Source organism: Brachycentrus maculatus, unplaced genomic scaffold, assembly GCF_059751285.1.
Source record: "Brachycentrus maculatus isolate JH-2025_06_01 unplaced genomic scaffold, ASM5975128v1 h1tg000082l, whole genome shotgun sequence".
Classification (NCBI taxonomy): Eukaryota; Metazoa; Arthropoda; class Insecta; order Trichoptera; family Brachycentridae; genus Brachycentrus; species Brachycentrus maculatus.
Genome location: NW_028280836.1, coordinates 1 through 118,039, shown reverse-complemented (window position 1 = coordinate 118,039; position 118,039 = coordinate 1). Strand labels below are relative to the sequence as shown.

The window sequence follows — 118,039 nt, the reverse complement described above, 5'->3', positions numbered from 1 at the left end:
CAAATCATTTCAAAATACAAATTTGAAAATGTAGTGTTTTTACATTATTTTTTACTTCTCAACAAAGAAGAAAAAGGATATGGAAGTCTGTGTATTTTCGGGGCTTACAACCGTCATTGGCTGGTTTAAGTGACGATTACTTTACACACATGTAACACTCACCTATTCTATCTATGATTAACAACCACACTATTCAAATTCTTGGAACTTTTTTTTTTATATTTTAAATTCATTTGCATTTCAATACATAATATAAATACAAGTAGAATAAAAATGTTTATATAAATATAAAAAAAATATCTTGCAAAGGCATGGCTTATGTGTAGGTATACATTTTATTATGGATCATTAGTAAAGGGCACTGGCAAGAATACAATACATATAATAAGAAGTAAAATTAGATTTAAAAAACTTCTACAAAAATATTGTTCAATTCAAAACCTAGGGGTTGATTCACTAGAATTTCACTAGAGACTATCTATGGTGAGATGAAAGACGCTTTTCACTGAGCAGAAACTCATTTGTATGTGAGGTCCAAATGTTGGATTATAATCACATACATGAGACACGATAGAAATTATCCTCTTTTTTTTCATTTTAGCTTTATAATTTGACCAGTTATTTTTTTCACAACATTTTGAGTGTATCCAAATACTTGTCCACAAATCTGCTTATCTCCAAATATGAGTTTTTTTATTCATTATTGTTCTATGTTGAAATGTCAAAATAATAACTCCTAATTGGAGATAATCCAGATATGTGAACAAGTATTTGGCCACACTCAGAATATTGGTAGTGTATTTTATCAAGATACTGGTAAACCATATACTATTGTACTACGATGTATCAGAAACTGTAAAAGTTAAGTTTAATTTACTATAAGTTATGATAGGTTGGGTACGTTCATAATTCACATTTGAGCCACTAACTTTGAGGTTTTGCATTTTAATTGAAAACTTTATACATCAGTGGTTTATACGAAGTTCACAATACAAGTATATTTCTTGAATATTTATTTATATTTATATGTTTAAATTAGGGTTAAGGGATTTTTGTAAAATTAACAATTTTAAAAATATATATAGGTATATACAACGATTTTATATTTTTGTTTTTTTCTGTTTTTGAGCACTCATTTTCTGAAATCTGCGAGAATTTATTGTCATAGTATTATTTCTTTAACTAACGACCTCATAGATTTTTTATATCAATTTTAGTATCATTTTTTCTATTCTCTCACAAAAAGAAATGCAGAGAAGTTTAAATGCATACAGCGATCCAAGGAAAGATCATTGCTTGATATAAGCCTAAAAGATAAAATAAGAAATGAAGAAATTAGAAGCAGAACCAAAGTAGCGGATATCATGAATCGCAAAGCACGACTCTAGTCGCAATGGTCAATACATATTGCAAGATGAGTCTACAAGATAGACTCCTAAAATTTTAAGATGGAGATCTTGGGAGAATAAAAGAGGCGTTGTAAGACCTCGAAAAAGATGATCCGACGACATAGCTGCTGTGGGGAATAAAAAATGTCTGAAAGCCAAAACCGACCCAAGAATTAACAATAAATATGGGAGTCGAACACTGCAATATATCGTTCCGAACATTTTCAATTTGTTGCCAACGGATGTTAGAGGTCAAAATAAAATATGGAACAAAGGCAAATAAAGGAATGGGCAAATGATCAAGAGTAAATTTTATGAAAATTAATTCTTAATTTTTCTCTTTTTTTGTGTGTATATTAGGTTCAAATGGATAAAAACAAAAAAAATGTAAAAAAAAATACTTCACCGACAAGACACATAAGGTGGCTTGCTGGGTCTCTGCAAAATAATCTTTTGAAATATGTTAAAAATTATAATATTAAAAAAATAAAAAAATAAAATATAAATAAATATATATATATATATATATATATATATATATATATATATATATATATATATATATATATATATATGTGTGTGTATATATATATATATATATATATATATATATATATATATATATATATATATATATATATATATATATATATATATATATATATATATATATATATATATATATATATATATATATATATATATATATATATATATATATATGATTGAGTTCAACAAAAAGGAAAAATGGTTGATAGCTCTATTGCAAGCACATCCCTGCAATTTTCCAACAAAACATCACTTGCTTCCGTCATCGTGCACTTGAATAAACGCTGCGGTCCTAAGATATCGCCTATATTAGAATATGAATGCGCGAAGGCCTGTAACAATTCAGTAATTGGATTACTAATGAGAATGGCCACACATGTAGCGCCTCGCTGCCAATGTGCTGAACTTCTCATATCCTCAAGGTCTCCTTATATAATTAAACAATTTTTATAACCCCTTCAGCACCCTCCGACTGTTTTGAGACTATTGAATACTATTAAAAAGCATACTCAATTATTACTCACATAAAACGATGTGTGAATAATATGATACAAATGAAATCCAAATGTTAGGATAGTGTATTTTTCAATCATGGGCCTACTCACAGAATGTTATTTTTTATCGAGTTTTTTTTTAAATATTAAAGTAACCACAAAATTTGCGGTGATTTTGATGAACAAAGCTTATTTTATTCAGAAAAGTTATTTAAATTAAATAAAAAATGCATTAATGTATCTCGTAGTACGTAAAATAATTCGTGAAGAATCATAATCTCAGTGGAGCAAATTCATGATTTGTGAACGAAATCCTGACATAAATAACTCCAGAATTATTTGTATCAGGATTTTTTCATATAAAAATACTTTTATTTACTTTAATAAAATCCAGAATTTGTAAGAAAATTTTGATATAAATAACTCCAAGTAAACTTTAGACACACAAAATATTTGAACAAAATAAAAAGTCAAGAAAGTAATGAGGAAAGAAAGAAAAGGGAAAATGAATTTGAAATGAATGAGATGTAAAAATGCCAATCAAGATTGCATTATTAAATCACTCATATCATAACTTGATTGGCATATTAAAAACAATTTACAACATTTTGAGTGTGTCCAAATACTTGTTCACAAATGCCCAGACTTCCATTTTCTTCTATGTGGAGATAAAAAAATATAATAAAACATTTTGAATATTGAAAGCATTAACTTTGTGGATCATAGTAATATATTATTTTGAGAAATAAAAAGACTTTGTTTTTTGATCCACTCACATTTTTATTGAAAACCAACTAGTTTCGGCAACAACTTGTTGCCAGAGTTTAGAGTCATAAAATAAACCCTGAAGAGGGCAACAGGTTGTTTTCGAAACTAGTTGGTTTTTAATAAAAATATGAGTGGTTCAAAAAACAAAGTCTTTTTATTTCTCAAAATAAAATATAAAAACCATTTTTTTATGAAAAACATTCTTATGTGTAAATGGGTTTACGTAATATTTTCTATTCCACCAAATTGATTATTATTGACAAATTTTCCTAGATTTTAATGACTGAGAGAACCTTCCTACTGTTAAACACACATTCCACAGATTCATATGAATACATAATCGATTTGGATTCAATATGTAAGGCGAATGTACACATTTTCTCAATGCGATGTACGTACTCGTATAATGAAACATTTTTACTGATCAAACGATCAATTATGTAACCGAGTGAATTCATTACGTATTGATAAACAAAATATGTTACGTTTTTATTTTTATTTGCATCAAACGAAACGTTACGTTTCCGCCACGTTTATTTTATTGAGAAGACGATCACAGTCGTTTGGCATTTATATCGTCTGTATTGACAAAGATTTTTTTTAAACATCCATAAATAAAACAAACATAAATAATTAAAAAAATCTGGGCACGCTGGGAACATGAACTATGTTTATATTTTTTTTAAAACATATTACACACTTCTTTTTTTTCAAAACATATTATATTTATATTTAATACATTGTATTATATTTTTAAACTTTAAAAACGATCTCCTGAAATATCAAGTTTTTTTTATATATATGACGTTGTTGAAAGGAGTGAGCGATATATAATATTCCCGATGAGTTATTTCTATTTCTCAATTTAATTGAAGTAAGCATATAATTGGAAACAATTCGGATAGGGTAAAATATCAAGATATATATTATATTCGAGACATAAATTGAACAAATTTTGAAAATAACTTGCCAGGTGATATTTTTTTTTAAGGGTGAAAAGTCAAAATTACCTAAAGAATTATTTTAAAATCATTGATCGGGCATTAATATTTTTTTCTGCCAAGGCAAGCCAGTATTAGTAATATTTTGGACTGTGATCAACAGAATAGTTATTCAGTATTGTGAAACTTAAGTTCTTAAGAATCCTAAAATATTAAAAATTAAAAAAAATGGCTCTCAATAAACTGATCTAAGGCGTAGATGTCCGAGAAATTCATAAAAGTGGAAATATCTTGAAAATTTAAACACTTTTACTTTTTCATATTTAATTTTTTTGGTAAGTCATAAGCTGGCCTAATACCCCTTAAAAGAAATACGTTGGATTATGGGACACCCTATTTAATAAACGATCAAATTTACATCGTGTCAATTTGTTTCAGTACTCCATGCACTATTTCTTTTAAATGTTGCAAAGAGTCAGCAGTAGTAAAATGCGACAGAAATTTGAAACAAATTTGCATGTTATTACAATATAAAGTTGAAGGCAGGCATACGGTGTTTGAAAATGATACGGGATTCATCGAAACACGTGTCATAATAGATTTAAGGAATAGTATTTTTTTCAAATTTACTATGTAAAACTTTAATTAAAAATGGATAAATTTTACTTCAAAGCGACTGCCGAATCAAATAATGAAAAAAAGTATGAAGAATCCCATGTCTCAAAATAAGAAATGGAAACCGTCGGGACAATAACATTTATAATTTATGTATGTATATGTAATATGCTTTGAAATAAACGAAAATAATTTTTAAACAGTTAGAATATATTGACTATTGTGCAGGTCTCAAAAACTCGAAAGAGTGATTCCACTGTAGCACTTTGCCACTGTTTAGACTGAATCCAGACAAAGTAAAAATTACCCGATGATTCCCAACCCTTGTGAAGTGGCATAATAAGCAGAAAAGAGACCTGTCAATAACTAGGGGGGTGTCACCAATACACTGGTTCACTCTACCTACTGACCTACTTTTTCCGGAATAAAGCGTACTAAATTTCGAGGAGCGAATGTGGGTTGTAAAAAAACGGTGCTCGATTGAAAAACCCTTTGTCAAAACAAACCAATTTCAAGTACCTACCGCGGTGAATTAGAAGGTCGATATATTTTCGGAGACAGGTGCAACCAACCTCCGACCATAAAGTGATATGGATATTCCAGATCTTATTGGAGGAACGGAAGTCTTCCATTGGCCGGATGTATTAAAATCCGCAAGTAGCGGAGGCCGGAAGTGATTCGCAGAATGAATGCTTTGAGAAGGCGCTCAATTTTGATATATATTTCATTTTATACGATCTTCGGATTTCTGGTGCATTTTTCTGCTAGAAATTGAATGAACTCGTATAAACCTCGTGAAAGAGTTCGGAAAGATCTTAGATACATAAATAAAGGTTTAGTTGCACCTTAAACTGCAATTTGTGTATGCTCATGAAATATATATTCGTTTTATTTTTTTAAATTCATTAATTAATACGGAATATATGTACATTAGAGGGTTTGTTGGTAATAAAAACTAACTAACTATCACGCCATTTCAGCAAGGGTTGGTAGAGAGAAAAGAACCCCACATATATTATTTTTATTTTTTATTGTTACATTTTTTATTACAATTTATTTACATTTCTACTTAATACAATCTTATAATTTTAGTTGTGCTGAGCCTCTCCAAATAAAGGACTAAGCTCTTGTGCTTGGAGAGGGACTTTTTTTTTAGTGACATGTCATTTTTTTAAATATGTTACTGTGGAACGTATATTTTTATGCGGTACGAGAAAGTTATCTGTCTTTGCAAACAATCTTCGCCTCTTCCACATTCATGCATCTTCTCATATGTACCAGCCGATTATTCCGACTACTAATTTGACCACTTTCAATTATATAAAGTATTTGATCATGCCAAGTTTTCTTCGGTGTTCCTCTGATTTCATTTCTTATTAATTCGCCCTATAAATTTATTTTACTGTCCATTTGCACATATTCGATTCACATGCCCAAACTATCTCAAGTAATTTAGTTTCAAATATGCCCAATATCATGGATGGAATGTTGAATGTTCACAAGCATATAAAGTGATCACGTAAACCAGCTAACGATAGATATATGAATACCAAACTCAGTCTTTTAACCTGAGTCTTCTGCGGACAAAACTGCTTCTGGAGAGTGATTTTTTTTCTAATTTTATATCATAGTCGATTATATGTATTAATAACATATTTTCTTGAATAAAAAAATATTTACACCAGTAAACATGATTTGATTTGTGATTATATTGTTTAAATACAACCACAGATGGCAGTACAAGCAACATTTTAGATGTAAATGTCCGTCCATGTACGGGCATACTCCTTTGAGGAAAGTTAAGTATGGCCGAACATGTACGGCCATATTCCTGGATAGATTAAAACAAAAAAGATCAGTAGCTACTAAAATGAGGGACTCGTGTAGAAATCTGCGACATAAAATAAGGTCACAAAGTCACGTAATATAATTACTTTGGATAATTCTACGAGTAGCTCGGAACTGTTCCACACGTATGTATGTTATGCTGGGTGAACGTCTGCGTCAGAACTAACGTGACAGCCTTCAGCGCAGATGATAGATTATATGCGAAAATACAGCCAAAATATTATTACATTGTGCCTCGTGAAAAAAGCATCCCCTTTCGACAAGTACTATTGAAATTCTGACATCCGGTGACAAAGGGTTGTTTATCAAAACATAATAAATATGTAGAAAAATATTTACAGCAAAGCGTAAGCTAAAATAAATATATATTATTAGACATCTTCTTCTTTGTGAGTTACAATCTTTGTGGTGATGAGTTTGCTTCTTAATTAGGCATTTTTTTAGTATTTTTAGATTTGATGTTTAATTTGTAGAACTCCATTTTAATTTATATTTTAAATTAAAAAGGAATTATTAAAGAAAACACTTATTTTTTACCACGTTTCGGAAGCTAAGCTTCCATTTTTAGATCCAAATGCAAACTCAGTCGTCATAAAATGTACTCAAGTGGTAAAAAATGTGTTTTTTTTTTATTTCAAAATGTCTTACCACAAAGTAAATGCCGAAACAATAAATTAAATTAAAATAGAGTTAAATAAATAAACAATTGTCACAAATTTTATTTTTATGTGTTCTTAACACTTAAATACAATTTAGTAGACTCTAAAAATCAGTGTTTGATTCAACATTTAAAATATAAATTATTATGGTAATTTAAGTATAAAAATCCTTTTAGTTCATAACATTTTTATGCGATTTATTTTATACCGTCTCGCTTCCTACAATACTCTTAAATATTGTATTGTTTCGCGGAAGGCTGGAGTGTAATCATGTTTATTGGATGAAAGAATAAGTTCCTGTTTATCTAATAAAGCCTTAAATGTAATAATATCCTTAATTTGAAGCAGGTCTCACGGAATGAGATAGAGTATGTGCTAGTGGTAAAAATGCGACGCACATTGGGGTATTCTTCAAACGATTTGGTGAAACTTTTTTACTTTTTTTTACAAAAAAGTTGAATGAATTTTATTTGACCGGCTGGTCAAATAAAATCAATCTGGAAAACACTACAAAGTTATTTTATTCTATAAAATGCAATTCCACCAAAAAACGTAAGTAAAAAACTTAAATTTAACGATAATGCTTATCTCAACCTTGCATTATTTTTTCACCATTCGAACATCTTTTTTACTTCGATATGCCGCACATTCGAGTGATTACAACTGCATTCAGTCTACTTTTATACTTGAATAAGTTTTACTTGGAATATATAGAGTTTTAAATTGTTTTTTCGGGACAGTTTTAAAATGCCCCAGTGTGCGGCGCCTAGAGGGTAGGAGGCAGTACATTGTTAATAAGGTACGTTTCCGTAAGAGCAAAGTTTCATTCTCATTGCGACATCAAGTATTTGGTTATGGCGCCCTAAATCAACCTTTATATTCTGCAGTAACCCGCGGACGTGTCACTCTCCGCGACCGAAACAGGAAGGACATAAATCTTCCTGTCATTAGTCCTTCAGATCTACGTGATGTGTTACGTACATACATAGCTCTTTGACATGCAACACTGCGAATGTAACAAAAATGCGATCCGTTTTTCCTAAGTAATGTAGGATAGTATTATTTTTTGACATATTAACATAGATAAAGAAGAATACGGAAATCTGGGCATTTACGGGGCTTACGACCATCATAGGCTGGTATGGGTGAATAATTTACACACTTGTCACTACTTTTATACGGAGTTGAATGATGAACCCTTAATATCAGCACTATGAACCGATTAGAGTCATCCGAAATGTGGCTACATTGTAGAATGCTACGCATATCATGGACCTACATATATGGTCAGCAACGCAAATGTACTGCATAGAGCAAGAGCAGGGAGACAGTTGCTGATTGATATCAAGGTTTGGAAAGTGTCCTATCCTGGGGCATGTGCTGAGAGGAGAGAAGTACGTACAATCTATTGCACCTAATAATCGGTCGACGAGGTGTGGGCAGAAGGCAGATCTCCTGGCTGCGGAATATACAAGATTGGACGGGGATCGGGACCATCGAGGAGCTTTTTAGTGCTGCCCAAGACAAGGAAAATTACTCTCAAGTTAAAGTCGACTGCGAAACTGTCATCATGGGCTCGATTCCCGCCAATTGAAAAATAAATCCGAGAAAGATTTATTGTCAATTTGTCTGGGTATTTGTGATGTACTTTTCACATTTACCTTCCCTTTCCTTACTATATCACCTGCAAACAAGCCTCGCAAAAGAAGTTGAAGCTTTGCGGCTTAATCCTTTAAAAAATATATCGCTCACTCCTTTCAAGAACGTCATATATGAAAAATCGTCAATTTTGAGTTGTGCGTGTTTTTGGAATGCCTAGGAAATGTACTATATCCCATCAAAAGCGGCATATTTTTAACTTAAAATTTACCTGCTACAGGGTAGAAAGTTTTCTTTTTGCATTTTGAACAAAAGGTATTGTTTAATTATTCTTTTAAATAAACATAATACTTTTCAAATGGAGAAAAAACATTTAGGTTTTACCTAAAACAATCAATTGCACGGTGAAAAGTTCAAAAAGTGGCTTGATATTTATTTTTAATACATTGTATTATATTTTAAAACTTTAAAAACGATCTCATGAAAAATCAAGTTTTTTGATTTATGACATTCTTGAAAGGAGTGATCGAAATATGAGAATACATTTTTATCACGTTTTTTTTTTCACTCATTACAATATTTAAATAATAAAACACGTGCCAACGTTTTATTTGATTTGTGCGTGTGGTGCGTCAATTTCTTACGTCAAAAAGAATATATTTAAAATATGATATCAATAAATATAAATAATTCATGTTGTAAGATCATTTTCCTTTATTTCGTATCAATTATAACACATGCTGATGTTTATTTAAGTGTGTATATAACAATAAAAATATCACATCGTTAATTATAATTTTATTCCATTTTATGAACTCCTTTTAAACGCTTTGACAATCAATTCGTAAAATGTATTGTGTTAATAATATCATAGTGATTCATTGAAAAACTTATTGTTATGCAAATTACACATCGCCCGTGATAGAGTAATATCTCGTAAGCAACTAGACTTTTTAGAAATATTTTAAGACATTGATTATCAAATCACGACAGTTATCACTAAAACCAGCTTTTCACAGGTCGTAAGCCCTTCAAATACACAGGTTTCTATATTCTTCTTCATCTATGTTAATATATCAATAAAAATAAAATTTATATTTATCTAGTAATTACCCAAACTTGAGATATTAAAATGTAAAATAACTCCGTAATAATAATAAAAAACAACGAAAAAACCAAAAGAAACCCAGATTTGTGAACAAGAATTAGAACATTCGTAAAATGATGTGAATAAAATAACTGGTCAAATTATAAGCTGCATAAAAAAATTAAAATCATGTTTTCAGGCGTCTTGGGTATGTGAGGTAATTTGGTAAGGATTTTCAAAACATTGAAATAAAAAATAGTTTATCGACAAATGGATTTCAAGTATATGTCTAGTAAGACATTGATTGAATTTTTTCCTTGATTTTCATTCATGACACATCGCTCACTCCTTTCAATAACGTCAAATATCAAAAAACTATATTTTTCAGGAGATCGTTTTTAAAGTTTAAGAATATAATAAAAATAATAATAATTAAACCCTTATCCGCACCCCAATGGTGCATAGGGCACTGTTTCATATAAATGCAGTGTTATCTTGATCGTTTACACATGAAGGAAAGGTGATCAGTCGTCCGCTTCAGGTACCAGTCCAGGGTAATATTGAATAAATATTACTGTGAAAAAATCACTCATATTTACTTAACCCCCCCTGGGAGTCGAACCTGGGACCTCCACAACGGTAGCCGAGCGTGTTGACCATAACACTGCGAAAGCGGACTAAGAATATAATAAAATGTATTAAAAATAAATATCAAGCCACTTATTGAACTTTTTACTGTGCAACAGATCTTTTTAGGTAAAACCTGAAGGTTTTTTCTCCATTTGAAAAATATTTAGTATATTTAAAAAAATAATTCAACGATATCTTTCCTTCAAAATGCAAAAACAACACTTTCTGCCCTGTAGCGGGTAAATATTAAGTAAAAAATATGCCACTTTTGCTAGGATATAATACATTTCCTGGGCATTCCGAAAACATGCACAACTGAAAATTGACGATATTTAATAAATGACGTTGTTGAAAGGGGTGAGCGACATATCTAAATAATGGATATAATTAAAGACTATGTTTGACATTATGACACGTAGTTTATCATACAAACCATGAGATTTTCTTCTTACGTAAAATGGTTGGGATTTGGTGTACCATACGGCTGCACGTACGAAGTTATATAGTTTTCCAGGCGGCCGCTAGTTGGCGGTAGTGGTTCTAAATCATCTGTTTCCGGCTTCCACCGGAACTCGGGACCACTTCCGGCCCCCACAGACCTCACCTTACCTGAAATCTTGGTGAAAGAGCGCTCGCACACCAGTAACTATTTCGAACCTATTATTCGATCACGAAAAGAACACCTATTCCTAATTGGCAGTTTTCATTAGAGTAAAGAAAAGTTGCCAGTAAAAATAGAACACACATAGCACACTTCTTTCAACAACGTCAAATATTAAAAAACTTTTTAAAAAATTTCAGGAGATCGATTTCAAAGTTTGAACATATAATAAAATGTATTAAAAATAAATATCAAGCCACTTAATGAACTTTTTACTCTGCAACAGATCTTTTTACGCAAAACCTGAATATTTTTTCTCCATTTGAAAAATATTTACTATATTTAATAAAATAATTAATTTAATTTAATAATTTAATTTAATAAAATAGTTAATAAAAAATTATTTTTCAAATGGAGAACCATTTGAAAAATATTAACTATATTTTAAAAAATAATTAAACAAAACATTTTCTTCCAAATGCAAAAAACAACACTTTTTGCCCTGTAGCGAGTAAATATTAAATTAAAAATATGCCGCTTTTGCTGGGATATAGTACATTTTTTGGGCATTTCGAAAGCATACACAACTGAAAATTGTCAATTTTTGATATACGACGTTGTTGAAAGGAGTGAGCGAGATGTTCAGACTTGTTAGTGATCTCTTTGTTGTAAACCGTCTGCAAAACTACTGTTATTGTGTGGTTACTAAGGTAACCGGCAACTTTAATGTGACTCGAATATTTAATCGCTGAAAGTTGTAAGTGTGCGAATGGCCTAACTACGAGAAATATATTGTATGGAAATAATTGCTCCATTCTGATTTCAACAATGAATCACTTCTCTCTATCTCCAATGATGCATTGGCCACTGTATTTACATAGTAATGTCTTAATTATAAGGAACATAAGTGAAGTGAACCATGGAATTGGCAAAAGAAGGATGAGAATAAACTGAATGCAGTTTACGGCGTATTACTCTATCTGTGCAAGCTTTCATCGCCTCTTCCAAATTCATGCATCTCCTTATACATATCTGCCAATTATTTCGACACCTGACCCGACCGCTTTCATGATATACCTGATCGTGCCAAGTTTTTCTCGGTCTTCCTTAGCTCCTTTTCCAACTATATTCGCCTCATAAATTTTTTATACCGATCTTTTCTCACTCATTCGTTCTACATACCCATACCATCTCAAAATGCCTTTTTTAATTTTTTGGATGATGCTTATCTCAACCTTACATTATTTCTTATTTCACCATTGGAACATCTATCATACATCGTTTTGCCGCACATTCGTCTGAGAGAACGCATTTTGACTGCATTCACAGAATTTTCATCCTTCTTTTACTAAATCCATGCTTCAAGGATTTATTATTGTGTTTGATATTCAAAACAAGCGCGGTGTATCAATAAACAGAAGTGTTGGACATTTTCCGTCGTAAACCATACTTCTAGAAGTTTGCCTTATGTCGGAGTCACGTTTCCAGTAGCTTTATCAATCCGAGGGATGTATTTTCTTATTGAGATGCCGTAAGGCGGGGGATGTTGAGAATTTTGGATCTCGAATAGTTGAAGGGTCCACGGGAATAACAGTGAATGTCCGAAACATGCCAACCTTGGAAAATCCAAATTTATAGAAATTTACAACATTTGAGTGTGTCCAAATACTTATTCACAAATCTGGATTATCTCCAATTATAGAAGTCATTTTTCATATTATTTTTGAAATCTTAAGATAGATGAAGAAGAATATGGAAATCTGGGCATTTTTATGGATTCGGACCATACAAATAAAAGAGTTTCTGCTCAATAAAAAAGCTTCTTCATCTCACCAATAGATGTCTCTTGTGAAAATTCTAGTGATGACAAGGTTTTGTCGAAACCAGTTTGAGAAAAAATGTACCTATAAAAAGTGGTTAAAAACAAAGTTGTTTTATTTTATTTTACGAAGTTATATTTTCGTTTTTAGAGTTATATATATTATTTATCGATGATACACACCCTGAGCTACAAGATAGATCACTGTGATATCCTTACCCATATGTCGTGTTCAAACATAATTATAATACATTATTTTGGGACAGCACCTTCCGCAAGATACAAATTTAATCTTGTAAACCTATTTCACTAGTGTACGAGTATCATGAATGTTAACATTTTTTATTTATTATTTATTTTACGAAATTTGTGTGCATTATTTTGTAAACCACTTTTTGGAACATTTTCGTTGTGTCTGGTGTTATGTAACATTGTGTTTGGTTACTATAAATCTAAAATTACGATAATTTTTTTATCACAAATTTAGTGAATTCAAGCACTTTCTTTTGAATTTGAACAATATATATAGAAGTTCCAAGGATGTGAGCAGTGTGATTGTCAATCAGGAGTAGAATTGGTGAATGTTACCCGTGTGTAAAGTGATAACTTAAACCAGACTATGACGGTCGTAATCCTCGTAAATGCCCACACTTCTTGAATCTAATTCATATTTGTTGAGATGTTAAAAAATAATTTTACTGTACATTATTATGGATGTTACGGCATTTATATATTATTAACGAAATATTCGACAAGTATTCACAATGAAAATAATAAACAAATTACCAACCAAATCAAAAAATTCCTTATTTCAAGTTTTACTTGGTAAAAAGCATTATTTCTTTAAATAAGTTGCTTGAAAACGACGTGGAATGCGTCGAAATACGTGTCCAAATAGATTTTAACAATAAGTGATATTTACCAAGTGAAACTTACATTAAAAATGGAAAGATGTTACCACAAAGTGACTGCGGAATTAATCAATAAAACCATTATTTACGACTTATCCCAAAGACAAAAAACGAAATGCTAGAACAATCTATACATATATATATATATATATATATATATATATATATATATATATATATATATATATATATATATATATATATATATATATATATATATATATATATATATATATATATAAATATATATATATATATATTTATGAATTTGAGAATTACTCTCACATACTTCAAAAAAGCTCCTGCCCAGCAAAGATTGAAAATAACAAAAATGGAGAATTGTGAAAAAATTTCGTTTTATACGAGTAAAAACGATATAAAGGTTTTTTTTTCAATTTTAACCGGGTAATTCATTCGAAATTGTATGTCGTGCGTCGATTGCTTTCTGAGCGATATATGAAATGGATTCAGGCATAATAATAATTTTATATGACGCTGGAGCAATCATGCTTGGAATATTTGCTCACCGAATTATATTAGAAATCAACTATCTCACTTCTATTACCCTGGCAAGTGTGGAGGTAGACACCTTCAATTACTTTATATTTCTCCTCTTCTCCTCTTCTCTTCTCTACTTCTCTTTAATACAAGAAACCATTCCTTACCCCCATACTTTAACTTTAAATACTATATTATTTTTTTATAAATCCTCCTGAGGATAAAGGGTTTCATTGTTTTCACGTCGCATATAGTGCGAGTAGAAAAGGATTGTCCGCCTCCGTGGTGTGATGGTCAGCGTGTTTAGCTACCGTGCTGGAGGTCCCAAGTTCCATTCCCAAAGGGGGTGAAAATAAATATTAGTGATTTTACACTGTGATATTTATTTAATATTACCATGGACTGGTTCCTAAAGCGCAAGAGTGATCACCTTGCCTTCATGTAAGTTATGATCAAGGTAACACTGCGTCAATTCGATGCAGTGTCCTATTTACCATTGGGTGCGGATACAGGTTATAAGTATAAGTAAGAAAAGGATTGATACCTCACCCACACATTTAAGGGTACAATTGATATAAAAAATCTTAATAATATGAAAATAAAACTTAAAATATAACAAAAAATCTAAACATCGACATCTATCAACCAATTTGTTTAGAATACACAGCTTTTTTAGATACTGTGCAATATATTATATTCTAACCTTTATCCGCACTCAATGATGCATAGGAGTATAGAAGCAGTGTTACCTTGATTTTTGAATACACGAAAAAAGGTGATCAGCCTCCGTTTCAGGTACCAGCCCAGGTTCATATTAAATAAATATTAGACTGAAAAATCACTAATATTTAATTTAACCCTCTTGGGAAACGAACCCGGGATCTCCAGCATTGTAGCCTAGCGTGCTAACCACTATACTATGGAGGCAGCTAATCGCTATTCTGTGTAATGTATGTAGTATAATTTTTACATTTTAAAATGTACGCATGCAATGATTTAATTTTGAACCCCTCTCTCCACCATCTAGAGGGTGGGTAGTACTTGAATCGGGGGATAATTTTTGTGGGGGGAGGGGCGGCTAAAAGCCTTTTTACAATTTTTTCAATTTGTCTGGTTGGAAAATTCATTAATCCAATAATAAAACACCTCCAACTTTCTAAATTCCTACGGCGCAGGTTGCTCTAAGATTTTCTGAGCCTGAAACATTATTGATTGAGCTCTTTTTGCGTTATTATCTTTTGCGAGGGCCATTAAACTCAGCGTCCTATTAAAAGCTACATTAATTAAGCATTCTTTATTAACCAACTAACTAACCATCACGCCATTTCTCGCAGGAGTAGGCAGAGAGAATAGAACGCCACACCAATCTGTCTTTGCAATCAATCTTTACCTCTTCAACATTATTGCATCTCCTCATACATATATCCGCTCCAATTATTCCGACTCCTGACTCCTCAAGAACAAATAGAAATGCCTTGATCATGCCAAGTTTTCCTCGATCTTCCTCTGCTTGTATTTTCAAATACACTCGCCTAATAAATTTGTTTTACTCCTATTTCCTCACTCATTCGTTCCACATGCCCAAGCGATCAACCCACATTTATTAAGTCCATAGTCGCAAAAATAAAAATCAGTTAGCTTCCAGCAATGCATAGAGCTGAACGTCAGGTTACGCCCAATTCTTTTAAAATACATATTGGAGTTTTTTTAAATATTTATTAGAATTCAGAATTGAAACAGAAAACAACAAAAAGAATATTTGTGGTTTCGGCGCACCAGGGCGCCGCGGAGCACACTTTGGCAACCCCTGCTTTAGTTTATATTTAGACCCGAAGATGGAAGCATCTGTAACTTCCGAAAATAGTCGTTTAAATAAAATAAGAATAACTCAAGTGGTAAAAAACATGTGTTTACTTTTAAATTTCATCACATTTTTCTATACAAACTTTAGAAAATGATTTTGGAGATAGATTTATTGCAGAACTCAAAAAAATATTTGCCAAATGGTATTAAGGGAGCTCTAGCATCAGTTTATTTATTGGCTTGACCATGTACGACCCTCGGGTGACGTGTTCGAGTGGGGGTAAGGAGGCTGCGCCCAATCCGAGATATGGACCCAATATCTACGGAGATAAATTGTGACGCCACTTGAATCTACATTCTCAAGGCCCGCCATCTTGAAAGGCAGGGCATTAAGTCACAGGAAATAACGAATTTCTCGGACCTCAGAATATTCGAGATCATATCTCATTCTGTTAGATATTACGTTATTAACGTATAATTTAACAAAATGCTATTTATTATTAACAACATTTTTAGTGTGTCCAAATACTTGTTCACAAATCTGGATTACCTCCAATTACAGGACTTATCTTTTTTGACATCTTAACATAGACGAAGTAGAATTTGGAAGTCTGGGCATTTACGGAGCTTACGACCGTCGTATGCTGATTTAAGTGATTACTTTACACACTGTAACTTTCATTTAAATTTAGAGTTGGATCATATATACAGAACTTCCAAGAATTTGATTAGTGTGGGTGTTAATCATGGTTGAATAAAATATGTATTTTTAGTTTTTTTGAGTTTTAATTGGTAAATACCACTTTTCCTTAAAAATTATTGTGACACGTGTTTCGATGCCTTCCGCATCATTTTCAAACACCGTGTGTGAAGCTGAGTCTAAAATTTAGAGTTGTGTCCTTCGAACGTTGGTGGATGAAGAGGGGGGGGTAGGAGCTGTTTCTTATTTTTATTTATTTATTTATTTACTGATAAAGACAAAACGGGAAGGCTTTATTCATCATTGTCATATTGTTAAATATGAGTTTATTATTATTTGTATTATTATGAATCTATTTCTATTGTTTCAAATGTTGAAGTTTATGTTTTCGTTTAGGTAAATAATTTTTAGAATTTCTACGTTTTTGTTGGATAACTTATGATCGTTATCTAATAAATGGTTAGTGAATTCTGAAAGATTATCATTTCTTAAACATAATTCATGTTAACTTTGTATAAGTTATAAATGCTTTTAATATACAAAATATAATTCATGTTCCCTGAATCTTTTGAATTTTATGTCATACCAATGTATGTAACATATCGCTCACTCTTTTCAAGAACGTCCTAAATCAAAAATCGTCAATTTTCAGTTGTGTATGTTTTCGGAATGCCCAGAAAATGTACTATATCCCAGCAAAAGATGCATATTTTAACTTAATATTTACCCGCTACAGGGCAGAAAGTGTTGTTTTTGCATTTTGAAGAAAAGGTATTGTTTAAATATATTTTTTTTAATAAACTTAATATATTTCAAATGGAGAAAAACATTCAGGTTTTACCTAAAAAGAAGTGTTGCACTGTATTGCAATACATTGTATTATATTTTTAAACTTTAAAAACGATCTCCTGAAAAATCAAGTTTTTTGATTTATGACGTTCTTGAAAGGAGTGAGCGATATGAACTTCCACAATCGCAGTTAAATTTATATACGCTCTTGTTGTCTAATGTATAATATATGTACATGTTTCCATGATTATTTTGTGTTTAAAAATGTGTAAAATGATGTTTTTTTTTCGGTTATTTTACATGACGTTTTGTTTAAGATAATGATTATTCATCACATGGTTATTACATTTTCATTACACGTATCTGCTGAGTAGAGTAAATGTTATTTATGTAAAGAATAAATAATATTATATTCTTGACGTTAAATTCCGCGGCATCAGCACAAATTTTAGAAGAAAATAAATCATATGAGCATATAATAATAGTAGAGCAGATTAATTACAAAATTAATGAAATAATAAATAATATTATTAGATTTATATGAAATAAGACAGGTTAAGAGATTGAGAAAGGGGTGGGGGATGAAGGGAGTGTCAGGTATAAATCTTTAGGGGCAGGTCGCGACCACCGTAAATCAAAGTCTCTAGTTTTGTAACCTCCGACCCTTGGATGTGTTAATATTAATGTATTAGAAGCACTCCACCCAACGGTTTCTTACCTCTCTAAAATTTTAGTATCATCTACTTGATATCAATCCGAATGATGCGGTGATATCCCGGAGTATATTACATATAGGCGATGTTATTAGGAAAACATAAAAAACTCTATGTTATGTTTATAGGTATTTTTACGATTTTAATTTCATAGACGTCTCAGCTTCAATCAGTTATACATAAGTATGTAAGTTTAATATTATAACCACTAGTACTATTCACACATATTTACATAAAATGTTCATCACATGTATTTAATTTTAATATTTTTGTATGTGATAAGAACACAAATATTCGCCATGAAAAAAATGTTTATTTAGATTTTTTCTAACCCTTATCCGCACCCAATGGTGCATAGGGCACTGGATCAAATAAACGCAGTGTTATCTTGATCGTTAAGACATAAACGAAAGGTGATCAGCCCTCCACTTCAGGTACCAGCCCAGGGTAATATCGAATAAACATTAGAGTGAAAAAATCACTTATATTTTAATTTAACCCGCCCCTGAGAATCGAACCCGGGATCTAGAACGGTAGCGGAGCGTGCTTACCACTACACTACGGAGGAAGACAAAAAGTGATCATAGCTCTAATCTGCAAAATCGTACATTTTTGAGCGTCTTAGTTTTAAAATAGTTGTTTAATGACAAAATACTCAAACTTTTTGTTTTTTTTTAATTAAAGCTCCCTGAGGTAATATTCTACGACAATGGCTCTCCATAAATTTTCTTATTTTATTATAAAGCTTTGTCAAAGACTGATTTTAATTTGTTGATTAAGATGGCGTTTATTTCGTAGAACTACAATTTAAATTAGCAACTTAATTAAGTTACTCAAATCGAAGATGATTTTAATTTATTTACTACATAATCTGTTGATAAAGTATACAGGGATAATCGAAAAGGTAGGACAGTGTCGAAACTAGTTACAACTTAATTTAAAATTTGATTGATGAAATTAGAAGTTCTGATATAGGATTAGGACTGAAAATCCATTATATCGTAAAAAAAAAATATCATTTATTCATTCGTTCACTATATAGTATAAAATAATTTAGAAATAAAAATTCCAAATAATTTTTTCCGCTCCCGTGGTGTAATGGAAAGCGTGTTTAGCTACCGTGCTGGAGGTCCCGGGTTCGGTTCCCAGGAGGGGTAAAAATAAATATTGTTTAGAAGTTAGAAGAGTATTTTGTAGATATCATATCTTTTTTGAAAACTATGATGTTCAAAAATGTGGGGCATCGTGGACTGAAGCTATGATCACTTTCACAATGAATGTAATATTGCTAATACAATTTGAAAGTGGGGAAGATTTACAAACGAAGTTACAGTTACAAATTTAGTTAGGAAATTTAGTTTCAACCACAATTCCAACAAAGCAACTTTTACCATGTGACAAGAGAAATATTGTTGCGTGTAAAATATTAGTTTTGGCCTATCATTTACAATCTCAACTTTCAACTCCAAAAGCGAAGGGCTCTCCAATATATTCACGCTGTAGGGAAGCATCCTACCAACACACGCGGGTCGGTTGTAACTTGTAACAAACACCGTTTTACTTTACGAATTACAATCAACAAAACATCATATCAGTGTTCCAAGAATATCGTGTGACGTCAAAATGTGCCTTTAGGTTTTAAAAGTCTGAATTTATTTCACGAGCATTTCTTGTTTTGTTTTTACCTTTGTTATATTTTCTCATTTTTTATATTTTCTCATTTGTTTATTTTAAATATGCTTCTAACTTATTTTTTCTCATTTATTTCTTTTAAATATGCCTCTTGTGCCTATTTATTATACCTGTTTATTGTTTTTATATTTTGCCATGTATTAGTTTTAGTTTTGGGTATTTAAAAAAAAAACTTTTTTATAACTTTATTATTTGTGTTCCAGTCTTGTTCAATCACCTCAATCCCATGTCCCAAAATGAGAAATAGAAATTACTCATCGGGAATATTATATGTATATATGACTTATGTATGTAATATGTTTTGAAATAAATAAATAAAACTAAAAACAATATTGTTACATTCACCCTAGACTTACTCTATCCAAATACGAGCGAGTGCCATAATAACTTACAAGTTTTGGGGAAAAACAACAAAACTTTAATACACCATAGTCTTGAATTGTGTTGAGAGTTGAGACCTCCTCCTCGAATTATATTCTCCTGGTATCAAATATCGATCAGTCCAACCTTTGAGAAACAACGGAGACCTTCTATTTTTTTCTGACCCCTATCTACACCAAATGGTTCATAGGGCACCTCATAGTCAATCACACGAAGATAAAGTGATCATTCGTTTCTCAGTAGTAATAAATACAGAAATCCTGAAAGTTTTTTTGCATATTTCTTCGGTAAACGCTTAAAGGGGAAAACATCCTACAGGTGGTGAAAGTGGCACGTATTTAATTCTTTTTCTAACCCTTATCCGCACCCAATGGTGCATAGGGCACCGCAACATAACATAACATAATAACGCAGTGTTCTCTTGATCGTTAGATACAATTAGGCAATTTGATCACTCTTACTCTTCAGGCACGAGTCCAGGGTAATATTAAATAAATATTAGAGTGTAAAATCACTAATTTTTATTTTCACCACACCCTGGTCATCAAACCTGGAAACTCCTGCACGGTAGCTAAACACGCTAACCATCACACCATGGAGGCGAACAAAGAGATCATACTTAATCAGCCTATGACAGGTCATGAGCCCTGTAAATCATTACACGTCAATATTCATCTTCATCTAATTTGAGATGTCAAAGAAATACGCCTGTTTTCATCTCGCTCGAGTGGAAAGTAAAAATAAAATGAACAATTAAGTGAGTTATAAAAGTTTAAAATTGAAAATGTATGATTGAGTATCTGCTTTAGAATGTATAATTTGGTATTTCTCTCCAAACGCTTTACACTTATTATCTGCGTTAGCGTCTTCCGAAACACTTAAATGTCTTCTTATCGATTTTCTTTTATCTACAAAACTTCTTAACTTCGTTCCGCCTCGAGAGAATTTCAATAAAGGGAATAGTCAATTTAAAGGTTAGCCCGAAAATTCGGCCTTTATTTTGGAGTTCGTTAAATCGCGTTATAAATATTGTACGAAGATATAATCGAGAATAATATTTAATCAAGGGTTTATATCTCGTTACAGGTAGGATGATGAACACTTTATCTCGAATACGCATCCGTAATGTAGTGGTTAGCGCGTTTAGCTACCGTGTTGGAGGTCCTATGTTCGCTTCCCAAGAAGGATGTTTTTTATTATTTATATTTGTAGCATTAACTTTGTGATTTTCCATTTTATAAGTACAATGTAACTTTGTTTTAAAATCACTTTGAATATTTTTTTATTATTTAATTATAATGTCTACCGGTTAGTTTCGAAACATTTGAAGCACTAACTTTGTGATTTTCAATTTCATAATTAAAATGTAACATGGTTTTAAAATCACCATCAATATTTTATTATTAATAAGTTATAATAAAATATTTATAGTTATATTAAAACAAAGTTACATTTTAATTATAAGGTTGATTTTTTCTTCACTCTAATATTTATTTAATATTCCTCTGGGCCGATACCTGAAACGCGGGATTAATCACCTTGCCTTCATGTAACCATCATTATAACACTGCGTCTTAATATGTTGCACAGTAAAATGTTCAATTCTATTCCAATTCGCAAGATCTGTTGCGTAGTAAAAAGTTCAATAAGTGGCTTCATATTTATTTTTAATACATTGTATTAAGTTTTTAAACTCCAACGTTCTCCTGACAAATATTTTATTTTTATTTTTGACGTTCTTGAAAGGAGTGAGCGATGTCATTCCACAAAGTTAATGCCGAATCAATAAATAACAATTAAGTCAGTACAGCATCCCATGCACCATTGAAATTCACAGAGGAGAGATATTGAGTTATCTACGGTAGCCAGATTTCCATTAAGGGCAGACAATCAAGTCATCTAATTAGTAAAATAATTGATTGGATCTTCTTAAAATAAAATAAAAATCCAACCGATTGGCCCCGCGGAATGCAGAACGCGTCGTGACTAGCGTCGCAATTTCCAGAATCAATCTGATTCCATGGGACAAGCTAATCGGCACGTTGCGAGGGTTTATAATTTACATTTTTAAGCTGAAGTTCGAAAGAAATACACGTTTTATTTTAACTTTATTTTATCTAGATTAACTGCTTACAATAAGCTATGTTTATAAGATAGCTAATTGTAAGCATATTCATATTATTTCTTGAAGATGAAGAAGAATATGTAAGTCTGGGTATTTACAGGGCGGACGACTGTTATAGGCTGGTATAACTGATCACTTTACACACGTGTAACATTCACCAATTCTACCCATTGTTGACAACCACATTACTCAAATTCTTTAAAGTTCTATATATATGAACCAATTTTGAAACATTGTTCTTGAATCATTAGAACATCACTAGAGACATCTATTGGTGAGATGAAAAGAAGTCTTTTATTGAGCAGAAATTTTATTAGTATGTGAGGTCCGAATCCTGGATTATAATCACACACCCGAGAAACGCCATAAAACATCATTTTCATTTTTATTATTTAAGCTTTTAATTTGACCAGATAATTTAGTCACAATTTTACATTTTACATTCCTTTCTAATATCTTCGTTTTTAATTCTGTCTTAAAATGATTTTTCCACACATTTATCGGAAGAAACTCATTCCAATACCCTGTTTTCATCTTACAATGACCTATACTTGTAACATAGCTAATTATAAGCATATTAGGACAAGCTAATGGTCACGTATCATTGCATGGTTTTAACTAAAAAATTAGCATTATTTTATCCACAACATTTTGAGTGTGTCCAAATACTTGTTCACAAATCTGGATTAAAATTTATAATAATAATATATAATTGGAAAAAGTATTTGGACACACTCAAAATGTGTGTGATTTTAATCCAGGATTCGGATCTCGCATACTAAGAGTTTCTGCTTAGTAAAACAGCTTCTTTTCATCTCCCCAATAGATGTCTCTAGTGAAGTTCTAGTGATTCAAGAACAATGTTTCGAAATTGGTTCATGTATAGAACTTCCAAGAATTTGAGTAGTGTGGTTGTCAATAATGGTTAGAATTAATGAATGTTACACGTGTGTAAAGTGATTATTTAAACCAGCCTACGACAGTCGTCAGCCCCGTAAATGCCCAGACTTCCATGTTCTTCTTCATCTTTGATGAGATGTCAAAAATAATATTATTTTATCTAGATTGACTGTTCACAATTAGCCGAATGGGGGTCAATTGTCGGCGGGGTGGTGAATTCTCGCTGATTGGTGATTTTGTCAATCCGACTGCTCCGAGCAGAGTCTGATTCTGACAGAACTTTTAGCGCCTCTCGCCCCTGAATTTGCATTTTAATTGCATTCCGCTGCACTGCGTTCCTATTTACTCCAAAAAATGAAATATCGCCCATTTATAAACCTAACTGCGAATGTTTTAATTCTTTTTAATCTTTTTTTCCGCAATCGGCTAGTGCAAGAGTGGCCAACCCGCGGCCCGCGGAGCAAATTACACATTTTGTCCTTTGGTGTACACAAAACCACCAAAAGAACATTCCATCGTGCGTAGTTCGTATCATATCCCATATATGGGAATACTTCACTATCCTGATAATTTGAAGACAAGTAGTAAAGACGTTAGACTAAAAAAGAGAACAGTAACAGAAGAACTGAGAAGTTTTTAAGGCAAATGGACTGTAAACTATTTTTTCGTGGAATTTGAAACAAAGCCAACATGCCTGATATGCCTAGTAAAAATTTTTATAATATGTATACTCGTATATATATATATATATATATATATATATATATATATCTTCTTTGCTTTGAATAATAATAAAAAATGTTGTACGGCCCGGTAGATAGTCTCATTTCCAAAATCTGGCCCGGCTACTGAAAATGTTGGCCACCCATGGGCTAGTGCATTGGCGGGCTTATTGCTGACGAAGCAAGATATTCCAACCAACCAAAAATAAACTGCAGTACATTTATATTTTATCGAATTTTTAATATTTTTTTCCCATAATTGCAAAATACATATACGGTACCAATCATGAATTATACATTCATACACGGACAGACACTCACATGCATTCACGAGTATTAATGAAATTTTATAAAATAAAACAACTTTGTTTTGACCACTTTTTATTGGTACACTTTTTTCAACCAGTTTGGAAAAGAAACTTATCATCCTCAGGGTTTATGTACTAATTCTAATATGTTTTAGATTAATATGTTTATGTACTAATTCTAATATGTTTTAGAATTAGTACATAAACCCTGGTTCATGTCGAAACCGGTTGGAAAAAGTGTACCAAGGCTGTTTTATTTTATAAAGTTTATAAATGTGCCACAAAGTATCTGCGAAAAACATTGAAGAAATTTGTGAAATTAATTGTAAAATTTTAGAATCTAAAAATATATATTATGCTCAATTTTTCAAAATCTCCCAAAGGCAATAAGGTAGAGGTAAAAACATGCTTTTGCGAAAAATGTGAAATTATAAATTTTTGTTTGTTAAATATTTTAAAACATCGCAATGCCAGAGCCATCTATTTAACTTTAAAGGACTTTCGCAATGCAAAGTATTTTTAATGTTTACGTTTTCTCTGTTGTTTCATAGATTTAAAATGTTTTCATTACCTTCTTCGGAATGTTCGTTTTCTATTTTATTTATTTTTGCATTCAATCAGACTCAGCCATGGTGACTCGTGGCCGGTTACAGCTAGTTAAAAATAAATAAATACAGCTCTGATGATGTCTACTGAGGGTTATGCGATTAGTAAATCTACATAATATGGATGACGATGTATATAATTCCAGATTCCCAATGTAATGCTACGAATTCTGAACAGGAGCCATAGTTAGGTACCTACCTCCAATAATCTATATTCGATAGGCAATACACAGGGTGATTCAGATCTCTCTAACTAATTTATCGACGTGACCGGAAGCTGGAAAAATTTAGTGTGTTCAAATCTTTGTATTGTAGCAATACCGGATCAACCCTACAGAAGATAAAAGAAAGGAATGTAAGGCTGAACTAGGGATAATTGAAAAGATTAAAAAGTGTTTCTTTAAGGTGGTACGAATATGTGGAGCGAATGGATAACGAGATAATGACTAAGAAAATATATGTGACGAATGTCATGTCTTGAATGACTTGTCACGATCAGATCAATCAGAACCTAAAATCTGGTGGTGTCTGCGTAATCGGAGGGCATGTATGACTAGATGTATGGATGCGAAGGAAGCGAGGAGTGTATGTCAGGATAGAGTTTGGCGTTCCATCCTCTCTGCCTACCTCTGCATGAAAATGGCGTAATAGTAGTAGTAGTAGTCGGGTCTTGATAATTGCTTTTTACGGACGATCGCCCCTGACACGCATTAATCTCATTCAATTTTTAGAAACTTTAGAGCTTTCATTTTCTTTTTCGTGATAATTTTCAATTAGGATTCGGACCCCCCTCGAGAAGGGGGGATCCGAATCCAAAGAGCGTGGACTAATAAATAATTTCGTCACCGTTGACTCCCGAGATATCTCATTCCTTATATCTATTTATTCCTCCGTTGTTTCCCAATCTCATTAAAGTAGGATCCGTAAAGCTCGGTAAGGGTGTAACGAGACTAGGGTGGGGTAGGTGGGTTCTATGACCTGCCTAAACTTAGCCTATTAAAGTCACTAACGACCGAAATGATTTACGTCCCCTCCTAATGTAACTTCTACGTATTATTTCAAATTTCCATCTCATTTGAGGAGACAACATTTCCATTTAATTGCCTATGCAAACCGAAAAGCGCTATTTATTAATGTCCTTTGCAAATTTATATATCAAACGTTGTTTTATGCAAAAAAACGAAAAAAATACAAATACTTTTAAATATATTAGGTGTCTCAAGAGACAATGCATCTTTTTATACAGAGATAATATTTTCTTTTTTACATATTGTTATAATTTTTACATATTTTTCAATTACATGCATGTCGGCTCTTTAGGCATAGCTTGTGTAGAGCTGAAATACTTACATTTTAATACAATATGTATTTATTTTTTTACTACAAGATTCAATACATCACAAACAATAAATACAATGACAGTTAACAGTAGAAAGGTTTTACAATAAAATAATTACGCCTGGAATTTATTTAATTCTCTTTCCACCTTGTCCCTACCAATATGGATTATTTGTCATTCACATTATTGAATAACATGAAGATTTCAATATAAAACTTATAATACTTTATAAAATTAAACTCAAACATTATTTTAAACTACTTTCTTTTTTATTTATTGATTTGGCGTTTAATTTGTAGAGCTCCATAAATTATATTATGAATATTAAAATCAAACAAAGAATGTTAGGATCTACTGAGTTGTACGTTTTTTTTTATTTAAAAAAATCACGACAAATATTTCGCCTTGTTAGGGCATTGTCGAACTAATGTCACTAGTTTAAAAGTGCCCTAACAAGGCGAAATAATTTAATTGTTTATTATTTGTGTTTTTTTTAAATAAAATATACAGCTTAGTGGACCCTAAAAATCTGTGTTTGATTTTATATGCAAAAAAAACTTTTCCTTTGTGTTGATCTGTCCTTTCACGTACCTACTCCTCTGTTTTCTATTATAGAATAAAATAACGGGCATGTAATTTTTCCAAATGAATTTTATTTGACCAGCAATCGGGTTTCGTCGTAATCGACATCATCGTTTTCTGTTTTTACTAATAGAGTTATTTTTTTCTTCACTCTTCTTAAAACCTCGTTCGTTATTCATCCAACATCACAACTCTAAAGCCGCTTGTACACTACACTGAATTTTACCGTCCGGCAGTCCGGTTTTGAAAAATGAAAGCGACTGCGATAGTTTAGCGTGATCGAATTTATGTGGAACGTGTTCACGCACCGATCGAGAGCACCGATCCAAAGAAAGGTGGACAAAAGCACGAGCCAATCATCCGTTTTATATGCTAACTGACGTGCCGGACGGTAAAATTCCGTGTAGTGCACAAACGCCCTAACGCTTCTAACTATTCTTCATTAAAGCCGATAATTTCTGTAGTACGAGTAAATACAGGCTATGGTCAGAATTTTTCATTTACTAACGAACGCAAAGCCTCTAGGAAAGTTTCGTAATTTATGACCGAAATCGGATGAGAGCTCTGTATTCTGACTTCCAACTCACACCTATACGTAGCTGCCTGTTCGAATGGGGAAGTTCTACGTCAAGTCAGCCGAGAATAATTCGAATTAAATCTTTTGGAAAATCAACTGACTCAGAAAAATTTAAATCTATTTATTTTTCGTGGGATAGGACCTATTTTTTTATAAATTACCCAACGTCTAAGTGATTCTGAAATCTTGCTACAGTTTATGTAACACATCTTATAATGTGCCTTACTAAGGCTCAAAGTTTTATAGCCTATTCCTACTAGTGTGTGGGTGTATTTTTTTAAAGTTACTATAATTTCACGTTATTCATAAGCGATTTCCAAACAAGTATATTACAGATACAATTCCTGAAAATATAAGATTATAAAAGGGCAGGAGTGCTTATCACTTCCCGAGGTAAGTATACGAGGCAAAAGCTTCTTTGACTACTTCTCTCATACAAACTTATGTATAAATTTCATTACTTAATTCGACATTAACTTTGTGATAGTATCTATCCATTTTTCATCATCTTCTTTTTCTTCTTGGTGTAGGCCTTGTATTCTGTTTTTAAGAGGGATAAGCCTCCTGCAATGTCGATTCCCAGCTATCGATCCATCTCTTTGGTGGTCTGTTCGGGAGTCATCCACCATGGGGTTGGCCGTACAGTGCGATATATGTTTAAGTTAATTAAATTTCACTTGGTAAAACCACTATTTTTTCAATGTTTTGTGATACGTGTTTCGATGCATTCCTTATCATTTTCGATGTTTTTAAATCCTATAACATATATGGAATAAAGCATAGAATTAAAAAAAGAAGGATGCACCATTGATGAGGTATAATAAAGGTCAAGATAAGGTTGTAAAGGTCAGGATAAGAGCTATATGAAAGGTCGTTTGACTTGTTGTGGAGTGATCCAGCGCAATTTTCGCTGGCGTAGCGTCAGGTACTACATTGTATGGAAAATGTTTATCTAAAAATTAAATCAAAAGGATGTTGAAAAGTTGGAAAATAGGAGTAAACAATACTTATATTACGTCTATTGAAATATTCCACAGTGAACTTGGTCCAACTTTCCGCTAGGGATTCAATTAATTGCTTTTCTTTTGGTTAAAGGTGTAGTTTTTTTTTCACTTTTACGACTTTGCCCCTCTTGCGAAAACTTTTTTAACATAATCAAGATATAAATTTGGACTTAGTTTTACACAACTCGGCTTATTTAGCAGCTGACGTAACACTTAATAAATCCTGTAAATGTGTTGAGATAACGATATTCGTTTTTTTTTTAACTCTCTCTTTACTAGTGTAATGTAATTCCTTATATCTAAAACAAAGATCGGATAGTGAAATATTAAATAACAAACACACACTCCAGAGCTGAGATTCCACTCGGAAGTCAACACTTTATCTATTTAATGTAGATAATCTAATATTTATTCAATATTACCCTAAATTGGTACCTGAAGCGGAGTGATGATCACCTATCCTTCATGTATTAACAATCAAGATAAAACTGCGTTTATATGATGCAGTGCCCTATGCATCATTGGGGTACGGATAAAGATTTGAATTTACTGGATATTTATTTCGAACGACTACGGCATTTTGAAAGTGATCAGTTTTGTCAGGAAGATAACTTTTCAACTCATCTTTGTTGATAACTTGTCGCCGAGGTACTTCATATGCATTCACCGGCAATGCACGGAGATGTATTATCTTTACTGTTCTAACGCATAATTTGCCTCTACGAGCGTAGTCTGTCTCACTCATGTCACCGTTTCAAGGAATGGATAGATTGTCATATCATGATAGTGCAGAATTATGTGCAAACTAAAATATGCACGGCAACTCATTTGTGCTTGCTCGAAGGTATAGAAGATAATGTTGCAATAGTTTGAACCTTTCTTTATACTAACAATACTGGATGATAAAACTGAATCACAGATATTGGTAAAGTTAATAGTATGAAGATACGTAGCGCATTGCACATGTGGCTTAGAAACCACGTGTGATGATAACTCAAAAGTAAATTAATGAATATTTGGCTATTGATAAATATGAAGTTTAAGTTATCCAGGCTACGTAGCTGATGGGTTATCTTTTTCACTTTGATTCAAACCCGTTGCATCGATTTCATACGAAAGATTTTACTACATTAATTAGATAATTTTACCTTTACTGTGTACGAATTTTCAACGAATCTCTATTTTCAGGAAAAAGTTACTCAAAAAATTTAATGAATATTAATTTTATACCAAATGTTATCTATATTACGTAATTAAAACATTGAAATATGTTTGTAATCGAAGCTCAAAAGCTTTTTTATAAGCGAAGTTTAATGGAATAAAATGATTTTCAAAAAATCTTTTTTTATCAAATGAACGTCGTTTTTAATGTCTTTTTTTTAATGAGGTATTATCAATTTTTATCGAAAAAAAATAATGGTACCTACCCCTATTTAAAGGTTAGATGCCATAAAAACCGCGGGTTTATCGCGAAAATGATTAACGGTTCCATGACAGGTATACTAATGGAAATATTCAAACCATTTAACGTTCGTTTTCAGTCTTTTATATTTAGGGTTGCCATATTTTTCTCAGACCACGTCGGGACATTTTAATAAAGGAAGATGTGGTTATCTTTCAATGCGGTTGGACAACTGTCATATTGTGTATTAGTGGATTTAATAATAATAAAATATTTATTTTTAAGTTTTACTCATAAAAGTTTTTAAAAATTACTTACTTTTTCAAGGTATTATGTCGAAAGTCCACCTACGCATGTATTGAATCCAATTTTTTTAAAGAAAATGGACAAAAATGGTATTCAAATGCAGTCATATAAAACGCTGTTTGTTTCTTTCACAACAGCCTTCGCTTTCACACATCTTTGGTTAGATTTAGAAAGCTTCTATTAAGCAGGGGTCCTTTTGTATGTACGCAAAATCCAAACCCGGATTATTTTACACACTGAAAACAAATAAAAACCAAATTTTTAATTTTTATTTAGCTTATACTCACCAGTCAATTTTTATTCATAGCATTTTATGTATGTCCAAATACTTGTTCACAAATCTAGGTGTCTCCTTTGTGGAGTTATTTTACATTTTTAACATCTCAACATGTCTGTATAGTACTTATTTCTTTTTTAACAAAAATGTTAATAATATTAGTATTTAACCACTCACCGTGAGTGGTTATATACCAATATTTTTAACATTTTTTTAATTATTAATATTTTTGCCTAACTCGGTGAGTGGTTATATACTGATATTATTAACATTTTTGTAAAGAAATAATTGAAAATGACTAACCACAAAGTAAATGCTTTAAATATGAATAAATCGAGAATATCTGTATAATAATATACACTAAAAGTGGTTTAAACCCATGTCTGTGGTTTAAAATGTTTAAACCGCCTTTACATCTATAATCACGACGAATGGCGGCCCTACTTTAATTTCTTTTGAATTCCGGGGATATTATTCAACTAATAATGATGTGGTGGGAAGTTTATTACTATTAAAAGATATTACCGTTTGTCATTCCCATTATTGGGTATATTAATATCAGGAAATGGATTATATTAGGCTCGGCAATTTAAATATACGGAAAACTCAAAATCCGCAAAAATACTTCTGTAAATTTCAATAAAAAAATGTGATTAGACTGATTTTTAGAAGGTCAATGGGTCTATTCTACAAAACTCGTTAAGAATTCATTTGTAAAAAAAATGTATTCCTATCAAGTTACGTGTCTCCCCTGTCATTGTTCTGAGATTTTCCTTTTTTATTTTTTATTTATTGTATTAAGTTTTAACATGTTTTTTTTTGTATCAAACAGTGCTTAAGGCCCAGTTTTCGTTAAGCCACAACATAATTTTCTATAAATAGAGTAAAATTTTACGTAATTGTTTTTTTTTCTTAAAACACTGTTTTTGCATTGAAAAAATAAGTTTTTCTTCAAAATAATTAAATGGTTTTGAATAGAAGAGTTATTGAAAGGTTAGGAAAAAAATGGTTTTCTACATAAAATATTCGATCAATTCTTTAAAAAAATCGGACGGAAAAGACGTGTTACCTCTACGGTGGTCGACCAGTGCACGAATTCTGTCTTGTGTTGTATCTCCTTAATGATACAGTATTTCAGTAATGAGTTACCTCTCTGATAGAGCATATACCGCTGGTGTTTATAATTTCTAGCATAAGTATCACGTATGGCTGATATTTTAAAGGAAAAAGAGGATATTATTTAAATTCATATTGTGTCGTTCAGTAATCGTATTTTTAAAAAGCAATTATGTGCACTAAAAATAAAATATCAAAGTGAAATTTCTTGAACAAATAAAAGCATAGAATAGGGGAGTATAGAAATTATGTTTGTTGAAATGTATTATTTAATGTACATAACGAAACGAGTTGCGTTTACATGTATTTTGAGCTTAATCTTTTTGTGTTTGAAACTTTTAGAAATAACACCAATTTACTCTATAAACGACCATTTTAAACATAAAGAGACTAATCTTGTAACTTGTAACATAAATTAAATATTAATTTTTGACATCTCTTCAAAGATGAAGAAGAATATGGAAGTCTGGGCATTTACGGAGCTGACGACCAAATGCCCAGACTTCCATATTCTTCTTCATCTTTGATGAGATGTCAAAAATAATATGAAAAATACTCCTATAATTGGAGATAATCCAGATTTGTGAACAAGTATTTGGACACACTCAATATATTGTAAATCAATTTACTACATAAATGACTATTTTAAACAGAAAGGGATAAGATAGAGATGATGACCCGGTTAGTCTTTTTTGTGTGAACTTTTCACTAAACGGTCAAACTTATAACATGTGCCACGCATTTAAAGTTGGACAAAATCAAGCCGTTTTACAACGATTTTCTTGTTATACTTTTTGAGGCTTGATAAATGGATTGACCCAGGACCCCCTTTTTAGTGTAAAACCGGCCCTGTTTATAGTACAAAGTTCAATGTACATAACCGGAGTAAGTAATTTAACTTTGTTCGTCCCTGTCAAAGTTTCCGAGTGAAAATTTTCGCATATTATGTGGCGGGAACATGGTAGGCAATATACAAAAGTTTTCTTCGCCCACTCGGGTTTTGTATTTAATTTTTAGAAGACTTTGCCTCGCTCGTGTTATCATAATATTATACCTGTATTCACGAATACCGTCAATATACATAAAGTTCATACAAAAGAAAGAGTTAAGGACGATCTTCGCCTCCTCTATTCTTCCCCCACCCATATGAAACTATCATTCTTCTGATCAAAGACTTGGCACGATCAATCAGAACCTAAAATCTGGTAGTGTCAAAAGTCTGCGTAATCGGAGGGCATGTATTGCTAGATGTATGGATGTGAAGGAGGCGAGGAGTGAATGTCAGGACAGAAGAGTGTGGCGTTCCATTCTCTCTCCCTATCCCCTGCGGGGAAACGGCGTGATGGTAGTAGTAGTAGTAGTAGTAGAAGTTCTTATGATCAATTACCTTCTCTCTTATGGCGGCTACAGACGGAGCCGGAATGGCGGCAATTTGCAATATTTTTTTTCTGTATTGTCTCTAATCCGTCACGTTCACGTATGAATTTTAACACGCCGGGTGATTTCGAGTTGACATTCGTGTCATAAATGTGAAAGAGCGGTTCAATATTAACCAATTAGTAGTCCTCGTCAACCTGAAATTCATACGTGAACACAAAAAAAAAATACAGCCGCCATATGCATTACGGCTCCGTCTGTAGTCGCCGTAGGGAACGCCACATAGACAGTTAGTTTTGTAAATAATGCAAATAATTTGTAAACATACTTTTTTGTTACTTCTTTTTACCATCTAAAAAATAATCGAAATATATTAAAATAGCGATAATGAAATCATACAGAAAATCGGGCAGACCACCAAAGAGATGGGCCGATAGCTGGGAATCGACGTCGCAGGAGGCTAATCCCTCTTAAAAACAGGCCACAAGGTCTATAATAATAATAAGAAGAAGAAGAAACCATATCGTAGTCGTACAGGAGAAAGTGACCAACTACCAAAACGTAAAATGTTCAGGAGGGCCATTTGCATACCAAGAAAATAAACACAAATGCGGTTAGTCATTTTTAACAGGTCAAAATATTATATACTTCCAAGTTTAAAATCCTTTGGGATGTTTTTCAGGGCAATATTAAGCTAGTAAGATATCAAATAGTCAATGATCACGTTTTTGTAAAACAATGCACTTGGTCACTTTCTCCCGTATGACTACGATATAATTCAGTGAGGCCTAGTATTGGTTAAGTCGCAACTTAATTTTCTCCAGGTAACATTTTACATATCGCTCACTCCTTTCAAGAACGTCATAAATCAAAAATCGTCAATTTTCAGTTGTGCATGCTTTCGAAATGCCCAGAAAATGTACTATATCCCAGCAAAAGCAGCATATTTTTAACTTAATATTTACCCGCTACAGGGCAGAAAGTGCTTTTATTGCATTTTTAAGAAAAGGTATTGTTCAATAATTTTTTTAAATATACCACATATTTTTCAAATGGAGAAAAAACCTTCAGGTTTTACCTAAAAAGATCTGTTGCACAGTAAAGAGTTTAATAAGTGGCTTAATATTTATTTTTAATACATTGTATTATATTTTCAAACTTTAAAAACGTTCTCCTGAAATATCAAGTTTTTTGGTTTATGACGTTCTTGAAAGGAGTGAGCGATATGTAATTAATTTTTTTCTTAAAACACCGTTTTGACATTGAAAAAATAAGCTTTTCTTCTAAATAATTTTATGGTTTTGAAAATAAAAGAGTTTTTGAAAGCTAGGGAGTTAAAAAAAAATTCTAAAAAACAAAAAATATATAATATACATATTTAAAAATCGGGCGAGGAAAGACGCGTTAACTCTACGGCAGTCGGCCGGTGATTGAATTCTGTGTTGTATCCCCTTAATGGAGAGAAAATGGGTAAAAAAAAATAGATTTAATAAAAAAAACATAAATGAAAAACAAAGAAACGTTTATTCAGAAAATTACACATTTTATAAAATTATAATGGCAATTCAATTATTTGTATGTTACAATAAAACAGTGAAATATTCCCATTCGTAGAACATTCATAAATGCATGACTTAAAACTAAATTAAATATTTGATCATATTGTTGCTATGAGGAAGTCGAGAGTAATTTTAATATTTTCTATTTGTAAACAGACTACTGTAAGTAAATTAATTTTTTTGAAAAATTGGCATATTGATGCCGTTGCGGTGTTTTGCATTTTATTGAAATGACGTCACAAAAACTTGTGTAAAATTTGAATCACATGCATAATATCAAAAGGGAACCTGCCTTACAAGACTGATTAGCGTGAGCTATATATAAACGGTTGCCCCTTTTGGCTAAATCAGTAACAATTTGTACAATTCCATGCGAAGATTTTTTTTTAAATTCTGTTTTAAGTATCACTGAACATCATAGATATAATTAGGTAGTTCGGAACATGCTTCTTATTTTACATATGTAATATACTTATTATAATTAATATATTTAAATAGTTTTGAACGTCCTTAGTATCAATACTTATGTAACTTTGATTGTTCTCACTATCATGGAAATATTTAGTTAGCTTTGAACGTCCTCATTATCATAGATATATAGTATTTAGTTAGCTTTGAACGTCCTCATTATGATAGAAATATTTAAATAGCTTTGAACATAATCATTATCATAGATATACATATTTAACCTAATACTTTGTTTTAACAAAAACTGTTCAATGTTAAAATAACCCATATCTTTATACTACTTTTAAAATTTGTTATTGATTATTGATTGGTTTTCATAGTTATTAAAATAAGTTATATAAAAAACGACAATTGTGGAAGTCCAATTTTAACCTTAATTTAAAACATAAAATGTTACATAAAGGTCTATAATTATTTGAAAAAATTACAATGTGCAATACGAAAGACCCGGAAAAATTTAGTTTAATCCCAATATAAGTAAAAACCAACTAGAGTGTACTGCTTATGAGATCTAAATATAAGCCAGTCTGAAATTTTCATTTTCGGATTAGAACAGTTAAACTAAGCGTCTCTCTTTCTCTCTCTCACGTGCCAAACCTGCGTTGAGCACTATCAAAGGTGATCACTTAAGTTGGCCAAATACCAGGTTGTAAGCTTTGGAAACCTCAAAAAAGATTTTTTAACATTGTCATGTTGTAAAAAAAAGTATTTTGTACATTGGTGAGCTTATCCAAGTGCTTAAAAGCAGCACATACAAGATTTTAAAATACCACTTGATCTGAGAACACAAGCTGCGAAAGCTTCAAATAGATTCATATTGAAACAACAAAACAAGGAATAATACAATTCTTCACCGAGTCCTTCATTACACGCAATATAAAACAATTTATCTTAAATTATCACTAAACAACTTGTTTTTTGCTTTTTTTGTACATTTTTGTTATATTTTAATATTATTAAAAAAAAATCACAATAGGAAAATTATCCTTACAACATTAATTCATTTAAAAAAATAAAACATAAAATATGACTTTTTTATGGTCTACAAGTATCTTTAACTGTAAAGCAAAATATTAATCAGTCACTCTGCACTCCTTATCTCTAAATTGGTTGTTCATATTGCATTGACTTGATGTGAAAAATCACTATCTAGAAAAATATTATTATTGGTGATGATGAGATTTGGTTGAAATGAACATTTTGATCTAAAAAAGAAAGTAAACATAATGATTTATAACTGTGGGCCTCAATTCCAAATAAAGCTATAACTGAAAATTAGTAAAAAAAACTTAAAATTACATTTACCGTATCATTCTTGCCAGCACTACAAATTAAAAATATTTTGTGAAAATAAATCAATAAAAAAAAGTTATTTTCTAGATTTCCAGGCTTCGTTAAAACAAAAAGTATTGTGGCTGCGTTTGGAATTAACCCCACAAATTAGAAAAAATTGGTGGCACAAAATCGATCTTTATATTTAATCTCAACATCAACAAAAATAAACAGAAAATTAAACAAAATAGACCAAGATAAATTTCAAACTGATAGTACAAATTTGGCCAGCAAAATTCATGACTTCATCTTAACATTTTTGTACAATCCGTCGGTTAATTGGGGGTTATTCAGCTGAGATATAATATCTTTTACCAACTAAAAGAATGTAAGATTTTATAAATAGTAATTCATTTAAGAACAAACTTAAGTCTCCGATAAATGTCGCCAATGTTGCAAAGATGCATAACTAATTTCCGCCAAAAAGATAAAACGCTTTTCAAAATCTTTTTTTTTTAACATAAATCGTTTTTTTAATGTGTTTCCAGTATGAATTGTGCATTGTTGCAGTATTGGCGATAATGTACTTAAAAAACTAGGAATCAGATTATTGGATCTCAATCGAAAATAAAACTATAAGAACAAATCACTGTTTCATTTCATTTTTACCACAGTTGGTATTTTTAAATGTACAGCCATAAAAAAAACATTATACGGTGGGCATGCAAACAGGCGCTGCCATATAAGGCCCATATGCGGTGGGCATGCAAACAAGCACTGCCATATAAGGCCCAAAAACCGTGGGCACGCAAACAGGCACTGCCATATGCGGTGGGCATGCATACAAGCACTGCCATATAAGGCCCATATACTGTGGGCATGCAAACAGGCACTGTCATATAAGGCCCAAATACGGTGGGCATGCAAACAGGCACTGCCATATAGGGCCCATATTCGGTGGGCATATAAACAGGCGCTGCTGTATAAGGCCCACGTGCGGTGGGCTTGAATATTATAAACACATGAATGAACTACTTGGACATGGATTTTTGATACATCCTTTCAATAATAAACCACACATATTTCATATTTATAAATGTGTATATGTTTTGTTACTTATACTAGTATTGCAAATTACCACAAAGAAAGTATAATTGAATCGACACATTGTACCACTTCCAGATTCCAACTAAGATTCCAACTAAAATCAAATCCCGAAGAAGTAATGTTTCATTAGCAATGATCTGAATTTAATACGTATTTCTTCTGTAATTTTTGGTATTGTAAAAAAAACCTGAAATAAAAACATAAAATTTTACAACTTTGATAATATTTCAACTAAAAATATTATAAGGATAGTAAATTTAGTACCCTTCGAATTTTATATATATAGGCTAGAAACACGTACATCAGAATCATAGTGAAACAGCTTGGAACTTTGTCATTCTAGAGGTACGGTATTAAAATTTACAGAAGAATCGTCAAAGCTTATGCATCATTTACACGCAATGGCTGTCGAATAAGTCATTCCGCTAAGACAATCCAAAAAAAATCTGTTAAAGTTGTCACACTCACACATACATAAGCCGATAGTGTTGTTAGTTCCTTACATTTACTTACATTTTTGTGTTGCCGATTTATCTATGCTTTTTCCTTGATTTGATGTATATATAGTTTTTTTTTGGAAATGGAACCCATCAGTAAGTGTTTTGTATCTATCATTTTATTATCTATGGTGAAAAATGACATATGGCACACCTGCACACATCCCAAAGAAAAATAAATATGCATTTTTACAGTCTGAAACTGACAAGGAATATGCATTTATAAGAAAGTGTCAAATTATCTCAGGACATTTTGTTTCTTTGGATGCCCAGTGATACGAGGCCTTCGGAATGCCTTAGTGGAGTGTCTGATCAACAAACATTGAAACGTACAAAACATTTATAATTCCAGTGGTAATTTCATTAAACCTACACAGAAAATTGTCAAACCAATTAAAGATACATATTCAGAAAACATTTATTCTCCATATAATGCAGATCAGTGCAAGTTTTGATAATTTTATATAAAACCTTAACTAATCACAGCGAAACAACATCAGCTATTTACAAATGAATCCACATCCACATTATTACAGTTGGAACATGATACACGTACAGACACTCTCACGTATACTATCGTAAGCCACAAACTGTCAAACTACACAGAAAATTGTCAAACCAATTAAAGATACATATTCAGAAAACATTTATTCTCCATATAATGCAGATCAGTGCAAGTTTTGATAATTTTATGTAAAACCTTAACTAATCACAGCGAAACAACATCAGCTATTTACAAATGAATCCACATCCACATTATTACAGTTGGAACATGATACACGTACAGACACTCTCACGTATACTATCGTAAGCCACAAACTGTCAGTATTGTAAGTGCAGACAGTTGGTAGAATTCCATATTGAATTGTTGGGTAATACATCCAAAATTAAACACGGTCAATGAATTGAATTGTACTTTATTTACATATATGATATGTGATGCGTTTCATCTTATTAAGACATTAGACATCAAACACTCATTGTTTGGTAATGATAAACACAGAGTGTTTGATAATGTCTTAATAAGACAAAACGCGTTACATATTATATTTGTAAATAAAGTAGAATTCAATACATTAACCGTGTTTAATTTTGGATATATTACCCAACAATTCTATATTGAGTTTATTTTAAAAATTACTTTATAATTTTAGTTTTGTTAATCTTTCCCTTACTCTTGTGAAAAAAATACATGCATTCCTAATTATATGTATTTATTGCACATGTAAAAATGACCAATTTAAAATCTGAAAAATAAGAATATTCATATGTCAAGTCAAGTGATGATTTTTTAAAATTAAATTGCTCACAAAAACGAGAAAGAAGAGCACTTTCGTTCGATGCCCGAGATCAACTGAGTATATTTCTAGCATTCCCATATAACAAGGGAGAGTGCGATAGAGACATGAATAGCGTCACTCGTTTTCTAGAATGAATATACCTACGTCACACACTGGCACATGCTCAATTTTATCGGCAAATTAATTCCCAATTTTCACAAAATATTTTTGATATGGCAAAGAAGTGGTAATCATGATCAATATTATTTTTCATACAACATGTAAATGTATTACAAAAGAATATGTAAAATCTTAACCCAATATTTATTATATTTACAGAGGTATTTAAATTTTAAGAAATATATACACATCACAGGAAAGAATGGTTTAAAAAAGTGTAAAACTCGGTAGAAACGTAACAGAAAAAAATATGATAAAATTTTCTTATGCGGAATTGGACTTGGTGGCTTAGGATAGTATGCAGAGAAAGTATTGATAGGTATATCATGATGTATACAATTAAAAAACAGTCACTAAAGTTAGCCATTGACCTATTTTTTTACGTCACAGTGCAAATTGTCACAGCATTTTCATTTGATTTATTTTCAAGAAATCTAATGATTTTTAAATAACGCATTTATGTATTTAAATACAAATGTACTGCATCTCAGGAGGAATGACATATTTTGAGATAACCTGCGTATAAAAGATTTTTTTAGATGCACACGAAACACATCCAATTCATATCACGGAAAAAGAATCACCGAAGATGGTGACTGGCAGGGTTGCCAAATGAAAAAACATGCAGGAACTGCATGACTTTCAGTTTGTATAACTCGGGGTATTGCCGCATTCCTTTTTTACTAAATTGTGAATTTTAAATTTACTTTTTATACAAATTTTATATTAAATTTTAAACATGATATTCAGAATACAATTAACCCTAATTGGTTTAATTAATGACTATAGCTGGTGCACGGAGGGCTACATACTAGAGAATGCCACTTTATCAACATGATACATTTAATCTACTTAACATGCAATATTTTAATTATATTCAACTTTTTAAATATGATTCATTCTACTTTGTATTTTTTAAACTTTTAATGGAGATCGCCAATTAAGATATCATTGTATACATATAACTTCGTTAAAAGTAAAAATAGGCACACATATTTTTGTTCGTACTAAAAAGTAAACTAACAAAAATGAGTGCATTTACTCCAGATATATTTTGTCAAATTGGTCCTTACGATGTTCTGCTGAGAAAGTGCTCATTATTGTATGCAAAACCATATAAGTTTTTTTTTAAATGAACACTTCAGCGCATAGTATTTGCATTCTAGTATAAAAAAAAGTGTACACTCGGAACATTTTTCAATACAGCCATATATTGTACAAGCAAAAAATGATAAATATTTTCGATCAATTATTCAAATTAATTTGTCTCAATAAAAACAGTCAAATTTTGGCACAGCAAGTACCGGAGACGCAACTGTTGCATATACTGTAACTAAACAATATGGATATTGTCTCGAATGGCTTAATCCGGCAATATGTCAACAAATCTGGTTACAGCAACAGTGAGTTTTGATACAGTAACAGCTAAAGATCATCAGATGAAAACCCGGCACGATAATTCGTATGGTTCAACTACAGTTAAGTGATACAAGGCAGTTCTCAATTTACGAACGTCAGTTTGGAAACATTTACTGTAGTGAACTTGGCAATTTAGATTTAAAAAATCTGAATACAGGTCAAATCTCGGTATTACAAATTTCACGGGACCAAAAAAATATTTCGTTATAATGCAAATTTGTTACATTGGATGTATAGGATGACAGATTTTAAATTTATTTTATCGCTACATTATACCCACTCTTATCAGAAAATTAAAATTAGTTATTACTGTTACACTACACCCTATCTTCAATACAATATAAATACCTACCTACTACGGGACACAACAGAAATGAAATTATGATTTTCAAACTGTGAGACTTTTTTGGAAAAAAGAAATTTATAAGCAATGAAAGATAAGTGAATTAAAAAGCAGGTTCAAATAGGTTTTTAATTTTTGATTAAAAAAATTTAAAATTTTCTTTTGGACTTCTCAATGTTTTAAATTGAATTGTAACATCATTTTAAAATTTTGAAAAACAAGTTCGTTATTCTGAGATTGGCTTCGCTACATTGAATTTTGGTTCAGTACATTTTATATGGAAGTTTTCCAGGGACAAATTGTAGATTTGTTATACTGGAAATTTCGCCAATTCGGTATTCGCTACAAAGAGATTTGTCCTGTAGTTCCGATTCATCTTTATCATTCGATTTTGCCAGAGCTTATTATCTGGCCTTGTGACAAGAGCGAGGTCTATCTAGCGCACTCAATCAGAACCGAACCTGGTATGTTTTTTTGTATCTGATCCGTCCAGTGCGTATAGGAGTGACTGGCGACCACACGACCTCACGCATGAAACTACACCCCACACAAGTGGATTCTTATCTTCGCAATCACATGTCCATAGTAGTAGAGGATTCTAGAATTTACGACAGATGACAGTCATTGAGTAATGTTAAGTTCCTCTAGAATGAAGGCATTTGTGCGGCGCTTAGTCTGTGATACAAGCAGCATCTTATAATAGGAGCCTATGCATTTGAAATTGAATATTTCGGAAATTTTCATTTAAATCTTAAATTTATTTATTTTTTACTCATTCATACATTTCAGGATTCAACATGGTGCAGCTCAGGCTGATAATGGGCCAATTCACCAATACTCTAATTATAATATTATAATTTCGTAAATCCGTTCGTAAATCGAGAACTGCCCCAATTATTTGATTTAATTATTTGGTATATGCGGCACCTTGCTTATTAAAATAGACATTTGGATTATCCAACGATACTACAAACAGCTCTCAGTAATCACAGACAAATTCTAGTATTGAATGATTCCCTACTACTTATGGCAAAGTAAAAAGTGTCATACGCATTCAATATATGTTGATCAGATTTCCCAATTATTTTAAACTATTAAAATCCAACATTAACGCATTTTTCTGTAAATATGTTGACCAAACTTGATATGTTTTCCTGGCAATTGTGTGATTTGTATTATTTTTTGTTTGGAAAATTCTATCTCATGAAATTTCAATAAACAGAGATTTACTGTATACACAGATATAATGAATCTCAAAGAGGTTTGGTTGACCTCTATATAACCAATTCTACTGAATTCTACCACATTAAAATAATGAATATGTGTGCTATGAGAAATAATACAGTAAACACGTTGCAATTCAAATGTGCACATACCACAAGCATGTACATAGTTTCATTTTACATATCACTACTGCGTACATGAGTGACACACTGAAATTATATATTTTTCATCGGATGCTATGGCTAGGCCAGGGTGGATTTCAAAAGAAATTGTTACATCGAAGTTTTACTGTATACGTAGTCTCACTTTGCAAAAAATAGTGTGGGTCTGTTTCTGCGGAAGTCCACCAAGCAACTGGTGCAAAAATTTCGATGTGTCATTCTGCGATTAAGCTTCTATTAAAAGCGTCAATCTCAAAATCACATTGACAATCTTTTATTGATGGTGCCCTGACCCCATATGCGCAACATGACAATGCAATTTTTATCGCATGACTGCCTATTACTTCATGCCATATTGAAATAATCCATATAGTGGGAAATATTCAATACATTCTGAAAAGAAATATAAATTTTTTTAAATTAAAAATGTATAAATATAATTTGATTATTTTTCACAGCTAGAGGCATCTCTGGATTATTGATAAATGGTAATTTTTTATAAGGTATAGTATATGCTTATAAATTTAAAAATTGAGATACATTTCCTTTACGATTTGGGGTCACATTACTACATGGTTCTTCTAACCCTTATCCACACTCAATGGCGCATAGGGCACTGCATCATATTGACGCAATGTTATTTTTATTGTTTATTATTTTTGATTGTTACATGAAAGCAAGCTGATTAATTATACGCTTCAGATACCAGTCCAGGGTGATAATAAATAAATACTAGAGCGAAAAATCTTAGCATTTATTTTTACCTCCCTTAGAATTCGTTCCGATTTTAAATTTTTTAAATTACTTTATCGACAATGAATTAGTACAAAATATTGCAGACGTAATCTACACCTACTTGTAAATTAAATACGCTGAAATTGTTATATTTTATTTGGAAAGTGGATAAACTTGCTACCGTTCTGGAGGTCCCAGGTTCGATTCCCAGAGGGGTGTCAAATAAAAAAGTGATTTTCTCACTCTACTATTTATTCAATACTACCCTGGACTGGTACCTGCAGAGGACGGCTGATCACCTTTCCTTCGTGTGTTAACGGTCAAGATAACACTGCGTTTATACGATGCAGTGCCCTATGCACCAGTGGGGTGCGGATAAGGGTTCGAAGATGAAGACTGTATTATATTATTATGTAATAATAAAAAATTAAACCTTGAACAGTATAAAGGAAGTGTTTTAACCTGTTAACCGGGCGGTCTGCTGTCCAATTACGCAACTTGTAACGGGCGCGAATACTGATTCACTCCGTGTCTTAAATTCATGTCGAGATAGGTATGGATGACTAATACCTTATATTATTTTGAGAAATAAAAAGACTTTGTGTTTTGATCCACTCACATTTTTACTAACCAACTAGTTTTGGCAACAACCTGTTGCCCTCTTCAGGGTTTAATCTATGACTCATATGAGTCATAAATTAAATTAAACCCTGAATGTTATTTATGAGTCATTTATGATTTATTTATGAGTCATTATGATTCATAAATTAAACCCTGAAGAGGGCAACTGGTTGTTGCCGAAACTAGTTGGTTAATAAAAATGTGAGTGGATCAAAACACAAACTCTTTTTATTTCTCAAAATAATATATCAATAAGATACACAAGGTTAATGCTTTCAATATTCAAAAGACTAATACCTTTGTTGTTCGATAAATATACGTCCATACATATATAATATAATAAACATATATTTCAAGGACGTATTCATATGTCCTTCCCGTACCCGATATTGTTTGCATTGGACGTATTTATGCGTCCCGCCCGGTTAACAGGTTAATATAGTAGCGGGATGTTAGGTTGGATTAAAAGTCGACGTTGTTCAGGTTGGACCCGGAGAAGGTGGGCAGGTCCTCCTTGACGACCAGCTTGCCGATGGGCGTGACCTCCATGTCCTTCTCCATAAGCTTGGTCATCTCGGCCTTGAGCTTGTCCAGGATGGCGTAGTTGGGCTGGTTCACGGCCGCCTTGGACTGCAGCAGGGTGATCTCCTGCTCCTCCAGCTTCTTCTCCTTGAAGCTCTTCACCGAGCGCGTCCCGTACAGCCGCAGCAGGGAGCCCCACGACGAGATGTTCGGATGAAGGGCCTGAAGAAGAGACAGCAATGTCACATACATAATCAATATACATTTAAATTCACATACAAAATCCATTACTAACATATAACTATCAAATTATGCCTAAAACCTTCACCATAACTTATTATTATTAATTATTAAAACCCTTATCCACACCCCAATGGTGCATAGGGCACTGCATTATACACACAGTGTTATCTTGATCGTTAACACACGAAGGAAAGGTGATCAGCCCTCCGCTTCAGGTACCAGTCCAGGGTAATATTGAATAAATATTAGAGCGAAAAAATCACTTATATTCATTTAACCCCCCTGGGAATCGAACCCGGGACCTCCAGAACGGTAGCCGAGCGTGCTGACCATTACACTACGGAGGCGGACATAATCAATATACATTTAAATTCACATACAAAATCCATTACTAACATATAACTATATCAAATCATGCCTAAAACCTTTACCATAACTTACACGTAACTATTATTATAATACAATACTTAAATCATCCAATTTAAATGCATTTTGTCAGAAATATTATATAAAATCATGGTTTTCAACTCACTGATTTGATTTCAATGACTTACTATGTACGATATCGCAAGAAACTTGAACTTGATTTGAACATGTCTATAAGAAGTAACTGCCGAAAATTTTGTTGTTGCAGAGAATACAGGAGTTCCCCATACTAATGAGCAGTAGAAGAGGTCCTCAACCAACGTTTCCAGATTTAATTATATATTATTAAAATTCACACACAAAATCCATTTCTAACATAAAATGATATCTAAAACCTTTACCATAACTTACATGTAATTATTATTTTAATACAATACTTAAACTTATTAAATTTTAATTAATTTTGTCACTAAAATTATATATAATCATGGTTTTCAACTCCTGCCTTGTTGTATATATAATATAGAATTTTGTCTAGCCTCAAACCAGTCTGATGATGTCGGTTACGACGATACCCGGTTGCTGGTCAAATAAAATTGTTGTGGAAAAAATTACATAGTTGTTATTTTATTATATAAAATCCAGTTCCACCAAGAAATGTCAATCAAAATACAGTAGAACCTCTCATAATGAGCACCTCTCATAAAGAGTAACTCGTATAACGAGCTTTAAAAAATGTGAAAAAGTTGCTCCCTTAACAAGCACCATTTCGCATAACGAGTTACAGAGAAAGGACAAGTCCCTTTTTCACGACAGTCACTTGTGAGCCGGGACTGCCGCGCCAGTCAAAACAAAAAATGTTTCGCTTAACGAGTGTTTCGCTTAAAAAGTAAGATTCTAGAATGAATTATGCTCGTTATGAGAGGTTCCACTGTATTTATAAATTTGGCTTTTAATTTGTAGTATTTCATTTTCATTTATATTACTAAATATTAAAATCAAACACTGATTTTTAGAGTCTACTAAATTAGTATTTCATTTTAATATTCAATATATAAAAATAATCAATACTTAGTCTTTCTATTCCCTTGTAAACATTGACAATCTTTTTACATGTTGATATCTTAACATAGATGACGAAAAATATAGAAGTCTGCATATTTACAGGGGTTATGACCTGTCATACACGGGTTAAGTGATCGCTTTACACATGTGTAACATTCACCATTCTACCCATGATTGACAACCATAATGCTAAAATTTTTGGAACTCGTACATATATCATAAATCTCATGATGCTTTATATTTGATTCACAGGAGCCATCTATGGTTGGTTGAGAAAGCTTTTATGTAGCAGACCTTTTTATTTAGATGTATGCAAGATCTTAACCGGATTATTTTACGTACTGAGAGACGCATGAAAACATTATTTTTTTTAAATTAGGAAGCTTGTAATTTAACCAGTTATTTTATTTGCAGTATATTTTTCTGACAATCTTATTGATATTTGAGAACCTTCTTTAGGAATATTTACATATTCAGAAGGTTAATCGTGCCTTGTCAGCCACCAGTTGTCAATAAGACACAATTGGAATGTTTCGTGTCTGCCACCAGTGGCTGACACTATATACTTTATTTGGACCCTGTATAAATTCATTAATTTCTATACAGAGTGGACGTGGCACCACCTTATAAACTCTGTCAATGGCAGTGTTGGTAATCCGTTTTCGACACATGAAAAATCTTAATATATTTTGTATATTAACACACTTCCGATGGGAAAGGACCCGTTGGGTCGATTAATGCTTAAGGACGAGAAGGGTATTTTTACCTTCTGCACCGACCTCATTTCAAAGTCAGAAAAGAAAAAAATTATCTGATGTTTTTATAATATCATATACCAATCTCTTTGTTAAGGTCTTAACTATATGTACATAATTATCAAATCCCGTCACCAGCATAAAAAATATCCGTCTGAAATGTGTTAAAAGTATTTTCAACTTTGTGGTATGGTAATATAACACTTTTTATCATTGATCGTTCACTTCGAGTACTGAATAAGGAGTTTGGATGATGAAATGGTTATACCGAAACCATGAAGTAGCGTTTTTAAGTGATATTACACAAAGTAAACGATGAATGATAAGGAGAGTATTAAACTCAATAATATGCCACAAAACTACATCAAAATAAAAGAACTACATATTATATTTAGAACTATTTTAAAAACCAAAATGATAAACCACAAATAATCTTTTTTTTAGCATTTTACGGAAATCTTATTGGCAGTCAACATGCTAATGTAAAAAGAAAAAAAACCAAGAATTGTATAGCTTTTATTTGCCATTGATTGTATTAATCTACATTTCACAAATTAGAATTCATAGTCTGTGAAGTTTGCACAGCCATTCAAAGAGAACCGCGGATTTTAAAAACAGATCTGAGAATCTGTCAGTTCCACTATCTGTCTCTTGTGAAGTGGACTGCCAGCTGTCACGGCATCGCTTTGGAGGTCTTCCAGGTGGTATCTTCCTTCTGGGTTTTTTTAAAGAGCAATCCAAGCCAGTCTATTTTCTTACATTCTATTGACACGGGCATTCCAGAATCATCTTTGCTGTCTTCCCCATTTGACTATATCATCTTTCTTATTCATTATCTTTGAGTTTCCGGTTATGCACCTCAATTATGGTCCTTAGAAGAGATTTGGTTCTCGGTGTGTCTGCTTTGGTCTCTATCCCATATGTGCCAATCGGTCTCACACATATCTTATATATTTATACTTTGTTTTCAATATTCATGTGTTTCACACTCCGATATTTCAGCCGATTTGTTGACCTGTCTTAGAGCCTCATCATAGAGGTGGCTATAGTGATCTGCTCAATTATTTGATATTCCAACTAGTTTACTTCTTACTGGGTTTCTACTTATTATAAAACTTTTTGTTTTTATTGTGGATATATTATCATTGTATTATATTTGATGTTTGATGCAGTATTTAAAGCAATAATATTCTTTGGAGAACGTCTTCAGATTCTGCAATGAGTGCCGTATCGTCGGCAAAGCACGCTAAACTGATTTTCTTGTCTTTCATTGAGTATTCCAGATCAAGTTCAATCGTGCTTTCAATCATCTTATCCATTATAAGATTAAATAGGAATAGACTGAGCTATCACCTTGTATTATTCCAGTGGGTATTGGGACCGCATTTGTGAGTTCTCCTTGTGCTTTTATTATGGTGTAACTGTCAACCCTTGTATAATTTTTATTATGTATTTTCGATCAATATCTCTGTGACATCATCAAGTCAGACTTTATCAAAAGCTTTAGTGAGGTCAATGAAACATAAGTATGCTGTAGCAAAGTATTGTTTTTCTGCTATTTGGTGAACTATTAAGATTGCATGTGATGTTGGCTTGTTTTTCCTGAAGCTCAGTTTGTCTCTGCTTATTATATGATAATACTGGTGGTAAGTTTTAGCACTAATCTAAATAGCCAAATGCATCTGTAGTTGGCAGGGTTCGCTTTGTCTCCCTCGTTAAAAATTGGGATAGTGATGAATGTATGCCATTCAGTTGGGATTATCACATTGTCAAAGATCTTTTTACTATGCGATCAAGGGATCTTACATCCTTTATGTCACTGTGACCATATTAGGTCTATTGCGACTTCCCTCTGTGTCATAACTCACTCTCGAGACCTGGATGAGTCATGTAGCTCACAATCTCTCTTGGTGGTAAGAGCTTCACCTTCTCGGAGTCCAGTAGTGATCCTCCGAGGATGTGACTTCGAATGTGAGAACTTAGATATTAGCAGATGCAACTCCAGGTATAGCCTGTCACCTGAATATTTTAACAGTTTGCTATATCGTCAAGTCCGGGTGCTTTCCAGCTCTATTCACATCAGATGCCTCAATAGTCTCCTCATTGTTAGCAAAATAGTTAAATAGCAAAAAACAAAACATTCATTACAAACGGAAACTTGTAGAACCCCTTTTGTTAGACGAATTCAAAAGTTTACACAAAATGACAAAAGTTCAGAAGGCCGTGTGGCCTGCTCCCGGGCCCGGGGCGGCGCTGTTTACCTGCAAGATGGCCTGCGAGGCCTGCTGCTTGCCGTCGCGCTTGTTCTTGCAGACCACGGTGGCGGTGTGCTTGCCGACGGTCATGGTGAACTGGTTGCGCCGGTGCTGCAGCGTGCTGATCTCGTACTTGATTTCGCGGTCGCCGATCCCGAAGTTGCGGGCCAGGCAGGTCTGCAGCACGTTGTGAGGAGACGGCTCCATGGTCTTGGCGCAAAAGTCCGCCACGCGCGGATCCTCTATGGCTATGTCATCAAAAAACTGAAAAAATAGCCCCGTTAATTATTCGCATCAACAGTCACAACATTTTGAGTGTGTCCAAATATGTGTGTACAAATCTGGGTTTCATCACTTCTACAAACCCTTATCCGCACCCGATGGTGCATAGAGCACTGCATCATGTGAATGCAGTGTTATCTTGATTATTAACACATCAAGGAAAGGTGATCAGCCCTTTCAAAATTTATTTTAGCACAACATTTTGAGTGTGTCCAAATACTTGTGTACAAATCTGGGTTTCACCACTTCTACAAACCCTTATCCGCACCCGACGGTGCATAGAGCACTGCATCATATAAAGGCAGTGTTATCTTGATCGTTAACACATCAAGGAAAGGTGATCAGCCCTTTCAAAATTTATTTTAGCACAACATTTTGAGTGTGTCCAAATACTTGTACACAAATCTGGGTTTCTCCGCTTTTTCAAATCCTTCTCCGCACCCGATAGTGCATAAGGCACTGCATCGTATAAACAAAGCGTAATCTTGATCGTTAACACATGAAGGAAAGGTATCAGCCCTCCACTTCAGGTACCAGTCTAGGGTAATATTGAATAAACATTAGAGTGAAAAATCACTTATATTTATTTGAACCCCCCCTGGAAATCGAACACGGGGCTTCCAGTAACGGTAGCCGACCGTGCTGACCATTACACTATGGAGGACACCTAAACCACTTGGGAGTTATTTTACATTCTATCACGAAATTGATCATATATGTATGACTTCCAAAATTTTTGTGTCAATGCCAATCATGCGTAGAATGGTGAATGTTACACATGTGTAAAGTGATCACTTAACTAGCCTATGACAGGTCAAAGGCCCTTAAATACTCAAACATTCATAGTCTTCTTCATCTATGTTGAAATGTCAAAAAAAATACAAAAGTTTATTATGACTATTGACGACATGGTTGGTATTATCAAAGAAATTGGAATAAAATATTGGCACATGTCTCCAAATCAAAGATCTTTAAGCTACTTCACACGAGAAAGCTGTTACCATAATTTTAATAATGCCCGTCTTAATCTATTAAGTTACGTTTATTATCCCTGTCTAAACCAGTTAGGTGCCTTAAGTGAGTTTACTCAGTTTCAGTTCAGTTTGTGTCGGGTTGTGGTCCCTGGTTAGGTCGCAGACTCTTGAGTCAGTTTCTCGGTTCGAACCCACTCTACCACAATTTGATACCTATTTCTAACAATGAGCCGCTTAGGCTCACAGAAATAGTATGAAATTGAAGTATTTTTGTAAATAATAAAAACACTAATATATCTCTTTTTAAAAGGTAAAAAAAAACTCACTCAGTGTTCCCGTGTTTGAAGATGATGCGAAATACATCGAAAAACGTGTCACAATAGATATGAAGAAATAGTGGTATTTACCACGTGAAACTTAAAATTTAAAATGTATAGATATTACCACAAAGTGACTGCCCAATCAATTAATGAAAACATATTATTATTTGCATATTTTTCCCATATTTCACAAAGTTACTTAAGATTTAAATATTTACTATAATTTTCTTTTTGCTTTTTAATTGGCATTTTTAATACGTACATTTCATATCAAAATGCCAAAAAAAAACTTGTTTTTTGTCTACGCTCATTTGTGAGTGATTGCATGTGATTTTTCCTGTTTCAAGTTCATACACGAATCTATAATCAACTCATATTTTGAACTATTATGCATATACGATTTGATGCCGTTTTAGCGAATTAGCGAATTTACTCGGTCAACTTGGTCTGTTTCCAAACATATTTTATTTTCATCAATTCATTAATTCAGCAGTCACTGTGGTAAAATCTATCCATTTTTAATTAATGTTTTACTTGTAAAAATGGTGTTTGAAAATGATGCGGAATGCGTCGAAACACGTGTCACAGTAGATTATAAATATTTACAGTAGTAAATACCACTATTTCTACTTAGAAATAGTGGTATTTACTAAGTAGAAAATTAATCAAAAATATTTTATTTTTTAATTGGAATAATCTAAAATATGGGGGTAATCAATTCGGCTGTCCAAACTCAAAACACAGTAACGGACTTTCTTTTTTGTAGTACGTTTTTTTGCATTTTTGGATTTTTGGAGTACATTCTACTAAGTCCAATAATGCATAAAAAACATACTAAAAAAATGTCCCTTACTGTGTTTTAAGTTTGGACAGCCGTATTGGGATGAGGATATTATTCATCCACAATTTGTATTATGAAATTTTCCAATTGTGAACTCACAGCGAGGTCCCGGTCGTTGCTCCTGCTAGCGGTGCCGTTGATCTTGTTGTCCTGGTGGATCTTCTCCCTCATCTCGGGGATGAGGATCTCGATGGCGGCCTTGGCGGCAGCAGACTTGGCCTGGCGCTTGGAGGTCCCGTAGCCGATGCCGTACCGCATCCCGTTGATGGACACCGTGGCAGAGTACGGAGTGGCACCATTTTCTAAAAAGACAGTAACTCTATTAACCCATTGGTTACCGGGACTTTTGGGGTTACTATGTCTGCATGATTTAAACATAACCAATTCTAAATTTTGATGTATAATATGTTTAAAGAAGAAAAAAAATTGCGGAACCTAAAAACATCTCTAACATACTCGGCTGTCCAAACTTAAAACACAGTAAAGGACATTATTTTGTAGTAAGTTTTTTTGCATTTTTAGACTAAGTAGAATCTACTTAGTCCAAAAATGCAAAAAAAAACGTACTGCAAAAAAAATTTCCCTTACAGTCGTACTGTCATAAATAAGTTCAGTTTGTGAAATAAATGTATCTCATAGTTTTATTAATCATGATGCCCGATCTCACGAATCCGGTATTTTTCGCTAGAGTACCGAAAGCCGAAATATCGGATATTGGTAACCAAAGGGTTAACAACAGCTATGACACGGACTTTTTTATATGGCACAAATTTATTTTCAAATGAACACATATTTTGCTTTACTCGATAGATGGCATTGAGTTTGACTACTTATAAATCCGCGATAACGCAGGACTGGCCCTTGACGATTGACCCAGTGGGACCAGTCATTGATATGTTAAACAGGATTGTGGGATTATTTCAATACAAATAATAACAAGCTAGAAATCTAGATGAAAAAGCATAATTGTGGTGGTCAAAATTTTGTTTTTTTTGGCAAAATCTACATAATTATTGTTATTTAACATCTTACACTGGGGTTACATGTATCCATATGGTTTTTTGGAAAGGAAATAGATTTAAAAAGCTAGAATGCGATTAAATAATGACTCACCAAGTTCCTTGAACTCGTACGTGGGCTGTTTCTTGAGCGCACGCTGCACATACTCGTGCAGGATGCACACGTAGCTCTTCCCGCTGGGGTTCATGAGGCACTCCTTGCGGGTACTCTTTACTCCGGCTCCCAGGATACCTGAATACACCGGACACACAATACGTATTACACACCTAACTATTTCAAATTTTAAAGAGCTTACAACTCAAATTTTGCATAGATTTTAATCTTACATATATTTTTTGCCCAAAGAAAAGCAAACAGTCATCGGAATTACATGGACATAAATATACTTGGACGGAACATAGTAACAGTGATAATCCATAGTTGTTAACTAGAAGTTTTGGTCAGTCGTGAGGTTACAATAAACAAATACATAGTAGAAATATGGGTAGTATAAATTTTTACACGCTATAAACTAATGTAAACCAGTTTATACGTGTCTCAAGTTGAGTTGAATTATCTATCGTCTTTATACGAAAGAAGATAGAAGTCTGAGCATCCCAGGCTTTACAACTTGACATTTGGCTAGCTTAAGTGATCATTTTATACACTTATGTAATGTTCACAAATCTGCCCATTTTTGAACATCTATATTGCATTAATTCTTGAAAGTTGTATATATGCTATGTTGTTGGATTCCTTTCGTATCTTCTTGTCTACGTGTGTCATGTCAGGTCCCCCTGACGTCGACAATCACTTGAGAGTAATTGTTCTTGTTTCGGCCAGCTCTAAACAGCACCTCGACGGTTCCGATCCTATTCCAATCTCGTTGTCTTTTCGTATGTTAGTTGTTATTAGTTGGATTTGAAAATGTGGCACCTTCAGTTGAGAAATTTGTGAAGTATAAAGCTTACATTTTCAATATTAAATCAAACACTGATATGAGTCTACTAAGTAATATATTTTATTTTTTTAAAACAAAAATTAAAATAAAAAATTGTGACAATTATTTCGATAGTAGTTTGGTAATGCTCTGACAAGGCGAAATGATTGTCACAAATTTTTATTTTTATTATTTTTTTTAAATAAAATATATAAATTAAATAGTGTTTGATTATAATATTTCTAAATAATGGAGTTCTAAAAATTAAATGCAAAATCAATAAATATATAGCTTACTCCTATATATCTTCCATAGGGTCAACAATCCAGTGTCTGAGAATGTGTAGTAAAAAATGGAATGTAAACTGACCTGGCTGAGATCCATCAGACATGGAGGTGGTCTGTACCGGGAAAGTGATCAGTTTAGTTCCATCAGGAAGAGTGGGTCTCTGAAGGGCCTTGCGTGATTTAGTGAATTTTCGGCGTTCGGACCAAGATCTAACAAAAAAAACAAAAAAAATATGAGCCTCTCTACTGCTACGCTAAGTTGAGTCAAAAACATCAGTGGTACACTTAAAATCTTCAAAAATGTTCAGAATAGCATCTTTCAAAGATGAAGCCTGTGCCTAGAGGTTAAAATTATGAAGCACTGACTAATTTGGTCATTTTTAAACTCGACCAGCTACTATTAAAACCTTTGTGAAGAAAAAACAGAATCGTCTTCAACCAGAATGAGAAAAACAGGCTAACTTTTTTGTATTATTTATGTAAGTCACACACACTGTAGCGCAAATCGAATGCTTGCTTCAGCACAAATACCATACTGGGATGGGCTAATAAGGCACAGATTGGCTGGCTTCCGGGAGAGGCTGATGAAGAGCTCCAACCTCATTATAAAACTGCTTGTGGAACACAGATGTGGGCTGGACATGTGGCAGCACTGGAGCGCAGTGTTGCAATTGCCAGCAGGCTGATCTTCTCATATCACCTCTCCAGAATTACGCTATTTATGTTATTATTATTATTATGATTATTATTTATGAATTATGTTATTTATAACATTTTCGCTTTTATATTTTTGTTATTTTAATTGTAAAAAAATAAACTAACCATCATGCCACTTACCGCGGAGGTAGGCAGAGAGATAGAATACCACGCCAATCTATCTTTGCAAACAATCTTCGCCTCTTCGACATTCATGCATTTCTTCATACAAACCTGCTGAATCCTGACCTAACCACTTTAAAGTATTTGAAATACTTGATCATGTCAAGTTTTCCTTAGTCTTCCTCTGCTCCTATTTCCAATTACATGCGCCTTGTTTTACTGTTCTTTCTTCACTCATTCATTCCACATGCCAAACCATCTCAACACCTTTCTTGATTTTATCAATAATGCTTAACTCAGCCTTACATTCTTTCCTCATATCACCATTTGAACATTGTACATTCATCTGTGAATGCAATACCAAACAATTCCAACAGAACTTTATTTGGGAACCAAATATTTCAATAACCTTCCTACAGATATAAAAAAAATTAAGACATTGAAATAATAAAAAATGGCTAATTAGTTAATCGGAAATAAAAACACAAAATAAAACATACAAATACAAAATATACAATAATGTATAAAAAAAATTATAATGAAAATAAATTGTATCACTCACAAACATAAACAATAAATAATAAGTGCAAGTCCCTCTCCAAGCACAAGAGCCTAGTCTCTTTATTGGAGAGAATAGCATAACTAATTTTAAGATTATATAATTAAAATGTAACTTTGTTTTAAAATCACTATAAAAGTGATTTTGAAAGTGATGTGATTTTATAGTGATTTTACAACAAAGTTACATTTTCATTATAAAATGGAAAATCACAAAGTTAGTGCTTCAAATATAAATTATAAAAAAATAACAAGATCGATAGTGCTAAGATTGCCAAAAGTAGAAACGTCTAGTAAATTAGTCAAATTATTTTATAACTATATTAATTATTTAATAACTATATTAAATAAAATAAAAAGTTTAAAGTCTGAAAGATTGAATATAAATATACTTCTATCCTAACCAGAAATCCGTTGTGTACCACCAGTTTAGCTTTCACTGGTAGGATTTTATTTGATATAACTGAATTCAGTGCACCATTTACTCTTTTCCCAGCATTCACTCTCCTTTCTATATCATTATCAACCTTTCCATCTCTAGAAAACATACTTTCCAAATATACAAAAATAAAATATGGCTGAATAAGTATTGCACCCACCACTACAACCGGGAATAAAAATTATTACTTTATATATCAAATGTTAAAGTCAAACACTGATTTTTTCAGAAAATCAGAGTTAGACTTTAGCATTTAATATATAAATTGAAATGGAGTTTTACAGATTTTAAACGCCAAATCTATAAATAAAAATTATTATTTTTATAATTGTATTACAGCGAAACCCCAGAAATCCGAACAGGATTTTGAAGAAAAATATCAACAGGGAAACATTTAAAAAACACGCAAAGACTGAAGAATACATTTATTATTACATAAAATTATTATACATAGCCATAATAATAATAATAATTAATAAAGTATACAGTACTGTACCTGTATTGCTACCCAAGTACCGTAAAATTATATTGAAACGTTAAAACTTGCAAATAAGAAACAATGTCATAGGCTTCGTCCTAATACAACGCGATTACACAACAATCGCTAGTTTTTGCGAATTATACTTGTACAAATCCGCGATCAAACATACAGATCTGGACTAAGCTTCCTAATTGGCATTCGCGGGACCAATTAGGACACTCATTGCAGATCTGTATGTTTAACCTTTAGACGCTCATGCGCCACATGCAATAAGGGTAGGGCCCTGCCCGAGCATTTCTGTGAGACAATCGCGCGACTTGCTACCTACCCATAGCTGTTATAAAAATAATTACAACTCTAAAATTAGTCGTCCTATTTAGGTAAAATAAAAAGCATTATCAAAATAAAAGATTGTTTATAAATTACCGTAATAAAGCAGCTTTGTTTTATAAGGATGCCTCAGAAACTCGGTGTGGAGGAACAAACACATGAGAAGAGAATAGAATGAAAATATACAAAACATGTGTTCGTCCAATAGCCACTCATGGGATTGAGGCAAGAGCAGATACTTCCAGAACAAAATCTCGACTTCGAACCTCCGAGATGAAGACTCTCCGGTCCATAACCGGAAACACATTGCGAGACCGAGTAAGAAATACAGACATCCTTAGCACGTGTAAGACGGAGGATATCGTGAGGTGGGGACGACAACGAAGGCGATATTGGAAGGAACATATAAACAGAATTTCAGAAGACAGACTTCCACGTATCGCCCTTCAAGGTAACCCTGAAGGACGCAGACCTCCGAAAAGACGGAGAGACAGCTGGGAGTCAACATCCCAAGAGCGACATGCGGAGACACAAACAGATCCCCAGGATCTACAAAAAAGAAGAAGAAGTTTTATTACGGTCCGTCTAATAAAACACAATGCATTTCCCGAGAGTCAACCTTGTAATGCAGGTATAAACACTAATATTACGCATTATGACTAAAATATTTATCAGAACCAAAAATAAAATGATGGATCGGTATCTCAAAGACATTATTTACGTAAACTAATATTCATATTTTTAACACTATTGTCATAAATCAGTGTAATCCAATAGCGAAATGCATCACAATCACCGATCCTGTATGGGACCAGTGGGCATTGAACGACGCAAATCCGCGGTCCCGTAAAGGACCACTGAGCGGCTAAAGGTTAATCGCGGATTCGTACGAGTAAAATTGTATTATAATTTTATGATCGCATAATCACCGATTGTATTAGGACAACGCCATTAAATAACTCATTAGAGCTGTTAATGAGTTACTTAATGGCTAAGTGTAAAGTACTAGATACGTACGGTATTACAAATTTCTCTGCTAATCCAAACATTCCCAATCCCGAACAGACCGCAGTCCCAATTAGTTCGGATTCCCACGGAATCTAACATTAGTAGAAGCGAAAACAAACAAATAAATGTTAGTACAATATTTTTGAGTGCGTTCAAATGTCAAAACGATTTGAACTTACTTGAACCTAATGATATTGATGCTCTTGAACTTGAACAGGTTCTTGCAGTACTCCATCACTTCCTCGTGCCGCATGTGGAACTTCCTCCAGTTCTCCTGGGCCGTCTCCACCTTGGCGGTCGGCACCATGGCCATCAAGGTCTCGCCGTCGGCTATCGGCTCCGTGTTGACCAGCTTCTGCAGCAAGTCCTGATTGGCTATCTTGGAAACGGGGGCCACCTCGCCATTGCTGGTCCCCTCAGTATCCTTCTTACCAGACTGACCGGAATTACCGGAATTGCCGGAATTGCCATTGCCATTGCAAACATCAGCTGGCTTTTTGAATAACCCGTCGTTGTTGAGGTTATTAACGTTGTTGAGGCTATTAACGAAAATGGCCCGGTTATCGGCAGTAGCTTGCGCATTCTTCTTTTCATTTTCCTCCAATTCTAGAGCCTTTCGGTAGTTGTAGCAAGGAATGGCGCTCATAGGAATCTCGTGTTTCTAAAAAGAAACACGTAAAATAAATATAAAATTAAAGCGACAGTCAAACAACTATACGCTCAATAAATCCTCAAAAAATAAAATATTTTAAATTAACACGTTGTCGTCGGGACACGGCATTTGGCGGGAAACGGCAATATACGGGTTTGTTATCAGCGTGAAATAAAACGCCTTGAAGGGTAATTTGCTACCCGGGTGCTAGGTCTGTCCACGTTATTTGAGATGTCTTATTTGAGTATTTGTCCGGATTGGCTGGTGTGCCGCTTGTAAAGGCATCGCCAGAAATCTAGAGTTTTTATGCGATCTCAATCTCCAGTTTAGTTTGAGTCATTTCACGTATTGGACTATTTTTCATACCGCTCGCACTGTTTTGTTTACTGTTTGGTATTTTATTATTTGAATATATTAGCATTGTATAGGGAATGATACCTCGGAGGGGAAGACTATTTTTTAGAGTTTAAAATGCTTCTAAAATTGTAAAAAACGGAATACTTAATTAAAAATTATGATTTTAATTTATTTTTGGTGATCAAATGTCATATATGATTTCTTTGAAAATTTCAATTGGAAATATTATTTGGTTTAAAAATTGTGTCAAATTTAAGAAAGCGATATATTTTTGCGCTAATCGCGAAAAACATCCGCTATAGGCTAGAGTCTATTGTTCGAAGCGCCCGACTACAATGTGTTAATAAAAATACAGTACCTGGTACGGGCACCTTGGCGAAGACATAGCTCAAACTGATTTTACCCAATTATTTTACGAGGTAGTTGAATGTATTCCCACAGGGCGGCTCCATGTGTATGGACTGTAGCGGACTCTGTCGCCCGATGGCTAGGAAACAACTACAATAAAGTGCGGTCATAGTTACCCTGGCGCTGCCGGGGCCCAGGAAGTAGGGCTTGGCGAGGGTGCACACCCGCGAGGACTTGTGCAGGTAGAGGGGCATCCCGCTGTGGTGGGACACCACCAGCCAGCCGAGCGGCAGCACCTCAAAGTGGTTCACTCCCTTCTCTGCAAACAAACATTTGCCAAAATAATATTGGGAGTATGCATCGCAAGTATGCTGTCCGCCTCCGTAGTGTAATGGTCAGCACGCTAGGCTACCATGCCGGAGGTCCCGGGTTCGATTCCCAAGAGGGTCAAAATAAATATTAGCGATTTTTCAGTCTAATATTTATTTAGTATGACCCTGGACTGGTACCTGAAGCGGAAGGCTGATCACCTTGCCTTCATGTAACTAATGATCAAGATAACACTGCATCAATTCGATGCAGTGCCCTATGCACCATTGGGTGGGGATAAGAGTTATAAGTAATCAAAAAGGAATTATTAAGATGAGTATATGGAAGTCAGGGATATAAAGGGTCGGTTTAACCCTTAAATTACTAAAGCAATTTTTAAATAGGGGGTCAAGACATACCTTCCAGTACAATTTTTTTCCTCTGGTCGTACGGGCACTCTTTCTTCTTGGGGGCCGCCTTGTAGCCCTCGGGAAGCCCCTCGTCCAGCATGGCTTCGATCTCCTCCTCCGGCACTCCATCAGAACCTTCTACACAAGCAGAATAACCTAATCAAATAACTATATTCAAATATTTTCAGTGTATCTATGCCCTAGGTATATATAGGGTTTTTTTTTAGAAGTTTGGTTTTTAAACTGGCAACATTGTTTCTACAGATTGTCAATTTGACAGTTGATAGTTGATTTGTAGTCAGTACGTTTTGCCATTTCACTATGAATAGACTGACGCCAGAACAGCGCTTGCGAAATGTGCTAATCGATCTTAAAAACAATATTCAGCTTGATCCTCTTTTTCAATGCAAAATTTTATTCACCAATGAGGAACATTTTTGGTTAAACGGCTATGTCAATAAGCAGAATTGCCGAATTTGGAGTGGAGAAAACCCAGAAGCCTTTGTCGAGACGCCCTTACATCCATTAAAAGTCACTGCTTGGTGTGCTTTATGGGCAGGTGGAATCATTGGCCCATATTTTTTAGAGACAATGCCGGCCAGTATGTTACGGTCAATGGAAAGCGCTTCAGAACCATGATTACTGACTTTTACGTACCTAAGTTAAATGGCATGGATGTGAACGAGCTGTGGTTACAAACAAGATGACGCAAAATGCCACACGGCGAGTGCCACCATCAATTTATCGCGGGAAATTTGTATACCTCTCAAAAAATCACGATATATGTGTACGCAGGACAAGCAGACAAGTGTACGCAGTTGGGCACGTATACACGCACAACTGAACTGAACAGTTGGCATACTGCTGGGAGAGACCCATAAGCAGTTGGGCATTTATATGCGTACTGCTGGACAAGATACATACGCAGTTGGACATGTCACAGTTGGAAAGAACCCGTAGGCAGATGAGTATATATACGCGCACTGCTGGACAAGACCCATACGTAGGTGGCATGTACACACGCACAGCCAGACAAGTCCCATACACAATGGTCATGTATATGCGTACTACATAACCTCATGATCCCCTAGGTATATATTTTACTATTGCCCTAAGTTTTGCATTACAAATGTGACAATATAGTTTTTCTACTTTTGTGACTGACCGTGACCACTCTATACAGATTTAAAAATCATTCTCTAATGGTTTTATTTTGTTAAACAATGGAGTGTCGTCGCTTTTATGTGATAAATTATTTATGAAAAACAAATTGCCTATACCAAGTATTCAATACTGATGACTAAGGTGCCTTTTACATTGTATATCAGATTATATGCAAATAATGCACAGTTGCGAAAGCATCGGATTGCTGAAATTCAATGTATTTTCTTGGAAGTGATATTATCAGATGCGAAGAAATTATTTGCACAAGTCAACGTGAAATGTGACCCATTTTATTTACCAGGGCCCATTGTTTCAGAGTCACATTGTAATGCGTTTGTTTGCTGAACAATATACCTTAGATAAGATTTTGATAAAACAAATATTTCCTTCTGATAAATTTAAGAGTATATTTTTTTGCTGTGTCTGAACTTTTGGAATATGATACTTTTATAAACATTGCAGAAAATTAATATGAATCATCAGGAGACAAAACAAATATTTTTAAATGGTGTCATTGTATGTAGCGAAAAATAAACTCAAACCAATTCTGAGAAAGTTCATACATTATAATGAGTAAAAAAATCTCAGAAATACTTTCCAGACTACTCACATTTGAAATTTCAATGATGGTAAAATTATAAAAACAAATTTAAAAAAGGTACATTTTCATATATTCTCCGAATATGAGTCAAATATTCGGACAATCTTTTTCCGTCTGACGATACTGATCCAGCAATAACATTAAATTTAAATATGAATTTCTACCCACATGTGAAAGGGGATCCAAGACCGCTGCATATATATACAAGTACCAAAAATTAATACAACATGGATCTTCAAGGAAAATTCATTATTACTTACATACTTGTTTATCTGTTATTGTAATAATAAAATGAATGGTTCTCAAGAAAATATATATTTAAAAGAATAAATAAAAGATGTAATAATTGTGCAGCATTGTCGAAATGTTACAACAAATTTGAAATGGGATAAAAAATAATGTTATTGATATTTTCCACAATCATTGAAAAATAATGCATGTTTCAAATGACAAAACATCTAAACTAAAACAAACCCTGAAGAGGGCAACAGGTTGTTGCCGAAACTAGATGGTTTATAATAACAAAAATGAGTGGATCAAAAAACAAAGTCTTTTTATTTCTCAAAATAATTTATCACTATGATATACAAAGTTTATGCTTTCAATATTCAAAATATGTTTTAATATTATTTTATATCTACATAGATGAAGAAGAATATGGAAGTCTGGGCATTTACGGGGCTTACGACCGTCATAGGCTGGTTTAAGTGATCACTTTACACACGTAAAAAGCTTCTTTACATCTCACCAATAGATGTCTCTAGTGAAGTTTTAGTGATTCATGAACAAGGTTTCTAAATTGGTTCATATATATAGAACTTCCAAGAATTTGAGTAGTGTGGTTGTCAATAATGGGTAGAATTGGTGAATGTTACACGTGTGTAAAGTGATCACTTAAACCAGCCTATGACGGTCGTCAGCCCCGTAAATGCCCAGACTTCCATATTCTTCTTCATCTTTGATGAGATGTCAAAAAATAATATGAAAATAACTCCTGTAATTGGAGATAATCCAGATTTTGTGAACAAGTATTTGGACACACTCAAAATGTTGTAAATTGTTTTTAATATGCCAATCAAGTAATGATATGAGCGATTTAATAAAGCAATCTTGATTTGCGGTTTTCCATCCCTTTCCCTTCATATTCATTTTCATTTTCTTTCATTCCTCATTGCTTTCGTTTGCGGCTAACAATATTTTGGTAATGTCTAATTTTTTTTCATAAATTCTAGATTTCCTCAGCTTAAGAGCTTTTAACATCAATATTTTGTTTACAAATTCTGGATTTGCTTTAGTAAGGAGCTATTTACATATCCTGAATTTTCTCCACTTAGATTAAGATTCTTTTTTAAAGTTATTTTATTACTCCCGATAATATATTACAATGATCCACAAAGTTAGTGCTTTATACATTCAAAATACAAAAAAAATAAAAAAAGATTGCTCAAACAAATGATCTTTCGAAACTCACCGTCATATTCACTTTCTGATTCACTGTCTTCCTCCTTGTCTGTGCCGTGTTCCACCTCATCGAGCACAAGGAACTCCTTCAGCTTGTTGACCTCATCCTCGAAGGCATCCAACTTCCTCCGTTTGGCCTGGCTCATGACTTCCTCGTCGCTCCTGTCTCCCTCTTCACTGGGCGAATGTCGAGCGGCGTCGCTCGCACCGTCCACTTCCTTCATAGCTCCGCCAGACTCCCGAGGATCTCCGTTGGCCACAACGTCCATGGCTTTTGCTTACTAATTACTATTCAATCTAACAAGAGAAGAATATATCAATAAAAGCGACAAAAATTGCCGACAAACAAACGGCTCGTGTTACTAATTTATCAAAAAGGAATTATCAAGATGAGTATATGGAAGTCAGGGATATAAAGGGTCGGTTTAACCCTTTAAGTGCCAGGAGATATTAGTAAGACTGTTCCCGTTAGGTCGTAACATTTTAAGAAAAGTAAAAGCTAACAAAATAATATTTTTTGCATATATGTTTAAAAGATATTATGCAGACTTACCAAATATGAACACTGTGTAGTATTAAATGTATACATATCGCTCACTCCTTTCAAGAACGTCATAAATCAAAAAACTCGATTTTTCAGGAGAACGTTTTTAAAGTTTAAAAATATAATACAATGTATTAAAAATAAATATCAAGCCACTTACTGAACTTTTTACTGTGCAACAGATCTTTTTAAGTAAAACCTGAAGGTTGTTTCTCCATTTGAAAAATATTTAGTTTATTTAAAAAAATAATTAAACAATAGCTTTTCTTCAAAATGCAAAAACAACACTTTCTGCCCTGAGGCGGGTAAATATTAAGTTAAAAATATGCCACTTCTGCTGGGATAAAGTAATTTTTTTGGGCATTCCGAAAACATGCACAACTGAAAATTGACAAATTTTGATTTATGATTTATGACGTTCTTGAAAGGAGTGAGCAATATGTGTTCCATACTTCAAGTTATTAAATTATTGCTTGAAATAGGAAGAAATAAGCACAAATATAGGCGCTAATTTCGTATGGCCGGCCGAGAGCGTAAACGCACTTTAGGCAGAAAGCCAGTTGAGTAGTTACTTTATAGACATGTAACAAAAGACTGCAACACTGAAATTTGTATTCAACAGGTGAAGCGTTTCTGTTATTTCAAATACACACAACTTGCGATATTAGCTAGCCAATTAACGGTTGTAAATCCTGAAAACACCCAGACTTCCGTATTACCACCTCAAAAACTTCTTTATCTCTGTTGAGATACAATAAAAATCTTGGTAACAATCCCTTTGGAGTAAAATCGAGTATTTGTGTACATACACTCTCCTTCAGAAAAGAATAAAAAAAATAACTCATCTTTGTTTTATTATCTGAATTTGTAAAAACTGCAAATACACTACTCGCTCACAGCTTCTTTCTCAAGACTAATCAATTAGTTTTAATAATAAAAACTGGTTGACATTATAATCTAGTAACAATAATAATATATATTGATTTTTTTTTAAAAGACACACATTGTGTGCGGGAAACGCTTAAAAGCGTGTTTAACATACTGTTGGTATAGAGCGGGAGACACTTATAAGTGTTCTGTTTGCTTACTTTTTGCAGAGCACGAGAGATACAAAAAACATTGTACAGATGGGAATTGGGTTTGCGGTTACTTGAGTTTAGTATACCGAGGGTCGGGCGGCAGACTGTCCGACTATAATTAGGGTCAGGGTTGATGAAAAAACCGCCCGACAACAATGTGTTAAGTTCTAATTTATTTTCTGTTCAAAAACATTCCCCACTACTGAAAAAAATCTTTATAAAAAATAGTCGGCTAAGCCGATGGTATGACTATGTGAAGAATGTGAAAATAAGGTGAAGGGCGCAGCAACCCGTGGTTACAACCGTCTTCTAAGAAAAGGCAATTTGGTCAGCTATATAGTTTCGACCAGTCAACAGAATCTGTAGTTGGTGCATCACTAGTTTAAATATCTCAGAACAAATTGAGTAAGCTGGTTTTTTATACAGAATTGTAAAAATCCAATATCTGTAAATTAGCATTATGGGATGTCAAATGACAATATTAATCCTGGCAAAACAGTAATCTAAACTAAAATTCTAATTTCACCAATAGATGTCTCTAGTGATTCAAGAACAGGGTTTCTAAATTGGTGCATACATATACAATTCTAAACGAAACATTTATTTTGTTTTCATAAAAATGTAAAAAAAAAAAATGAATTGTAAAAATATAATTCATAGAAATAAAAACATTAAAAAAGTAATAATAAAAAATATATATACATGTACTTATATATATATTTAATTAAGTTTAGTCCTTAAAACTGTAAAATATACTTAAATTATAATAATAAAATAGGATGATTCAACAGGGTTACCATATTTTTTCCAGGCAAGTTTTTATCTCAACTCCATTCAGAAACATTTTTAAAATATGTCCAAGTTTCAAAATGTTGCTACTAATTGAATTTTGGAGAAAAGTCCATGTACAACCTTTATAAACAAAATCTGATGGAGGTATCTGAAGTTTCATAAATGAATACTTGTTTGAGGGAAATGGGGTGGAAAATAGTACTGTGTTTTTTGGCATCAATATGGCAACCCTATATTAAGGGAAAAGTGAATATTAGGGTTACAAGGATAATCAGGTATAAAAATATGAGTCATACGTAATAATAGAGAAGAGTAATAACAATTACAATATAAATATGATATAATGGAATATGGAAAATATGTTCACAAGTATATTTTTTTATATTAAATTTGGTTACAACAAAATACATACAAGCAAGTAACATGGGGACATCTTGGACCAAAATAATACAATAAATACTATATTATAATAGTCGAATGAATAAAGCTATAAATTGCGTATTTGAAAACAACAATGGCGCTCGTTCCTGAAACATGGATTTTTAAAGATGGCTGATTTGGCGATCGGTTTATGTATGAAAACTTTAAAGAACCGTGCAAGCAGGATAAGATCTTCTACTACACCCAATGGTTTAAAAATCCAACTCATATCAATGTCGAAGATTGGACTTTTTCCATTAGAAATAGTAGAACAATCACAGCGGAGACCGACCATGCTTCACTGGTGTCGCTCGCAACATATCGGACGACAACGGCTATCGACAGGGATTGCTACAGTGAAATCTGAACGAAAATCACAGAGCCACAATGTAGCAATTCTGGAATATATTAAATATCCCATAATAGCCTTTCCATCTTGGAGTTGCTGCCATACTAAACAAGTAGACCGATTTCAGCAGATTTACATAATCCAGAAACATCTTTACAAATCACAATATAACATCAAATAAGAAAGTAAATAATGTTAAAAACATAAATACCGTCAGCCGTCCTCAAAACTACGCGTAAGAGAATGTTTTAATCTACAATTCAAGCGAGAAATGCGAATAAAGCACAAGCCGTGGCAGAAAAACGTCCGCACCCAGGAACACCCACAGAAATATAGAAAAATCACTGACAGATCGGAATCGATAACGGCATAGATTTTTTTTAAATACCATAAATACGCAACATAAACAATATTAAAAAAATTGAGGTAAATGAGGAAAATATATTTTTACTTATATCAACACTGTATGTAACTGTCACGGTGAGTAATTTTTCTGTGACTGTGTTCCGATATCTGTCACCGAAGTCCTGAGAGGTGTGGTTCAAGTTCGGTTATCTCTCGAGTTAAAATGTCGGCTACGTTAAAACCTTACTTAAATGCCGTCCGCCACACGCTCAATGCGGCCATGTGCCTGGATCACTTCTCCTCACGGGTGGTCGAAAGGTACAACAAACCGGAAGTTGAGGTTAAATCGAGCAGGGAACTCGTCCTCAACCCCGTCGTTATATCGCGAAACGCGAACGAAAAAGTCCTCATCGAATCCTCAATCAACTCTGTGAGGATCAGCATTATGGTGAAGCAAGCCGATGAAATAGAGAAGATCCTTTGTAAAAAGTTCATGCGATTCATGATGATGCGCGCTGAAAACTTCGTCGTTTTGAGAAGAAAGCCCATCGAGGGATACAACATCAGCTTCCTCATCACCAACTTCCACACGGAGCAAATGTACAAGCACAAACTAGTGGACTTCGTCATCTACTTCATGGAAGAAATCGACAAGGAAATAAGCGAAATGAAACTCGCGGTGAACGCGCGAGCGAGAATCTGTTCGGAGGAGTTCCTCAAGCGATTCTAACACTAAAGCCGAAAAACTGTTCACATGTTGTGTGTGTCACTTCGTATTATATTCAACTGAACTCCATTTCATTCAAATTTGGAGATATGTATATATTCCTGTGTAATGTATACCGAGAAGATAAAACGTCTTTGATTTGTCAAGAAAAACGGTTGATTTACTATGTGCGATATGTGAGTCATTAAAAGGAGATGGTGAATTTAAAAAAATATTTGTTGATGATTTAAAATGCTGTTTTAAAGATATTTTTTACGGTATGATCGACAATTACTCCTCTTAAATTATTACTGCTTATTCTAATTGCACTTCTGCAACCTCCTATGTCAATTAGACTATGCGTTACTTTTTAAAATGAAATCTTCAAGCCTTACTTGTCCACATTCACTGCTACTACAGATGGTAAAGTAAAAGCTAGCACATTTGGCTACATTCCAAGAGGTCTCGATTGGCAACTACAATATGCTAGGCATTTTATCAAAAATATGAATTGCCTTGCTCTCATTATTTATGATTGCTTATTAACTTTGCTTTCATTGATTTAATTGCTCTATGAAGATTTAAAACTAAGATTCAAATAATAAAGTTTAAATCAATAAAATTTCAAGCCTCTGGTTAGTTTAGTCAACCGCTTATTTGGGGTAAATATCAAGGAATGGTAATCAAACCAAGAAACTAAAAGTAACTTTTGTCACTTAAGATAATAATCCTCTTCTTTGGAATAGTAATAAGAATGCAGTTATTGATCTTATTCAACACCAATTATTAGATGTGTCTGGTTGTCGTTCAGTGGTTAGTTTTGCAGTCAAAGTCAAAGTTTCTGGGCTTAACTCACATCAAAACAATTTCATACCTATTTCTAAATAATCAGCCGCTTCGGCTCATGAAAATAGTATGAAATTGAAATATTTGTGCATATAATAAATCATATAAGGAATGCACAAAAAAATATTTTTTATGAAGCAGCATTTGTGCCTGTGACTAGCCAAATTATATTATTTTTGAAATCTCATCAAAGATGAAGAAGAATATGGAAGTCGGTATTTACGGGGCTACAGATTTTGTGAACAAGTAAGAACACAGAAGGAAATATCATCAGCACTAATTATCTAAACAGATGTAGAAGCACAAATAAATAAAAGACATAATACACTTGATATGTTCCTGCAGATATTACTTGTTTGAACCTACGTACTTTTTATTCAAACTTCAACTTATCACTGTTTTTTCTACTTTATTTTCTTTTTTTGTGACATTCGAGATCTAGGCTCTACTCTGTGCATCACCTTTTACAGCTCTGTTCAAAGCCAGGTTTTTCCGATCTTTGCAGGATGATCCCTGCCTTCTCTTATTAATTGTTCCACATAACTTCTTCATGGTCTTCCTCTTCTATACCCCTCTTGTATTTTTAACTATGTTCTTGCTCAAGAATTTATCAATACAATAAGAAGAACCGATGACTGTATTTTAATAAAAACAAAATTTTGTTAGAAACTGAAGTTTTTTTTTTGACATGGGAGTTTGCAAATTTATAATTAGGAAATTATTTCCGGGCATAAAAAATTGTACATTGATTTTTCTGGGTTACTGCGCCCTGGTGTGGCGATACTCTTAATAAGGCTTGTCCCTGCAAAGACGCCTTAAATGTCAGCTTTAAGAGAATATACTCGCAATGGCAGAATAACTTGTAGATGAATCAATTACGGTGATAATTTTAGATATCTAATAAATAGATAAATTGAATCAAACTGTTTTTCTATTTTCACAGAATTTAATCTATCCTGTGGTAGGTATTTAAAAAACCTAATTTGTTTCACAGTGTATCCTGCAATATGTGGGACTGATCATACATGAAAACAGTATTAAAATAAAAACTTTATCTATTACTTATATCCTGGAATACACCGGATGTGCAATACAATGTTAAAAATAATATCACGAGTGTATGGACCCTTTCCCAAATTGATTTATTCATCATCATACATTTATTCAATTTGAGTCAAATTTGCTAAAAACAAGAAAAAATACTTAACTGGCTCTAAAAGAATTTTGCCAGAAAAAAAAACACTATTATTTTAAAACTGATCTAGCTCGGTTTGATAACATTAAATTATACATTTTTACGCTATTTTTTTATGTGTTACAAACACTGAAAAGCACTATAAAAATCTACAATATTAAATTCTGGTAATTGCCAATCAGTGTATGTAATGAACCAACTGAAAATTCTAATTCATTTGCACCTAATTTGTCAACAATTCGTGTATATTATTTATACTTACTACTTGTTATTTTTCAATAAAAAATATTTGCAAATTTTTCCCATTCTGCGAAGTTACTTACGATTTAAATATTTACAGTAATTTTCTTCTTATTTTTTAATTGGTATTTTTTATTATGTATATTTCATATCACACATGTCTATCTTTTAATAACTTTTTGAATTTGTTATTCTTTCTCGCAAGGATAAGAGGTTTTTATAAAATATTCAATGCAATTTTTTTTGTTCAGTGTAATAAAATATGCGTATCTTCCCATTCAGGCAAAATTACTGATTTACAAATAGAAAAGCCACTTTTCCCTGCCCATGATATAAAACGCCAAAAAAGCCTTTTTTAGCCTTGACTTGTTTGCGAGTACATATGGTTTTTCTGGTCTAAGTTTATACCCAAATCTATAATCATCTCGTATTTTGAGCTATAATACGTATAGGGTATTGATGCCGTTTTTACAATACGTTCCTGCCCATAGAATTATGGGCAGGGAAAAGTCACCATAACATTTTTAAACTTAATAATTACTTTTCTCTCAATGATGATGTCTCCTGATCATTTTGTATTTTGTGTTTCCAATTCAGGAGCTTATTTAGTTAGAATTCTAATGATTTAAAATTTATTATCTTTAATATTTCATTTACCAAAATGTGTTTTTGTAAGAATATGAAATTAGTATACATATTCTATTTCTAGCTTAATTAATTTTTCAACTTGATTTAATATTATGTTTCGTAAGTTTTTTTTTCTTTCCAGTACAAATTTACTAATAAAAAATATGCAGGGAAATATCTACTTATTTTAATTGACTTGTAAAATATTTTGGATTGTGTTTATTTCGCTGGCTTTAATTTAATAATTTTATACTAATACGTTGCTTTATTTACTCAATCTTGGAAGTGCCAAATGATTATGATTCTTTTTTTTATTTCTTGCCATACTTTTTTTACGATTAAAGTTATCTTCAAGCCTGGTTTCTGAATTAACTCCTTAAACGCTGCTGCCACACACATCTGTGATAATATACAAGTCTGTCTGATATGCTACTATCACTTAATTTAGTTCAAAACTTAATTTACTGGAATGGTATACTCATATTATAAATATTTTTTTTAATATGGCTTGGTATTTGTGTGTATCTGTTAACATCTGTCTAAATAATGACAAATAAATTTTTTTGGCCTTCGTTGAAAATGTCTTCAAGAAAGTAGTGAATAAACTATTGCCAAAAATAGTTTCAAATATTTGGTCTCAAATAATTATTAGTTTATGGTAAAACCTATAGAAATTGTCACAAAATAGAAGTTTAAAAAAAAAATTATTCTTTGTTCTGACAAATTCTGTGCATTTTAGAAGTTGGGTGTTAAATCTCAAAGATACCATCCATCCTACTCAGCTAAAACACTCTGTGGAAACCAGGCTTAACTCTTTCTTTCAAATCTACTTATTTGTTCTGTAAATATGTAGTCCTTCAAAAACGTATGGTATATATTTTTTAATTTCAATTATATGTTTTTTTTTCACGCAAAACACTATGTCACTAATAATTAAGGTAGATAACTGACAGTTTCAGTTGTTATGATTCTTATGAACAGAAATTCTGGACGTTGTTATTAGTATATTACCTTGAACATTTAGTATTTATGTTTACAATAAACACTATTTTTATTTTTTTATTACAGAATTATTTAAAAGATTCCACGCAATTATGATAGCTTTAAGGAGAATTATGGTATGTGCATACAGCATAAGCTAATTTTTAAAATAAATAACAAAACTTATCATTTCAGCTATGTGTAATTTATGATCAAGAAAACATTGCATCATCTGATGCAGTGCCCTATGCACCATTTGTAAAAAAGGGACAAAGAAATAAATATTGTTATTATAAGGTTTCAATGGTAGAGGCCTTTACACGAGCACACTTAACTATGCAACTAGTGCAGTCCACGCTATCACTCTGGTTAAACCGTATTAGAGGTAACTGGCTACATATAAAAAAATACCAAATGCTTTGTTAGAGGTAAGGAGTGTACTTGCCACTTTTGAAAATACTTTCTTTTCTGTGTCAAAGACTATCCACGCTGTAAAGCGCGTAAGTTTTAAAGCCGCTAATGTCATAAAGTTGATGTTACATGTCACACTTTTGGTGCACAGTACTACGATTATAACACCAGTTCATTTTCAACCAAAGGCCTTGTTGTTGAAGGTTGGTCCTGTAGAAAACGCCCGCTGTATGTGGATACCAAAATTCAGATAAATAATTTTGATCAAACCAATTATTATTCTATTGATATAAAAACGAAAATAAAATTATAAATAATTGTAATCTGTTTATTTATTTACTCTCCTATTTGAAAAAATATCATTCCCATTCAGGTAAAAATCATAAAGCGACAAATACTATCCCAACATTTTTTGAGAACTTTTTTTTCATTTTTGTGTTTGTAAGAAAGAAAGCCTCTCATATGCACTTTATTAATTTTTTTAAAAATATTTTGCTGGGCAATAACTCTTCTACTGACATCTTTTTACCAAGACATATTTTAAATAACGATACGATAGTCCACTATATAATTTTCTGAATTTTGTGCCAGTTGTTAACACTCTTCCGTGCAAACTGTTGTTTATCTGATGGTTTTAGCTGTTATTTCTAAAATGAAACATGAATTTCACTGCTGTAAGTCAAAACTGTTAACCTATTAAATATATGATAAGAAATAAATCCTACATCAATGTAGTATGAGCGTCTACAGTTTCATAACAAATGGGGATTTTATTTGAAAATTTATTTATGTAAATAAAATATTTTTTCACAAACATTACAATCCACACTGATGCACAGACCACTTTTGAGACATTGTTTTTCAAAATAATATGACATAAACTGAGAAAAACACAGCGCACAGGTTTGACATTTTTTATATTATATGTAATGAAATATCAATAAATATTATTAAGTATATCACAAAGTTTTATCTGGATGTCCTCAGGGTGTTTCCTTTGCCTTCGAAAGCTTTGAATTGATCAGTTAATTCCTTTTCATCCTTAGGTGCCGCGCTGGGTTTAGGCGTTCTCAGAAATCTTAGTGTTCCCACCACATAATCGTAATCGGGAATTCCCCTTACATATGTCTGAAACAAAATGAAATAACTTTTTAAAAAAGCTTATTGTATACAGTAATACCGCTAGTTGCTGATGCGGTATGTAGATCTTTACGTAACTTTGATTTTGTGTAAAAATTTTGAATTGAATAGGTGTAACTGTGTAAGTAAAAACCACATATGTATTACATGAGTATAATACACATTCATACTATGTATTTATTATTACATAGTTTATGAAAGAAAAAAAAACAGCAAAAATAAACTTTATCAAAATTTCAAATAACTTGTTTATAACTACTTTATTTTATACTGTTTTTGTCTATACATATCTGAAGAATATGATATATTTATTGAACCAGTTGGAAAAACAGTTCAAAATAAAAGTAGTTAAACAAGTGTTAATATTTATCAAGGTTTAAAAAAACATTTATAAAAAAAAATACAGAAGTACCATGTTGCGTGTTTGCTTTGGAATAAGTCCAACTTGATGTCCTGTTAGGATGTGATTTTTTTTATATTTCATACGATGATACATATCTGCCTCCAAAGAGGGTTTTAAATAAATATAAGTGATTTTTCACTAAAATACTTATTTACGAAAAACCTGGACTGGTGCCTAAAGCGCAGGATTGATAACCTTGCCTTCATATAATTAACAATCAAAATAAAACCGCTTCGATGATGCAGAGCCCTATGCACCAATGAATGCAGATCAGGGTAAAACCAATAAATAGACACGTCTAGCACTCATTAATTAGGATAATTGGAGTTTTGTATTTTTATGTCATTGTTAAATGACAGCTGTCTGCCACTTTTAAAAATGATTGTACTAGAGCCTTGTTAACCTCACCTGTCTCATCCTATTCTGGTCTTCGGAAGTACTGTCCAGTCTCTTCTTCTGCTTGCCGTCGAGCCGCACGCCCTCGCCCTTGAAGGGCACAAAGCCGGCCGGCTCCGGCATCAGTGCGGCCAACTCCTGGTCCAGCCCGCTCCCATCGCTGGAGGTCCCGGGCTGCGGGATCCTGTGATCCTCTTCCTTGTAGCCGACTGGCGGAGCAAACTCCACCTTAACAAGAGACATAATGGGATCTTAAGAGGAAGAGAATGATAAAATGTTCACTGTTTAAATTGTCAGCATGATTTGCAAAGCCTCTATATTTATAGGCGTGGCTGCAGGTACTAAAGTAAGGTAGGGAAGAAAGCAGATATAACATATTCATCACAAAACTGCGATCTAAAATAAATACTACGCGTCATAAGTTTGCTTCTAGTAGCAGGACTAAAGTGGCAATGGGCAGGACATGTTGCGAGACAAGACCCTACAAGATGAACCCCTTATATTTTAAGATGGAGGCCTTGGGAGAATAAAAGAGGCGTAAGACCTCAAAAAAGATGGAGGGCTAAAGAAAAAGAGGATGAGTTTGATTCCCACCAATTGCAAAATGAGTTCAAGAAATATTTATTTGTGGTTGGTCTGGGTGTTTGCAACATATTTTTAACATTTAGCTTTCCTATACTTACTATCCTAGCCTCTAAAATACAGGCTGTGCGGGTAATTTCTCTTTTAATTACTGCATACAACTTACATTCATATCGCATTCAATGATGGTGACGGCTGGACCAGGTTTAGTCTCCAAAACGCACAGTTCATAGACCTTGGAGTTATACTTGATAGCGATCACATCTCCAGTTGTGAGGCAAGCGAAGTTACGAAGACCATTTTCAAGAACTAAAATAGAAAAACAAGGACAAATTAGTATTGTGGTTCACTAACCAATTAGTTTCATCGTAAGTGATTAGAATTTACCAGCTTTAGGATTGGTGATATCCAGAAAATCCACTGAGAAAGGTTTGAATCTAGAGAATGTCGCAACAGGTATGGAAACACTTTCTATGAGCACACTCGTTCCTTCTTCCAGCGCCAAATTATCCATCATCTAAAATTAAAATACACAACAAAATGTATATACAGTGAAACCTCTATCCATCATTTCTCGAATAATCATTTTCCCGGATGTGTCATTTATTTCTTCTACCCCGAATTCATTTCATACAAAAATAGATTGAATAGATCGTTTCTCTATCACCATTTTACTGCATCGTTTGAATTACGCTGCATATTTGGTATATTTTGTCTGTGTTTTTTACATTCTTCTCAATTTTGTTACATTCGACGACAATATTTCAACGTGTGGGATAGAAATTATTGAATGCTTGTGTGACGCGAAGTTAACTGATACAGCAGAAAAGGTCGATATTGATGAAGAGGAGTCGTTACCTGGACCTTCATTTTCAGAAGCATGCACTCTTATTTTTTAATTTACATCTTAAATTTTTTTTCTTCTTAGAATTTTAACCTACCAATGGTTATGGGAAGAAGCTATCTTTATCTGATCGTATCTCATTGTGTACTAACTTCTTAATCCCGCATTCATAGTTTATTTCAATAGGTTCCTTTAAAAACGATAGATACAGATTCACTGTATGTAATTCGAGGACTTGTTTTTATTAGTTTGTTAGTCCTCCATCTCCTTCTATCCTGTACCTCCTGCTGATATCTCTTGTTTATTGTTCTATTATTATTACTCTTTTTTATTATAACCCTGATTTATTTATTTTAGTCATTTCACCATATATTTACAAAAAGGTTACCGAGTCTAACACTCTACTTATCATTCATCGTTTACTTTGTGTAATACAACACAAAAACTCTACTTCACGACTACCGGTTTCTGAATAATTTTAGAGTTTTTAAGTGGTATTACACAAAGGGAACAATGCTTTTAATATACAAAATATATACTGGGTCTTTCTATGCCGAGGGCACATTTTACAATACTTGTTTAACAAATAATTGGTAAGTTACTTGTTTTTCATGGATCATGGAATCATGGATTACATGGCCGAATGACATGATCTATTTTGCATATATGCACACCATTACCCAATTTTATTATTGGTTTTAGAATTTATTGATGAAATACTCAAAGTTCCTTAAACCAAATGTGACATTTCTTTGATTTTGTTTCTTCAATTATTAGTGATTTTTTCACTATAAAATTTACTCAATATTACCCTGGACTGGTACCTGAAGCGGAGGGCTGATCACCTTCCCTTCATGTGTTAACGATCAATTTGATAACACTGTATTTATATGAAGCAGTGCCCTATGCACCATTAGGGTGCGGATAAGGGTTTTAAAATTATCCACATCTTGCAACGGAATTGACATTATATGGCGAACAAATGACCCCTAACTCAGAATTTTTCCTAATCAATAGAGTTTGATCAAATAATTAAAGACAGATTATAGCTTACCCAATGAGGTAGGTAAACATTCCCTTCATCCGCAACAAACTCGAGAACTCCGCAATGCGTAATCCTCTTGGTTTTCTTATTGGTCAGCTTGAACATCATGGGGTACTCGATATTTAAGCGGGTGAGTTGTTCCAAGGCAGAGGGAGGCATGATTACTGAAAAATGATCATTATAACTAGTAATACTGGTTTAGTTCCAAAAAAATTTAAAGGTCAATATTTAATTATTAATTTTAATTTCACATCATACATTAAGTCTGCATTCAAGTACCTAGTAGGTTAAAAAAAAAATCATATTGCCTACATAATTTGACTGTTTGTTGCCTTTTGTATGCTGACGATGCTGTTCTTCTTGCCGATAGCAGAGAAGACCTGCAGGCGTTGGTGACAAAAGTGTATAATGTGTGCAAGGAAAGTGATTTGTTGACGAATATTAGCAAATCCAAAATTATGGTTTTTGAAAGAGAAGAATGTAGATCTGAGTGTGGAATATTGGTAAACGGAGAGATTTTGGAACAGGTAGATGATTTTGTATATTTGGGTAGTATGTTTTCTAGGGATGGAAAGATTGATAGAGACATAGAAAGGAGAGTGAATGCTGGGAACAAAGTGAATGGTGCACTGAAATCAGTTATAGCAAATAAAAACCTATCAGCGGAAGCTAAACTGGCAGTGCACAACGGAGTCCTGGTTCCAACTCTAATGTATGGAAGTGAAACATGGAGTTGGTAAAAGAAAGTAGACTGAATGCAGTCGAAATGCGATCTCTCAGAAGAATGTGCGACAAAACGATGTATGATAGATGTGCGAATAGTGAAATAAGGAAGAAATGCAAAGCTGAGATAAGCATTATCGATAAAATTAAGAAAGGTGTGTTGAGATGGTTTGGACAAGTAGAACGAATGAGTGAGGAAAGAACGGTAAAACAAATTTATGAGGCGAATGTAAGTGGAAAAAAGAGTAGAGGATGACCGAGAAAAACATGGCACAATCAGGTATGCCAAATACTTGAAAGTGGTCAGGTTAGGAGTCGTAACAATCGGCGAGTATGTGTGAGGAGATGCATGAATGTGGAAGAGGTGAAGAATGTTTGCAAAGACAGAATAGTGTGGCGTTCTATTCTCTCTGCCTACCCCTGCGGAGAAGCAGCGTGATGGTTAGTTAGTTAGTTAGTTAGCCTACGTTTCGATTTCAAAGTTTTTTTTTAATTTAGTTAAAAAAAACATATCACCGAGATAAAATATTTGTCATAAATAATGCCTTAACTTCTTGGTAAGCATTCTATTATTTTCCCATATCAAATAATCACCAACAGTGATCAAAATTACTAGATCACCAGAGAAAAAAAGCAATTGATAACTGAAATGCATGCAAAAAAGGTACATCGTCAAAATGAAATTTTCCTCGTCAAACAAGGCTAACAAAAAAAAAACAAAATTCACAAAGCTTCAATAAAAACAACAAAAGTAAATAAAAAATATTTTAACATTTCATTAGTATGCTAGCAACATTCTGCTAGTTCAGGAAAAGACCCAGCAGTACTTTTTGAAACGATTTAAGCTTTACAACATTTTAAGTGTGTCCAAATACTTGTTCACAAATCTGGATTATCTCCAATTAATTAATAAATTAACTGGTCAAATTATTAGCTTCAATAATAAAAATGAAAATGATATTTTCTGGCGTTTCTCATGTATGTGATTATAACCCAGGATTCGGACCTTACATACTGATATAAGAGTTCCTGCTCAATAAAAAGCTTCTTTTCCTCTCACCAATGGATGTCTCTAGTGAAGTTCTAGTGATTCAAGAACAATGTTTCTGAATTGGTTCATATATATATATATATATATATAGAACTTCCAAGAATTTGAGTAGTGTTGTAATTGAGTAGGTTGTCAATAATGGGTAGAATTGGTGAATGTTACACGTGTGTAAAAGTGATCACTTGAACCAGCCTATGACGGTCCTCAGCCCCGTAAATGCCCAGACTTCCATATTCTTCTTTGATGAGATGTCAAAAAATAATATGATTTAAGCTTTCGCCATCAAAATTGATCTATGTACATTCTAAAGCAATCATACTGTATATTGATGAAATGTAATTTAATTAAGTGCGATGAAGAAAATATTTTTTTTAAAGTCTTATTTTTACTTTTATCTAACTTATCTTATCAAAACAAAAACAACAAAAAAATAACCCACTTTTCCCCCCTCTTTCTACATCTTGTCTTTCATTCCCAGGTAGCATGGAGACTGAATAGCATCGATAGGACATCTCGAAAGGCCTCGTTATCTCGTGGAACATGTTGAATCCGAACTGAAACTGTAAATAAACATAATGCAATGAACTGGAACAAAGGAAAATGTGAAAGATACTGCATATAGGAATGTTAAGCCACCATTTTGATTGTTTTATTTAAAGCTTTCGTAAATAAACAACGCTTGATCCCGATAAACTCCTTCTTAAATATACTTAAAGCGTAATATTTATTGTTCAACTTGGTACGAATGTTTTCTTTTTATTTGACGTTGACGTTATGTGATGACATGCAATTTGGAAATTTTGACGTTTCTTTCTTTATTTTGAGTTGTTTTAAGTCAGTGTTGCCAATGCTGAAACGAAATAGCCAGAAGCAAATATTTCTGTGCGTTGGTAAAAAAAATATGTTATGGGAGAGACTGACCGGAGCATTTCGTCGTAACGTAATACTTTACGATGCGAGCATTCGTATGTCACTACAGCGAGCTAAGCGCTCCATCCATAGTTTCGGATGTTCGCCGATGCTCACCGCGAGCGATGTTACGACGTTACGTTACGACGAAATGCTCCGGTCAGTCTTCATCTTTAGTTTATATATTTGTAGGTACCTAAGTACAAGTACATTTGTAGGTACTAAGTAGAAATACAAGAAAACCCAATAATGATCACCAGTGAATGAAGAAAAATTGTCGCAGATAAATTTTCTTTAGCGGTAGTATGAAACTTTGTTTATTCTCATATTGAAAACCAAAAGATGTACTTCGCTAATAATCATGCTACCTAATAATTATGCTAATAATGTCCTGTCCGCCTCGTGGTATACAAGAGGTCCCAGGTTCGATTCGCAGGAGGGGCTAAATGAATATTTATAAAATAAATATGGGAGTGATTTTTCTCTCCCATATTTATTTTTTATTTAAGTGAATGGCTGATCATCTTTCCTTCATGCGTTAGCGATTAAAATAATACTGCGTTTATGCACCATTGGATGCAGATAAGGGTTTAAAGATAAAGAATATCATCCTTAGCTGGTTCACTGAAAAGGAAAATTGTTCTTCATTTACTGCAATCACGTTTTACAATATTGTATTTTCCATTTATCACAGTAGTACTCTTGGTTCATTATATTTTAAATGCAAACAAAGAAGAAAGATCTAATAATTATAATAAATATCCCTTTTTTTGATTAGTGGTTTCCTTTTATTCTTGAAAATATTTTCACTTTTGAACATGATTTTAATTTTACTTTTCATTTTTATAACCCAATTACAAAAAAATCCTCAAAAACCGGTACCGTCGTAGAAAACTATATGGCCACATAGTGACATATCTTATAGCACTTATTCAATAAATCTTTCGCTGTGTATGTGGCATCCGCTAACGAATCCTTTTGCAACTGGGTGTCTTGTGGGAGGCCGAAAGTGCCCGATAATAGTATTTTAGAAGTATTATTTTATAATAATAAAATATTGGATTCGAAAAAGTTAAAATCTGTCAGTGTAAAAATTATTGACGTTTGTAAGGAACTATTTTCTCGTTATGTGCGCCATGTTGGGTGGCCACTGGCATTTACGTGAAGTTTGTTGAGTGATTTGACAGTTTTTTTTATAAATCTAGTTATAAGACGATAGTGATTATAATTTACAGTTTATTCTTCTTTCGTTGTGCGATTGGGATATTTTTTGATTAATTCACAATGTCGCAAATACTGCCCATCCGGTTTCAGGAGCATTTACAGGTTTGTACTTTTGATTGCCGTAGAAAGCCGCATCGAAATTCGCGGAATTACGTTTGTCGTGTGATTATTCTTGTGTGAAATGTGTTTTATGTCGTGGTTTATTATCAGTACGATGCAATTCACGCTGTTAATTAGCGTCAGTACGCATTCGGTCTGATATTTTCATTGCGCAATGTCTGCAGAATTTCATTGACAGATCGGATCCACCCCCTCGCCGCTTTCTTTACGCTCGCATTTCGGAATTATTGATTTGTCCCACATCCATTATTCGAACATATGTTTTTTGACACTCTGAAATTAAGCGCTTAAGTTCAATGTTTACATCTAAACTATATTTCCACCGGTCATTAAAATTCAAACAATTTCTTTTGTCAGTTAATCTCTCGACCGGAACACCCCGCGCTTCGCGAGTCTAAATGAATTCATCGTGCATACAATTTCGAAATCATTGTTTTAAATACAAATTTGCGTCATGGCTAACGCTTAATTTTCTCCTTTGATTTCTCTTTCGACATTTGCCGGCATTCGCGTCTCTTAGTTTCTGACATTATCGGGACCGACAAAGTTTATCGCCTTCCTTCGACCCCCGGCTGCTATTGTTTTTTTTAATCTTTACAAACTGGGCGTGATGATAGCGTGAGTCATCGTCGTAAAAACTGTATCAAATAAAAAGTACTCAGATGTGTGCATGTAGCACAATATGACAAATCTCAGCGCGATAAATTGCCGGCCAATTAAGGTTTTTTCGTAGTGGGAGCATCACAGGTGTCGGAGCCTAAGAGAAATCTAGTTATGTTTTATAAAAAGTGATAGCCACTGTATTTTGTTCTAATTCTGTCTCTCCCATAACTTTTTTTTCTCCACATTGAATTGAAAATTATGTCTCAATTTTGGAAAAGTAATCATTTTTAATTAATGCAAAAAATCAAATAATTAATATTTGAAGTATTTCAGTTTTATGATTTACGAAATAAAATTACTTTATTAGTATAACATTTCCGGCTTCAAATTATGGAATGAAAAATCTACATAAATAGTTGCGTTATATACATATTGTGTGCAATGAGTTACTAGGAATATATATGTATTGTCACATAATAATATGTAAGAAATATGTAACAACAAAATAAGACTAAGTATAAAAATTATTTTGTTTAAACTTACAAAAAAAGATACTTTATAACCTTTTATACTGCAAAAGAAATCGTTTATTTTAAAAGCATATTTATTTTTAGTATAAACCCATAACATTTTTTAGTTAAAAGTAATTTTTTTGTTGACGGAAATCATTTAATTGAACTATATTTTAGTATGAAGGCAATAAAAATAGTTAACTAACTAACATCACGCCGCTTCCGTAGGAATAGATAGAGAGAATAGAACGCCACACCACTCTGCATCTCCTCATACATCCTCATACACCCGCCGGTTATTTTGACTCCTGACCTGACCGCTTTTGAGTATTTGACCTACTTGATCATGCCAAGTTTTAAAGGAAATCATTAGTTATTTTAAACTTGCCAAACCAACAATAATAATAAAAAAACTAATCCAGGATTCGGACCTCACATGCTAATAAAAGAGTTTCTGCTCAATAAAAGGCTTCTTTTCATCTCACCAATAGACGTCTCTAGTAAAGTTTTAGTGATTCAAGAACAATGTTTCATAATTCATATATATAGAACTTCCAAGAATTTGAGTAGTGTGGTTCTCAATAATGGGTAGAATTGGCGAATGTTACAAGTGAATAAAGTGATCACTTAAACTAGCCCATGACGGTCGTCAGCCCCGTAAATGCCCAGACTTCCATATTCTTCTTCATCTTTGATGAGATGTGAAAAATAAAAAATAAAAAAATAAAACTATTTATATTATTGGATAATGGTTGAACGTACCTCATTTTCGAAAATGTATCAACAATGCCCAATGCTTCCTGCACCTGTCATATAAAAAAATATATTAATAATATGTAAGTTTGTTCTTGGCTGTTATTTTGTTTGGGAACCAGGGATTAAATGGCAGTGACGGTGTTTATCAGTGAAGTTTAATCTACGACAGTGTTTAGTTTCATGCTCTGATAAATGTATAATTTTCATTAATTTCAATGGAATGGAAACACCCACATAAATTCCAGCACTTTTTTATAGTTTTTTTTTTATTTAAAAAAAAGGAATAACCTGCAAGGGTTTTATTCTTTAAAGCCATGCCTGCGGGTAGGATCCTATGGGCGTTTGTGCACTACATGGAATTACACGGAATTAGCATATAACGTAGGTTAGCATATAAAACGGATGATTGGCTTGGATTAGCTTGTGCTTTTTTCAGATTGGTGCGTGAACACGTTGCGCGTTAATTCGATCATGGTAAACTGTCGTAGTCGCTTTCATTTTTCAAAATCGGACAGCCGAAGGGTAAAATTTCGTGTAGTGCACAAGCGGCTTATGGATGGAGAAGATACGTCGCTCACTCCTTTCAAGAACGTCATAAATCAAAAAACCTGATTTTTCAGGAGAACGTTTTTAATGTTTAAAAACATATTACAATGTGTTAAAAATAAATATCAAGCCACTTATTGAACTTTTTAACGTGCAACAGATCTTTCTAGGTAAAACCTGAAGGTATTTTCTCCATTCAAAAAATATTTAGTATATTTAAAAAAATAATTAAACAATACCTTTTCTTCAAAATGCAAAAACAACATTTTCTGCCCTGCAGCGGGTAAATATTAAGTTAAAAATATGGCTCTTTTTCTGAGATATAGTACATTTTCTGGGGATTCCGAAAACATGCACATATTGACAATTTTTTATTTATGACGTTCTTGAAAGGAGTGAGCGACATATGAAAAATACATAATACACACACACTCACATTAATTGAAAATAAAATTATCCCAATATAACTAACTAAAAATATACTATCCCAATATTTTGATTGTAATTTGTATTTGAGTGGAAGAATATCTGCTACATAAAATACTTACTCAACATAACCACAGATGATGCGAAGAAATTTTTTTATTTCTTTATTTTAAATTCTTTTGCATTACATAGCATAAATTCAAATACAAAAAATATTAATAAAAAATAAAAATGAACACATAAAAAGATCCCACAAAGGCATGGCCTGTGTGTGGGTATACAAAATAAATAGTCATAGTACAGGGTATAAGGGTATAGGTTTCTAAGTAGAATTAGTTAGTACAAAATAACAAAAAACTTAATATAAAATACAAAAAAATACTAAACTCTCAGAAAACAATTTTTTTTAAATAAAATTAAAAACTTAAAAACATAAAAAAGATGAAAAAGTAAAAAAAAGTAAAAAGCTAGCGATCATGTGCTAAACGAAAAAGCTTAAATCTGTCTCTTCTATAAATAATCTAAGCAAATTTTAAAATTTACACAAACTTAGGGAATTAACATCTAACAAATAGTCTTTGTGGAATAAGTTGAACAGTTTTGCAGCCATGAAAAATGAGTGTCTTTGCGCAAGTCTGGATTTACAAAAAGGGATTTCTAATAAATTATTAATTCTTTGGCTAGATCTATTATTATTTTTAGGAAATAAATGTTGGCGCATATAAACATATTTTAGACACTGTTCGCAATAGATTTCTCGTAGCTCCAAAAGTTCAGCTTCCTGAAATAATTGGTTGGAAGAAAAAGTAGAATTTTTTTAAAGCATGTTTTTAATAATAAGTTTTTGGACTGTTTCTAAAGGTTTTAAATGACTATTGAATGCTACTCCCCATCCAATTATTCCATTACAAAGAGGAGACTGCAATTGCATGTGAATGGTGTCAATTAAAGTGAAAATAAAAAATAAAAAATAAATAATAATAAAATAAATATATAAATATATAAATATATAAATATATAAATATATAAATATATAAATATATATATATATATATATATATATATATATATATATATATATATATATATATATATATATATATATATATATTTATTTATAAATACTTTTGGGAAAACGGTGAATTTTACATGTGTATAAAGCAACCTCTTGCATCAGCCTATGACGGATCGCAGGCTCTGTAAATAGCCACTCATATACAATGAACCCCCTGCAATGTTGAGATAGGTACCCCTTTATCTTAGGGAATTTAATAAGGGGTTAATGTTTTTTATTGTATTTTTACATTTCAACTAGCGGAAATATCTGTCATGATTCATTTCAAATTGTAATACAATTTTAAAATATTTATTTCCCTTTAGCATTATAGGGCGGTTTACTGTATTCTTCTTCATCTATGTTGAGATGTCAATATACATAGAAAAGACACTGAAATATGTATAAAAAAAAAAGCACGAGAACATCATTATTTATATAACATAAAAATGCTGGGACTCTGGCAAATTAGTCTAGGAAATGGTTAAGACACACTATTAACCCTTGCAAGTTCTCTCGGGACTTCCCCCATTCCGGCCACCGGTTGTGTCTGTCCGGGAAGCACTGCCTGTGTGGCCATCTGGCCATTACTTTACGCTTTGTGGCCAAATCGAGAAATGGCTCGACTCGCGGAAAGATAGGACATGATTCACTAAGTCAGCGTTATGAAATAGCACATACCTTGTATGAATACCTATTTATTATTCAAGAATGTACTTATTTTGTGTGTAATGCAGATGTTCATAAATCAATATTATGAATCAGCAAACTATTCTGTGTTTATTCACATTCAGTCGGTTTTTTTTTGGTAAAAGTTTAGCTAAAACTCGCATACATAGGGCGTTTGGTCCACTACTTGGAATTACTCGGAATTTTACCGTTTTAAAACGACGATTGGCTTAGATTGGCTTGTGCTTTTGTCTATCTTTCTTCAGATCGGTGCGTGAACACGTTGCGCGTAAATTCGATCACGCTAAACTGTCATCGCTTTCATTTTTCAAAACCGGACTGCCAGACGGTATAATTCCGGGTAGTGGAGAAGTGCCCATACGGCACTTTGTAATAATTTGGCTGGCAGAATCAAGAGATTAAGGTAAATTAAGTCTCCGATTATTGGCCACTTAATTTTTTTTATCAGTTGTGACATTCCGGAAATACTATCAATTTCGGGGAAATTTGCTATTTGTTGGTAATCTATAAGTATAGTCTTTGTCCGCCTCTGTAGTGTAATGGTCAGCACGCTCGGCTACCGTTCTGGAGGTCCCAGGTTCGATTCCCAAGGGGGGTAAAATAAATATTATAAGGGTAATCTGTAAGTATAGTCTTTGTCCGCCTCTATAGTGTAATGGTCAGCACGCTCGGCTACCGTTCTGGAGGTCCCGGGTTCGATTCCCAAGAGGGGTAAAATAAATATTATAAGTGATTTTTTCACTGTAATATTTATTCAATATTACCCTGGACTGGTACCTGAAGCGGAAGGCTGATCTCCTTTCCTTCATGTGTAAACGATCAAGATGACGCAGTGCCCTATGCACCACTGGGTGCGGATAAGGGTTTTTATTTTTTTATCATATAAGTATAAATGAAAATGTAAATTCCATGAATTGATTCGGCAGTCGCTTTGTGGTAATGTCTATCCATTTTTAATTAAAATTTTAGTTGGTAAATACCACTCTTTCTTAAAATCTATTGCGACATATCGCTCACTCCTTTCAAGAACGTCATAAATCAAAAATCGTCAATTTTCAGTTGTGCATGTTTTCGGAATGCCCAGGAAATGTACTACATCCCAGCAAAAGAGGCATATTTTTAACTTAATATTTACCCGCTACAGGGCAGAAAGTGTTGTTTTTGCATTTTGAAGAAAAGGTATTGTTTAATTATTTTTTTAAATATACTAAATATTTTTCAAATGGAGAAAAAACCTTCAGGTTTTACCTAAAAAGATCTGTTGAATAGTAAAAAGTTCAAGAAGTGGCTTGATATTTATTTTTAATACATTGTATTATATTTTTAAACTTTAAAAACGTTCTCCTGAAAAATCAAGTTTTTTGATTTATGACGTTCTTGAAAGGAGTGAGCGATATATTTCTATGCATTCCACATCATTTTCAAACACCGTATATGGCATTTTGACATCTCAACATAGATGAAGAAGAATATGGATGTCTGGGTATATTTACGGCCCAACATGGGCTAGTTTGTATTCGATCACTTTATACACGTGTAACATTCATCATTCTACCCATGATTAACAACCACACTCCTCAAATTTTCGGAACTCATATATTGTATTTATGTATCACATAATTCACAAATTATTTTATGTGTGAGTTCTCGGCAGCATCTATGGTTGATCTGATCAAGCTTTTTTATTATTTGTAAATACTCAGACCTCTATATTTTTCTTCATATGTACATTGAGCTGTCAAAATGTTAAAATAACTCCTCGGTGGAGAAAACCCAGATTTGTGAACAAGAATTTGTACACATCCAAAATGTTGTGTATTATTAGTTTGAATTCTATGCTCAATTGGGTGATACAGTGATCTGTAAAAATAACTTACAATTTTATTTAAATTTATTATTATCAATAAATGCATGAATGAAAATGTCCTATATTTTCAGTCGTAGTCGTACAGGAGAATGTGACCAACTAACAAAGCATAAAATGTTCAGGAGGGCTATTTAAGTCACTTTTGCTTGGCAAAAAAACAAACATCAGTGCAGTTAGTCATTTTTAACAAGTCAATATATTATGCTTCTAAGTTTAAAATCGCTTCGGGATTTTTTTCAGGGCAATATTAAGCTAGTAAGATATCAAATAGTCAATAATCACGTTTTAGTAAAAAATGCACTTGGTCACTTTCTCCTGTATGACTACGAAGTGCGCATTTGTATAATACAGCAACTGTAGACAAAAATTCTTATATTTTTGGGCTCTAAATAAATAACCCATACCATTGTAAGTGGATTTTTATTGCACTTTGTTCATAGATGGCAATATGCGCCTTATATTCCACTGAGAGACACAACATCCATGCCAAATTGGCTTGTATTACGGCTGTATGGGTAATATTGGCTTACATGGTGTCTTTTTAGGTCATATTTGCCCAATTGTCTGCCAAGAAATATGGGGCTCTGCTGTTATAGTTCTTTGGGCTTCTGTTTCAAATATTCGTTCTATTCTTATACCTCTACAAACAGTTGCTATCGTTATATAAGTAATATCCCAGTTATGATGTTAGCTACAATAGATGTAATGACATTGTTACCAACATTCCAAAACCATACATAATACTGCTGTATTTCAATGTTTTGTTCACAAATTCTCGATTTGCTCCACTTATACGAGTTTTAATGACGGGGGGTAAAATGAATATGAGTGATTTTTTCACTGTAATATTTATTCAATATTACCCTGGACTGGTACCTGAAGCGGAGGGCTGATCACCTTTCCTTCATGTGTAAAACGATCAAGATAACACTGCGTTTATATGACGCAGTGCCCTATGCACCATTGGGGTGCGGATAAGGGTTTTTATTATTATTATTATTATTGTACGAGTTTTAAAGGTTAGAAGCAGAAGAAGTATTTTTTGAAAACCTTTTAAGCGATCACATTACACACTTCAGGTACAAGTCCAAAGTGTCATTAAATAATGAATATTTGTATAAAAATCTTGAAAATTTATGTTTAAAAATACATATCGCCTCTTTGAAAAATTCATCAAAAGTGTACAATTTCCAAAAATATTCAAAATTGAGTTAATATGTGAAAACATTTGGTATCACCAGTATGCTTCTCTTAAATATTGACGAAAGAGCGTAGTTGAACAAACGCTCGCTTTGTTGCAAAGTTTTAGTCCATATTTAGTATAATGATTTCATAATTGTACTGAAAGACATAAATATTTTATAAAATATTATGGTTTTACTGGGAAATTTTTTTTTCCTTAAATTGAATTGCATTTAATATTTATGTTATTAAATTAACATTTTATCAATAAAAGTATTAAAACTCAAAATCTCTATATTTCTGACCGGCTACTATATAACAAAATAAATATATAATTTCATCTTACTTTGAAAGAGAGATAATGTAACAAGTAAAAAATAAAAAATAAATGTTGAAAATATCGTTATTATTAAAAAAATCTTCTTCTAACCCTTATCCGCACCCCAATGGTGCATAGGGCACTGCATTGTATAGAAGCAGTGTTATCTTGATCATTAAATACATGAAGGAAAGGTGATAAGCCTTCCGCTTCAGGTACCAGTCCAGGGTCATATTAAATAAATATTAGACTGAAAAATCACTAATATTTATTTTGACCATCTTGGGAATCGAACCCGGGACCTCCAGCATGGTAGCCTCAAAATGACTATATTAAAACTCAAAATGACTATATTTCTGACCGGCTACTATATAACAAAATACATATATCATTTTATCTTACTTTGAAAAAGAGATAATGTAACAAGTTAAAAAAAAAAAAAATATCCGCACCCCAATGGTGCATAGGGCACTGCATCGTATAAAAGCAGTGTTATCTTGATCGTTAAATACACGAAGGAAAGGTGATCAGCCTTCCGCTTCAGGTACCAGTCCAGGGTCATATTAAATAAATATTAGACTGAAAAATCACTAATATTTATTTTGACCCTCTTGGGAATCGAACCCGGGACCTCCACCATGGTAGCCTAGCGCGCTAACCACTAAACTATAGAGGACATTAAAAAATATAACTTGTTAAACCTTTAAAACGCTCTCCTGTAAAATAAGTAAGTTTTGAGATTATACAGTTTTAATGTGAAGAGGCGATATGATGCAAATGAATAATAATATTTATTAAATTGCTATTTTAAAATGGGGCGTTGAACGCATGTGAATACTATAAATGATGTCTTATCATTCTATTTACTGTTTTCCTATGTCGTGACCCTTTCATTGTGGGCACTGGAGCTCCTTTAAGTGGTGTCAATAATTGACCCTTATACTTGTGGTCAACTTCCTGAGTAGGTCCTGTCCACTGCTTGAACTTACCTCTGAACCAATCTGTTCTACGTGTATATTTAGACAAATTTATCTATAATTTTCATTCAATGGATTTTGTTCGTTGCTTTGTTTTTACGACAAGATAATAATGATTGTAAAAAAGGATAGTTCCACTTATCTAATCACACAATAATCGGGAAATAATTAATTTGCCATATATATCTATCTACACACAGTAAAAGTACAATTTGTTTATCTTAATATAAAGTCTATTCACAATTATTTTTCCTCTAGTTTTTATTTTAGAATTTTTAAAAAAAAAATATTTTATACTGCCAAATAAATAATTTTAAAAAATGTTTACAGTTATTTTACCTTTATTTTTTTTTTTAATTATTTATACTGCCAAATAAATAATAAATAAAAAACTAGAGGTAAAATAACTGTGAACAGACTGTAGTCAAAGATGATTATTAAAAAAAATTATACACTTGTTTAATACCACTTTTATTTCATTACACACTACTAGTTTCAAAAACTACAGCTGTTTTCCGTCATTCCACGTCTGTTTAACGTCATTCCACAAAGTTAATGCTGAATCAATAAATAATATATTCAAAGTTCATAATTTGAATAAATGTTACATTTTTGATATCTCAACATAGATGATGAAGAATATAGAAGTCTGGGTATTTACAATTTACATAGTTTATGATCTTATGATACAAGAGGTCACAAAAAACAGGCCACTTCACAGGGAAAATGAATTAATTATTATAAAAAATTGCATAATTTATGAAACTCTTTTTTTTTTAATATTGCTTTAAAGAATTACATTTATTTATTTTTTTATTTCCTCATGCACATAATTAAGAATTATAATAATATGCCCTCACTGAGTTTTCCCGTGCCGAGGGCACATTTAACAATACATTATAAAGCTAAATGAAAGAAAATTGTTTATGACATGTTATCAAATATTACATGGCCGCATGATGCGATCTATTTCAAATCTACCCACTTCCATCATCCATTTATGAATAGTTTAACGAATAATAATCAAAGTTCTTTCAACCAAAATTAGATTTAAGCGTGGTTATTTGTGTAGCATTATCGATAAAATTAAGAAAGATGTGTTGATATGGTTTGGACATGTGGAACGTATGAGTGAAGAAAGAACAGTTAAACAAATTTATGAGGCGAATGTAGTTGGAAAAAGAAGCAGAGGAAGACCGAGAAAAACATTGCACAATCAGATATGCCAAATACTTGAAAGTGTGTCAGGTTAGGAGTCGTAATAATCGTCGGGTATGTATGAGGAGATGCATGAATATGAAGAGGCAAAGAATGTTTCCAAAGACAGAGTCGTGTGGCGTTCGATTCTCTCTGCCTACTCCTGCGGAGAAGCAGCGTGATGGTTAGTTAGTTAGTTAGTTTATGTATTGGATTTTAATAACCAAAGTGTTAACAATGCTATGCTTGATTTGGAACACTAGAATGTGGTTGACATTTGATAATATTGATGTTTTGTTTTGTCTCCTTCCAGCTCACAAATGTGGGCATCAACCAGGCGTCGGTGTCGTTCAACACGCTCACCATGGAGTCGGACAAGTTCATCTGCGTGCGCGAGAAGGTGGGCGACACGGCCGAGGTGGTCATCATCGACATGGCCAACCCCACGGAGCCCATCCGGCGCCCCATCAGCGCCGACTCGGCCATCATGAACCCCGCCAGCAAGGTCATCGCGCTCAAGGGCAAGGCGGGCGTCGAAGGTGGTTAGCGAATTCAGGAATATCAACTCCAACTTGCCCCCTACTCCGTGTACCCTATTTTACACACCATAATAAGCACTATTATCCGCAATGGTCAGCACGCTCGGCTACCATTCTGGAGGTCCCGGGTCAAATAAATAATATTTATTCAATATTACCCTAGACTGGTATCTGAAGCGGAGGGCTGATCACCTTTCCTTCAAGTGTTAACAATCAAGATAACACTGTGTTTATATGTTGTAGTGCCCTGTGCACCATTGGGGTGCAGATAAGGGTTTAAAGAAATTAAAATGGACTACTTATTTTATTCTAGATATTCATAATTTCACTATCTATCACCCTTTCTAGGAATTTAATTCCCCCCGAATACCGAGTGGCGACTATATTTACAAGCCTCACTTCTTGAATTTTCCATATTTGTTATACGTAATAATTGTATTGTTATTTATTATAATTGCAGACAGTTGATATAATTTAATTTTAAATTTTTGGGTAATATGTCCAAAATTAAACAAGGTTATTGGATTCAATTCTACATTTTGCATGTATATGATAATATGTGACACGTTTTGTCTTATTCTTGTGTCGGGTTGTAGTTCCGTGGTTAGTGTCGTGGACTCGTAGGTCAGAGTTTCTCAGTTGAACCCACTCTACCACAATTTGATACCTATTTCTAATAATGAGCCTCTTAGGCTCACAGAAATAGTTTAAAATTGAAATATTTGTGTAAATAATAAAAACACAAATATTTTTCTTTTTTAAAACTATTAAGACACTGTGAGTGTTTGATAATGTCTTAATAAGACTAAACGCGTCACATATTATCATATATAAGTAAATAAAAGTAGAATTGGATCCAATAACCTTGTTTAATTTTGGATATATTACCCAGAAATGGTGTTTACATGGATGTTTCACAATTCCACGTTGGTACTTTACAGCCCAGAAGACCCTGCAGATCTTCAACATCGAGATGAAGTCCAAGATGAAGGCGCACACGATGCAGGAGGACGTGCTGTTCTGGAAGTGGATCTCGCTCAACACGCTGGCGCTGGTCACGCAGACCTCCGTGCACCACTGGTCCATGGAGGGCGACTCCACGCCCGTCAAGATGTTCGACCGCCACTCCTCCATGAACGACTGCCAGATCATCAACTACCGCACGGACCCCAAGCAGACCTGGCTGCTGCTTGTCGGTGAGCTGAGGGATTGCCTATATTCAATAGCAAAAACTGTGCCCATGTTACCAATAAGGTACCTAATGTGGTATGTCCTCAATACTCAAATCTTTCCCCCAGCTCTAAATGAGGTGCTAGCGTTCTAACGTTCTCAGGACTGGTATTCCATACAGAAGTTAATGTTTTGATTTCATAGTGTAGATAAAGAATGTAGGAAAAAAAGAGATTTTACTGAATAAAAAGGTCAATTCATAAGTATTCAGTATAGATTTATTTTCCGTAACTTTAACTTAATAATAATAATACGCATCCACAAGCAGTTTCAAAATAAATTAAAACTGAGACAGTAGATATAAAAATTCAGAAGTAAAATTTAAGTCAATTGAGTTTAATTTTCACTATGTTTAGCTAAATTGGTAAATTACGTATGGAGCCCTATACAGGTCTGACTAAGTTTGTCTTACAGTATGACACGTACACGGGATGAGCACTGATGCTCATCTTCCTCATTGCAGAACCAGGATCTCGGCTTGTTTCAGCGAGGCCCAATCTTGCAAGGTGTAAATTGAATCTCCTGTGTTGTATAAAAGCTCTAGTTATACGCTTTATCGCAGCTTGATTTTATGAAATTAGATGTATGATATGCAGCCTTCCCTATCAAAATATCTCACAAGTTGAAAAGTTAGGAAACAGAGGTAGAATCTAATGTGTGTTTCACTCAGGCATCTCGGCGCAGCAGAACCGAGTGGTGGGCGCCATGCAGCTGTACTCCGTGGAGAGGAAGTGCTCCCAGCCCATCGAGGGCCACGCCGCCTCCTTCGCCAGCTTCAAGCTCGAGGGCAACCCCGAGCCGTCCACGCTCTTCTGCTTCGCCGTGCGCACCGCCCAGAGCGGGAAACTGCACATCATCGGTGAGTCACTCCACATTCTCTGGAGCGACAACAATGTATTCTATTATCCTTCTGACCCCTATCCGCTCACCTAATAATGGAATACATTTGATAGCATTAGATCATGAGTGGCCAACCTTTTCAGCAGCCGGGCCAGATTTTAGAAATGAGATTTCTTTTTTTATTCTAAGCAAAGAAGAAACATATTGTTTTATTAAGAATATATGGCTAAAATGAGAGTCAAACATTCAAATTAAAATTATTAGATAAGAGTTAGGCAATACAAAAAATAATAATAAAAAATAAATAAAATATAATTTTTTTTAAATGAGACATCTGATTTTGTTTTTTGGAACTAAGTGCTTCAATGTTGAAAACGGTTGATGTTGTTGCTACACAAGCAAACAGTTTTCCAAATGCTCAGTATAAAAATCAGTGATTCTTGTTCTCATTTGAAATGCTTAAAATGCTCATTCGACTTAAATGCTGTTCACATGTGTAAGTGTTTCCAAATAGGATAATCATTACAACATTTTGAGTGTGTCCAAATACTTGTTCACAAAATCTGGATTATCTCCAATTACAGGAGTTATTTTAATATTATTTTTTGACATCTCATCAAAGATGAAGAAGAATATGGAAGTCTGGGCATTTACGGGGCTTACGACCGTCATAGGCTGCTTTAAGTGATCACTTTACACACGTGTAACATTCACCAATTCTACCCATTATTGACAACCACACTACTAAAATTCTTGGAAGTTCTATATATATGAACCAATTTAGAAACCTTGTTCATGAATCACTAGAACTTCACTAGAGACATCTATTGGTGAGATGTAAAGAATCATAATCAAATCATAATGTAAATCATCATCTTTACATGTTTGTGCTTGTCACCCGTTCCCAGAGGTGGGGCAGCCGCACGCGGGCAACGAGCCGTTCACCAAGAAGGCGGTGGACGTGTTCTTCCCGCCCGAGGCGCAGAACGACTTCCCGGTGGCCATGCAGGTGTCGCCCAAGTACGACGTGGTGTACGTCATCACCAAGTACGGCTACATCCACATGTACGACATCGAGACGGGCACCTGCATCTACATGAACCGCATCTCCTCCGACACCATCTTCGTCACGGCGCCGCACGAGGCCTCCGGCGGCATCATCGGTGAGTCACCCTTCTTCACTATACCCTGACTAATAAATCAGGCATAATCACCATAATGTGCCCTCACTGCTTGGCTTGGGTCTGGCCAATTTCTGTACACGACGGATTCTTCAGTTCTCAATGAGGATAGCCTGGAACGACTGGTTGTGATTGGTGGTCTGGAGAGGTAGATTCCCCACACGATGGACCAATCAAGTTAAGCCAGCAGCAGGCACCTCGGTGGTTGGAGCGCTACGTGCAGCGCAGTCAAGGGATAACTGGAGAAGAGTCATTGCTTCCACAAGGGTAACATCCCTCAGTAATGAGGACTAAGACGGAGAAGAAGCCCTATAAGTTTTCCCTTATTGAGGGCACATTTCACAATATGTATTTATAAAATATATGAATAAGAGGAATATGCAGCAAAACGATGTATGATACATGTTTGAATGGTGAAATAAGGAATCATTGCAAAGCTGAGATAAACATTATTCATAAAATTACCAAAGGTGTGTTTAGATGTTATGGACATGTGGAACGAATGAGTGAGGAAAGAATGGTAAAACAAATTTATGAGTTAAATGTAGTTGGAAAAGAAGCAAATGTTATATACTTGAAAGCCGTCAGGTCACAAGTCTAATCAATCGTCGAGTATGTATGAGGAGATGCATGAATGTTGAGGAGACGAAGAATGTTAGCAAAGACAGAAAAGTTTGAAATTCTATTCTATTCTTCACCGTAGGGGTAAGCAGAGAGATGGTTAGTTACTTTATTTATAAAATTATAATGTAAGAAAATTGTTTATGCAATTAAATACAACATGGCCGAATGATACAATCTATTTCAGATGAACACACTTCCTTTATCCATTTATGAATAACTCATTTATATTTATTTTTAATGACTTTATGGATAGTGGAATCAGGTTGTACGAATCTATTGTATAATAATCTAAGTAATTTTGACCTAAAGAGATATGTGTTAGATTTTGTTTGATATGTTTTGGATCTATGTATATTACCATAATATGTCAGTAATTCATGTGGTCTCCTCGTCCAGGCGTGAACCGCAAGGGCCAGGTGCTGTCGGTGTCGGTTGAGGAGGAGAACATCATCCCGTACATCAACACGGTGCTGCAGAACCCCGAGCTGGCGCTCAAGATGGCCGTCCGGAACAACCTGGGCGGGGCCGAGGACCTGTTTGTGCGCAAGTTCAACATGTACTTCCAGAACGGCCAGTACGGGGAGGCCGCCAAGGTAAGCCATCTTCCCCACTCCACGTCGACCAATCAACCAGTAGATTAGAAAATAATGTATTCAAATAGATGACAAGTTAATGATGAATACAGTACTAGCTCAAAAGGGAATATTGAAAGGGTAAATAGCAAATAAATATTCTTATATTTATTGCTAAAATCTATGAATCAATGTATTTTTTGTTGTTGGTATTTTATGAATTTAAATTTATTTCAAAATTATTATATTTTTTTCATTCACTATACTGCACAGAGCTCAAGTTGAAGGTTAATCCCCTGACTTGCCTTTCCTAACACTTTTGGATTTTATATTTTTTGTCATAATTTTATTATGAATTTCTCGTAAAAAACATTTATCAAATTGCAATCTTTTGTTTATTAAAAAAATTATCGTCCATACCAAAATGTCACTATGAGTTTTTTTTTGTTTTTTTTTTTCAATTATGATAACAGGCTAATATTCTACTTGTGTTTTAAATGGGATAGAGATTAATCGATATTCAATGCAATATTTTTCACCTTAGATAACTTTATAACTGGCAAGATCTACGCTAATTATTATCGTGAACGTATAAATCAGTGCACTGTACAATTTCAAGATTAATGGTAATCATGCTTAAAAATAAAAGACGTTGTGTAATCTAATACACATTCCTTCTAGTCTTGTATTGTAGCCAAGCGTCGTTACCCTGGTGTAGGAGGGTTGTTGAGAGAGAGAGAGTCGGAGATTCAGATGCTACAGCGACCGTGGGTGATTGCAGGTGGCGGCACACGCTCCCAAGGGGATCCTGCGGACCCCGGCCACCATCCAGCAGTTCCAGAAGGTGCCGACCCCGGCCGGCCAGACCTCCCCGCTGCTGCAGTACTTCGGGATCCTCCTGGACCAGACGCAGCTCAACAAGCACGAGTCGCTCGAGCTGTGCCGACCAGTGCTAGTGCAAGGTAATTTATAACACACCTCCTCACTGCTCCTGTTCTCCCGCTGATCAATGGCGCCAAGAATGTGTCAATATTGAAGTATTAAGGACAAAATTATGTGAACAGTACATGCCAGTATAGTACTAAAATTATGGGTCCTGAAATAATACACTGACATTTGCATTTATTTTTTGTGTCTTTTCTTTTGTTTTTTCAAGAAACATCAGTGTTTTGGTCTCTGAAGTTTTTTTACTATTCTTGGTCAATATAATTTTTAAATTTTACCTTTTTTAAATTTCTGGTAAATTGGATGAGAAAATTTTACCCTCTAAAAATATCAAACTCACCAATGCTAAAAATGACAAAAGTTCATAGCGTAATGACAGCCACATAATGGGTTTGTGTTTTTTCATTGTGTTAAAAATAGTTCCTTACATGAGAGACTGATCGATAAAGCAAAATCTTAAATCTGATCACAGCAAGAGTCTCTGTTGTTGAAGATAACACTTGACCAAATGCTAGGGCTGGCAGAATAGAGGAGTGAGGGTTTCCATCCTGCCAGCTAACCTCTTAAGTCGTTAATTGGATCACTTGTCCCGCAGGTCGCAAGCAGCTGTTGGAGAAGTGGCTGAAGGAGGACAAGCTGGAGTGCTCGGAGGAGCTGGGCGACCTGGTGAAGCAGGCGGACCCGACGCTCGCGCTGTCGGTGTACCTGCGCGCCAACGTAGCCAGCAAGGTCATCCAGTGCTTCGCTGAGACGGGGCAGTTCCCCAAGATCGTGCTCTACGCCAAGAAGGTACACCCCGACCCTGATCATGAAGGATCAAAGTAGACTGAATGCATTAGGAATGTACAGCCAAACGAGACTTCTTCTTCTGCAGGCCTTGTGGTCTGTTTTTAAGAGGGATTAGTCTCCTACGATATCATTTCCCAGCTGTCGATTCATCTCTTTGGTGGTCTGCCCGGGAGCCGTCTTTGGGGTTGTGGCCGTACAGTGCAATGTGAGGGAGTCTGAATGGTTTCATTCCCCTCACATACCCATGCCATTGTCTCCTTTGTTGCCTTCCCCCATCTTTGATCTCGCATATTTCCCTATTGTTGTTCCTAATTCTGTCTCATAGACTCTTGCCAGATATGCTTAGAGTCTTCAATTCTGTCACTCTTTTATTTGCGCATTTTTTGTGACTGGTGTCCGCTCTGCTTTCGATCCCATATATCATGATGGGTCGCGCACAAGTTTTGTAGTACTACAGCAGTAAAATAATGGGAGAAAGTGAAACAATTAGATTACTCCACTTTTTTTATCCGATTTCCGGCCTCTCGTTTATCGGATGGCCCCTGCTGTTGCCGTGCTGCGCTGCACTGAGTAGGACGTGGAATCTATGACTCTCATGGCGAAGAGTTACGAGCTACGATATATGATTTCAATACAAATATAAACTATAGGGTCTTTTGGTAATTTTTGGATGATCAGAACGGGAAAGGGTTACAAGATTTCTCCCCTCCGCAGGTGGGCTACATGCCGGACTACATCTTCCTGCTGCGCTCGGTGATGCGCACGTCGCCGGAGCAGGGCGCGGCCTTCGCGGGCATGCTGGTGGCCGACGAGGAGCCGCTGGCGGACACGCACCAGATCGTGGACGTGTTCATGGAGCAGAACATGGTGCAGCAGTGCACAGCCTTCCTGCTGGACGCGCTCAAGCACAACCGCCCCGAGGAGGGGCCCCTGCAGACCAGGTAACCGCCCAACCAGCCTACTTATACATCAGCAAACTGCACTCTTCATCCACATGATCAAGTCGTCAAATATGCCAATTTTCTTAACTGATTTCTGCCAAAAGAGGGTAGCTACATCATGATACTGAAGGTACCTATCTATTGAAACATCAGTTTGAACATTTGATACAGTGGAATTCGGTTATGACATTTGTCAGGGGCGTATCTGACCCACGGTGTAAATGAATTGTCCAAAATTATGTGTTCTTTTTTTCTGTAAAGATCAAAACATTTTTAAAACAAAAAAAATCTTTTTAATTTTTATATATTTTTATAAAATTTAAATAAAAATCATAACACAATCATAAAAATCAGTTGTATTGTTTTTATCTAAAGGATCTTTTCTGGAGAATATAAAAATAAAACAACAACAAAAAGACCCATGGTATATCTAAATGCGCGTTATAACTGGCTCCTACTGTTCAAGAGGATTTGGTATCTTGAGTTAGATTATTATTTGTTCAATTTTAGCAACCAGCAGTATTGCCCAGAAATAGAGACTGGTAGTTCTAGAAATGCATCATAATTGAGAGTTGCGTGTAAATACTGACTTTTTGGGTAAATGGAAAGGAACAAAGTGATGTAATATAATGTCCTTTCACTTGGCAGGCTACTGGAGATGAACCTGATGTCGGCGCCGCAGGTGGCGGACGCCATCCTGGGCAACAACATGTTCACGCACTACGACCGGCCGCACGTGGCGCAGCTCTGCGAGAAGGCGGGCCTGCTGCAGCGCGCGCTCGAGCACTTCACCGACCTCTACGACATCAAGAGGGCCGTGGTGAGTACTCCCTACCCTCAACCCACCACCGTGAGACATCTAATGGATACCATCACAACCTTTTGAGTGTGACCAAATCTCTTGGTTTACAAATTCTGGATTTTGCTCCACTCGGAGTTATTCATATCAAGACTTTTTTATTGATATCTCAACATGGATGAAGAGGAATATGGGAGTCTGGGCATTTACAGGACTTGTGATCTTGCCACAAGCTGATTTGAATAATACTTTACATACTTAAAACATTTACCATCCATTACCCTTAATTAGCTCTCTCGAAAAAAAAAATTAAGAAAAATATTATTTTCAAATAAAATTAAATCTTTTTTTAACATCATTTTATTTGTATACATTCTAAACAGGAAAAAAATATCTGTGGTGTATATATACCACAGAACTTGTGCCACTCTTCCGTGTTACCACAGATATATGCTAAAGATTTTTTTTATGCAAATATCTCAAAATGGATGATCTTTTCCCTGTATTTTGCTTTGTATGACCATTAAATGATAATGTTTGCCGGGCAGGTCCACACGCACCTGCTGGCCGCCGAGTGGCTGGTGAACTTCTTCGGCACGCTGTCGGTGGAGGACTCGCTGGAGTGCCTGAAGGCCATGCTCACGGCCAACATCCGCCAGAACCTGCAGATCTGCGTGCAGATCGCCACCAAGTACCACGAGCAGCTCACCACCAAGGCGCTCATCGACCTCTTCGAGAGCTTCAAGACCTACGAGGGCCTCTTCTACTTCCTCGGCTCCATCGTCAACTTCAGCCAGGACCAGGAGGTGCACTTCAAGTACATACAGGTATTTCACAAAATTCTAAATATTATAGCAATTACGTGATTTTCACACATTATAATTAATGCGTTATTGATATGTGGTACAGTAATCCATGCCAGCAAAATGGCACGCCAAACCAATCAGCGCTAAGTGGGGTCTATTTCCCACAGATATTATTTTTTTATTTCTTTAGTTAGCTCATATTACATATAATACAAACAATTTTTTCACACTTAATTTACATCATATATATTTTTACATCTTGACAATGGTACAGTAAAATGACACACTTCCTTGGATGAATGTCTGCCATTTTTGTATGCAGTGTTCAATTACCGAAATTTCATATAGAAAAACTAATGCGCTTCAAACAACAAAACAGTATTGTAGTTAATGTATAAACTTATTGGGAATGCACACACACCTTATATAGGACCAAAACAGTATAAAACTGATTGGGAGCCGACACACCGTACACGCGACTGAATAAAAATTGGGAAATTGGGAGTAAAAGATTGCATTTTTCGGGGCTTAACTGAATCACCGAAAAGCAGACGCGCGTGATAAATGCCATCTCAATTACTGTATAAATGCCGTCCTCGGTGCGACCATTACTGATGAGTTTGGGTGTTTCCAGGCGGCGTGCAAGACCGGCCAGATCAAGGAGGTGGAGCGCATCTGCCGCGAGTCCAACTGCTACAACGCGGAGCGCGTAAAGAACTTCCTGAAGGAGGCCAAGCTCCAGGACCAGCTGCCGCTCATTATCGTGTGCGACCGCTTCGACTTTGTGCACGACCTCGTCCTCTACCTCTACCGGAACAGCCTGCAGAAGTACATTGAGATCTACGTGCAGAAGGTGACCCATCCCACTCTCACCACTCTTACCACTCGTCACTCGCCTTATTTATTATTGTTCTTCTAAATTTGACAGGCGTAGGCGATTGACTGCGAAACTGGAATCGCGAGTTCGATTCCTGCCAATTGCAAAATGAGATTAAGAAATACATATTTTCAATCGGCCTGGGTGTTTTACGATGTATTTTTCAGATCTTCTTCCTACCTGCAAACAAGACTCTAATATAGAGGCTTTGCATTTATTTATTTAAAAATTCATAAAAATCCATATCTGTCAGCTGGAAATGGCAATATATTAAAAAATAAAAATTAATTCCAAGTAGAATGTATGGCTTACAGGTGATTTACATTTCAATGGAAAAAAATCATGTGTCCTTTGCTGCACATACTGTTGTAATAGATGCGAGTGAAAAAATGTGAGCTTGCATTTTAACCAAATAATACTAACGATGAAAAAAATATCGAATGATATTCGACAAGGGACCTATGAGGAAGAAATCGATCTCGAATTAAATTAGATTCGACATTGGACTGGTATGAGTTAAGCATCTGCAACTGACGACATGAAACTTGGTTGTTATAAACTTTATAAAATAAAACAACTTTCTAACCAATGTTTGCACAAAGCGCCGCAATGTATCTGCGAAAAACATTCAAGAAATTGGTTGTTATGATTCCCCATCCCGTCATTATAATTTTCTCCAAGTTATCAGGGCCCCTTCCCGCAAGGACCTATGTTTTTTAGAGCACGTCTGTGCTTTAAAAAAAATAGGCCCTTGCTTTTGTAGATATAGAGTCTCTCATCATTGAACAGACTGATGGCATTATTCTATAACTCCTGGTCACAGGTAAATCCTTCCCGGCTTCCCGTGGTGGTGGGAGGTCTCCTGGACGTGGACTGCTCCGAGGACATCATCAAGAACCTCATCCTGGTGGTGCGAGGACAGTTCTCCACGGACGAGCTGGTCGCAGAAGTTGAGAAACGTAATCGGTAAGCCAACAACAATTTTAGAATAGTTGCCATGCATCCTAAATAGCCTAACTTTACCACCCAATAAAATGGCGGCTCCACTAATGAATATTTATGTCACACATAATATCCCTTTGTTTTATTGTCATTATTTTTTTTTGTAACTTTTTTTGATAGATTTGATAAAGATTTACTATGAACATTTTTATCTATTTGTTTTCAAAGTAATGTGTATATTTTCGCTAATTTGAATGCTTGAGCATTTAAATTTTTTTTGTCGATAATGCTTATCTCAGCCTTACATTCTTTCCTTATTTCATCATTCGAACATCTATCATCAAACGATGTTTGATAGATGTTCGAATGATGAAATAAGGAAAGAATGTAAGGCTGAGATAAGCATTATCGATAAAATTAAGAAAGGTGTGTTGAGATGGTTTGGACATGTGGTGCGTATGAGTGAAGAAAGAACGGTTAAACAAATTTATGAGGCGAATGTAGTCGGAAAAAGAAGCAGAGAACGACCGAGGAAAACTTGACACAATCAGGTATGTCAAATACTCGAAAGCGGCCGGGTCAGGAGTCGTAATAATCGTCGGGTATGTATGAGGAGATGCATGAATGTAGAAGAGGCAAAGAATGTTTGCAAAGACAGAGTAGTGTGGCGTTCGATTCTCTCTGCCTACCCCTGCGGTGAAGCGGCGTGATGGTTAGTTAGTTAGTTAGTTAGTTAGGTAGTTAGTTAGTTAGTTAGGTAGTTAGTTAGTTAGAGCATTTAAAATATTTTTTTTGCAACATATTTACATAAAACAACAAGATTACGTAAATATGTTGAAAAACATTATTCGTAAATATTTTTGAAAATTACAAAATTTCTAATTATTATACTTTACTATAGATTTTTTTGATAATCATTCTAATTTATGGTTCTTAAACTGAATCAGTAAGGAAAGATGTCAATGTTTGTCGGACAAAAATTTAACAGTAATTTTTCACTTGCCTTAATTAAATTTATAGTAAAAACTTAACATATATTTTTTAAATAAAAAAATATTTGTTTTGTGATCCTTTTTTCATGAAAAAAGCTATAAAGAGTATAACTCACACTCAGACAAACCAAAGGACATAACATAATCACTCTATCTGACTTCATTATTACCCAAAACACACCTAGGTGATTCGTTTTGGCATTCACTGTCAAAAATTTGATGATTGATTGTGCATTAACATTCCAGACTGAAGCTGCTTCTGCCGTGGCTGGAGTCCCGCGTGCACGAGGGCTGCGTGGAGCCCGCCACGCACAACGCACTCGCCAAGATATACATCGACTCCAACAACAACCCTGAACGCTTCCTCAAGGAGAACCAATGGTAACGTCACTGATGCAATAACGATAATGAACTTCACATAACTCCACTGACATTTTCAACATTTCGGTTCTAACCTCTATTCCCTGTGATGCATTGGGCACCTCGTCAGACTGTTGCGATGTTAACTTGATCACCCGTTATATGAAAGCAAAATGATTAGTCCTGCACCCTTTTTTTTAAGCCTCCACTTGTTTACGATTTTGCATCTTGGATTCTTTTGTGTGAAATATATATGTTAAAAAGGATACAGATAACGTGAGTGAAGGACATTCAATTATCATCTTTACATGGCACACTTTCTTGGCAAAACGACTGCTGGAGAATTGTAATGTTTTGAACATAAAATAAACATTTATGTATTAATTTTAAATCAAACACAGATTTTTTGAGTCTACTAAGTTGTATTTTATTAACAAAAAACACATAAAAAATTATATTGTGACAATTGTTTCGCCTTGTTAGGGCATTATCAAACGAATGTGAAGATCAAATGGACTACGGTCCTTATGTAGCTATACAATTCTATGTGACAGTTTTAACATGTGCAGTAATAATTTATGGGAGACAACAGTCGCTAATGGGGGATGTAGGTATGTACCCTTATATTTGTTTTCTGGGAAGGGAAGAATTTATTGGCCATATTTTAGAGATTTTAATACATGTCTAGTAATAATTATATCTACATATGTAATTAATTATATCTACATACATGAATTCTTTCTTAAAATAAAAATAAAAATTGCCATGTCAATAAATTCTCCCTTCCCCGAAATTAGCGATTAGCAATTAGCAATCCCATTAGCGACTGTTGTCTCCCATAAATTATTACTGCACATGTTAAAACTGTCACATAGAATTGTATAGCTACATAAGGACCGTAGTCCATTTGATCTTCACATTCGTTTGATAATGCCCTAACAAGGCGAAACAATTGTCACAATATAATTTTTTATGTGTTTTTTGTTAATAAAATACAACTTAGTAGACTCAAAAAATCTGTGTTTGATTTAAAATTAATACATAAATTAAAATGGAGTTCTACAAATTAAACGCCAAGTCAATAAATAAAATAAACATTTTAAGAGACTGAAATCAATGTCTGATTTAAATATTCAATGTAATTAGTAAAGGACACTTAGATCCATTCAAATTTATAGAATTATTCGTTGTTATAAAACATTCATTTCAATCTTAAATTTCCCTCTATCCTTATTTGATATTCATCTTCTCACCCCTACCTGCACCCAAGTGGCGCACAGGGCACTCGATTATTGATTATACAAAGGCAACATGCCAGATCTAGGAGTGGAATGTATTTAACTGGTTATTGTGTACGGCGCAGGTACGACTCGCGGGTGGTGGGACGCTACTGCGAGAAGCGCGACCCGCACCTGGCGTGCGTGGCGTACGAGCGCGGGCAGTGCGACCGCGAGCTGATTGCGGTGTGCAACGACAACTCGCTGTTCAAGTCGCAGGCGCGCTACCTCGTGCGGCGCCGCGACCCCGAGCTGTGGGCCGAGGTGCTCGCTGACCCCAACCCCTTCAAGAGGCAGCTCATCGACCAGGTAACCGACCGCCCACATTCAAATATATCAGCAAACATAAGTTGGGGGCAAGTGAACAAAGCTGCAGCCATCTCAGGATGCCTGAAAAATGCTATATGGAAAAACCCTGAGATGAAGATCGGCAGCAAAATCAAGAACTACAAAACTTGTGTCTGACCCATCATGACGTATGGAATCGAAAGTAGAGCAGACACCGCTGCCACAAAAAATGCGCTTAGAGCGTCAGAAACGAAGACTCTGAGAAGCATAACAGGCAAGGGTCTTCGAGATAGCTGGGAATCGACGTGGCAGGAGGCTAATCCCTCTTAAAAACAGGCCGCAAGGCCTATAATAATAAGAAGAAGAAGAAGCAAACATAAGTATTTGGGCACCATTATAACATCATTCATAAGTGGTATAAACAGAATCGTGCCCGAGTGAGAGCCTTGTGGGACTCCGCTAGTTGCGGTGTAGGTATAGGAAGAAATTCCACTTGTCTTTACAAAATGTTTTCTGTCAAGAAGATGACTTTGTAACCAATTAAAGAGACACCCAATGTTTCCAAGTTTTTGTAACGTATACAGCGATATTTTCAGTGGCAAACCTTATTTAATGGTCTAAACCTTATTAGTCGGTATAGATGGAATCCACTTTATAAGTATTTTTACTTGTATGTATTTCTGATAGATCAAATGATTGAATATTGTTGTCCACTTGTGAATCTGAGTTGTTCAGACTAGACGGTTTTGTCCGCTTAACTAAGAGAATTCGCAATTGAGAATTTCCAGATTTCTTTCTAGTATGTAACTGTCGTTTATGTGACGAATTGTTTGGAAAATCTATTATATTAAATCCACTGGATGATAGTGATGATTTTTATTAGGGTATTCTTAATTGTGTTGTACATATTTTTAAGGCATTAGCCGTAAATAAAATAAAAATGAAATAATATGAAATATAACACAAATCACTAAGGTTAAACTATAAGGTTACTTTACTTAGAATTAATCAAATAAAAATTATGTCAGTAAAAACTAGCTAGTATTTGGAGGCCATTTCCTCATTTGTTAATTTCTGTTTGAAAAATTCCCAATTGGCACATTGGTGGTTTTTTCATTAACCCCGACCCTAGTTATATTAGGACAGTCTGCCACCCATCCCTTAGTATACTAATCACAAGTAACTGCAAACTCAATTTTCTCGCGCTCTACCAAAAGTAATGATTAAAGAAAACACTTCGTTTTTTACAACTTGAGTTTTATTATACACTACATGTTTCAGAAGTTAAACTTCCATCATTCAGGTCTGTATAATAACTAAAATATAAAATATAAAATTGTTCTGTAAATAAGGAGAGGGGAAAGTAAGGGGAAGGGGTTAGTCAAGGAACGGAGTTTGAAAACAAAGGAAAAATGGAAAGCAATGGCGAAGAATTTTGAAACAATATATTATTTAATAAATTATTATTAGAATTCAGGTTTTTCTGTATTTCTAAATTTTCAAGATAATTCATAATTTCCCCTCTCCTTATTTATAGAACAATTTTATATTTTATATTTTAGTTATTATACAGACCTGAATGATGGAAGTTTAACTTCTGAAACATGTAGTCTATAATAAAACTCAAGTGGTAAAAAACGAAGTGTTTTCTTTAATCATTGTAACATGTCTTACCACAAAGTTAATGCCGAAACAATAAATAAACTACCAAAAGCAAGTAAAGCTTATAAGCTAAGCGTCTCCCGCTCTCTACCAATAATATGTAAAAGACACTTTTAAGCGTTTCCCACAAACAATATAATAATTGCTTTATTAAATCCCTTTTTTTCCAATCCCAGGTGGTACAAACAGCCCTGTCAGAGACGCAGGACCCGGAAGATATCTCGGTGACGGTGAAGGCCTTCATGACGGCCGACCTTCCCAACGAGCTCATCGAGCTGCTGGAGAAGATCGTCCTCGACAGCTCCGTGTTCTCCGATCACCGCAACCTGCAGAATCTGCTCATCCTCACAGGTTATTATCCCAACGTACTTCTTTCAACAAACCCCTGGCCCACGGGACCAGATGTTCCAATTTGTAATCACACAATCGCCAAAAATACTTAAATTTTCATTGCACTTAACCATTTCTCCTTACTGGCAAACTAAAATATTTTGAATAAAATTTCCTCGACATATTTATGCCTAAAAAACACGAGAGCAAAAGTCATTAGTGCAAAATAATTTGTCCAACTGATCAACTGGGCTGACTTTTAGAACAGTAAAATTCAATCATGAAAATAAGATTGCGCTGATTCTATGCAAACAATTTAATTTCACCGAATAATTTTTGCCAATTATTATTATGTTGTTGTTTTATTTTGCTTCTATCTCTAGACATTAGAGGAGATCCTCTTTTATCCTTTATTTAACATAGTTAATTAACTGAAATCACTTGTTGAGGCTTAATAAAACACAAAAATAAAATAAAAAATTACCAACTTATAAAAAGATTATAACTAGCACTACACAAAAAATGCAAGAATGGCGTAATAAATTAATTCTTTTTTACATTGTTGATTTTATCCGGCACATATCTGTCAATAGTAAATACATGTAATTTTACAGAGAAGCATACTTAAATACATATCTCCTTCGCACTATTTATGTTTTATATTCGCCAAAAAATACAAATGTGTATCTTGCTCTAATAGGGTTTATATTAGTCTTGTTTAGACAGAGGTGTTACTGACGTAACTCGCGCTATGCCACTGGGGGGCCCGTCGTCTGTAGCACAGCTATGGCTCTGCCGTTGTAAGGGGCAGAGACTCACCGCAGCTCAGTCCGGTCGGCGTAGCCGAACAATATCCACTGGCCCTGAAAAGGGCCTCCGACTTGGGTATCGGTCTAATGGATACCAGACTGAGGTACGGAGAGCAGGATCACAGGGAGATCGCACTGACTCGTGTGTTGAAGCGTACTCACTAGCCTTGAGAAAGGCTTTCCAACGGTCCGTTGTTGGTGCAGTGAGACGGCGAGTCAGGCGAAGTCCAGCGGCGAATTCTTGAGGCGAAGGAGCGACAGGAATGGAGAAAATAAAAGACCGATTTGGTTTTTACAAAACACACACACTGATTTATTCAAGAAATAAGGCTGCATAGCCGGCACGGTTTCATACCGTGTCGGCGTTTCACGGCGCTGTATAACGGTAAAGTACCGTTACTCAGGTAACGGTACAATCCCGTTATCCGAGGCTTGTCCGTACGGGGCCCTCTATGCGGGCGACCGCGTTCCCCGCTCCCCGCTCTCCCTTCCGGGCGGGCGGAGCTCAGTCGCCGCATTCGCTCCGTACGGAACACATCAAAATACATATATAAACGCTTGACAATTTGATGCTTAATGCTACCTTATTTCTATGCTTTTCTAATACATTTATTTATCCTATATATATAATAAGGCCAGATGACCGCTACACCTCATAGGAGGCCAGACGTCCGCAACAAGAGGAAATGAGCAGATTTACTTACTTTACTTTTCGTGTAACTCTGGCTTCTTCAGCCGCATGGGCTGCGTTTTATGGAATTAGAGTCTAGGCTTCAGATCTCCGGGGTCACCTCATAGATATCCCAAAGGTCACCACCCAAACCTTTGCATATGTGTAAATATTATAGTGAGTAGATGAGAATGTGCGATTGTACATGTTGTAGCAATCAAGGCGGACCGCACACGAGTAATGGAATACATCAACCGGCTAGACAACTACGACGCTCCCGATATCGCCAACATCGCCATCAACAATCAGCTCTACGAAGAGGCCTTCGCCATCTTCAAGAAGTTCGATGTCAACATTTCCGCCATTCAGGTATGTCCCAATACATTTTTTTTAACGTCCCACTCGGCAGAACCCGTGACTAAGCGTTCATTTACATTTTAAAGAAAATATTATTTTTAATTTATAAATATTACAACTTCTTCTCCGTCTTAATCCTCATTGCTGAGGGTTGTGACCCTTGCAGAAGCAATGACTCTTCTCCAGTTATCCCTTGACTGCGCTGCATGTAGCGCTCCAACTGAGGTGCCTGCTGCTGCCTTAATTTGATTGGTCCATCGTGTGGGGGATCTTCCTCTCCCTCTCTTTCCCTCCAGTCTACCGATCACAACTAGTCGTTTCAGGCTATCCTCGTTGCCACGCGCAACGTGTCCAAAAAACTGGAGAATCCGTCGGGTACAGATATTGGCCAGAGTTGAGCCATCCAAGCGTAGTTCCTGGCAAATGGACTCATTGGTGCGTCTAGCTGTCCATGGAATTCGGAGCATGCGCCTCCAACACCACATTTCGAAGGCATCCTTCTCTAACGCACCACATCTCTATCTATGATCTATCCTTCTTCTTCCTCAGGTCCTGATCGAGCAAGTGAACGACTTGGACCGGGCATACGAGTTTGCGGAGCGCTGCAACGAGCCGGGCGTCTGGTCGCAGCTGGCCCGCGCGCAGCTGCAGCAGGGGCTCATGAAGGAGGCCATCGACTCCTACATCAAGGCGGACGACCCCAGCGCCTACATGGACGTGGTGGCCACGGCCACCGCCTCCAACTCCTGGGAGGACCTCGTCCGCTACCTACAGGTGAGGAAACAACACATCTTTACTGCAGAGAGGACCACCGAAAATCAACTTCAATTTCATACTAATTCTGTTACCCTGAGCAGCTCATTATTAATCTTTCCGGGAGTACAAAAATTGATGTCCGACTTTCTCTGGGGAGTGAGTTCTTTTTACAATTAAAAAAAAAAATCATGAAATCAATGTATTATGAAGATAGAAATTATGCTAAAATATTTTTTTATAAAAACTTCGAAATATTTTTGAATTATGACAAAATTACACACAAATATCCACAGATGTCATTGCTATACAAGTTACACCATACCAACTGACTGACGGACTTCGACGCTCATTAACGTCCATACTCCCGCAAAGGTTAAAAATAGGTATCGAATAATGGTAGAGTGGGTTCGAACCCAGAAACTCTGACTCAAGAGTCCGTGATACTAACCACAGGACCACACCCGACATTGCAGGCATGGTCAAGCTGAAATTACTATGCCAAGGTTAATTTGTCACTGACTCACAAACCCGGCAATTTGTCGGTTTATTTTAGTCGTTTTTTTTTTACATCAAAAGTGAATGACATTAACTTTATTCATCAATTTATATTGAAAATGAATTTTTATGTTTGATCATTTTTATTTTGTGTGTAATTTTTAGTCTTAATGTTATTGTAATAAAAAAATATGTCAAAATTATGTCATTTATTGTAACTGCAGACAGTTGGTAGAGTTCCATATTGAATTGTTGAAGTGTTTGATAATGTCCTAAGAAGACGAAACGCGTCACGTATTAACATATCGTAGTCATACAGGAGAAAGTGACCAAGTGCATTTTTTACAAAAACGTGATCATTGACTATTTAATATCTTACTAGCTTAATATTGCCCTGAAAAAAATCCCAAAGGATTTAAATCTTGGAAGTATAATATATCGACTTGTTAAAAATGACTAACTGCATTGATGTTTTTTTTTGTTGCCAAGCAAAAGTGACTTAAATGGCCCTCCTGAACATTTTACGTTGTGTTAGTTGGTCACTTTCTCCTGTACGACTACGATATACATAAATAATTGTAGAATTCAATCCAACAATCCTTGTTTTATTTTTATTTTGGATATATTACCCAACAATTAAGTAATGTCATCTTTATTAGTGGTCCAACGGGTTGAAAAACTTTTTCAAGATATCGATATGTTCCACGTAATGACAAATTTGCACAAATATTGATTTATAACTTCATTTGTCCATTGTGCAGATGGCCCGCAAGAAGGCCCGCGAGTCGTACATCGAGTCGGAGCTGATATACGCGTACGCGCGCACGGGGCGGCTGGCAGACCTGGAGGAGTTTGTGTCGGGGCCCAACCACGCGGACATCCAGAAGATCGGGGACCGCTGCTTCTCGGACGGCATGTACGACGCCGCCAAGCTGCTCTACAACAACGTCAGCAACTTCGCGCGCCTCGCCATCACGCTCGTGCACCTCAAGGAGTTCCAAGGTAAATCAATGCAGACCGCTGCCATAGGAAATTTATAATAGTACAATGGTCAGCATGCTCGACGTTCTAACAGGCAGAAATACCTTTCCCGTCCTAAGTGTGTTAAAATGATTTTTCTTTCTTTTTTTTTTTTTGGCAAAGCACCCTCAATTGCGTAATACATTCCACAAACAACTGGTATTTTTTATTATGATGTAACTTAATACTTATGACGTCTAATAGTCAAATTTTTTTATTTTTTTTTCCTTTGAAGGAATATGGAAACAATAAATTAATGATGTATTTGTACAGGTGCCGTTGATGGGGCACGCAAAGCCAACTCGACTCGCACGTGGAAGGAAGTGTGCTTCGCGTGCGTGGATGCCGGGGAGTTCCGCCTCGCGCAGATGTGCGGCCTTCACATCGTGGTGCACGCCGATGAGCTTGAGGATCTGATCAACTATTACCAGGTCGGCCATCACAAATATTAAAAATACTACCTTGAATAGTTCTTAAGAAAATTAGTATTGTAATGTTTAAAATCGTCATCCTCCGCGGTGTAATTGTTAGTGTATTTAGCTACCATGCTGGTTCGATTCCCAGGGTGAATGAAAATAAATATCAGTGACTTTACACTCTATATATTTATATGATTCAGTGCCCTATGCACCATCGGGTGCGGATAAGAGTTTACACTCTAATATTTATTTAATATTACCCTGAAACTCAGGATTGATTACCTTGTTTTTATGAAAGTAACAATCAAAATAACACTATCAATACGATGCAGTGCTTTACGCACCATTGGGAAGAATGTGTTAAATAATAAATAAAAAGCGCCCCGTGGAATAAATATCACAATTGATTTAAAACGTGATTGGGTAAGAAAAAAACTTATTATGTGTACATACAAGAATTGAGGAATGCGTATTTGCAGGAACGTGGTCACTTTGAAGAGCTGATCGGTCTACTGGAGGCGGCGCTGGGGCTGGAGCGGGCACACATGGGCATGTTCACGGAGCTCGCCATCCTCTACTCCAAGTACAAGCCCGCCAAGATGCGGGAGCACCTCGAGCTCTTCTGGTCACGGGTCAACATTCCCAAGGTGAGTGTATTCCGCATTTTGTGCCTTAGCACGGTTTATGTTACCAATGTCAATCCTCTTCTAGTGAAATGGAAGGTCTGCCTTCTCCTGAGGAGTGCAACGTGGTTTCCTCCCAGCAATGCTGACAAGTTCCTGATTGGCCCAAACTAGATTAGCCCACCTGTTCCCAACACAGATTTCAATAAAAACATCTTTATAATACGTGTTTATAAAAGTGGTATTACACAAAGTTAACGATGAATTTTAAGGAGATATTTATACAACTTTTACCTACTTATCGAATAAAATTTAGTCTCTCGAAAGGTTGCCGACCACTGTTCTAATTCATTCATTTTTCATTCAAACCCTTTTCCGCACCCCAATGGTGCATAGGGCACTGCATTATAAACACAGTGTTATCTTGATCGTTAATACACGAAGGAAAGGTGATCAGCCTTCCGCTTCAGGTACCAGTCCAGGGTAATATTGAATAAATATTAGAGTGAAAAAATCACTTTTATTCATTTGACCCCCCCTGGGAATCGAACCCGGGACCTCCAGAACGGTAGCCGAGCGTGCTGACCATTACACTACGGAGGCGGACAAAACTGTTCTAAACCCTACTTAAATACAAATAAATAAATACACTGTCAACAATGTGGAGACTTGCCATAACTTGTGTGGTGGTTTCCAGGTCCTGAGGGCGGCGGAACAGGCGCACCTGTGGGCGGAGCTGGTGTTCCTGTACGACAAGTACGAGGAGTACGACAACGCCGTGCAGACCATGATGTGCCACCCCGGCGAGGCGTGGAGGGAGGGCCACTTCAAGGACATCATCACCAAGGTACTTCCAGCACTTCCTCATACAAACACTGCACAAATGCTAATATTGTTTGAATAAATAAAACAATATTGAAATTCTCACATTATTATTATTTTAATAAATTAATAAACATGTTCAGGACTAACGTAAAAGTCTATTATTTGAAATTAAAGAGACTAATATTTACATCAACATAAAAAGTCATCCAATAGCTAAACAATATTCAACACTAACTTCACTCATTTCAAACAGCAATATCTGATGTCTCTAAATTTAAACGACATGTGAATACAATATTCTTATGACAGCTTTGCTTGAAATTTTTTCAACACTTTATTTGTATTAATCTTATTATGCTATGTTTACTTTTTTTACCCTTCTATGTATATACTTTATATTATGTCATGTACTTTAATATGTATACTTACGTTGCATTATAGTGCTGTAATAGTATTAAATTATCTACTTAAATACTGCATGTAAAAGCCTCTCAGGCGTATGTACCAATAAATAAAGTAAATAAAAACACTTGTTTTTAACTTCAACTAGTTTTGGAAACTTCAGATGCTTCCATCTATGGGTTTGAATATTCATGTCTTACCACGAAGCGAATGCCGAAACAATAAATAAGATTTGAGTAGGAGTTATCGGTTGTGTGGTGTTCAGGTTGCCAACATGGAGCTGTACTACAAGGCCATCCAGTTCTACCTGGACTACAAGCCGCTGCTGCTCAACGACACGCTGCTGGTGCTGGCCCCGCGCATGGACCACACGCGCGCCGTGGCCTTCTTCACCAAGGCCGGCCACCTGCAGCTCGTCAAGGCCTACCTGCGCTCCGTGCAGAGCCTCAACAACAAGGCCATCAACGAGGCGCTCAACGGCCTGCTCATCCAGGAGGAGGACTATCTGGTAACCCGTCATTATCCCGGAAAACTGTCAACGCAGACGAAGAAGAATATGGAAGTCTGATGTTAATCATGGGTAGAATTGGTGACCTAGCCTATTCTTCTTCATCTTTGTTGAGATATCAAAAAATGCCAATTTAAAATGTTCTTCAGGCTAGAACTAGATGCATAAGACTTGCTAGCTCTCACTTTTCTGAATAAATTGTCAAATTATCTCTGCAACATCGCTACTATACTCAAAAACCCTTATGGTCCATCGTATCGTTATGCCTTCAATGCTTTCATCAATTTACGGCATCCATATACAATATTGCTATTATTTATTCATTTTTATGTTCCCTTATTAACACATTGTTGTCGGGGGGACCCTCAGTATACTTATCGCCAGTAACCACAAACCCAATTCTCGTCCGTATAATATTTTTAAGCATCTCTCGCGCTCTACCAAGAGTAAGAAAATAGAACGCTCATAAGCGTCTCCCATACAACAGAGTATGTAAAAGACGCTTTTAAGCGTTTACCGCATACAATGTGTTAATTTTGCACCATTTTTGAGTCCTTAAATGATGTCTTACTATATCTAAAATCTTGATCATCACTAAGAAGTTGAGTACACATCTCAGCAGTTTTCTACTGACCTCAAGTGAACTGTGTAGGAAATAGATGATGTGATGAATACGAATAGAAGTATTGACATTCAGCACAGATGAGCCCCATGGCAGGAAGAACCGTTGAATTTAATTATATTTTTTTTATTTTCCAGGGTCTCCGAACATCGATCGACGCATTCGACAACTTTGACACAATCGCGCTCGCTCAAAAATTAGAAAAACACGAACTGACAGAATTCAGACGCATCGCGGCATATCTCTACAAAGGTAAGACAGCTAACTGCTGTTGTACAAACCAACTTCCCGTAGGGACAAAATAGCATTGGCAATCCCAACCTATTATAACTGAACTCTGTAAGAGAGTATTCTCCAAACCTAGCATCTTGAAGATCCAGGAGAAGAAGTACAATGAGTAAAAAAAATTATATAATATATGTATTGATTGAAAAAGGTTGATTTAGGGGTATTTTAAACCCACTAGATTCATTGTCCGCCTCCGTAGTGTAATGGTCAGCACGCTCGGCTACTGTTCTGGAGGTCCCGGGTTCGATTCCCAGGGGGGGATGATGATAACACTGCGTTTATATGATGCAGTTCCCTATGCACCATTGGGGTGCGGATAAGGGTTTGAAGAAGATTCATTAAGGGATATTTTTAAGCTGCTAGGTTAATAAATTAATAAAACAATCAAATTAAGATTGCACCAATTTGATGCAGTGCCCTATGCCTCATTGGGTGCGGATAAAGAGTCAGTAGTAGGTTCTCATTAAAGGACATCTTTAATCTGCTAGGTTCTTTGAGGAATTTTTGAATGGTGTCAGGTTTATAGATGATTGAATTTGTCCAGGAAACAACCGATGGAAGCAGTCGGTGGAGTTGTGCAAGAAGGATCGCTTGTTCAAGGACGCCATGGAGTACGCGGCCGAGTCGCGGCAGCAGGAGGTCGCCGAGGAGCTGCTGGGCTGGTTCCTGCAGCGCGGCAACCACGACTGCTTCGCCGCCTGCCTCTTCCAGGTAGGCACCCACCGACACTGTTAGATAACCACGGGGAGATTTCATCGGGACAATCACTCCACCAGCATGCAAACAGTACTACATGTCACTACCATAGCATAAGCGGTGATTGTCCTGACGAAGAGACGGGTAGACTAAAATCTCGGTGAGAGGCTGTATACAGTAAACCGCCCTATAACGTTGCGATAGGTACAGCAATTCGGCTGTCCAAACTTAAAACACAGTAAGGGACATTTTTTTGTAGTATGTTTATTTTGCATTTTTGGACTAAGTAGCATCTACTTAGTCCAAAAATGCAAAAAAAAACGTACTACAAAAAAATGTCCCTTACTGTGATTTGAGTTTGGACAGCCGAATTATCAATGGGAAGGTTTTAGGGAGTTAATGTTTTTAAATTATATTTTTTTTTTTATGATTGCTTCGTCTAAATTATCCCTGCCTAAAGATTAAGGACATCCGTATTGAATTCAAATTATTTGTTTTCAGTGCTATGACCTCCTCCGACCAGATGTCATCCTGGAGTTGGCGTGGAGACATAACATCATGGACTTTGCTATGCCTTTCTTAATTCAGGTAATAATACTTTTTAAGTTATCAGTTTAAGAAATGTACAGCGCCTGAATGAAGATTCTGATGCTTATAATTATGTTTTACAGATATTAAAACATTCGGATCTTTTTTTAAATGAAGATGTTCCATCTTTTTCAATTCTCTACTTGTGAAGACAAACTTGTACATATTATTTTTTTATTATATTTTATGATTATATTCATGGATGCTGCAAAGAGAAAATATGGTTTATAGGCATGGCCTAGGTGACGTTGTCCATGACAGAAGGACCTACAACCTGAGGACGAGGAGAGCTGACCCCAGCAGTCTACAAAGATGATGAGTTGGGATGTAGCCAGGAAGAAGATATTGATGAATATGAATTTGTCCAGGTGATTCGGGAGTTCTCCACCAAAGTAGACCGACTGGAGGCGGCAGAGGGGCGGAGGGCGCAGGAGGGCGCGGAGCAGGAGCACAAGCCCATCCTGCTGGCCGAACCGCAGCTCATGCTCACAGCAGGTAACCGTCCTCTCTCTCTACCACATACTCCCAAAGTAAACTGAGCGGAGCTCTAATCATAATCAATTTCCGCCCAGACTATTGAATGAATTATCTCTCCTTATAAAAAATGCACCTCCTGTAATGACTTTTAAGAAAAGTCTGTCACCTATCTATCATTATCATCAAACCTCCTCCCTTTTTTCCCTGTACCAAAGTTTACTCCATTTTTCTTTTGCCTTCCTTATTATTCAATTTTTTTTTGTCAAATGTTCAAGTACTATCTACCCTCTGATTGCAAACAGCTATATATGGTATCAAACGTTTTGACCAATATCACTAGTTTATTTTTGGTCGGTTGAAAGATAACAATAAGCCCGCCAATGTACTTAATTCTTTTCTGTACATGAAGTTCAAATAAATAAATTTGCAGGTCCCTCCATGGGCTACCCGGGAGTGCCGGGAGCTCAGCCCTCCCCGTACGGCGGCGCCCCCTACGGCTACGGCATGTAGAGCGCGACCCGCGTATTCCCGCCAGCCTCCCAGGAGACAACCACTACACTCGCAGAACACATTCAGCTTCAGTCTCTTGACCCCTATCTCGCTAACCGAACGGGCAAAACCTTTCAAAATTACGTATCTCAGTTCTAGATGTTGTTGGTAACCAGACATACAATGCGTATGCGCCTTACTAACCTGTAAATTACTCACTTAAAATGCAAGAATAATAAATTAATACTCGAGTATTGTTTAAACAATACCTACAAATAAAGTTTGCTCTTTATAGAGTCTTTCACAAACAAATAAAAAATATGTTTTCATTTGGCCGGTGAATTTTTCGAGCAGAAATCATCATGCTTATAGTATGTCATACCTATGAGTTGTCTCTGCGTGTTGCAGTATTGATAATGAGTTGACAACCTCCGGGCTCAACTAGTAAAGTGACATAAAAGGATGTTTATTTTGAATGAGCACGGAAGCGTATAAACATTGTCCCATTATGGCCAAAAATGTATTTGAGTATGCTAGATTTTTGCTAGTGTACTAGTAAACATCTCGTTTACTCAAAGTAAGCTCGAAAAATCATGTTGATCTTCAAGCAATTTAACGCGGTACAAATTTATATGATTTAAAAAAAGGTTATTGCCGATATGAGATACGTTTTTAGGAATAAACTTCTGCGAGGAGGATGGTCTATGAATACTTTATAACCCCGTTGCGCTGTTGGATAGAAATATGTATTACAAATTAGGATCCGCCTGTACATTGTGGAGGGAACCGGGAGAGGATTCACGTCGGGCGTGTAGAGTGCGCCTTGTAGGTAATAATTTGTCTTATAGAACGTTTGACTCGTGAAAGCTCCCGGTTCTTTCATATTTTTCGCGGCTTTGAGAAACTATATAGCAAAATTAAAACATGTATAGAGATTATAATAGGGCTAAATAAACATTTACGGAAAGTACTACAAATGATTAAATAGTTATTGTTTATTAAGAAAACACATTTTATTTTAGTGGAAACATTCATATGACGATACTCGGGACATTTATTTGGAGTTTTTTTGAGACTAATTATGCGTTAATTATATTTTTTATTCAATGTTATACATACATACAGATAATGACTTGTTCCTGTGTGCAAAATTAGGTATGTAGTAGCTTCCTGAAGTAGCGTTATAACATGTCAATTTCGTTGAGTTATGATCCGATTTGGGGATGAGAATTATTTAAGAAATACAAATTAATCTTTTAATGTACAAAATATTCTACATTTTGTTAGAAAAATTAATCAAATCTCCACGAAAAACCGTTTCTTGAATTTTTGCTTAAAATCCTTTTAAAAAAATTATAAATTAGTCATATTAAATACTGCACATATGAATGTATATATACGAATGATAAAAATAAGTACATAATTTGTGGATCTAACGAGACAAGTGTATCCAATATCGCATTGGATATGTGAACTAACTTCAGTTTAATATAGATTCCATATATTATAAACTCGGATGATCAAATTTCCTTCAATGTGTAAAAAATTGTAAAGTCTTTAAAATAACGTAGGAATATTTATCAAATTTGTATGCTATTTCAATTATTTAGAGTTTAATGAATTTTATCATAGCCGTAAAAAGTATGATTTTACATTCAAATACGTGAAATATAAAATAAGTGCTAAAAATATTATTCAGGCAGAAAAACACATTTTAATTTTCAAGAGTTCAATGATTTGTTACTTTCTCAATTTATTCTCAGCCATTTTGTTACTTAATCTGCCAAAATCGACATCATAATTTTTATGATGCTACAATGTAAAAAAATATATATATTTAAATGTTTGGTGCCTTTTTTATGTCATGTTTTTTTTTTCTTTGTTTAAATTTTCCTATTGTTATAAAAGGTTCTTAGCAATTCATTCAATTCAGAGCTTACCATGAATTTTAAAAAAATATATATATATATTTATATATATATATATATATATATATATATATATATATATATATATATATATATATATATATATATATATATATATATATATATTATATATATATATATATATATATATAATATATATATAAATATATATATATATATTTATTATATAATATA

The 118,039-nt window shown here is 34.4% G+C and overlaps 4 protein-coding genes across 5 annotated transcripts; 2 read left to right on the top strand and 2 right to left on the bottom strand.

The window, feature by feature from the left end:
* Nucleotides 1-44,288: 44,288 nt before the first annotated feature.
* LOC148310937 (microprocessor complex subunit DGCR8-like) lies at nucleotides 44,289-66,295 on the bottom strand. Its single transcript, XM_088257554.1, has 10 exons — nucleotides 66,173-66,295; nucleotides 62,788-63,074; nucleotides 59,561-59,689; nucleotides 59,009-59,151; nucleotides 57,655-58,136; nucleotides 53,923-54,050; nucleotides 52,728-52,865; nucleotides 51,714-51,916; nucleotides 49,204-49,461; nucleotides 44,289-44,735 (listed from the first exon to the last, which is right to left on the bottom strand). The coding sequence occupies exons 2-10, from the start codon at nucleotides 63,044-63,046 to the stop codon at nucleotides 44,454-44,456; spliced, it is 2,022 nt and encodes a 673-aa protein (XP_088113680.1). The 5' UTR covers nucleotides 63,047-63,074; nucleotides 66,173-66,295; the 3' UTR covers nucleotides 44,289-44,453.
* A 143-nt stretch (nucleotides 66,296-66,438) lies between these two features.
* On the top strand, nucleotides 66,439-69,092 carry LOC148310936 (actin-related protein 2/3 complex subunit 4-like). Its single transcript, XM_088257556.1, has one exon. It carries the CDS (start codon nucleotides 66,530-66,532, stop codon nucleotides 67,034-67,036), a length of 507 nt encoding a protein of 168 aa, XP_088113682.1. The 5' UTR covers nucleotides 66,439-66,529; the 3' UTR covers nucleotides 67,037-69,092.
* A 3,120-nt stretch (nucleotides 69,093-72,212) lies between these two features.
* LOC148310935 (ubiquitin fusion degradation protein 1 homolog) lies at nucleotides 72,213-78,333 on the bottom strand. The gene is made up of 7 exons (XM_088257555.1): nucleotides 78,133-78,333; nucleotides 77,936-78,056; nucleotides 75,732-75,886; nucleotides 74,221-74,350; nucleotides 74,000-74,142; nucleotides 73,264-73,479; nucleotides 72,213-72,440 (listed from the first exon to the last, which is right to left on the bottom strand). Exons 1-7 carry the CDS (start codon nucleotides 78,133-78,135, stop codon nucleotides 72,282-72,284), a joined length of 927 nt encoding a protein of 308 aa, XP_088113681.1. The 5' UTR covers nucleotides 78,136-78,333; the 3' UTR covers nucleotides 72,213-72,281.
* Nucleotides 78,334-79,356: 1,023 nt separating this feature from the next.
* Nucleotides 79,357-117,873, top strand: LOC148310934 (clathrin heavy chain-like). 2 transcript variants are annotated; one of them, XM_088257551.1, is made up of 28 exons: nucleotides 79,357-79,731; nucleotides 90,192-90,420; nucleotides 91,359-91,613; nucleotides 92,318-92,506; nucleotides 93,396-93,650; nucleotides 94,689-94,885; nucleotides 95,646-95,826; nucleotides 96,405-96,598; nucleotides 97,313-97,539; nucleotides 98,188-98,359; nucleotides 98,887-99,165; nucleotides 99,779-99,997; nucleotides 100,845-100,987; nucleotides 102,202-102,336; nucleotides 103,679-103,901; nucleotides 105,719-105,893; nucleotides 107,566-107,720; nucleotides 108,258-108,482; nucleotides 109,721-109,961; nucleotides 110,253-110,410; nucleotides 110,878-111,045; nucleotides 111,719-111,868; nucleotides 112,514-112,756; nucleotides 113,516-113,630; nucleotides 114,211-114,377; nucleotides 114,864-114,950; nucleotides 115,319-115,445; nucleotides 115,858-117,873. In XM_088257551.1, the coding sequence occupies exons 1-28, from the start codon at nucleotides 79,690-79,692 to the stop codon at nucleotides 115,935-115,937; spliced, it is 5,031 nt and encodes a 1,676-aa protein (XP_088113677.1). In that variant the 5' UTR covers nucleotides 79,357-79,689; the 3' UTR covers nucleotides 115,938-117,873. The 2 variants fall into 2 exon arrangements, with proteins under 2 accessions (XP_088113677.1, XP_088113679.1); XM_088257553.1 differs by having other exon boundaries at nucleotides 79,381-79,731; nucleotides 90,192-90,417.
* The last annotated feature ends 166 nt before the right edge of the window (nucleotides 117,874-118,039 follow it).

Coding starts and splice junctions, on each gene's coding strand:
- LOC148310937 (XM_088257554.1), bottom strand. CDS start 63,046: ATGGACGTTGTGGCCAACGGAGATCCTCGGGAGTCTGGCGGAGCTATG. Junction 54,051..57,654: donor ATCAATATCATTAGGTTCAA/GTAAGTTCAAAT, acceptor TTTTTTTGTTAG/ATCTTGGTCCGAACGCCGAA. Junction 51,917..52,727: donor GTACGAGTTCAAGGAACTTG/GTGAGTCATTAT, acceptor CTGTCTTTTTAG/AAAATGGTGCCACTCCGTAC.
- LOC148310934 (XM_088257551.1), top strand. CDS start 79,690: ATGTCGCAAATACTGCCCATCCGGTTTCAGGAGCATTTACAG. Junction 79,732..90,191: donor GGTTTCAGGAGCATTTACAG/GTTTGTACTTTT, acceptor GTCTCCTTCCAG/CTCACAAATGTGGGCATCAA. Junction 112,757..113,515: donor TCCAGGAGGAGGACTATCTG/GTAACCCGTCAT, acceptor TTTATTTTCCAG/GGTCTCCGAACATCGATCGA.
- LOC148310936 (XM_088257556.1), top strand. CDS start 66,530: ATGTCGGCTACGTTAAAACCTTACTTAAATGCCGTCCGCCACACGCTC.
- LOC148310935 (XM_088257555.1), bottom strand. Junction 74,351..75,731: donor ATGTTTACCTACCTCATTGG/GTAAGCTATAAT, acceptor TTTTAATTTTAG/ATGATGGATAATTTGGCGCT. Junction 74,143..74,220: donor TATCACCAATCCTAAAGCTG/GTAAATTCTAAT, acceptor TTTCTATTTTAG/TTCTTGAAAATGGTCTTCGT.